Source organism: Pocillopora verrucosa, chromosome 6 (genome assembly GCF_036669915.1).
Source record: "Pocillopora verrucosa isolate sample1 chromosome 6, ASM3666991v2, whole genome shotgun sequence".
Classification (NCBI taxonomy): Eukaryota; Metazoa; Cnidaria; class Anthozoa; order Scleractinia; family Pocilloporidae; genus Pocillopora; species Pocillopora verrucosa.
Window position 1 is genome coordinate 6,603,605 of NC_089317.1, and position 130,939 is coordinate 6,734,543.

At 37.9% G+C, this 130,939-nt stretch overlaps 1 protein-coding gene, 1 long non-coding RNA gene and 4 pseudogenes across 4 annotated transcripts; all 6 read left to right on the forward strand.

Annotated features, from left to right (window-relative positions):
* LOC131792881 (uncharacterized) overlaps positions 1–4,506 on the forward strand; it is an 11,089-nt pseudogene extending 6,583 nt beyond the window's left edge.
* Positions 4,507–12,392: 7,886 nt separating this feature from the next.
* On the forward strand, positions 12,393–114,660 carry LOC131792885 (NLR family CARD domain-containing protein 3-like). Of its 3 annotated transcripts, XM_066167920.1 has the most exons (9): positions 12,393–12,498; positions 12,685–12,750; positions 14,127–14,197; positions 100,716–100,777; positions 106,685–107,344; positions 107,740–107,847; positions 108,739–108,861; positions 109,474–109,584; positions 110,659–114,659. In XM_066167920.1, the coding sequence occupies exons 5-9, from the start codon at positions 106,708–106,710 to the stop codon at positions 113,277–113,279; spliced, it is 3,600 nt and encodes a 1,199-aa protein (XP_066024017.1). In that variant the 5' UTR covers positions 12,393–12,498; positions 12,685–12,750; positions 14,127–14,197; positions 100,716–100,777; positions 106,685–106,707; the 3' UTR covers positions 113,280–114,659. The 3 variants fall into 3 exon arrangements, with proteins under 3 accessions (XP_066024017.1, XP_066024018.1, XP_066024016.1); XM_066167921.1 differs by lacking the exon at positions 100,716–100,777; XM_066167919.1 differs by lacking the exons at positions 12,393–12,498; positions 12,685–12,750; positions 14,127–14,197; positions 100,716–100,777 and adding an exon at positions 105,439–105,543 and having other exon boundaries at positions 110,659–114,660.
* On the forward strand, positions 21,364–30,071 carry LOC136281510 (uncharacterized; annotated as a pseudogene).
* On the forward strand, positions 32,483–39,763 carry LOC136281830 (uncharacterized; annotated as a pseudogene).
* LOC136281515 (uncharacterized) lies at positions 52,952–70,690 on the forward strand (annotated as a pseudogene).
* On the forward strand, positions 87,966–91,146 carry LOC136281780 (uncharacterized). The gene is made up of 3 exons (XR_010717979.1): positions 87,966–88,077; positions 88,831–89,086; positions 90,268–91,146. It is a non-coding gene; the product is annotated as an uncharacterized lncRNA (long non-coding RNA).
* Positions 114,661–130,939: the final 16,279 nt, after the last annotated feature.

The following is a 130,939-nucleotide window of genomic DNA, read 5'->3' on the forward strand; positions in this document are numbered from 1 at the left end:
TCTTTTCACAAAAACGCTATCTGGACGAAGAGAAAAATCTTTCTCTATTTCTTTACCGAGCTCAAAAAACTTTACCATCTCTCTTAATTTATTTACAAACATGACGTTATCGACAAAGGTGATAAAGCCGTGTGCAACGCGTGTCATATGAACTGCAATAGACTTCGCTCACTGTGAGTCTCTCGTGGCTCAGTGGTAGAGCATTGGAGCGCGGATTCCGCAATCACACGAGATTCGATTCCGCGTGGGGAATCAGATTTTTCTCTTTGTCCCACGCTCGTGAAAAGACGAAAAAAACATCTTTCTCTGTTGACAGGATACCTCGCTAAATAAGAAGTTCAGCTATTTTTCAAAAGTGTTAACTTTACATATATCCTTTATTGCTTTAATAAAATGGGTGGATACAAACTTATTAAAAACTCAAAAATATAAAAAAATCGAGAGTAGAGTTGCGTAGCTTTTCATTTTTCCGGGAAAAAAAAATCTAGATTGCAAAATTCAAGTGAAAAGCAAGCCAACTGTCATTAACGCCTTGAACAACTGGAAGTCAAGATACTTTTTTATCGTCACACAACAAATTAGCAAACGTAAATATCATTCTTCTTGATGCCTCTCCCGGTGTCACCGATTCTTTTTCCCGATGCCTCGTTGGTTAATATAGCATTTATATTTTTTGAAAAATATTATTACAGTCAAAGCGTTTGGAAAATTCCTTAACTTTTTAATTAGCGAAGTATAACTTAGTGACACTACGGCTTTACAACACGATTCTTTTCCGCAACTACAAATGATTTGTCTCCATATGAATAGTTAAAACTTGTTTCTCCACTGACCACTCACATGTCGGACTGTTTTTTTTTTTCCCAGCTCGTCGCCCGTGACATATGAGTAAATGGGTGAACTTTATTTAAAACAGGATGGCCACAGCTACGAGGCTGTTGTCCAGAGGGGCCCTGTATCCACCTAAAATCATTACGATATAATCAAATTACGATAAACACTCGTGGTTTAAAAACTTATGGTCTCAGAAAAACTTAAAAAAAAAAAAAAACTGAAAAATCACATGTAGTAAGTTCCCACTCCCACAAATCGTCTGGAAACAAAGCTTAAGAGCAGAAATTTCTTGTAGATCGATTTAAAAGTGCAACAAATTAAGGAATTTGAAGAGAAATAATTCGCTTGTTCATGCAATGCACAGTTAGTAGACATGTGTCACAACAAGGTGAACAATATAGAAAACGCTTGCAGTATCGGCACTTTTCCTTCGTTGTTTTGGTAGCCATTTTGGAAATGTAGCCGGGCATCTTTATGGTAGGTAGCTCATGTGTGATCTATTATAGAATAGTGTATACGCAAATACGTTGGTAATAAAAAGAGCCGTCCACTGTTTACAACGCTGGAAAGTATTGTTGGACGATTACCGCTTGCTGACAAGGCTCTCCAATTGATTTATTTTTGAACCTGGGTTTATATTTCCGGGTTATATTTCCTTAAGATTATGCCCGAAGAGAGATTATTTAGTGCAACATAATCTACAAAGATCTTTGCTTCTTACCGATCGCGCCATGTTTTTGCAACCTAACACCTTCGAGCATACTCACTGTCACTGCTCTCCATATTTAAGAATACGGTCGACTTTCACGGGTATCCTTCGCGAAAAAAAGATACTGTTAACGCCTAGTTACAGCGTAACCACCATAAACTATGTATCAGTGGCAAAGTTATGAAACCTAACACCTTCGAGCATACTCACTGTCACTGCTCTTCATATTTAAGAATAAGGCCGACTTTCACGGGTATCCTTCGCGAAAAAAAATACTGTTAACGCCCAGTTACAGCGTAACACCATAAACTATGTATTAGTGGCAAAGTTATGAAATGCAAATGGGAAAAAACAATTTTAGCTGATCTAATCGTAAAACTGAGGTTCAAAAATTCCAATTAAACGATTTTCTTTCGGGTATCGACACTGACCTGTAAATCGTTACTGGGGATTTTTCGATATCGTTATTTGTTGCTTTGCAATTTTCCAGTCCAGTTTGCTTATCAAAATTTTACTGATTTCGAAAAAAGAAATTCCTTCACACAGATTTTTTAAAGTTTGATATCTTGGGAGTATTTTGACCAAATTTCAGGGCAATTCGTGAAATTTCCATGCCTTATTAATTTCTTCAAAGAAGGTACGTTTGCAGAAAAACGAGATAGGTTTTTTGCATCCAAAGTTTTAGAGGGGTAACCACATGTGGTTAGATGTCAGTATCTGAGCAAATACTTACCTACCCTTCCCCTAAGAGAACGTTGACCATAACTTGTCATCAGTTGACTTTTGTTGGGTCGTTGGAGGGGTAGGTGCTCAGTTGTTCACATAATTTCCTGATTATACCCAAGCAATAATAATGTAAGCAGCAGAAATAGAACCAGTGCTTGTCAAATAATATGGTTCTCGATTATACTAAAAAAAAAAAGAAAGAATAACTGACTGATGAAATTATACGTAGCTCTCGTTCACCTTCGTCCTAGCGGCACAACACAACGTCAGTCGTGTTTGCCTAATTTTAACTACGGTTCTTCCAATACGTGATAGTGAAAAAGTTTTTACTACTGGCTGAGGTACAGCTGGCATATTTTGTCGACTTTGCCCATATTACTTTTCCACATTCTAAACGAGTCGTACGCTCCTGGAATTACTATTTTCGTGAATAAATTTACATTTTCTCTTTTTTATTTAGTCTTGTACCTCTAGCTGGTAGGAATTAGAAATCAGTTAAAGAAAACAATTTTTCCATGCAATCATCATTTGGTAGAAAACAAGGTGGTTATTACTCCTTGGAAAGCAGAAATGTAAGTCTTCTGTGTCCTCTACTTCATTTTATTTGTACAAACAAACATACCCTGCACAACTATTTTCCCAGCTTGGTCCTATTTTTTTTTTTTTTATTTTTCACTTTACTTTCTTTCGCCTCAGGGCAGGCTAAGGTCACAGAAAACTGGCTTCTACAGGCTCATGGAATAACATATCTTCAAACATTACAATCACGTGTTTGTTACCTAAGCATTTTTTTTTCGTTGCTGATTTATCAGCTGCATACCTGTCAGTGTCCTGATTGAAATCATTATCCTTTTTCCAGTGATAAAAAAGGAACTTAATCATATCTGATCCTTGGTGGAGACTTTGCAGTCTGGAGATCATGAAAAAAGTGGTTTTTTTTTTTATTCCTTCTATTTCCACATTCTTTGTGACAAATCAATGGGGCATTAAAGAGCGTTACATTCATTCATTCAGTCATTCATTTATCAGATTTGTGCTGGTAGTCAATCAGACAGTTAGTTCAACACTTAAAAAACCCATCTGTGCGACTGGCATGTGCTGCAGGTATTGACTTTTGGGTCATATCTGAAAAAGGGTGTTGAAAACCACATACAAACCCCTCCTTTTTCAGGTTAGCCACCACATTTTAGCTATTGAAGTTCTGCAATGGTTTTATTTTTTTTCCTTTCTATCTTTTCCAATTTTTGCAAAAAAAAAAAAAAAAAAAAAAAAAAAGGTAAGTGAATTACGCACCTGTGTTGGAAACTGTACGATGCGTTAATTATTCTTAATTTAATTGACATTTGTAATGTCATAGCTGAACGAAATTTGGTCGAAATTTATCTGTAGAAAAAAAATGTAAAAAGCAGGGACAGTTCTTCAGTTTATTTTTCCGGCACTAAGTTGGTGGGTACTGATAACAAGTTATTAGAAAGTTCATTTTTCCGTCCATTTTGATCTTTACAACAAGCCAATTTAGTGGACAACAGTGCACGACGTGTTGCTGTGCAAAGAAATTTTGGTACAAGAGTTTTACAACTTCAAGAAAGGAAGCAATGAAAGGGGAAGAATTTGGACGCAAATTTCCGAAAACCTGAACAGTGTAACTGCAGTCAAACTCAAATTAAATCAAAGGGTGGTGAGAGAGAGATTTGACTTGCTACTCGGAAGATTACGATAGCAGTAAGTAGAGAGGAAGCAAAAGCAAGTGGTGCATCTCCCGAACCAACAAAGTTCGGCGTACTGTTAGAGTAAAAATTTCTGAGAGAGAAACTAACAGAATTAACGAGAGAATCTTGTAGCAGCAAGAGCGTAGAAAAACAGATCGCAAAAAAAAAACCGAGATGCGTTCCCAAGCTTTGGAAAGACTTGGTGAAACTAAAAGAAAGGCCAATGAAGACTGTGAAAAAAAAGCGAAAAGGCAGCAAAGAAGCGGAGCTGATGTTACCGAATTTCCACGGGAAAAGTCAGAAAAGGAGCTTAAGATCCGTGAAGAGGAGCTCGCCTTGTACGCAAGAGAAGTTGAAAACGAAAAAGAGAAGCAAGCGCAAATGCTTAAAACCCAGGAGGCTATGATTGCAAACATGGCTTAACGACAAGATCAGATGCAAACACTTTAAATGGCTTTTTTGCGGAAACAACAACAACAAACACAGGCTATGATGGTGTTGTTAGAAAGACTTGCAAAAAAGTCGTAACTAACTAGTTCCCCGACAGAGATGACATTGCATTGATTTACTCTTCCTTGTAAATTTATTGCAGCTTCAAGTTAATGATTTTGTTTGTTAAATGTCATTTTGCATTTTCTGTTTTTTTAAAGTAGGAATAATTCTGTTGGGTTCTGCAAATATGATTTCCACTTATTTTGCTAGAAATTTGTTCAGTGGTTTACATCATTCAAGATACGTCTTAAATGAATAAATTATTTTAGTGCTCACAATTATACTTTCTTTGTATTCAGTTTAAAAAAAAGGCATAGTATTATGCAAAGTAAGAAAAAAGGTTCGGGAGGTTTACACCGAAAGAACTTAGAAGTGTTATTTTCATACAGGCAAGTAAGGCTGTTCCTTAAAAGTGCGCAAACGATATTGCTAGATGTTTTTTAACACTCGTTCTGTTGACTATTTCTTTATTCTCTCCTTTTTCTACACAAGTTACTATAACGGGAACTAGCTCAGATCTCTCAAGGAAAGTGTGGGTCACCGCTTAAAAAAGGTGACGCTTACTGAGCTATCAATCTCTAACCTTCGTCATCCTTTTACTCTTAATTAGCGAATCACGTTAAGCTATGCAGAACGGAGCTCCATACTAAGCAGGTACCTTCGAGATGTTACGCTTTACAAAATCATTTGCTACCTTAAATTTCTGACTCTTGCGGTCAAGGTTGATCATAACTAAAGCAAGACTGGTATTATAGAAATTAAGTTGAACTTATTGACAGAATTAGAATCATACTTGAAAAGATATCTTAAGAGAAAATAGTCCTCGAAGACTGTAACATAACAGCAGAATAAACAAAAAAATTCGGAGAAGAAAGGGCGTGCCCGGGGTACGGCCCCTAAAAGAGCTACGTGCTGTTCGTATAAGTTACCTGATTATAAATTCAGTGCGGAGGATGAAAAGTACTACTTGTTTACGCCCTAAGTCACCTCTAAGAAAAAGAGGTGTCGAACGTGCTAAATTAAAATTTAAGAAATATTGATCGGGAATTCGACACGGATTTTACATAAAAAAAACTAGAATATCAGTGGCAAAAGTATAAGGAGGGTTATTTCCACGAAATTCCTGTACGGGATCAATTTTTTAAAGTAAAGTCATTCTTTCATAGAAATGGTTGTGTTTTTCGTTTTTCGTTTGTCTCACAATGTAGTCACGTGTGATGTAGATCGCGACGTTTTGACTGCATACTGCTAGTCTTCTTCAGGCGATGAGGTCGATTAGTCATGCGTGATCTTCTTAAGCATGATGCTCTGCTGTGATTAGTTGTTTTTTTCAACAGCTCTGATTGGTGCCTTTCGATCCTTGCTGATCAGTGATTTGCTCCCACGGCGGTCCGCTGTCGCACGGCTCTCCTGTTGTTGTGTTTTTTTGATCGTGGGCATCCACGCTTCTGGAATTTCTATTCCACTATCCCTGTTGATGTTGTTAGGGTGAAGTCTAATGTGAATTGCCTCTTTGACCCTGCGCTTGTAGTAATAAGGGCCACGATCAATAAACTTTACTTCGTTCTTTCTAAACTTTCTTTATTTAGAAAATTGAGACCATTGGTTCCAATCTCGATGACATGGCGCAAGGGCTACCAGCACTCCCCGATGACTACGCCCTAGTATCACCTCCCCCCTTAGCAAATTTAGCCCCATTACGGAAGAAAGGTTCGCGAGCTCATCAACAGCAGTACAAATAAAAGCTGCACTCTTGACCCTATGCCAACATCCCTGGTGATAGATTGCATTGATATGCTTCTACCGATCATAACGAAAATGATCAATTTATCACTTGAGTCTGGGCTATTCGCTGATAACTGGAAGTGTGCGCTTGTCCTCCCACTGCTGAAGAAGTCTGGGCTAGACCTTTTATACACAAAACTACAGACCTGTCAGCAACCTGCAGTATGTTTCAAAGCTGACTGAAAGGATGGTGTTTGAGCAAATACACACCCATATGATGACTCACTTACTATGTCCTGAGTTTTAGTCTGCATATCGTAAAAATCATAGTACGGAAACGGCTCTTTTTAGAGTCACGAAGATATTCCGATGAAAATGAACACTCAAGAAGTCACCTTGCTGGTCATGCTCGATCTTAGCGCCGCTTTCGATACAGTTAATTATAACATCCCTCCTTATTCGTCTGAATGAGGAGCTTGGGATATGCGGATTGGCCTTGGAATAGTTCAGGTCGTATCTGGCGAAAAGAGGTCAGCGAGTCTCCATTGACGGGTCTCTTTCAGAGCGCTTTAGTCTGGAGTGTGGTGTTCCACAAGGGTCATGTCTGGCCCCCTGCTCTTTCTCATCTATGTGTCCAAGCTATTCAGGGTAGTTGAGGATCATCTCCCACACGTGCATTGCTATGCCGACTACACACAGATCTATCTGAGTTTCAAACCTTTTAGTAACACATCCCAGGAAGATGCAGTCCGTGCGATGGAATGTTGTATTGAGAAGATCAGGCGCTGGCTGATCCATGACAGACTCCTTCTTAATGACGATAGTACTGAGTTTATTATTATTGGAACTCGCCAGCAGCTTAACAAATTGCAGGCTATGAATATTAAAGTAGGTGGTTCAGAGAGAAAACCTAGCTACCAAGTTAAGAACCTTGGAAGCTGGCTTGATCCAAACCTGAATATAAGAAGTATTTATCGAGAGACAGCTTACTCACCCTGGTACACGCACTCATCACGAGCAGGTTAGACTACCGTAATGCTTTATTGTATGGCCTTCCCAAAGAGCAAATAGCTAAGTTACAACGCGTGCAAAATACTGCCGCTAGATTAATTATGGATATCGGGAAATATTCTAAAATCACTCCAGCACTCTATGAGTTACACTGGTTACCTGTGCCAACGCGTATACATTTTAAGATTCTGTTATTAGCTTTTAAAGCCATTCACGGCCTCGCACCCGCATATGGTTATCAAACGTAAGTCCTCGTACAATCTTAGATCTAACTCAGGTATTTTATTAGAGCCACCAAGAGGTAAAATGCTTTAAACTACGCCATCTTGTTTAGCCCGGTCGACAGCATCTTTTGTCGTACTAACTGAGATCTTAGCGTAGTCTGCGACTTGAAAACAGCGCGTACGCCTTGTTGTTGTAGGCAACGGCGAAGCTGTTCGGATAGAAGTTTGACATAAGGTAAAACCGCAGTAGCTTTAAAATCGTTGGCGGGTTCGGCTTTATTGATTTGGTTTTCCGGTCTTAGTAAGTTTCTGCAAGAAAGAAAATTCGTAAAATTTGTAATTAAATTTCTTTTCGCAACATAATGGCAATCTACTAATATTTAGCCGCAAATTTTAGTTTACGCAAAAACATCTCTCTCCATGTCAAATTCGCGATCAAATTAAGAAAAAGGTGACCGAAATTCTACCTGTAAGGTAAGACCGCCAAAAGGAATAAGAAATGATCAACTGGCTTATTATACTATTATTATACTAAATTGCATATGGCAATATCTTATTTCCACCCATTTTCCAACATTTAAGTAAGTCAAAAAACACCCATCATGAAAATTCTTGCTAGATGCCAATTTTGCCTTTTAGCAATATACATTTTCCCTACTGAGCTCAAAACCAAGTTTTAAGTTCTTTTTAAAATCTAAATAGAAATAGTTTACAATGTCTCCGAAGAGCCATTCCAGAAGACCTAACGGAGCTCATGGCTTCGTTATATGCCTCCCTCTGAGCAGTCAAAACTTTATTTCTGAATGGGCTTTGGAGGTTCACTCGCAAAGGATAAGCCGGATCACCGTATATAAATAGAGGCCGTTCAGCTGGCGAAAGGGCATATCGGTTGAGATCTGCCAACAGGTTGGAGTCTGCCAACATCCCGGCATCATGTTTTCTTCCCTCTGAAAAATACAATGCACGGACCGCGAAGCAAGGGCTATTTTTGGCTCCGTTATTTTTGTTAAATTATTTTTTGTTTAATTAATTTTTTTTGTTTAATTTATTTTTTTTTTTGCAAAAAAAAGTGTAGGGCTAAGGCCCCCTCAGCCCCTCCCTTGCGCGGCCCCTGTCACAGGACGAAATATCAAGAATGCGTAATCGGAAACGTGGAAGAAATATGTGAAACCGTTGCGGAAACACGACGGTTAACACGCGTTTCCGCTGTCGGTTTGGTGGCGTTTACTCGTGTTTCCGTTGCTGCGGTCACAGCGGAACCGTACAACTTTTTTACATGTTTCCGTCAGGTTTCAGTTGAAAGAAACAAATGTTTCCGCAAGTGTAACTTTTTATATTTCCATCGACGTAATCAGACCTAAATTTCACGGAAATACAAGGACGTTCCGGAAACACGTTTTTCTCTTGTTTCCGTTGACGTAATCAGACAGAATGCCGACGGAAATACTAGGTTACTTTTCGGAAACAGATTTTTGTCTTGTTTCTGCTGACGAATTCAGACCTAGAGGGGACGGAACACTAGATTTTGTTCCAGAAACACGTTTTTTTTTCTTGTTTCCTCTATATATCGGACTCTTTCAGTACTCGTTATTCTTGGTCTTCCTTTTTCATTGCAGGACAGGTAAATATGTTGTGATCGTGCGGTTTTATATAACCCATACCAGACTGTACTTTTACTGTCCGTTTGCGAAATCTATGCTCCACTATGTAAAATCACAGGCTAGTGCTGTAAGTTAAACTTAAAATTTAAGTCCCATTTAATCAAGTTACATTAAACTTTTTGACTTTCACTTTTTGTTACCAATATGACGTTGACTAGCATTTGCTTTGGTTAATTTCCAATGTACTAAAAGAAGTAATTGCTTCCAGCCAAAAATAGATTTAGCTGAGCGACACTTAAACAAATCATTTCCATAAATCATTTTCATATACCGAAATTGAGAGAACCAATAAGAACACTAGAAATGCAACACATGATTTTGAAATTTAATGGAAATAGATAGTTAGAGCGGTACGACTTTTATTCAGTGTGGACTCAAACCTACCACCTTCCGTTCATTACTTCGGACACTCTAACACTTACATACAGTAGACTTGTGGCAAGCCAGCTCGATTAACTATGTCCATGGAGAAAAAACTTCCTGCATTGCAAGCATATGATTACTGATATGTGATTCTTACTCGCAATGCTGCATTCATTAGATTTCTTACTCATTTTACTACTGCTAGGTATTTTTTGATCCAACTGAGCTTATCAATGGAATTCGCCAGCTGTACAAGACTCGCGCGAGGGATGGCTCTCACCGTTTCCATGGTGAGAAGAGTTTCAGTTTTTTCTTGGCAATATTTTTACAAGGCTCAAAGTGGTCAGAAGAAAGAAAACGAGAGGAGAAATCACTGACGTATTTGTGACATGTCGTCAATACTAGACCCGTATGAAGAGTGTTCAGCGCCGAGAACAGTGTTGATTGAAGGAGAACCTGGTATGAGAAAAACCACCTACTGTAAAGTACGCCTACGACTAGGCCACCAAAAGGCAAGCACCTCAGGGCTGCGGCTCCACAGCATTCAAAGCAGTATTGTGCTTAAATGTCCAGACATCCATTCTGATGTTTGGGAAGTCATTGATGAGCAGCTTCTGCCCCGAGACATCGATGAAGAAGTCAAACAACATATCATTTTATTGATATTGGATGGATTGGATGGGTTACCATTCAGTAAATTGTCGATTTTTCCGAATTAATTGATGGAAGATTACTCCCCAGATGCCACATAGTTGCAACAGCTTGACACGAAGCTGTAAAAGAGGTGAGAAAATGCTGTGACGCGCTGCTTCAAATCTAAGGATTTACTAAACACCATGTGAGAGGATTTGTCACCAAGTACTTTAAGGAAAGGCACGCTTTAGCTCAACTGTACTTGGATATGGTTGAATGTGTCTTGAGAAGATATAGAAAAAAAAAGAAGGGAAGACCGACAGATCTTTACAAACCGCAATTGAATCGCCTCGGGTGGTAGCGTTGAATGGTTTACTTAACGACAAATTGGATTTTAATGAAACTGAATTGGGAAACCATGCAAAAGAGTTGACTGAATTTGGATTTCTTGCGTAAATTTTTTCAAGAATTCTTTGCAGTATTCTTCATTTGTGCTCAGATTCAAAGCAAGGAAATTAGACCTGACGAACTAGTTTCCGATCCAAGGTACTTTTAAACTTGAAGAGGTACTTTTGTTTTCGTGCGGAATTTTAGCCATGAAATGCGATGAACAAGTCGTGGCTCTCGTAAAGAGTTTAGCAAATGAACGAAAATGAAGGCAGTGGTTGAAAAGTTGTATTAGAGGCCATTAACGAATGTAAAAGACACTGAGTGATTTTCACTCACGGTTAGCAAAGTCTTTTGGAACTTGTTTGAATCTGACCAATTTGAATTTGTATTACAATGGTATTGGTGTGTGCTGGTGCTACATCTATTGCTGAGGCCATCAAAGTCAACAACGACGCTAAACCAATTTGGATTTGTCTGACAATGGTATAGTGTGAGCCGGCTACATCTATTGCTGAGGCAATCAAAGTCAACTAGACGCTAACCAATTTGAATTTGTAGAGGTAATCACATGATTTCGAGTTCAATTTGGAATAAATAAGCACGAGTGAATTTTTTCAAAACTAAAAAAACCAGACTGAGTTATGTGAAGAGTTTTAGAGACCAGACACTTTATTTATCACCGGGGGAGGGACGATTCATCTTCCTTCTTTTTTTTTTTTTTTTTTTTTGTTTTGAGGGGGGGGGGGGGGGATGGGGGATGGGATTTACATGGTTTTCAATGAACGGAGGCTGATCAGTTGTCGCTATCAGAGTTTTAAGGGGGACTATAGAAAACTGACCGCCAATTGACTGTCAATAAGGAATCATAAGTATATATTATGGGGCAGCAGGTAAATTAAGTCGTGACACAACCAAAATCCTCCAGCCCCCCCCCATAGGCGATAAATAATGAGCGGCACCTTACCACATGAAGCTAGTCTTTCTGAGTGTTTGACTCAGGGTTCAATTCAGATTTTATCTTCACTATTTGAGCTTGCACAGATAAATTGCAAGTTATAGGAATAAGGTCAATAATTCTTTAGTAGAGCTTTATGAAGTATTTATTTTGAAAACTTTATACTTTTCCTTTGTAGGCGTCAGCTTAAAAAAATATATTTGAGAGCATTTATCCTGTAATTTAAAATCAGTCGCAGAGTTCCTTTCTTTAATCCCTGCAGGACAATCCGACTCTCTGTCCATGTGTTGATTGCGTACAATATTCTGATCAGGTCCATCTAGGTCAGTCCTTCTCGCCTAGCCAGTCTTTGGACGGGTCGATGATGGAGACGTCAAAGGAACAGACTCAAAGGGTTGGTTTACAGTTTAGCTTTGGTGATCAGACTCCAACAATTAGTAATCAGAAGGAGGGAGGTTTTTGATTGGGATTAAGTGGCAACTACGAGGGTCGAAGTTAAGAGTTTCTGGCCGTGTTTTTAAAGGGAGGGAGGGAAGGGGCAGATTCCGGCCTTTAAAAATTTTTAAAACATAAGACGACGAACGCATCACTCGTCAGTCGTTTTGGTAATAAAATGCTATTTGAAATCTGCCGTGCGTGTCTTGTTAAGATGCGTGACCTGTAGTAAGAGGTGGTAGGAAGTGAATCACGCGTTTGTTGTGTGGAAGCAACTTTAACCAAAACTCGTCTCCAGCTTTAGGAGAAAAAAAGGTTGCTTATTGTTCATGTGAACCTTTAAAGAATACCGTTGCAATTTTTTTTAACGATGTTTCTTTCTGAGGCCGAGAAATGCATTGCAAAGTTAGTTTCATTGCGTGATAGTGTTACTCGATTTTAGGTGTTATGTTTCATTTGCAAATAATGTTATCTGCGCATGTGTCATGAACAACTCCCTTCTCTGAGATTGTTAGAATATCTAGCTTTTGACTTTCTTCGTTCTCTCGACGGAAGATCAGGAAACAAGGAAACAAATCGGTTTAAACTCACATTGCTGTCCATGAGAAGAGTTGACCCGAAGAAAGAGCAGGTACAGACAAAATAGTAAAGTTATTCACTCCGTAACTTTAACTTTAACTTCAATAACCCGTTGTTGACTTACGGTATTTCACTCGCGTAAATGCGTATGATTACGAAAATTTTAACACAAGCCTTTGGAAATAAGCGTATGGTGAAGATATACTTGATACATAAGCTACTTTTTTTCTCTTTTCAGGACGATTGCGTAGCCTCTTCACGTACCCCGGGTGTAATTATTTCGTTTAAATCACCATTCTGAGAGGTAAGTAGATTCATGAATTATGAATTGATGCGCACTAAAAGGTCACTTTATTTGAATTTCATACTTTAGTAAGGGTCTGTTTTGGACTCAGACCAGCTGTTTTACTTCCAGCAGTCGTTTCTGATCTAGATTAAAGGGACAGGGAAATGCTTTAGTGAAGATTGGAACACGCAATACGTACGTATCAGTCTAGGCGGAAGTTGCTATTTTCGAAGGCGACAGGAAACTGAAAGCGAAAGCCTTTACTCACAGTTCATTTTCCAGTGCTAGAGAACGACTTGCCTTCTCTAATTCAATGAGATGTTTTCCGAGAACTCGAGTTAGGCATTATTTATCGATGATATTTTTTCACAAAATTATTGTGCCTTTCAATTCAATCTGATAAACCATAGGACATTTGACCACAAGTAATGTTTGGGACAAATCATGCAGTCTTTATATGATTAACTTATTTTCCACAAAATGTGACTCTTATTTGATGCATGTAAGCTGATAAATCTAATAGTGCTAAAACATAATATTAACAGAGAGGCTTTCATATACAGAAAACCCAAAAGATAGGGAATATTTCCATAACAAATAACCACTGAGGAGGGTGGGATGGAAAGAAAATGGCGAATGAGGTTCAGTGTGCACTGAAGGGGCTATTGAGCATTTGAACTCTAATCCCAAAGCAATCTTTCTTTGTGCCTCAGCATATAGCTTTACTTTACTAGTAACAGGAACCACTGAATAGTCTGCAGATGTTAAATTATGCAACAGCCAATTCAAAGCTAAGTTTCCCAAAAACTATTGAAGTTTTCCTTGGCAATTTGTTGAATGACATATTTATTATATTTATTATTTATTTCCTCAGTTCCCAGTTCAACCTGCTGTGTTCTAAAAACAGCAAACACATGCAGTATCCATGAATTGAAATATCTGAAGGTTTTACCATTGTAGGATTCCTCTTGGCTGCAATTATTTTCGAACAACCCCTTTTCAGCATGATCGAGTGAAACAGCCTTATGTCATCTATGTCTTTCAGATTGTCCTAAAGCTTCTTCAGTTCATTACACTTTTCAATAGCAACAATACTGCCTTAACCCTTTAACTCCCAGATCCAATTTGTAATTCTCCTTACTGTCAGTTATACAATTCTTATAATGTTAGTTCAGAGAATTTAGTATTGGATCAACTAATTATCCCTGAATTAATTTTTTTCTTAATTTGTCACTGTCATTTTTGGTTGATAATGTATTTATATTGTAAGGAGAAATTTGGTCTTGGTCACTCATGGGAGTTAAAGGAATAAATATAGCACCTTAAATGGAATTTTTGTGACTGTCAATATCTCTCACATTTGATTAATTTATTTTATTTTTTTTTTTTTTCAGAAATTATTACATGTCCATCATTTTCTGACTGCTCATATTGTGATTTTTTGAAGGCAGGAAATCTTAACAGGGTAGGTATATATGTTTTTTTTTTTTCCATTTTTCCCTCTTTAAATATGATACATATATGTAAGGATTTTTTGTCTTATTCTCATGGGAATGAAAAATGTTTATGTTGTTATGTGCTATTCTCTTTTTTTTTTTTCATGAATATCATTTTGCTTTGAATATGAAACATAATGTTAAAGTAGCAAGATAGGTCACTAATTAAATTTGCATCAATCTTTACCCAGTGGTTCAATCCTTTGAATTTACGCTCAGGAGTATAAATTGAATGTTGTCATCCTTCAATAGTAGTGTTTGACACCATGTCTTATTATGTTGGACCTGGCAGCTGAAATGCATCTAATGATTAAAAGTTGCTTTGGTTGTTACAGGTGTAATGACCAGTATAGGATGCAACTGCTTGCTCTATGCAAGGTTCTGTATTTGTGACCATCCATATGATGATTTGGGAGAAAGAAAGGCGATAGCAAGCTCACACAAGCTTCTACTTGAAAAAATATTTGTGTTATAATTATCAACTTCTGATTAAAAAACAAAGTTGGAACATGTGGCTGTGAATGAGTTGCATTAGGATTTAAAGCAGACACTTTAATTACTTTTTTTCATGTGGAGGTTACTTTTGAACTAAGTAAATTATTAGAGAGATGAGCAAATATAAGAGAGAAAATAATGTGTTGCAGATGAACTACTTCAAAGATTCATCTTGAGTTTATTAGTATGCAAACTCCTGTGAAGTTATTTCCATGTAGTTCTGCCCCATATTGATCATGAAAAAAGGGGGGGAACTTGCAGCCGATATAATCTTTCTAAAATTACCAAACAAAAGTTGAGGATAATCGCGATCTCTTAAATCAACATGTTTTTATATAGAGTTACATCTAAGAATAAAACAAAACCTTGGTCAAATTAAGCGGGAACACATCAGCCGGAATGACTCTATCATGAAAATGTTGTTCGAGATGTTGGAATCTTTTAATTATGGAAACTACTTATGAATGCATGCCTGACTTGTGGTTGGCGACAAGGACTGAGTCACGGTATGTTGTTGGTCTTCTTCGATCATGTTTACGTACGATGATACTTTCGTAGACTATGGCTCTGGTAAATGAAAAAGCTAAAGCTTAACTTATAATGCTAGCCTTAATTTACACTTTCTCAGAACTGTTTTACTTCGTTCTGTAATCGTCCAACTTAAAACTGGGCAGTTTTATTCCACTATGATCATACGGTGCATTTAATTTAAGCTTGTTTATTGTACGAACATCAATTGCAAGCCAGAGATGTAATTGAGATCGAATTAGCCTCATACGACTATTATTGAGCACTTCCATAGGCAAAAGTAAATTTTGTCTCTCATGATTCGATCGGACTAACTCTGAGCGTATGTTTGTTCTGATAATGTGTTTGATGTACAGAAAGAAATTTCCTCTTGGTTGCCATTAATTTGGTAGTTCCTGTCTCGATCTGTCGTTCAAACCGGCCTCGCTCTGAGTTTCTAAGTTTGTTATCACTTTCAGTTCATTTGACACAAGGCTGGAAGAAAAATTTGAGAGGGACTGTGCGTTTTGATCGTGGGATTCAACTGGATTGAATTTTTTTTGTATTCAACTTTCCTGCAAAGTTGTTTCTTTTTACATTATTACATCAGTAAAAGTTTAACAATCGTTTTTATCAAGTGAAATCGTTTATGTGTTAACTATAGGGTCAAACACAAAATTCCTTTCTTAGCTATAGGTATTTAATCATTTGGACTCTTTGTTATTGTTATTGGATGTCTCCTGACTCATTTCGCAACAAGGGTAAAAGTTTTGGAAAAGTTTGTAAGTCAGTCAGCCATGAGTGGCTTTGTGATTATTTACTAGCAGACTTTCCGCGACTGATATTTGATCAAATCAGTCAAGCTTTTGCTTACATACTGATTGCATGCTTCAAAATATTTCTGCTTTACTGTACAGTGGCGAGAAAATTTTTTTCAACAGCCCTTCCTGTTATCCACATTAGCGACAGCACCTTACCTAAAGCAGGAAAACCGATAAATTAGCTTTGAGGAGGTATATGCCAAAACGAAACTGAAAGTAAAAACTTTGCATTTTTCAACCTTTAGGCAATCCTTGTATATTGCAAAAGAGAGTTGTTTTTCAAGCAAAAGTCTTCTTCTCTAACTCTTGATGTATCGTTACGCTTCGTAGTTTTTTTTCAGTTACCCTAAATGTTTGGATTGGGATACATAACAATCAACGTATTTTGTTGACAATCAGCCGAATTATATTTAGAAAGCATTGTCACAAAGATTTTAAAAATGCTGCGCCAACTCATCCTTATCAGAGATGGAAAAATATAAGATAGAAAATAATCAACTAGAATGTAGAAAATGGATTGCAGATGAACCACTTCAACGATTCATCTTTGACTTTAGAATATGCAAACTCATGTGAAGTTATCTTGCTGTGGTTCTGCTCAGGTGATCATGAAAAATGACTTTCAGCAGATAATAATCTTCAAGAACACCAAACAAAATTAACGATAAAAACATCTAGTTTGAAAAACTACTTTCCCTGTGAAATCAGTTTTCGCTTTAAGTCATGCATTTGGTAGCAGAACTTTAATTTTACTTCAAAAACTCATTTATAATTCATAAACCCATTAACCTATCAAATGGTAGATAATACATCACGTGCAGTGACTTTATATCGATAAACCTCATCCTTATTAGTATGCGGTGTTTATCAGATATAAAGACACTGCACGTGACTTATGAATATTAATTAGTTATCAACACAGAAACTGACACAACAAATGGTGGGAACATATTTAATGTTCTTTCAACAAATTTCACACAGTAAATTTACTTTTGCACCAAATAAATAGTACCGTTGTGAAATACACATCTGGAAAATTATCTATTCCATTAGTACAGTAATCTGGTAAAGGCATATTAGACAATACATCATCTGAAACTTCGAATTCAAGATCAGTTGGCAGAAGTGACTCCAACTCGTTTTCGCTAATGTTTTTCTCGTATGCTAATTTCAAACGTTCACAAAAGCATAATTGTTATGAACTCTCTTGACACACGCTTTTCCAAGAATGTTTTTGAAGCCGTTCAAAAACTCGCAGCACGTGTTTTATCGGGTCAAAAACACTCCTGCTCGTTTTTTAAACATTACATTAACCAGGATTTGGCGGAAATAAATCTTGATTAAAAGTAGTATGTACGTGCAGAAACATAAACACGGTAAATTGACGGTATGGACACAAACTTGCACGTTTGAACAAATACATAAAAGCTGAATACTGTAAACAAAAATTATCCCTGTAGCACGTTTCAAATTTCGAAACTTTCTACTTGTTTACGTTTCCAGAAAGCTTTTAAAACGGCAACCGGCTGTTATTTTGAACCCTGAACGATGTAGATCAGAGTATTCAATCATGATTGCTTACAGGGCTGATAACTGACTTATCTTTCAGGCTGATAAAAGAAATGATAATCGAGTGACACTGCCATCTGCCAAAAAATTGTTACGTTTTTAAAGATTCCCGCTTTCAAAGATTCCCCATTGTGAAGATTTGCATAGAGAATCTCGAACCCCCTCGGTCCAAATCCGCTAGCGGATATGGACCCCCCTTCGCAGATTTGGACCCCCTACCAAACTTTCCTTTTAAGCATCCTTTGTATCATATTTGGTAACTAATTCCATTTGCAAGCTTTTTTGTCGACGTTCTTTTCAATCACAACACAACATTTCCTCAATGAAGGTAAAAAAACAACAACAGCCATTTCGTTCCAATTCTATCGCATTCATTATAGCGAGTCGAACAGTATACGCAAGAATTAGATGTGAACAAACTACTGCATTCGAACTATTGAATTTGTTGCAATAAATCTTTGCTTCTTCTGATGCGAATCAACATTGTTACGAAACGTCATAACAATAGTGGAGACTATTCCGTCCAGTCACAGAAATAACTCAGTCTAATTTTCTAAAATAATAACATTAAACAGTTTTTGAACAAGAACGAAGAAACTACTCGTATTACAAGTCTTTCGTAAAGCCTATAATAAGTAAAAATGTTTCTATTCTGAACTATTGGAACTCTCAGCTTATTTTCAGATGCAAATCAACGTTAATGTCAACGTCTTAACAAAAGTGGAGACTATTACATCGAACTCAATCTTATTTTCTAATTTTAACGATTATTAACTGTTGAAGGATCCGAAATAACACCTTAACAATTACGAAGACGTCTAGAGTCTGGCAATCTGCAGACAATGCAAAGCCACTCGTCCTCCGAGGCAGTATTAAATCCCTCGCACTGTAACATGTCGTCCCAACACTCGGGCATTGAACAATGACAAAATAAATTAGTGTCACAAGTTTGTTTCTTATTGAATCTAACGGTGTTCGACTATCGCGGAAAAGGTTAAAAAACGACCTCTCTCCAGACATCAAACTAAATTCTTGCCCAATTTCCCTTGGTCAAAAGAAACATCCGACGGGATGCCAGTTCGTATGCATTAACGATACGCATGTTTTGAATTGAAAACATACTTTAGTACGCTCTGGAACGTAAAGTATCATCCATTTTTATTAGAACATTAAGGATGATGATTTCACTCAGTTTTTTAAGGGGTCCAAATCCGCAGAGGGGGGTCCATATCCGCTAGCGGATTTGGACCGGGGGGTCCATATCCGCTAGCGGATTTGGACCGGGGGGTCCAAATCTAGTGGGGTCCAAATCCGCTGGGACACCGGCGACTGACGAAATTACAAGTTAACACGAAAATCAAATAACACCTAAACAGACAATTTTAGCTACCGATTTTCAGCGAATTCTTAAAGAACAATTTTCTTTTAAGTTTCAAGACAACTTGAAGATTCAAAATAAATATTACGTACTAAAATGCGAAAGTCATACTCCACAAAATTGATAAATGGGCCTGAAATGAAATTCTATCTTGTTCTTGATTATACGTTGCCTAGCACGTGACTAAATCTACCCAGGCGGAGATCCAAAATGACGATGGCAGTCTTGGCTTAGTTATATCACTCAAAACTCGTTCCCGTTTGTCTCATTTGATAAAGCGGGAATCGTTAATGTTTTCATTATGACAGTACTGCTTTGATTTTCCAACATTTACAATGATAGACAGTAAATTTCACTTTTCACCCTCATTTACTTCCAACCTTTTCTTTTGAGCCAGAAACAAAAATGATATACGTTTAAAACACATGACATCATCCACCCTTGTCAAATGTAATGGCATGATCACTTCAGTTGTAATGCCTTCTTATCCTAACGTTACTTTGTTTCTTTGCTACATTAGCGAACACTGAACTACTGCTCGTACTCTAGATATGAAAATCAACCACAAAATTCCCTAAACCAGATAACATTAAACATAATCCAAAAAATCATGTGTCAATTCACGAGTTTGCTCACAGAGCACTTTGATTTTATAGTATTCTGCTGGGCTCACGATCGAATCGTCTTCGCACATGGTAATCACCATTGTTAATATTACAATGATTAACAAACATCGCATAACGAGACCTGAATTCTTTTGCAATTTTATTTCTTTTGCAACATCATTTTTTTGTATACACAACGCTGATTTGCCACACTTTTGTTCTATACATGGCGCTACATTGTCCAATACATCATCGCATTCATTTGACACCACTTCGTTTGGTGCCAAACAAACATTCCTGCTCAACAATATGCGAATATAATATACGCACAAAAGCGACAAAACTAATGCAACAAATGGAAAAATAACAGCTGGTAATGTATTCTTTTTGAGTGAAAACATAACGAATGTAAGCTTAATAATCACCATAGAGGTCACATAAATATAAAAATTACTCTGATGAAAGTCCAACATGGCATCTTTGTCGTCGTTTCCTAGAGTTTGATAACGAGGCACCTTGTCTTAATCAGCAAATGTTCTTAGGTCACTCTGTCCACATTTTCTGTTCTCTGATAACTTATTTGATTTCTGGTTTGATTCTAGTGAGACCTTCGCTAAATCATTTGATTCTTTTGCTATTTTGAGTTCGCGGAACGACCCGTTTCGAAATATACGCTCATTACACAAACCATCCTTTCGAGTGGGTCTACCGCGAACGATGCGTGAGTCTGTATGCTTGAGCGTAGAAAAGATGACACCATTCGCTAAGATATTCGACAAATCCGCCATGTTCGATAGAGTGGAAAGAAGGTTGCGCCTCCATTACGTGCCTGCGGTATTCGCCATTGCACGTAACTGAGCTTTGTGGAGAAACCCGAGGGTAAACCTATGGTCGGTCGCCCGACTAAAAATAGAATCCTATGTATGGTTAATGGTAGAACCGAAGTGTTGATTGAGTAAGGTGTAGAAAGAGATGAATATGTAACGGAAGGTTTCAAAATTGAACGCTCGTCCAGCATGTAACACAAGCACGAATGGATGATTTTTTCTAAAATAGCATTAACAATAACTTTCTATTAAGCAGTTGTCCCTTAGCTCTGCTTGAACAGTTAATGAGCTAGAGTGATATTCCCTGAGGAGGAAAGCCCACGTAATTTATGACTAATCAAAGCTCTCCAGAGTACAGTTCGCTGCTAATATTACAGATCTATATATTTTTGGCTTTTGTTAGTAAATGTCGCGGAACAATGGGAATTCTGCACGATGTGTTGGTGTGTTGCGTGTGTGTCATCACCTTTGTCCCTGAAATCATATGGAGGGTCATATTTGGTCAGCCTTTGTGAATCATGGTGGTTTTTGTTGTTGTTGTTTTTTTTTTAATTCTAGTTGACTTTTGATAATTATAAATGAATAAAGGGGGTAAGTTCTAAAGAAACTGTGGCGCTGCCGCGGTGGGAGACTATACCAGGATAATTTAGTATTATCAACTGAGTTCATAAGGTTTAAAAAGATGACATTTTGAGTGTTAGCCCTTTGTCAGAGCAATTAAGCTGACAAACGAATTGCCAGCTTTTAACCTCACCACAATAGCGAATTTATATTATTAACTCAGCAGATAATATGAAATTACTTTGATATAATTATATAATGTGGCCATTAACACCACTCATAACCTTGGGGCACCTGTTAGTGCCCTTATTTGTGACTGTCATTGTCTTTCATAACTGATATATAGTAACTGTTGTTGTGCTGCTTCCTTTTTCAGACTTTCTGACTTTATCTCTGATTCAAGGGTTATTTTCTTGAACCCAGGAAACTCTAAACAAGGTAGGAGGACTTGCTGCCCTTTTTTTCTCTCATTTTTGAAACTTGCCTTCACTTTTTGAATCTTTGTTTACCCTTTAATTGCCATGAGTGACCAAGACAGAATTTCTCCTTACAATATCAACACAATATCAACCAGATAAGTGATGAGAGTAAAGAAAAATAAAAATTTGGGGATAATAAGTTGATTCAATACTAAATTCTCTGAACTAATATTATTAGAATTGTATGGTTGGGAGTAAGGAGAATTACAAATTTGATGTGGGAGTTAAAGGGTTAATAATTTATTTGCTGGGAATAATTGTGTCCTGTTTGGACATTGATGGACATTATGACTGCATGACTTTAATTATGGTAATTATTTTGAGAGAAATAAATGCTACATGCACACCTATTTTGTTCAAATTTATCACATCCAAGTTTTCAGTGCTTTTGACTAAATACTAATAACAATAACCATAACAACAACTGCACATTAGCAGTAGCAACACCATGCATTGTCTTTCAAAACTGATATACAGTAATTGTTGTTCTGTTCCTCCCTTTTCAGACTTTCTGACATTGTCCCTGATTCAGGGGTTATTTTCTTGAACCGAGGTAACTGACCATTCAAGGTAGGAGGACTTACTACTCTTTTTTTCTCTCAGTTTTGATATACAGTTGGTTGTAATTATTGAGTAGAGCTAGGTTTGTAGAGTGCTTCCTCTGCACAATGACCTATGGGTTGTTTTGATCATTTTGTGATGCACTTGAACATTAGCATTTGAGAGGCTTAATTTTATGCTGAGCAAATCAAATCTCTTTGGCTTTGGTTGTCATTTGGTTGTCATTGGTTCACTGTTTAAGACGTATTAATTTATATAAAATCAAAGTTTAAGCTCCCCTCTTAAAATAGGAATGTGGAAGATCTTATGCAGAGAGCTGGTTCCATCCTTGACAAAGTACATGGCTTGGCAATTATTATCCCATGTTTACATGTCTTGGGAAATTGGTACATTCATGCAAACGGTCTATCATAGGTTTTGCCAAGTTGATCCTAATGTAAGGTCTCCAAGGTACCCTTCAGTAATTAGCTGCTACCATGGTGATTCTATGCAAATATTGGCAACCAGACGTAGTGTTAATATATTTATGGTAGTGGTATTGGTGCAGTTTTGGGTCTGCTCATGGAACTGCAGGTGTTGCATGGTGGTCAACCTGTAAAATGTGCACTGATTTTTACTGTGGGGGGAGACAGGGGGGTCAGAGTCTCCCACTTCCCGTACCACGTTCTCCCGCCTCCTGTAGTTTTGTGCCCCTTTGCCTCCCGACTCCCACCCTTCATTGTCTTGCTCTGTCTTCAGGTTAATCAAGAGGATCAGAAACCTGGGTTTAACTTTCAAACTGTGCCAAAACTTAACATTATTGTTCATTTGCTGGCCTTTGTTTTGGCAGGGGGACCCTTGGGTCCCGATGAAAGTTATTACAGTTCATGACCTATGACGTAATCGAATTGAAGGGATTTCCAAATTCACCTGAATAAATGCTGTTTTTCCAGCCCGAGTTCAAATTTACGTTTTCTTGCTTCCAAAATTTTCTTTTAAGCCTTGGTGGATGTTAATAGGAAATTTCAAAACTTTGCTAGATGAGCGTTTTTGACTGAATAATACCCAGTAATAAATAACAAACTATTGCCTTCTTTATTTCTCCTCCCGCTTCCCGCCCCCTGTTCTCCCTCTTTCCACCCTCTCCCGCCCTCTCCTGCCCCCCTGTTCTCCCGGGCTCCCGCCCCCTGTCCCCCTCCACTTTACTGGTTTTGATCAACCTTCCACCAAAATGAAGTTATTGTGATGTTCATTACATAGGTGATAAGTTCTTTCGTTGGTGTTCCGTGCTCCAAAGGATTTACAAAATGACCTTACCATTTGAAACCATTCTCGGTCTCAAATGGCTATTGAGAATTTCTTTTTTTGGATGGGTGTGATTAATATAACTTAATATCAATTCCTTGTTTGCAGGTCATCCTTGTTAAGTCAGGTTCATGGCTGGGGCTTCATCGCCATTCGCGTCTACGAAAGAGACTACCAACTATGCAAGACTATGCCGCCTCCTGATGGATGTTGGATCTCAGGTGCTCCGGTCCACTTTTGACAAAATACATCCACCAGAGACTCTACATACAGTTTTGGGAAGTACCTCAGTGCATTACGCCACATTGCAATCACTGTACACAGGGAAAGTGCTGAATCCCACGCAGTGGGGGAAGTTGTACCCTTCTCACTCACTCGTGTCTTCTGCAACCTTCGACATCACACTCCTAACAGTGCTGCTTAGAAATATCTGTAGTTTGCACACTCCTACCAAGGGATGGGATGAGCTTCCCCCAGCTACAGACATACGCATCGAAGATGACATCGCTAGAGTAAAGTATTACAGGAATACTGTATACACCCATGCTCATCAAGCCTCTGTGGATAACAGTAGTTTCAGTGCTTACTGGCACGAAATACGAGAGGCCTTGGTGAGACTGGGAGGAGCTCATTTTGGAGCTAAAATCGACAATCTTGAGCACGACTTCATGGATCCAGTTGTCGAGGAGCATTATCGTGAACTGATGAAACAAAGGAAGATAGACGACGACAGCATCAAAGATAAGCTTGAAGAAATTGAAGGTAAGAAAAACATTGTCCCCTGCCACTGTGGATGAATCAGAAGGCTACAAAAGTATATTTTTTTCAGTTAACACGGCAGTGCGGGCTAGCTCATGAAGTTGTTATTTTGGTCGGAACTAGTCTTACATTTGGAAGCTATTTTTGCGCCATGTGTGAAAAATGAAGAATAAACCCCAATGTTGAAACTGTGTGTTCATTTGTAGTATTTTGGTCTGATAGGGAGAGGTCTTAGATTGGTAGATGTCAAGAAGATAGCCTTCCTTAAAACATTCAGGTGTATAATCACACTCTTATGTCGAAACTGGTACATAGAAAACAGATTACATTCCATTAGGAATCAAACGTCAACCAGCTAGGACTGACTGAATTTAAGGCCTTCAAGAAGAAATAAGAACTCCCCCTGCTAATTCCTTTCACTTTAAACTTTCAAATAACATTTTATTTCTGCTGTTTATGTCTGGTTGTTACTTTGTAAACTGAATAAAAAGCTCTTTCTTGATCCAAAAACTGTCTTGAGATCAAATATCTCTGATTAAATCTCTTGTTAAGTCGCCAAAATAGTTCTTTCGTCGGTGTTCCGTGCTCGAAAGGATTTAGAAAATGACATCGCGATTTGAAACCATTCTCGGTCAGAATTGGCCATTGAGAATTTCTTTTTTTTCAAATAGGTTTGATTAATAGCAATTCCAAGTCATTCGCATCTACGACAGAGACTACCAACTATGCAAAACTATGCCGCCTCCTGGTGAATGTTGGATCTCAGGTGCTTCAGTCCACTTTTGACAAAATACATCCACCAGCGACTCTACATACAGTTTTGGGAAGTACCTCAGTGCATTACGCCACATTGCAATCACTGTACAGAGGGCGGAGGAAAGTGCTGAATCCCAAGCAATGGGGGAAGTTGTACCCTTCTCACTCACTCGTGTCTTCTGCAACCTTCGACATCACACTCCTAACAGTGCTACTTAGAAATATCTGTAGTTTGCGCACTCCTACCAGGGGATGGGATGAGCTTCCCCCAGCTACAGACACAGGCATCGAAGATGACATCGCTAGAGTAAAGTATTACAGGAATACTGTATACGCCCATGCTCGTCAAGCCTCTGTGGATAACAGTAGTTTCAGTGCTTATTGGCACGAAATTCGAGAGGCCTTGGTGAGACTGGGAGGAGCTCATTTTAGAGCTAAAATCGACAATCTTGAGCTCGACAGCATGGATCCACATATCGAGGAGCATTATCGTGAACTGATGAAACAATGGAAGATAGACGACGACAACATCAAAGACAAGCTTGAAGATATTGAAGGTAAGAAAAACATTGTCCCCTGCCACTGTGGATGAATCAGAAGGCTACAAAAGTATATTTTTTTCAGTTAACACGGCAATGCAGGCTAGCTCATGAAGTTTTAATTTTGGTCGGAACTAGTCTTATATTTGGAAGCTATTTTTGCACCACGCGTGAAAAATGAAGAACTAGAACCACTACTTGGAACATACCGGGGCCCAGTGGGACAGTGGGATTGCATAAATATAGTTAATCTCGCACCGCTCCCCCCTCTTCTATGGAGGCTAATACTGACGTAATTCACAATCAGAGACAAAAAACTCTTCAAGTCGCTTCAGTGTTATTATTCCTCCATATTTTAAGTACCAAATCGTCGCTCGAATGCTGCTTTAGCCTGTTAAATTCGCGAATGTGACCGGGCATTGTACATGATGAGGCAAAAATTAAGAAAACTTTCGCACATTTACATTTTCGCTAATAATTTTTAAGACGCAAACGTAGAGATTTTTCCAGTCGTTCCCCAAAAAGCTATAATCTTTCTCTTGACTGTCCTCCATGCCTCGTGCGGTTATTTTAATTTTCCCGAGCGAAAACTGTGAACGAAACTTCACAATGCATTGCAGGCGGACCTCTGGTTTGTTCCAGCGTTTTTCTTTTTCTATGATTAAACGACGTGAAAACGAGGGCGGAAAAGCGTTCTTTGGTTTTTTTAATTGACAAAAATCTTACTCAGACTATCGGCTCCAATGATATCAATATTTATCTCCCGAGTTTCACTATCAGAAACCGCTGCAGCCGAGCCATAAGTTTTTTTAGAATGTTGTATAAAATTGAAAAAAAAAAACAGCAACAACAGAGGAAGGGAAAAGGATCTATTTAGTTAACTTTTAATGAATATAGCGACTCTCACTCGGACTAAAAGTTCCAATGTTATTCATCGAAAGGGTCTGTTAAGAAAATGATAGGCGAGATGGCAAAGATGAAGAAAAGTCTACGTACTCTGACAGCCGCAATGGGAGAAAGCAAGGATGAAGGTTAGTTGAATTATACAATAAAAGTTATCCTGCTTAACCGCAAATTTAGCCGTAGTCAACATGGCCTGAGTGAGAGTGAGAGAGGGAGAGATCACCCTATCTTAAAGAGATTCAGTTTTTCAATTTAGACAATCTCTGGAATAATCTCTGCGGTGTACTTTCATTTCCTCCAATTGTTCAAACTTGCACCCGTAATTAGCATGGAAAACTTTATATTTTGATTAGAGTGGAGAACGAAATAAAACGAGTTACAGTTTTAACGAAAACATTGGCATTAAGTTCGGCTCGATGTTAGAAATGAACAGGGCAGGTTCCACTGTATTTACAAGCCAAATAGCTTTTGGTCAGTAAACTGACATGAATCATACATTGATGCCTTTTTCATCCTCCAAGTAATTTCTTTGGCAGTGGTGTCGTACTCGTTCGCTAATTTAAATTCAGTGCCGAATACCTAGTAGCATTAGATGTAATCCGCATATTTCTGAATAAAATAACTAAACCCTTCCTGCGCTCATATTGTGGAGTATTCAATTCTACATGGGAAAATAGTTGAATGAGGATCATCTTGAGTAAAATAGTTTCCTAAGGAAAAGACTGTAGGAAAAGCCTCCCACTTCATCGCAGGCGAGCCCCCGGTTTTCTCCAGCACTTTTGATGAAACCGCGTGACAAAGAAGGCACAAAGGCGTTGTTTGCTTTCCATTTATTTGTTCGTAGTCTCGGTATATCCCGAAAAAGCCTTTCTCAGACTACGGCTCCAATGATATGAATATTAATCTCCCGAGTAATTTATTTTACGACAGAGTTTCACCGTCAGACACCCTTGAAGCCGAACAAACAGAGTAGGTTTACCTGAATTCATAATCTAAATGGCTTTTAATCAGCAAGCATGAATCATACACTAAAACCTTTTTGCATCGTCCAAGTAATTTCTTTGGCAACGGTATCGTACTCATTCACTTATTTAAATCCAGTGCCGAATACCAGAGAGGCACCACAATTTTCAATGCTGCATTCATTAGATTTTTTACTTATATTGCTACTGCTAGGTATTTTTGATCCAACTGAGCTTATCAATGGAATTCGCCAGCTGTACAAGACTCGCGAGGGATGGCTCTCACCATTTCCATGGTGTGAAGAGTTTATGTTTTTTCTTGGCAATATTTTTACAAGGCTCAAAGTGGTCAGAAGAAAGAAAACGAAAGGAGAAATCACTGACGTATTTGTTGACATGTCATCGATATTAGACCCGTATGAAGAGTGTTCAGAGCCGAGAACAGTGTTGATTGAAGGAGAACCTGGTATGGGAAAAACCACCTATTGTAAAAAGTACGCCTACGACTGGGCCACAAAACAGCAAGCACCTCAGGGCTACGGCTCAACAGCATTTAAAGTGGTATTGTTGCTGAAATGTCGAGACATCCACTCTGACGTTTGGAAAGCCATTGATGATCAGCTGCTGCCCCTAGGCATCGATGAAGAAGTCAAACAACAATTCTTTCAGTTTATTCGTGAAAATCAGTCCAGCATTTTATTGATATTGGATGGATTGGATGAGTTACCATCCGGGAAATTGTCGATGTTTTCCAAATTAATTGAAGGAAGAGAACTCCGCAGATGCCACATAGTTGCAACAACAAGACAAGAAGCTGGAAAAGAGGTGAGAAAATTTTTTGACGTGCTGCTTCAGATCGAAGGATTCACTGAAAAGCATGTGATAGAATTTGTCACCAAGTACTTTAAAGAAAGGACGGATTTAGCCACCAAGCTCTCGCAACGGATATCGCGAGATAAAAACCTGAGAGAAATAGCGGCCAATCCTCTAAACACAGCACTTCTTTGCCTTTTATGCGAAGAGTTTAAGGGCACACTCCCCGAAAGCAGAGCTCAACTGTACTTGGATATGGTTGAATGTGTTTTGAGAAGATATAGAAAAGGAAGGGACTATTAGAAAAGATCGAAGACCTGACAAACCATTACAAACCGCAATTGAATCACCTTGGAAAGGTAGCGTTGAATAGTTTACTTGACGATAAGCTGGATTTAAGTGAAAGTGAATTGGGAAACCATGCAAAAGACCTGACTGCATTTGGTTTTCTGTCAGTGCAGCCTAGTAGCAGCAAAGTGAGACCAACACTGGATTATGCCTTCTTACATAAAAGTTTTCAAGAATTCTTTGCAGCATTCTTCATTTGTTCTCAGATTCAAAGCAAGGAAATGAAACCTGAAGAACTAGTTTCCGATCCAAGGTATTTCGTTAAACTTAAACAAATACTTTTGTTTTCGTGTGGAATTTTGGCCATGAAATGCGATGAACAGGTTGTGGCTCTTGTAAAGAGTTTAACAAATGAAGTCAACAAAAATGAAGGCGGTGGTGCAGAAATTGTATTGAAGGCCATCAACGAATGCAAAAGAGAAAAAAGCGATTCTCACTTGCATTTATCGAAGTCGTTTGGTACTGGTTTGAATCTGACCAATTTGGATTTGCGATACAATGATATTAGTGATGCGGGTGCTACATGTATTGCTGAGGCAATCAAAGTGAACAAGACGCTAACCAGTTTGGGTTTGCAATAAAATGGTATTAGTGCTGCGGGTGCTACATGTATTGCTGAGGCAATCAAAGTGAACAAGACGCTAACCAATTTGGATTTGTCTTCGAATGGTATTAGTGCTGCGGGTGCTACATGTATTGCTGAGGCAATCAAAGTGAACAAGACGCTAACCAATTTGGATTTGTCTTACAATCGTATTAGTGATGCGGGTGCTACATGTATTGCTGAGGCAATCAAAGTAAACAAGACGCTAACCAATTTGAATTTGTCTTGGAATGATATTAGTGCTGCGGGTGCTACATGTATTGCTGAGGCAATCAAAGTAAACAAGACGCTAACCAATTTGAATTTGTCTTGGAATGATATTAGTGCTGCGGGTGCTACATGTATTGCTGAGGCAATCAAAGTGAACAAGACGCTAACCAATTTGAATTTGCTAGGCAATGGTATTAGTGCTTAGGGTGCTACATGTATTGCTGAGGCAATCAAAGTAAACAAGACGCTAACCAATTTGGATTTGTCTTACAATCGTATTAGTGATGCGGGTGCTACATGTATTGCTGAGGCAATCAAAGTAAACAAGACGCTAACCAATTTGAATTTGTCTTGGAATGATATTAGTGCTGCGGGTGCTACATGTATTGCTGAGGCAATCAAAGTGAACAAGACGCTAACCAGTTTGGGTTTGCAAAAAAATGGTATTAGTGCTGCGGGTGCTACATGTATTGCTGAGGCAATCAAAGTGAACAAGACGCTAACCAATTTGGATTTGTCTTACAATGGTAATAGTGCTGCGGGTGCTACATGTATTGCTGAGGCAATCAAAGTGAACAAGACGCTAACCAAGTTTGATTTGTCTTAGAATGGAATGTCTTGCTGAGGCAATTAAAGCAGGGTTTAAACAACTTTCAAGTAGAAGGGCACTGCCTTAAAAGTAAGCAGGTACCTTTGAAAATTGAGGGCCGAAGGCCCGAACCTCTAGGGGGGTCCGGGGGCATGCTCCCCCGGGAAATTTTTAAAAGAAAAGTCTCCCAGGAACGCATTTTCCTGCAATCTGGAGAAGAAATCTTCTTGCAATGATGCATACTTAATCTATTATAATAAAAAAGAATGGTACTCTGGGAGAATTTGTTTATTTCACTGTTGTTTTCGGAGCCTCTTTTTATCCTACAGTTACAAGTTAAAGGCCCATTTTCAACCTTGATGCAACTCGCGCCGCGACCCAATTTCCTGTAACACGAAATTCCCAGATCACTGAAATCCTTCTAAAATCGTCTTTCTCAAGAGCCATCCTGAACATATAGTCAACAGTTTTACGGTAAATACATTCGCCGTTCGTTATTTCACTGTTTCCTTACAGTATTTTGAATTTTGTCTTGAAGAATCCTAAGAAAAAATTTTTTAAGTGTCACGCCTGGAGCTCTTCGTACTCTGTGAAGAGTCGGCGAAAAGGACAATATTCAAATTTTTTTCAAATGAAGACAAAATACTTCCGATAGAAACTGGTATTTTTCAAAGAGAAATATGGAAAAATATCAGACTGCCGGACGTTTAGTTATTTGAAGACCGTGTCCGGTAGTGTCTGGTGAAAATTTTCTTAGTGTCACGCTTGGATCTCTTCGTACTCTGTGTGCAAGGTCAGCGAAACGGAGAAAGTTGGCATTTTTTCACTTTTTAGAAGCGCTTGAGGATTGTAAATGAAGGTAGAATATTTTCTAGTGAAAAATTAGTATATTTCAAGGAGAAATATGGAGTTGTTTAAGGACCGTGTACAGCCGTGTCATTGAAATTTTAAGCGCCTCGATGGCTTCGTACTCTGTAAACAGGGTTAGCGAGAAACATCAAGTTCGAAATTTTAGGCTGCCTGGAGGCGCTTGAGGATTGTACATAAAGGTAAAACATTTTCATATAAATATTTTTTGGATTTCGAAGAGAAATATGGGAAAATATCGCACTGCCGGACGTTTAATTATTTTAAGTGTAGTCACTTCATTGCAGGAACTCGAACGTCAGCGACACTGACAGTTTGCGTTACAATTCTTATTTGCTGCTTTGCATGGACAACAACCCCGACCACTCTTTCGAGCGCAAGTTCCTCTCCACGGGCAGGAAACTTCAACTGACCCCTTGGTCCTATTTAACATGGATGGCAAACTTCAATGAAAAAAAATTGATGAATGAATGAAAACGTGGTGGATCAACATTTTCACCTTCTTCGAAATGCTCGCAAGGATTTTCGCGTTTCTCTTTAGCAACAACCGATCCATAAGCGTTTACTGCCTCGGAATCTACTAAATCAATAGATTCATCCAATTCCATACCGGATTAAAATGTATAGAACTGTTTTAAACAGAATTATTTTGATAAGGTCTTCAAATTCATCGGAGAAAAGGCAGAAGGTATTTGAGACGTGACCAGGTAAAAATAACTGACCAATCAGAGGCGCTATTTAAACAAAAGTGGTGGTTCAAAACGAAAACAAACGACCGCGTTGGCTCAAGGTTGGAAATGGGCCTTTAACTTCAGCTTATAAAGTGATAAAGTGTGAAACTGACACTTTTTGTAGTTTATGAAAACTCAAAGTCAGAGCCGCAATTAGAATCTTCGGCATCCAAATCTGGCAGCTCCAAGGCTTTGGAGATTTCCTCTACCTCTTCCTCAACAGAATAGAATAACTGGGCGTCATCATCAGTTGCCTGTATACCAACATCATGTACAATTATCACTGGAACATCCTCATTTGCAGATCCTGGACCTGGTGGTGGTGCTGTGTTGAAAACCTTTGGAGGGCGCTTGCGACGAGGTTTAGCTGCCAACCAAGACGAAACAGCCGAATTAAGAACAAGTCCCTGTAAGAAAATTTCCAACTCCCCTTCAAATTTTGCATGCAGTTAGGCGCTCAGGGGGGATGCACAAAAATACCCTTTATAAAGGTCGCAGCACTCTTGTTGCCATGGTAACAGCGGCTGCTTGTTCGAGGCCTAGGGCCTCGTTTTCACACAAAAACGTCGCAAAAAAAGAGTGAAATTTTTATTTCTCTATCTCAAGCTAAATAAAACATTACAAATTGGCACTTCTATCATACATAGTAACATCATTCGTCTCTACATTGATTCATTCAATTTTCCCTGGGAGTGAATGTGAACACACCAATAGATTATTCATCTCGGTACAGTTTCGGTCATTTTTGTTGTCGGGTAAAACAGGGAAAACGTTTATCTGAATTTCTTCAAAAGTGCACCGATTCTGCAACTGAAACTACCCACCTAGCTGGTTATAATATTCTAGTTATTAAATATGTACTATCTCTGCGGGCCTGCCTCTACTTTTTATGGAGGAAATTCGCGAACGAAGCTCAAAATCAGATATTGCATAATTTGGCGATGTTTACATCTAATGTTCTCAACAATAAATGTTTCAGAAAAATGAAACATTCAAGGCTTTGAAAGAATGTTATCTGAAGAGCAATATCCCGAAGAGAAATCTCACCTCTAGTAGTCATCTTTAAAAAAAAATTGATCAACCTTCATGGAGGACTACTCGACGTAACAACAAACATATACCTCAAATCGTGTGCATATCATCCAGATTCCGAATGCTGCACCTTCTTTTATGGGAATTTGAGCGATCTGAAGTCCTCTGAAGATACAATGTTATACTTGTATGTCATTTAAGACATGTTGAAGTCGGCTGATCTACACGAAACTATCCTCACACCGGTCATTTGCTACATTGATCGCTGAGACAATCAAAGTCAACAAGACGCTAACTAATTTGAATTTGTCTGTCAATCTTTTTAGTGATGCTGATGCTACATCTATTGCTGAGGCAATCAAGGTCAACAAGACGTTAACTAATTTGAATTTGTTTAACAGTGGTATTAGTGATACCGGTGCTACATCTATTGTTGAGGAAATCAAGGTCAACAAGACGCTAACTAGTTTGAATTTGTCTCGTAATCGTATTAGTGATACCAGTGCTACATCTATTGCTGAGGCCATCAAAGTCAACAAGACACTAACCAATTTGGAGCTTGTCCGGCAAAGATATTGCCGGTGCTGCATTTGTTGCTGGGCCAATCTAAGTTAGCAGGAAGCTAACCAATTGGCATTTGTCTTAGAATAGTATTAGTGATGCCGATGCTCCTTTTTATGCCGAGGCAATCAAAGTCAGCAAGACTCTGACCAATTGATTGAAGTGATTGTACTTTTCCTTTTGTACTTTTCCTTTTAAGTAACGTTTTTTAAATTTTCCCTTTTGCAGATGCAGGAAGGAGCTTTTTTAATTGTCTTTAGTTGCTCTTTGATTAGATTACATTCAAGTTATAATAGCTACCTTTGTGATGTTTTTTTCGTTTAAGGTGATGCTTATGCTTCTGAGGTATTTACATTAGACGAAAAGAAGTGTAAAACGCCATTGTTTTTAGAGTTTTGTTATGAAAGGAATATCATAAGCATGTATCATCCACGAGCAGCAATATTTTTTCCATTCTTTATAAGCCTCGAGCGCCTCTCTTTCAACATAAACCAAAGCAAAAAAAAGTTTATAGGCATTGTTTTTTATTTCTATTTCGATCTGCACAGCAATGAAATTTGACCACTGGGAGGTTCCTAAAGGGGAGGTGTGCGGGGAAAGAGGATGGGTGGGGACACAACAGGGGCGAGGTAAACAAAGTGTGCTGTGGATAACTCTTAAAGGGTAATGTATTGCCAGCGGATGCCTGTTTCCACACAGGTCTGGGGCCTAATTACGAGTTAGTAGATGTGCGACCCGGCAGGCGAGGACGCATAGCCCCAGGAATGAAGGGATGATTGTCGGTTCCCCATACAGGAAGATCTGGATTTGTACCAATTATGGATTCTTTGCTAAAGAGACTGGCAGTTAGAGCTTGGTCAACAGATTGTAACCAAATCGTTTGAACAAATTTTATAAAGGAACTCTCTGAAAGATGGAGCTGATAAAGTCTTCACTTTCATCAGAAATAAAGACAACGGATTTGAAACGTTAACCGACATCCTCGAAGTCATATAAAAATACTTAAAAAAAATTAATAGATTCTAAAATAGAACAGGACCCAGTTGTTCAAAGGGCGGATAACGCTATCCAATGAATACATCGCTATCCAGCGGATGTGTTAACAAAGAATACTGCACCATCTATCGGATGGAGATTTATGCAGTGGTTATCGTTATCGAACAATGAGGACCAGGTGGACGACTGTTAGTCAGTGGAGTGATCTAAACAACGGGTAGTATTCACAGTTAACGATTTGGAGCACAACTCAGTAAGTGTTTTTTTTTTTTCGTTGGGTTTTTAATTTCTAACAGCAAAAACATGTAAAGGAAACGAAACATCGCAAAATCTTAATGTTTCCCCAACAAAGCCATAATAGTGGGATTGGGAAGGACAGGAAATTGACTGCTGCTAAAGCAACGCTGCTATGCTCCCTCACTTCCCGTACAACCCCTCCCCTCCCCTCTCACCCCTCATCCATTCCTTATCCTACAAGAGCCATGATCCCTCCGTTAATTGCCTGACCACACGGGCTGTAAGGGGAGGAAAACTTGAAAACTCCATCAGTAAGTTTAATAAGAGCTTGGCGGAAGAAACAGAAAAGTAGTTTTCCCTTCCCCTCCCCTCCCTTCTAATCCCCCCTCCCCCTTCCCCTCCCATCTCATTTGTTTTTGTTGTCAAAGCCCATTTCCAGTCTTTCCTGGAAGTGGCTTCTGATGTTTGACACCAACATATCCTCCTGGGAAGAGAAATAAAAGGAGGAAACAATTCTGAGAGCAAAAGGTAGTATTTCTCGTATACCAACGTCATATGTATTGCGCTGAACTGATTTAAGGACCCTGATGGCTTTTCCTTCTTTTGAAAGTCGTTTTAATCCACGCACCCTATAATGGAATTACAATCAAGCCGTTTGCAGTAAGCTGTGTAACTTTTTCGAAACTTCGTTTTCAAAGATGAGATTTCTGTTGAAATATCTGCTCCATTCCAATAAAGGAAGTGTACCACGCCATCATTATTACAGTTTTGTTACCGAAGCGATTCCATTTACATGCGATATTAAGGAAACAGGATGGAAGAAGTTTGCTTGAATGCTAAGGATTAGGTCGAGATAATGCTAAAATACCTGTGGTGAAAGACGAAAGAAACCAGTTATACAGGTTAATAAAGAGAACAGTGTATTAAACTAGGGTATGTAGAAATGTAGGAAATAATTTTTTAAATAAATTCGGGGAATGGATTACAAACTTAGGTGTCAGAGTGAATGTCAACCCATCTTGCTCCCACAGTCATGAAAAGAGTTTTAGAGACCAAACATTTTATTTACCACCGGGGGATGGGAGATTCCTCTTCCTTTTTTTTTTGATTGAGGGGGGGGTCACCTGGTTTTAAGGAAGGGAGGGTGATCAGTCGTCTCTAACAGAGTGTAAGGGAGTACTATAGAAGATTGACCACCAATTCACTGTCAATGAGGGGGAATCATAAATTTTATCATGGCGTAACCAACCCCCCCCCCTGCCCCCCATAGGCGATAAATAATGAGCGACCGCTAACAACATGAAGCGAGTCTTTCTGAGCGTTTGACTCAAGATTATATTCAGATTTATTACTATTGAGTTTGCACCGATAAATTGCAAGTCATAGGAATACGGTCAATAATTCTTCAATATAGCTTTGTAAAGTATTTATCTGGTAAATTTTATGCTTTTTCTTTGTAGCTTCAGCTGAATACATTTGAATACAACCATCTCGTAATTGAAAATTAGGTGCAGAGTTTCTTTGTTTAATCCCCGCAAGATTATCCGACTCTCTCTTTATGTATTAATTGCGTACAATATTCTGATCAGGTCCATCTATGCCAGTCCCTCTGGCCTAGTCTTTGGACGGGTCGACGATGGAGACGTCAAAGGAACAGACTCAAAGGCTTGGTTTACTGTTTAGCTCTACTGATCAGATTCCAACAATTAGTCATGAGAAGGAGGAAAGTTTTGATTGGGATTAAGTCGCAACTACGAGCGTGGAAGGTTAGAGTTTCAAAGGGGCAGTGGGTGGGAGAGGCGGATTCCTGCCACTAAAAACTTTGAAAATATAAGAAGACGAACGCATCATTCGTAGTTTTGGCAGAAAAACGCTATCTGACGCTGATACGCCCAAATATACAAAAAAAAACCACGAAGGATTATGTTACTACTATAGAAGGAAAAACATTATCTTCCTTTGCCAGAGGAAAGGTGCAAAATAAAGAGATCACCAGGCGAAAACGGAAAGTCTTTAACTGCAATGCGGAAACTGCGGAAAATCTGCCGTGCGTGTCTTGTTTTTCAATCTTAAGATGCGTGAGCTGTAGCGAGAGGTGATATGAAAGCAATCACACGATGTTGTTTGGAAGCAACTTTAACGGCAACTCGTCTGCAGCTTAAAGAGAAAAAAAGTTACTTATTGTTTAGGTGAATCTTGAAAGAGTCCTGTAATAAATTTTTTTGAAACGATGCTTTTGAGTTTGTGCTGCCCTACTGAACTGTTCGCTTGAGAGAAGGCTAAAAGGCTAGAGAACTTGCTCCTGGTAGGGTAGGATTGTTTATACTGTTTGCTACATTCAGTACAAGTGCTTGACCTTGTTAATTACCGAATCGCTTTTAGTCTCTTATCTTGGTTACTAGCGCGTAAACCCCGCAAATTCGCTTAGTTATTACTTTGTTTCACTGTTTTAAATAGTTTCATTGTAATTTGTTTTTAGCCCGCTTTTGCATTTGCTTTTCCGTGCTTAGGAATCAGGGACATTCGCTCTTTTGTTTACTTGCATTTTATTTTCATCTGCTGTTATTGTAAATGGACACGCGCCTTTGTTGAAAAACCTGCTCACTTCATTCGTTTTTGTTAGCACAATTTCGCACAGTTCGTCATAATTTCAATCAGTTTATTGCAAAACAACCTCTGTTCCTTTTACTACTCTTGTCGTTGGGCTATATTTTACTTAATTTTGTTCTCACGTTTCGTCCAAAGTTTTGGAGGGGTAACCACATGTGGATAAATGTCAGTATCTGAGCAAATACTTACCTACCCTTCCCCTAAGAGAACGTTGACCATAACTTGTCATCAGTTGACTTTTGTTGGGTCGTTGGAGGGGTACGTGCTCAGTTGTTCACATAATTTCCTGATTATACCCAAGCAATAATAATGTAAGCGGCAGAAATAGAACCAGTGCTTGTCAAATCATATGGTTCTCGATTATACTCAAAAAAAAAAAAAGAAAGAATAACTGACTGATGAAATTATACGTAGCTCTCGTTCACCTTCGTCCCTAGCGGCACAACGTCAGTCGTGTTTGCCTAATTTTAACTACGGTTCTTCCAATACGTGATAGTGAAAAAGTTTTTACTACTGGCTGGAGGTACAGCTGGCATATTTTGTCGACTTTGCTCATATTACTTTTCCGCATTCTAAACGAGTCGTACACTCCTTAGAATTACTATTTTCGTGAATAAATTTACATTTTCTCTTTTTTTTATTTAGTCTTGTACCTCTAGCTGGTAGGAATTAGAAATCAGTTAAAGAAAACAATTTTGCCATGCAATCATCATTTAGTAGAAAACAAGGTGGTTATTACTCCTTGGAAAGTATAAATGTAAGTCTTCTGTGTCCTCTACTTCATTCTATTCGTACAAACAAACACACCCTGCACAACTATTTTCCAAGCTTTGGTTCTATTTTTTTTTTTCAACTATTTACTTTCTCGCCTCAAAGCAGGCTAAGGTCACAGAAAACTGTCTTCTACAAGCTTATGGAATAACATATCTTCAAACATTGCAATCACGTGTTTGTTACCTAAGCATTTTTTTCTTCGTTGCTTATCAGCTGCATACCTGTCAGTGCCCTGATGGCAATCATTCTCCCTTTTTTCAGTGATAACAAAAGGAACTTAATCATATGTGATCCTTGGTGGAGACTTTGCAGTCTGGGGATCATGAAAAAATACTTTTTTCCCTTTTATTTCTACATTCTTTGTGACAAATCAATGAGGTATTAAAGAGACATTCATTCATTCCGTCATTCATTTATCAATTTTGTCTGGTAGTCAATCAGTCAGTTAGTCAATGATATAAGTCTGTGCGAGAGGCATGTGCTGTAGGTATTGACTTTTGGGTCATATCTGAAAAAGGGTATTGAAAACCACATACAAACCCCTCCTTTTTCAGGTTAGCCACCACATTTTAGCCATTGAAGTTCTGCAGTGGTTTTATTTTTTATTCCTTTCTATCTTTTCCAATTTTTGCAAAAAAACAAGGTAAGTGAATTACGCACCTGTGTTGGAAACTGTACGATGCGTTAATTATTCTTAATTTAATTGACATTTATAAGAGATTTCCTATATCTATACATAACTAAACAGAAATGTATGCAGCACGTGTTTTATCGCGCCATATATGGCACTGTTCCAAAGCGTTGTCGTAAAATCGTTAAATCAAGTGAATAAACAGTGACTTAATAAGGAAGCGTGGTACAGCTTTTTCACGTTTTTGACACACCTGTCTTTCAAAAATCAAAATAAAGAGTAGATTTAATTTGCGATTTTTATGGAATGTTTTTGGATCCCTTGGTCTCCCCATGAATACTACACCCCTGCATCCCTCCACTTAACATTCCCCCTCGTAACCAAAGTTCATCTGAGGCACCCCTCTGACTTTAGACTTACCTTTGCCAACACCGTAACAGTAATACATAACTAAGCTAGTTGTTGTTTCCACTTCGTGTTCGTGTAATAGCTTCTCGGCTGATTTTAGGGACTTTAAGATGCAGGCTCCACTACGGCGACCGGAAGTCTACACTTAAAACCCATCGGACTGCGCATGTCTTAGGCGGGAATTCACGCCGTACTCTTGCCATCTGCTACGGCAAAATCACTTCGTTCCCGTAGTGGTGAGTACGTCAGAATTTGCCATAATATTTTTTCTGAAGTCTTAATTATTTGAATTTTTTTTCCTTGTGATTAAATTACTTACGTTTCTTTACGAGTTGATAAACCATAGCTGAACGAGATTTGGTCAAAATTTATCTGTAGAAAAAAGATGTCAAAATCAGGGACAGTTCTTCAGTTTACTTTTCCGGCACTAAGTTGGTGGGTGCTGATAACAAGTTATTAGAAAGTCATTTCTTTCCGTTAATTTTGATTTTTATAACAAGTCAATTTAGTGGACGACAGCGCACGACTTGTTGCTGTGCAAAGAAATTTGGTACAAGAGTTTTACAAGTTCAAGAAAGGACGCAATGAAAGCAGAAGAATTTGGACGCAAATTTCCGAAAACCTCAACAGTGTGACTGCAGTCAAACTCAAATTAAATCAAAGGGTGGTGAGAGAGAGATTTGATTTGCTACTTGGAAGATGTCGACAGCAAAGTAAAGAAGAAGCAAAAGCTAGTAGTGCATCTCCCGAGCCAACAGAGCTCGATCGACGTATTGTTAGAAGAAATTTCTGGAAGAGAGAAACTAGCAGAATAAACGAGAGAATCTTGTAACAGCAAGAGCGTAGAAACAGATCGCAAAAAAACCGAGATGCGTTCCCAAGCCTTGGAAAGACTTGGTGAAACTAAAAGAAAGGCTAATGAAGACTGTGAAAGAAAAGCGAAAAGGCAGCGAAGAAGCGGAGCTGATGTTACCGAATTTCCACGGGAAAAGTCAGAAAAGGAGCTTAAGATCCGTGAAGAGGAGCTCGCTTTGAAAGCAAGAGAAGTTGAAAACGAAAAAGAGAAGCAAACGCAGATGTTTAAAAACCAGGAGGCTATGATTGCAAACATGGCATAACGACATGGCATAACGAAAAAGTAATAACTAACTAGTGATTTTAGATATATGAAAATTCATATATTTGCACTGCGGTGGAGAGATGAAATTAAGAGATCCTCGCAGCTAAGAACACTACTGAAACGAGTAGTTGTAAACAGGACCTGAAAAATGTATTTTAGTTTAGTTTATCATAGTTTATTTGTACCCAATTCATTGACTAGCTCCCAGTTGGCTTGTTAGCTCGATTGGTAGAGCGCTGCACCGGTATCACAGAGGTCATGGGTGCAAATCCCGTACGGGCCTGAATTGTTTTCAGGTCCTATTCAGGTCCTAGGGTCTCTTAATTTCATAATAACTAACTAGTTCCCCGACAGAGATGACATTGCATTGACTTGCCCTTCCTTGTAAATTTATTGCAGCTTCAAGTTAATGACTTTGTTGATTAAATGTCATTTTGCATTTTCTGTTTTTTCAAAGAAGAAGTAAATTCTGTTGGGTTCTGCCAATATGATCTCCACCTATTTTGCTTGAAATTTGTTCTGTGTGTACACCATTCAAGATTTCGTAGAAAAGGTTGTGGTTATTCATCGTGGTGAATAACAATGAAAGCTAAGTTTTTCGTTTATCTCACGAGGTAGTCACGTGTGATGTAGATCGCGACGTTTCGACTGCATACTACTAGTCTTCTTCAGGCGATGAGGTCGACTGATCATGCGTGATCTTATAAGGCATGATGCTCTGCCGTGATTGGTTGTTTTTCAAAAGCTCTGATTGGTGCATTTCGGTGCTAGAGCTGTTTCATTCAGTGATTTCCTCCCTCGGCGGTCCGCTGTGGCACGGCTCTCCTGTTGTTGTGTTTTTTGATCGTGGGCATTCACGCTTTTGGAATTTCTATTCCACTATCCCTGTTGATGTTGTTGGGCTGAAGTCTTATATGAATTGCCTCTTTGACTCTGCGCATGTAGTAATAATGGTCACGATCAATAAACTTTACTTCGTTCCAGAGTGGCTTGTGTCCAGTGTTGTGGGCATGCTCTGAAACGGTGGAGGTCTCGGTACGGGCGAGTCGGAAGTCTCGATCGTGTAAACAACGCCATCGTTCTGTTGACTATTTCTCCATTCTCTCCTTTTTCTACACAAGTTACTATAACGGGAACTAGCTCAGATCTCTCAAGGAAAGTGTGGGTCACCGCTTATAAAGGTGACGCTTACTGAGCTGTCAATCTCTAATCTTCTTCATCCTTTTACACTTAACTAGCGAATCACATTAAGCTACACAGAACGGAGTTCACATACTAAGTAGGCACTTTCGAGCTGTTTACGCTTTACAAAATCATTTTCTACCTTAAATTTTTGACTATTGCGGTTAAGGTTGATCATAACTAAAACAAGATTGGTAATATAAAAATTATAATGAACTTACTAACAGAATTAGAATTATACTTGAAAAGATATCTTAAGAGAAAATAGTCCCCAAAGACTGTTACATAACAGAAGAATAAACAGAAAATTCGGCGAAGAAAGGGCGTGCCCAAAGTACCGTACCGCTGTTCATATAAGTTACCTGATTGTAAATTCAGTGCGGAGGATGAAAAGTACTACATGTTTACACCTTTAGGGCCTGTTTACATGGAGGTGGGGGACCTCAGGTAGGTGAGGTAACCCGCCTGTCCATATAATTTTTTTATTTTACTTTGATCACGTTTACATGATAGGTGGGGTGACCCGCTGATAGTTCCATTGTTGAATACGATGACCGCGAGTTGCATAAGTGTAATTCAACACTTCATTTCTTATCATGCTGATAACAGGAACAGGCTTGGTGAATAATGTACCATGTCGCTATACTGATATGGAAAACACATAACAGCAAACATAAAGCTTCTTCTCCATCACAAACACTCCCTTGACTGCATCTTATATTACGGTATGTGCATTTTTTAAAGTCTAAACTGTGCCAAACATTCGTCGCTAAAATTTTCGAAGTCAAATTCAGAGAACGGGTCATACGGAAGTTCTAGGTTTTGTGATTCGTAGCTAGTGTAAAGCAACAAAAATTCGTCATCACTAATGTAGTTCATCTTATAACAAAGACGGAATAACTCTCTTGCTTCCTTGAAGGATGACATTTTTGCCAATAGAATGACTGCACAACAACGCTTTGAGATCTGAGCTTTTCGCCGTAGTGTCGCTGTAACTTAACGATTCGTATTTGGAGGGAAATACTCCGTACTCACCCTTATCTATCGCGGCCAAGGTAGCCGTAGTAAAGATTCACCGTACCGTATCTTAAAGTCCTTTTTTACATCAACCACAAAACTAAAAGTCTTGGAGATGTTTTTAGACCACATGGTTCGAAGATACACGAAGAAGCTGAATCAAGATTGAGGAAAATTACTCTTAAAAAAAAAAATGTATTCAAAATGACTCCCGCATTTCTTGCCATGTACTGACTGACTTTAAGCGTCTGGATTGCGTTATTATTTCATTTGTAATCCACTTGACTTCCGGTTCCGGCCCCAGAAATATGGGTACTCTCGTGCATCCCCATAGGGGATAGATCAGTGGAACCCGACCTTGATTATATTTAGTAGCCCTTGGAAAAGAATCCACGGTTGATAAACAAGAAAGAGGAGTTGAAATCTGTCTGTTACAAGTTACTTTTTACTTGCGTGACTTTCACCCACGCGCGCGTGATCGATATCGGTGTCTTTGTTCTCATTCGTAACATTCGCAAGTTTCACGCATAGTTTAATCTGAATGGAACGTTTCTCCGAAAGAAAAGTTTCTATGATTCATGCAAATGTCCTAATTGTCTAACATAAATGGGAGTTTTTTTCCATAAATCGCACCATCCGTCATGTTGTTCAGGCAATTTGCCGACAAGGATCGTGACACTCGGTCCCAGTCTCAAAACGAATTAGGGCCTTATAGGCCATCCCGTCAAGTGACTTCCAGAAGATCTTGGCACATCCTTCCTCGTTGAGGCATCAACAAAGGTCTGACAGGATGGTGTCTTTGCGTGATTATGAAATTTACTTACTCTTTCTTCTGCTGGTAAAGTTTCACGGGTCAGGTAAGTGTGAAGTTATTCTCCCGTACAAAGGATTTGACAGTATATTTTTACCATGTGCCATTTTAAGCTTAGATATCGAAAACGCCGACCCTTTATTAATGAACGTGATTTTCGTCAAAATGATTTCCGAACTCCAAGGTTGCTTTCAACAGTTTTTGTACTTCAAAATTTAGATATGATGTTGGGATTTCAATCGCGTGATAAATGAAGTCTGAATAACTATGATGCGATAGAAATCAAGAGCAAATGATTTTATGTTTCAAGTGTAACAATACCATGTACGTTCAGAGTTTAACATCAACATTGAAACTTAGAAGTGCAATATTTTCTTAATTAATGTGAGTCGTCTTTTTAGCCATGAGGAAAATTACTGCTTTGTCAGGTGGCTTTCCATTACAAACGTGATGGCTGTGCAAACTCAGAAGAGAGTTGCCATCTGTACATAAACTCTCTTCCTTTCCATCCATCACTCATTATTGGGAAGAGCTTTTTCCAATCAGTATTGGTTCAAACAATAACCTCAGCAAGGATAATTTTCTGCATTGAAAAGTATGTGAAGGTATCTTTGCTGATGTATATACCTACTGAGATTTACTTCAAGCTAATTTAACAACAACAACAAAAAGATTTGTAATAAACTGCACAAATTCTGATAGGTAGGATGGTTTCTCTCACTAGTGAGAAATTAGCATCTGACCAATCACAAGTTGTAGAAGATATTTTGACCAGTGAAAACAATGGTATGGGTTTTTTTTTATGCCTTTGTGGTTTGGGGGCTTGCCAAAACGAATGAAAGTGAATGTCAGTGAGGTTTGCTGGTTGCAGACAACTATAGAATCATGACTTCAAGGTTTAAAACAAGAAGTCAGCCATTGGTGTAAACAAGTTAGATTTACTAATGAAGATAATGTCAGAGAAAGCCAGACTTCATGAAAATTGGTGAAAATCATTCTGATTTCTCCTTATGCAAACTGATTGCAATCTTTGTCTAAATATATGCCTTGATCAATCCCTGACATTTGCAATCCAAAGAACTAAAGTGGAATCTCCTCCAAAATGGTACAAAAGACTTAAATTTGTAGATTCTGACTCAGATGAGAAAGTATTACAATCCACCTTTGCCATTTGATTCATGCACATGTGAATGAGAAACATTTATGTTTTAAATTGGCACTATAATTCCTATAATATTAATGCAAGCTTTTCATTCAACTAATTTGTTCTTCACTTTTGCCTTTACTTTGTTTCAGCAGTAATGTAAATGTTGCTCTATTTTCTGCAACACACACAACCCACATTTCCTCAAATTACATTATGATTAGTTTTTGCTTGTACAATTTTTATCCACTCATAGTCTAGACAAAAACTTGCTTGTTCCTTGCTCATTATTTTATTTTCCAAAACTTGTGAATATAAATTACATGTTCACACTTAACTATGAAGTATCTAAGTATATTTCTTACATGTCTCAACCACATTTAACCATTTTTGGAACTTAGTCACACCAATTAAAGTATAATATTAAACTTGGAAATGCACTTGTCCTAAAATTGTTGTTGTTGTAAGTAGAAACAGACCTTTAGAGCAAATAAACCAAAATTTATATTGTTTGAGAAGTTACACAAAGGCACAAATAGTTACACATTACTGTTTGAACTATGTTTCTTAGCAAATGAAAGTATATTTCAAGCTGATTGATATCAATGAATACCAATGTAGTGCATAAACACTTATTGTTGTTACTGCTTACACTAAAAGTGCCTCTGTGGTGGACTCTATTTTAGCCCTTCTTCCTAAATTATATTGTTACACATGTAACTAAAGGGCTGAGAATATTATGTTTATGGTTGTCTATTTTAGGGGGTGTGGATGTGCATTTCACCCAGGAACCTTCTAATCCAAGCTACTTTATCAATGGTAGTGATGCCAATCTGGTGTGGGACTACGCTGATCCACATAACGAAATTCAGTACATTACCTATAGTGTTCTGGTAGATGGCACATTTGTCAGAATGATTTTTAATGACAGTGGTGGTGTTCAAGAACATCCTAAAATTCCTCCGTCTTACAAAGGAAGAGTTAAAATTGAAGGAAGAGCTACCCTGGTTATCAAGAACATTAACCCTGGAGACAATACCGAATTTGAATGTGAATTGATTGGAGACTTTTTGTATGTGGTACAAAGCACAGTGCAACTTATTGTGGCAGGTATGTATGACAAAAGAAAGTCATCAATAGTCAAACATAAATGAAATGCATTCAACTCATGTCTGTCATGTTACTGAGATCTGGAGAAAGTAATCAATAGCATAAATATGCGCAAACCTTTATATGCTGGGCTGAAAGTAGCTAGCTAACCCAACTTTTGGGAAAAATAGTGCTACTTTTACTTGGCAAAAACTGCAAAACTGGCAGCACTTCTAAAAGGAGAAACAAAATTCTACCATTTACTTTGCTGTCTCTCAAGAGTAAGAAATGAAAGTGTTATCAGAGAGTTATTTCTTTATTCTTCTGGCACCTACTACTGGGTTACTCTGTTATGCATAGATAACTATAATATTAGTATGAGTACTAAGATTTTCTCCAAGTAAAGCTGTCGATGGTCAGTCAAAACTAGAAACAATCTGACTGGTTGCATGATAAATCAATGAAGGAAAATATTGCATGACCAATCACAGGCAGCATGTGAAATTAATTTGGTGTAAAAAAAATCATATCGCTTTTCAAGCCTTTTAAAGAGACTTGCTAAAGGGAATGAAAGTCAGCATTGAATCATTTGCTGCTTTCTGGGGATTAATATGATGATCTTTAAGGTTTGCAGATGTAAATTTCATTAACAGATTGGTGACTTCCTCAAGTAATTTCTGACATTAAGGAGCAAGTCAAAACAAAATTTTTTAAAGTTATGAAAACAATTAACCAATGAAGTCTGCAATCCAAGCTCTTTATCCTCTGTGAAAGACACTGAGCATGGAAACAGAAAATAATCCGATGATGATCAATGTGGTCCGGCAGGAATGTTGTTTTTAGCAGATGTTGTTTTCATGGAGGTCAGTTCAACACCTTTGTTTTTGTTGCTGACTTTGGTTTCCCCACTGAGAAACTGGCTGAATTCCACAAAAGCAACAAGAGACCAAAAGTATTCCATTTCAATTTACGGTATGAAACGTTTTAGGGAGCTTACATGTATGTGACCATCCTGGCTCATGAATGAAAATTGTTTGCACTTACCAGCCATTACATAATCTTCTTTCTTTTGTTTATTTTATTTATGCAGTTGCTATGTTGTGTTGGCTTATTTTAATTGTAATGTGATACCTGTCACATTACTTCTCTTTCCAAATTGTATTATGATAGAAAGATACCAGGTTATTATGGCTCAAAAGGGGCAAAACAAATCATCATTTGCATTTAATGTGTGTAGCCCAAAGCCAATCCATGTCTCATATTTCACTTGTAGAAAAAAAAAATCAAGTGCCAGACATCTTGGTTTTTTTGTTTTGTTTTGTTTTGCTTTACCATAAGAAGGCAATTCTTATTCATGTATCACTGCCATCTTTGTAACAGATTTGCCAAAGTTTTTTAACATGGTTCTTGTGTACCCTCTCGATCAAGACAGACCTAATTCAACCCTAAAATGAAAAAGTACTGTAAATATGCCAAAGAATACTTGAATCTCAATAAATTGGTTATTTAAGTCTTAAGGGCTACTTCTTGATCCTTAATAGCAATGGGAAATAAGCTGTAAATTGGAAACCAAAGGTTCTGAATGAAGTGAAGCTTTGTGACATCTGGTCAAATCCACCCCCTGGCATATATCATTTGCAAGTATTATACATCTACAAAGTACTGTTTAGCGTTTTATTTAAAAAAATTAATTACTTTTCCTGGTAAAAGAGAAGCATAATCAAGGAAACTTCACCTCCCACTTTGGCTCATGCCTTCTCTTTTAGTGACTGGTGGAATACTCGGCTGGAGCTGGGGGGTGGGGGGCGGGGAATTTGTTTTGTTGTTTCTTGTTTCTTCGGTAGTTTTCGTTATTTTCTCGTCCTTTAGTCCTTTCCTGTTTAAGGTTCTGAGGTCAAGCGATTCTAAATAAAGAGGAAAATGTGTATTTGTGAAAAACTTTAATTTAAATTATTTTTGGGACATGATGCATTCTCGAAGCCTTACGGAGGTCTGTAGAGGTGACCCCCAATTTCCTGATGTCACTGTGAACTCTGAAAGATTCTAGTCAAATATTATGTCTATTATGGACTCAGGAAAAAACCAATAGCTCCATTCAATTTTCAAAATCTTAAAGGGAGGCAGCTGTTTGCACACACTTATAGGGCAAAACGCATGATAATGGTCTTCCAACTAAATGTAGCTTGTGATATCTCGCACTGAGAGCACTTAGCTATCATTACATTTGATTGAAAGGCTGGTGTATCCATTAATGATAATTTCATGTAGCATCAGCTTTATTTGCATGAAAGCTGTTTTGGATTGTGGTATAGATCTATTGTACACTTCCCCATGATGAAACCAGTTGTGCTATGTAACTCTCTTAAGGCTCTTGTACCTGACAGATTTTTGGGCAGAGCTAGAACCTTTAAGTCTCGAGTATAGGTCATTATAAATTTAAACAAAATTACTTAGAATTCTATAATGGTTGCTGGTTTATTCAATAACTCCTTCCAAGATTTTGTAGTATTATCAACTGGATGACAAGCTACATCAGGACCCCAATTCTTGTATTGTTTAGTAACTGTGGTTCAAGTTGGCGTATACTTACACTAACGATATCTTTGTTACAACGTCTGTTGGAAGCTTTCCAAATTGTTGGCTCTTAAATTCTAAACAAAGTTTAATAGGGCCTAATACAGTTGAGTGGGAGATGGAGATATTTGAAGATGCACAACTAGTATTATTCAACTTTAGATAGGACTTTTCGAACAAGCCGCTCCATTCTCAAGGAATCTATATACAGTTTCCTCAACCTTTAACATTTGCACAAAGCATAGTGCTACTCACTATTAAAAATCAAGTTTTTTAGTCTGTCGTTAAATTAGATTTCCTCCTTTCACCAATACTCTCTCAGCTACTCTGGCTGGCAAGGAATGTTCTGCATTTCTTACTCAAACCTTTTTTTGCAACAAGAATATTACTTTCAGCACAAAGATGAATCAAGTAGTGTTTTTGATGTCGCCTTTCCACTTTCTGCTTCTACAACTCCTTTCCCACCATCTCTTGTAGTTTCTTGATGAACATCAGCATCTCTTGATGGTCTGGAAGACAGTTTCTTTGCTAATGTCAAACGAGCTCAAATCTTGTGTCGATTATTACTTAGAACTGCTTAGCGTGGATTTAAGCCGCCTTTTCCCTCTCCAGTTTTTCTCACCCAATATTCTGGGTACTGTCTGTTTTCTGCATTTCACCAAAACTAAGACTGGACCATATGGTTTAAACATTTGATTGTTTGCTTGCCTATTCATTTGCTGGCAAGTGCCTCTGTTTGCCTCACATCACTTTAGTTTTAAGGACCAACTCAAATTATCTCGATCAATAAAACAAGTTTTAGCTCAAATAGAATAGAATAGAATAGAAACTTTATTAAAGTGTCAAAAACCGTCTAGCCAGGGAACAAATCCCTTACTAATTTGGGGACACCAATTAGGGGAGAATATACAAACTAAAAAAAACTATATACAGTAGTAGGTAAAATATCTATAGTTAACTCATTAAGAGATTTATAGTAAAAATACACAGAAGTCAAAATGAACAAAGGCTACAGCCTGCGCAGCCATCATCTAAAAGTTCACTTATATTGAGTTGGCGTATCTTGCTTTTAAACGACGTTAGGGTTGTGACGTCCCTGATACTCTTGGGTAGTTTTGTCCATAGCCTAGGCCCTAAATATCTAATAGAGTGCTTGCCATAGGTGACTGTCTCATACCTAGGAATAGAGAAATCTGCTTGCCGCAGATTGTAATTACTATTTGGTTCTTTAAAGATGTTACTTATATATGCAGGGCACAGTTTATGCTTTACTTTATACATAAGGATGCACAGATCCTGTAAGCGACTATTTAGTAGTGTTGGCAGATCTGCCTTCTCTAATAGTTGTTCATAACTAGAATTATTATCCTTGAAAACCGCTCTAAGTCCTCTTTCTTGTAGTCTTTCAAGCTTTCGAGTGTCACTCGCTTTACAAAAATGCCACACTAGGTGACAGTACGTGAGGAATGGTAATATCGCGCTTTTGAATAATATTAACTTAGATTTCATAGGAATTAAATTACGTAGTCTCATTAGAACACCAATTCTCTGGCTGGCTTTTTTACAGATAGAGATTACATGCTCAGAGAAATTTAGCTTAGAATCTAACACTACTCCTAGAAGTATGATATTATCTTTAGTTTCAATCACAACATCATTCACGCAAATATTGCTGTCATTTTGAGTGAAGCCCAAGTTCAAAACTTGGTACTTTTTGAGGTTTCCCGCCAATAAGTTAGAATCGTACCACGTTGTTGCTAAGTTGGCACTATCCTTTAACTGGGAAGTCACAGCTGCCTGGTCTGCTCCTGCGTGGTAAATTTGATGGTCGTCGGCATACATAGACAAGTTCGCTGTTAGGCAGTAGGATAGGTCATTCTGGAAAACATTCCATAACAACGGGCCAAGCGCGGAACCCTGAGGACAGCCACGACTCACGAATCGGCTCGAACTAACATGACGGTCGATCTTTACTTGATATTTCCGTTCATTTAAATAGCTGTTTAAAAGTTGAATAGCGCTTTCCTGAAAACCGTACGCTTCAAGCTTGTTCAGAAGTAGTGGTGGGTGTAATGAGTCAAATGCCTTTGACATGTCAGTTGAAAGTATGCTCACAACCTGTTTTCGATCCCTCGCCAGTCTCCAATCTTCTACTAAATTGATCAATGTTGTTTCGCAGCTGTGAGCTTTGCGATAAGCGGATGAGTGTTGGTAAATGCGATTACCAAAGCCAGAGTTGATCTGCGCTCCAACCAACTTCTCAAGAACTTTACTTACACATGGTAAGAGAGTTATGGGCCGGTAGTTTTCCTTTACATTCCTGTCATCCTTTTTGTATACTGGGGCCCAATGCCCATACTTCCATTCACTAGGCCATGCATTCTTGTTAATACAAGAATTGAACAAGGTGGTTAGTGGAGCGGATAATTCATCAGCACCTGTTTTTAAAGCCTTTGAAGGAATTCCATCAGTGCCGGTGGCTTTGTTTATGTTCAGCGAATCGAGAACTGCAAGGACTTGTCCCTGTGTAACCAATTCGATTTCGATGGTCTGAGTGGAATTCCTATTTTCATGTTGTATCCTCTGAACACAAGGATGGTCTCTAAAGTCCTCTATTGACTTTCTTTCAATCGCTGTACCGCCAATACCATCCGCCAAGGTAGCAAAATGCTCAACCAATTCATCAGCCACTTGTTGTTGATTCGTTATCACACTGCCGTTTACTTTTAAGTGGATGTCGTTTCTTTCAGTACAGCTCTTAGAGCCCAAAAATGGCTTGAAAGTTTTGAAGAACGCCTTGGGATTGATTTTCAAATCGTTTGACTTATTATACCAGTACTGTTTGATGGCGATTCTTCTTTGTTTAGTGGCCTCGTTTCTGGCTTTACGTCGTAATTCCCAATTTTCTGGCGTTTTGTCTTTCAAGTACTTGTCATTTGCTTTGCGTTTAGTTCTAATCGCACTTTTCCAATGAGACGTCATGTAGGGCACATCTTTATCACGCACACGCATTTTTTTCACAGGTGCCACTTCGTCCAGTATATTGTTCATAAGTGCATTCCACACGTAAACTTGATCGTCGACGTCATCAAACAATTGTCCAACGTGCCATGGGGCAGAGGACAAAAGCTGTTTATAATGTTCAGGGTCAAAGTTCTTATAGCTCCTAAATGTGATGACCTTTGGTTTGTTGTGATTTATTTTCTGCTTCAGGACACCGTAAACAAGGTCGTGATCACTTAAGCAAGGATGGTAATTACCAGATAGCTGGAAGCTATCCGGTCTATTAGTGAGCAAAACATCTATTAAACTCTCTGTTATAATTATTCCACGCTTTTCTATTCTTGTTGGCTTAGTAATTAGACATTCAAAACCTCGTTCAACTTCCAAATCGAGAAGCAGTTTACCTTCAGGTTTGTCAGGGCGAAGTCTGTTCAGATTTAGGTCGCCAGTAACTACAACAAAATTTCCGTTCAAGCTTGCCCAGTTACAGACATAACTGAGTTCGCTTTCCAACAGTGTTTGATATTCGCCACACAGAGCTCTCGGGGGACGATAAATACCAACAATTACCATATTATCCATATCTGTTTTGATTTCGAAGGCAATTATTTCCAGTGTCTTAAAGGATTTATCAGGTTTAAGCTGTGTCCTGACTAGCGATTGAGATATTAAAGCCATAATTCCACCGCCGCCCTTTTTCCTATCATTTCGGTAGAGGGAGTAGTTCGGAACTTTGAACTGAGCGTTGGGATAGCTCGCGTCGATCTTGGTCTCACTTACGAACATTATGTGGGCGTTGATTTTCTTGATTACTTCGGTCAGTTCTTCAAATTTATTTTGGATGCTGTTAATGTTCAAGTGGGCAATTAAGAAATCCTTATTGTGATGTTTCCTAAAGAGTTCTAGCTGATCGTTTTCAGAAGTAATTTCTGTGACATCTCTGTAAAGAAACTGCTCGAAGGCCGTATTTTGAGTTGTTTCCGCTTGATACTCCTCAGCTGGAATTAGTGTATCACCTTCAGAAACTTCTTCAAAGAAGGAGTCCGTTAGTGGCGGTAGAGCACAAGCTGGACAGGTCCAATCAATATCAGGCTGGTCTAAGTAGTACTGGAAAATAGTCCGAGACATATTGAGGCATTTAGCGTGTGACCAGTTTCCACATGTGGCACACAAGATGGCGTTTTGGTTGTTTCTAACTGCTTTGTGGCATTCACTGCATGGGTATTTCAACATAGACTTCTTCCCTTTCGGGCCAGGATTTATGGCCACGTCCCCGCACAGAAGCACATCCCTTTCCAGATTGAAGCTGCTTATTCCTTTGACCGTGTGTGGGACCCTCCGTGAAGTAAATCGTTTAGCACGAGGTTTAAATCTTCTGTGGTTTGTCAAATATGAGACGAATTCAGGTGCAATAAACGTCTTTGAGACGCTTGTAGCCTGGTAAGACCCTAAAAAGTCGCCACTTATACTCACTTGGATTAAAACTGCTGTTCCAAGCAGGAGTACTAGAAATTGTAGCGAGCTCGCCCAGGTCGGTCCAGCCGCCATGACAGCTATTGTTGTATGTATGTGTTTACATTGGTCTCCATTCAATCCATTCTTAATGCAGGAAAGTAAATTCGTTTTCTTTGCATTTGAAATGGGCTCAAGAAAGTTTTATTTGCGGGTTTAATTCTTCGAACTGCGGAGGAAAAGTCCAAAACTCTCCCTTCTGTAACTCCCTTTGCAGAACAATCATGACGAAAAATCAATTGATTTAATGTTTGACAAAGGAATGATCAGTACAAGGAGATGAGTAAGGTCTTTTAACTTTAAGTAATGGGCAAGCCGCATTCAGCATGCCACTGGTATATTCTTTTTATTGCGAAGAAGCCATAGTTTCTCTTTCATTAAAATTTCAGTTTTCTGGTTTGAGGATGTCTTCTGTAGATTCTTTGTCAGACCAAGTTCCAAGTGGTGTGTGGCTTGATTGGCTCTGTTCCTATTTGTTTGAGCAGGGTCAAAAATTTTATCCACCAAAATGGAAGTAGCTTAGAAACCAGGGTCCTTAGCCTAAAGAGTGACTTCCTGAATCAGCCCATAATTCCCTAGACTGGGGCTTTGCTTTATAATTTTTCTTGTGAGCAAGTTCTTCAGTAGCTAATGCCAACAGGTTAACTTGTGTTGAATGAAGTTTGAGCTCCCTTATTCTAGGTGGTTGTTGGGGACCAACTGCTGGCTGCTTTTGTCTGTTTTATTGAAATTGGGTAAATATTAATTTTAATTAAGATTTGCTACGCTATACGAGGAATGATATAATCTCTTTTACCTTTCAGAGGCACTACTTATAAACATCTCTTTAAGAGGAAAATATGACATTGAGGGATCCCCTGTCACCATGGCCTGTGAAGCTTCTGGGAAACCACCGCCGGATGTGGCATGGATTAAAAATGGAGTACTGGAAAGCTCAGGGAAGAAAGCTACGTTTTTAAAGTTCGATAACATAAACAGAAGAGATGCAGGACAATATACATGTCGAGCCAATAACTCAGTGGAATTCACTTCTATTGATACATCAATTGTAGTTCAGTGTAAGTACATTTTAACCGTAGTTTTCTATTTCTGAATCTACCCTATTTACAATCCTGTTATTGGGGTCAGTTACCCCGAACTGAAAAATCTGTTCAAAGGTGACAGGAAACAGAATTCCACATCAAATCTTTTTCGGCTTTGTATTCAGTGATCCCAATTATTGGCTGGGGCAATTGAATTTACGTGGAATCATTGCTCATTTTATGTTACTCAGGAGGATGCGACATTTTTTGCCAAGTCATTGCTTTAGCTGGACTGTGTTTAACTCAGAAAATGGCTTAAAATCATTTCCGAATCATTGTGACAATCCAAAATTCGCTCCGTTTGACTAGCGCACAAGGCTAGCGGATATTCTGATTCTGTGTGAGGGCTCTGGTTGGGGCTTAATGGTGTGACGATAGGTTTTCTCGCCCAAACTGGGAAACTGAATCTTAGCGGACGGCACAATAACAACTGGGGGAAATAACTCGGTAGAGACGACTCGGCAGCGAGAACGGAAACTTGTCACGATTTCCTAGTACACGGAGATCTACTTCGAGCAAGCTTATACGGACGTCAAGGATAAGACAATCTTTGGTTCCACAGTACTTTTATTCTAGGTCAGGCCAACAAGCGACATGACCCCTAGCATACTCTAGTTTGTAATCATCGAAGCTGTACAAGGTACTTGCTTAAGAACTAACTGGTGTGAGGTGCTATTGTTACAAAAATCGTAATATTTGAATAAGGACACAAAGGAGCGGAAAAAAGTCTCTTTGAAGTTAAATGAAAACTACTTAAATATTCCATCTGTTTCTACGACAGAAAGAATCTCAAAATTAAAAAGACGGATGCAATAAACTCTATGCCATTAAAGTAGGAAACCTAGGTGCGAATTTACAGCTCTGGTATAGAAAACAATACCTATCTTAATTGCAGTAGCGCAGCTCAGGAAATAAAAACGGAAAAGCAATTAAAAGTTTCTGCTTATCTATGCAAGATTGGTTTGGAAACCATCACATGAAAAGAAATTAAATTTACGCGTATAAACTCAGCTGCTATCTACGATGAAAACCAATGTTTCCAGAAAGACCATTAACACTTATATTTACCTAAAAAAACCATGTAATAAATGACAAAAGTGCCGACAAGCAGGTGCATGTGACGAAAGCGAGTAACAACAAAAATCTATTCTAAAAGCTACTGTGGTTTTTTTACATTTTTTGATTTTTTTTTTTAAATGAAAGGACTTGAAATGGTTAAATATGAAAGTTTACGAATAAATATGTTCCGAATAACACACACGGGAAAAGTCAGTAAATTTTCCCGTAACAATGGAAAGATGAGAATTGGTCAAAATTCTTTCAGCTGAGAAATTACAGTTTTTACTTATAGCTGGGATCAGCTAATTGGCGCGAAAATCGGCTTAAACTAAAACTGCATACCTAAGATTTGCGCACATATTTGCATGTGTGACATTCGAGATATTATTTCAGGGCGAGAATCCATTTTATATTTAATTATTCGTAAGCCTTGCCACCTTATACTACATACTCGACTGCCAAATAACACAAAAGTGGCGGAGTGCATTATGGAGTGATTACAAGCTTCACTTTTTTTCTCATTTAAAGACAGGGAAAGGAACGACAAAGCCTGCACTTGAGTAATTGATTTTTATGACTTTCTGGTTTTGTAGGTTGTGTAACCTGCAAGCACTATGCCGCCCCCCTATGAGAGATATCTAATTGTTTCGACGTTCACATTTCCTCAGATATTGGACCCCTGTTGTTCAATACAAGGCAAGTTTATTGGGGTCCACATCTCACCCCTTCATCATTCGTTATTTCATTTTAGTGGCTCACAGCCAATTTGATTCAGTCATGGGTCTATTTCAGGTAAAGAAAAAAAAAACCAACCAAAAAAAAAAGGAAAAACAAACAAAAACGACGTAAATGCCCAGAAATGGCATTTCGCCCAAGCCATTGGGATTGCAGCATTAGGATTTGCTGCTCTCACCAATCATATTGTGGCATTAGGTTTTTCAAAAGAAAGATATGAAGTTTCTGCTGATGGAGTGAAGTGAACCTGTTAAATTCTAGTGGAAACTGGCTGCTTATCTTGATACAAGTAATTCAAATTATTGAGACAGAATTTCCAATTTCCAATTTACAAAAAACATTTACATTTACATTTACCTCAGGCCCAGTGAAGATTGTTGAGTAATCGTTTCAACCTCGTCTTGGAGATCGTTCAACAATATTCACTTCACCATCGGCAAATAAATATTAAATGTACAGTACTGTGCAAAAGTAACGCAAGAGAAGTGCGCGAATTTCTCTTTTTGTTCAAGTGAACTTTCGTCGCAATTCCGTGCGAAGGTTCGAGTGACAATTTGAGGTTTTTTTAGCAAAAGTTCCGTTGAACAAAGATGGCTATTTCGTCTAATTTTTCCTTTGAAACAAAAATTTATTGAAATTTCGTGATGAAAAGTGTCAGTTTACTACTTGGATAGACAAGAATCTGAAGATTCCGAAGAAGGGATCAACTGTGCCTCGTTCGAAGGTGATGCTGAATCTAAAATTTAATGATCAATACCCATAATTAAGTACTGGTTGTAAATGACAGTCAGCGACTAGTGTCACCGCAAAAGACAACATGCGAGGCTTGTGAAGCTTAGCAACAAATTAAACCAACATTAAAAACCTTCGTGTTTGCTGATACTTACTTTTCCTTTAGGTTTTTCATTCATGTACATTTTCATTTCATTTTTCATGTATCATTATGCACCCTTTAGACTTTTACAAGAGATTGTGATTTTTAACTTGTGATTTATTATTTTCATGTACATTTTCATTTCATTTTTCATGTATCATTATGCACCCTCTAGACTTTTACAAGAGGTTGTGTTTTATAACCAGGCGAAATGTATGAGCGATGAAATAAACTGACATAATTTGATTTAAATTTTTAGACAAACCTGAAGGTGTGAGGCTCACTACCAATGCTGCACAAAATACCGTCACTGAAGGAGCCGCTGTTACATTCAAGTGCATAGTTATGGCTGCTGTGCCACAAGTGTCAATTTACAAGTTCTATTTCAATGGCAGCCTCCTAAGCGAGAACAGCAACAGTGAGTATACTCTCAATAACGTCAATCGATCTCAGCACCATGGCGAGTACAAATGTGTCCCACATAATGACGTTGGAGATGGGGCAAAAGCCACTGTGATACTTAACATAAAGGGTGAGTAGAAACATTTGAGCATTTTTAAGAGCTAATGTCAACATGCATCAGACAAACAGCGGCAAGTCACCCAAATTCGTTTTCTCTCCTACCTTCATATTTTGTAGCCCGATATGTCCGAATAATTGTGGTGTAGTTTTTTTGTGAAAATATATTTCATTTTTCGAGAAATGATATTTTTTTCACAACTCGGGTAACATTCAGGGTGAAAATTTGCATATTTGAGCGGCTGAACGAAAAATATCATTTCTCGAAAAATGAAATATATTTTCACAAAAAAACTATATCACAATTATTAGGACATATTGGGCTACAAAATATGAAAGTAGGAGAGAAAACGAATTTTGGTCGACTTGCCACAATATTTCAAATTTGTTCGATGGATGCTGACATCCTCTCTTAAGTACTTTTGATTTATAATCCAAAACAGGACATATGTTTTATAACAGTTTACATTGCGTCAATAAAACTTCCCACACAATGAACCATTACAACCCCGAACAGGGAGGGATAAAGACCCTGGTAATGAGGTTGACGTGTTGTGCGTGACGATCGACACATGTGCTAGTTAGCAGTATTTTCAGGCAGATGTTGTTGATGTTCCTGATGTTTTGAACAGAATTTCGAGGATAGGGAATGTTTTCTTCAGATGTAGTGTATGATGTCAGTATCAGTTGAATTGATATGTTGTCAAAATGAATTAAAATATTGGTCTGCGAAAATGAGCCAAAATTTAAAAAAACCACAATGAACAACCTCGAGTCAAGATATCACCAGTCAATTATATGCTGCCTTCAATCCTAATAAGCCTGGGAAACTGCAAGTGGTGTTTGACTGCACAAACCGATACAAAGGGACATCGCTCAACGACCAATCACTCAGTGGTCCAGACTTGACTAACAGCCCGCTTGGTGTCGTCTTAAGAATTCTTCAGGAACCAGTACCTCTCTCCTCAGGCATTGAAGCCATATTCCATCAAGTAATGGTTGATCCAAACGATGGTGATACCTTGAGGTTCCTTTGGTGGCCTGACGATGACTTATCTAAGGAGCCTGTTGAGTACACCTTTTTGGTGGCACGTCTTCACCAAGTTGGAAAAATTTTGGTCTTCGAAAGGCGGCTCAATGAAGTGATCAACACAGTATTGAAGAACTTTTAGGTGGATGACTGTTTTAAATCGGTGTAACCAAAGAACTCGCCAGTAAATTGAGAGAAGATTTGTGTGTCCTATTGTCAAGAGGTGGATTTCAATTGGCTAAATGCTTGTGTAACAGGAGGCAAGTCCTCAAAACCATTCCAACCTCAGACAGAGCTTCATCAATTTTGGATTTGTGTTCAAATTCTTGTGTGCTTCCTATTGAAGTAACCCTTGGTGTTCAGTGCAACATGGATAGCGACATGTTTACTTTCAAGTTGGTACTAAAGGATTAGGCCTTCACACGAAGAGGGATTCTATCAGTGACTAGCTCCATTTATGATCCACTTGGCATAGTATCGCCAATCACCTTACTCGCTAAAAAGCTCCTTCAAGATCTCTGCAAACAAGTACTCACCTGGGATGAAGAGATAGTGGGAAAGTAATGTCAGTTTTGGAGACGATGGCTATGTGATGTACCTATGCTTATAAGAGTTGCCTTACCAATATGTTTGAAAACAATCGACTTTGGCTGGGTACAAAATGCAGAGCTTTCACCACTTCGCAGATGCCTCTCAGATTGCTTATGGGACTGTCTCATATGCAAAACTCGTCCTTGAAAATGGCCGCACCCACTGCAGTCTCCTCGCTGGGAAATCTCGCTTGGCTCACGTGGAACAGATGACTATACCCAGATTGGAATTGTCAGCTGCTGTTTTAGCTGTCAGAATGAATCAGAAGTTCAATTTAATTTAATTTAATTTAATAATAAGTTCTTATATAGCGCATTAAAATTGAACTCTATGCGCTTTACAATTACAAATTAACAAAATTTCGATAAAAATCCTATACATGCAATTCGCTACTCTATCTAAACTAATGAATTATTACGTGTTATGCATATGTTTGACAACGTACGATATCAAAAAATCTGGTGGCTTAATTTTTGAAAAGATAAGTTTTCAATAAGCGTTTAAAGGAGTCAACAGATTCGGCGTTTTTTATGCATTCAGGTAGTTGGTTCCACAAATACGGTGCTGCGTAGGAGAATGCTCTTTGCCCATACGTTTTAGTTCGAATTGTTGGGACCTCAAGTAGATTCATATTTGATGAACGGAGGTTTCGTGCTGGAATATATCGACTAAGAAGTTCAACAAGATAGGTTGGAGCCATGTCATTTAGTGCTTTGTATGTTATCAACAGTATCTTGAATTGAATTCGTTTTGTGACCGGGAGCCAATGAAGTTTCATAAGTATAGGTGTTATACTGTCTCTTGATTTGGCACCGACTAACAAGCGGGCAGCTGTGTTTTGGATCCGTTGGAATTTTTCGATGTCACAAATCGGTAGACCGTACAATAGGCTATTACAATAATCAAGTCTCGATGAGATAAAGGCGTGTATCAATCTTTCATTTTGCTGCGTCGAGAGGTATTTACGAACGCGACCAATATTTCTGATTGCTAGAGACGACGATTTACAGATGGAATTTATATGCGAGCGTAAGTTCATCACAGAATCAAGCATGACGCCTAGGTCTCGGACAGTATTAGATAAATTAATGATATCATCTCCAATATTGATATTACAGAAAGGAGGATTTTTTGAGAAGCGTGAGAGGAAATGAATGATTTCTGTTTTTGAAGGGTTGCACTGCAATCTGTTTTTCTTGGCCCACTCCATGATTGCATTAACACATGATTTCAATCTTTCCATGCCTAGCATTCTGTCAGAGGAGTTTATCTTTATGTAAAGTTGCGAATCATCAGCATATATCATACAGTTTAGGCCATGTTCAGCAACAATGTCTTCTGTAGGCGAGGTATACATTAGAAAGAGTAGTGGACCAAGTACTGATCCCTGGGGTACGTCGTAGGAGATATGTCGAGGCTTAGAGATGGAGTGTTTGATCTTCACTGACTGAACACGATGTTCTAGGTATGATTTGAACCATTTTAGTGCGATACCTCTAAATCCGAAACGTTTCTCCATTCTTTCAAGTAATATGTTATGGTCGATCGTGTCGAACGCAGCGGAAAGGTCTAGCAAAACAAGTACTACTTCTTCTTTTTGATCTACAGCTCTTAGGATGTCATTTGAGACTTTTATTAAAGCAGTTTCAGTGGAGTAGTATTTGCGGTATGCTGACTGCATCGCTGGAAATAACTGGTTCTCGGCCATAAATCTGTATATTTGATTTGCGACCACCCTTTCGATTGTTTTTGAGAGAAAAGATAGATTTGCAATCGGTCTGTAATTTGAGAGACAGTTCGGGTCCAATGAAGGCTTCTTTAAAGATGGACATACCAGGGATTGTTTTAACTGATCAGGAAATTCTCCGTTAGCCATGGAGGCGTTGATAATCTTGGTTATAATTGGCGTCAAGTGTGGAATTGACTTTAGAATTCGTGTTGGAATGGGATCCAGTTGACAAGACTTAGTTGGAGATTGAACAATAAGTTTGTGAACAATATCAGCAGATACAGGTTGAAAAGTTTGGAACGACGAGGTGACTGGATAATTGACGTTGATGTCGGGTGCTTGGGCAGTATGGGAGTCCAAATCCGATCTTATTTTCTCAATTTTATTGATAAAAAAATCGTTGAACGTTTCGGTCAATGTATCCAATGAATCATTATTAGGGAGTGCAGCAATGTTCTTCGATAAGAATAGGCGAGATACCATCTTGAATAGTTGTGATTGGTCAGAGGAGCTGATCAGAGTCCGATAATAGTTTGTCTTTGTCGCTGTTAGAAGATCATTGTAGTGTTTGCAGGAATCAATAAATATTTCTTGGTGAATTTGAAGACCAGATGAAATATATCTTCTTTCATGACGACGTTTGTCTTGTTTAGCCTTACGAAGTTCATCAGTATACCAAGGAGAATGCGGTCGCAGAGTGACCCATCTCTCGTTCACAGGAGCATGTTGATCAAAGATAGACGAGAGATTAGTATTATATTGTGTAGTCAGCTCAGTTACACAAGACTGTGGATTAGTAATGAGATTAGATTCTTCGATGTCTTTGATCATACTAGCTAAATCGAGCCTTTTGGTGTTTCTGTGTTTAACATGTAGTGTAGAAGGTTTCGGTTTTGTACATTTCACCTTACAAGTAACCAAATTATGATCTGAAATATTGTCGGCTGATAGAATGCGAACATCCGTTATAACATTATTCTCTTCACGAGATAATATCAAGTCCAATGTGTGGCCCAGGCGATGAGTGGATCCAGATACATTTTGAATTAGATCAGTGGACTCAAGGAGATTTAGAAAGGAGGCAGCTTCAGGATTTGATAGATCATCAACATGGTAGTTAAAATCACCGGCAATTATAATGGGCTGCCTTGATAATGTAAGTTCTTCAAGAAAAGATGAGAATTCTTGCAAAAAGCTATTTCCAGTGTTGTTCTTTTTGCACAGAGGAGGGCGATAGAGAACAATTAAACGGAATGTCTCACTTTTGTTGGATATGCTCACATCTAAGTACTCAAATGAGCTTGTGTTCATGATGGAATTTTGCAGTACGGTATAACCATCTCGTATCAACAAAGCGACTCCGCCGCCCTTACGATTCCTTCTTGGTATGTGGTGGAGTTTAAAATGCGGAAGAATGTTGTTGATGTCAGTAATAACATGGTTGTCATCCTCGGTTCCTTTAAGCCAAGTCTCTGTTATGGCCAGGATGTCTAAATGGTGGGAGATGACCAAATCGCATAAATGAGTTGATTTTTTAACAATCGAACGCACATTGAGGAGAGCAAAATTACTGGTGGATTTGGTTCTCGGTAGATGGCCAACGCGTGTGATAGAGATGACATTGTTGATGTTTCTTGAGTAAATTTTCTTTGATGGTCGTCGATGCGTAGAAACAATGGTTGGAATGTAATAACATTGAGAATCTTCGTTTTGAATAATTAAATCTTCCTTCGGTTGAGAAATTGCTCCGAAGTCAAATTGTGACAATAAGAAACCCATTTCAGGACCAGGGTTAGAAGCAATGGTTCTCGGTAGATGGCCAACGCGTGTGATAGAGATGATATTGTTGATGTTTCTTGAGTAAATTTTCTTTGATGGTCGTCGATGCGTAGAAACAATGGTTGGAATGTAATAACATTGAGAATCTTCGTTTTGAATAATTAAATCTTCCTTCGGTTGAGAAATTGCTCCAAAGTCAAATTGTGACGACAAGAAACCCATTTCAGGACCAGGGTTAGAAGCAACGTCACCAGCCAAAGTAAGACGAGCTTGGTTGAAGGTGGTAGTTGAGTTAGCGTAGTATTTGACTTTGGATGTGTTGTAACCTTTAGGTCATAGACAAACAAAGCGAGGCCGATTAGTTGTTGAATAACAAGGTAGTAATACAGCAGAAATCCACTTGTTAGGATACAAACAATGATTCTTGCAAATATAATCCAAAGAGGAAATGTTTAGGCAATCCATATGTCGTTTTTCAATTGAAATAATATAAAGAACTGTGAAAAAAATAAAGAAAATCAAGCAGCGATATGAAGCACGTCCGTTACCCATAATTACCAACACAGTGTTAGGGTTAGTCTCCAGAGCTGTCCTCCAATATATCACGAGCAAAGAGACAAACGATTCTACATGTTTGTGGCCGATTGCCTGACAGTGATACATGATGGCTCAGAACCTTCCCAGTAGAACTTTGTGCCAACAAGCATCAACCTAGCTGACGGTGCCAGCAGAGAACTAACGGTAAAGGAGTTATTAAAGAGGGAGGTTTGGTTCAGAGGCCCTAAGTTTCTTTAGGAAAGTGAAACATCGTAGCCCACCTATCCAGTCTATTTAGTCAGACCGAGCGGTCAGGGTCAAGCTCGAACAAAGCATGTTACTCTCATAGAAGGGACCTCACGAAGGACCACTGAACCTAATGGTTCTTCAATATTCGTCATGGTTTAAGCTTAAGAAGGGAGTTGCTCGGCGTCTGAGATTTTAAAAAATTCCTTAAGAGCAAGGGTACTTACAAGAGGATCCTGTTGATCCATTACCTTGTGGACGGCTGTCGATGGACGAATTACGACATGTAGAGGCTCAAATCATCACATACGTGTAAAAATTAGCTTTCTCGCCAATGTTTAATGCCCTCCCAGACTTGAGCCCAGGCGAATCTGAGAAGCGTAAATTGAAGATTTTTGGCTCATTTGGTTCAGTTTACAAATTGAGACCATTTCTGGATGGAACGGGAATATTGAGAGTCGGTGGTCGGCTTCAAAATTCTTCATCAGATTACCAATCGAGGCATCAATTGCTGTCACCTTCAAAGCACCATGTTACCAAACTGCTCATTATAGATGTTCATTAGTCTGTGGGTCATCTAGGTCAAGAATATGTCCAGACCAGTTTGAGAAAAAAGTACTGGATCTTTAAGGGACGGGCTGCTCTTTGAAGAGTACTCAGTAACTGTTTAGCATGCCAGAAACAAAATGCTGCAAAGGGCCAACAATTGATGTTAGATTTACCTGGCAACAAGCTTATTCCAGATAAACCCCTGTTTTCTAACGTTGGCATAGATTCCTTTGGCCCACTGTATGTGAAGCAAGGCAGAAGTACAGTTAAAAGCTATGGTGTCTTTTCTCTTGCTTAACTATCCGAGCAATCCACATTGAAGTGACCGAGTCTCTGGAAATAGAATCGTTTATTCGCGCTCTATGCAGATTCATCAGCAGAAGAGGGACGCCAAAAATGATAAGAGGTAACAATGGTATGAACTTAAGTAGCGGAGAGAGAGAAATCCCTGAAGCCCTGAACAACTGGAATCAGCAGAAGGTAGAAGTTTTCCTTCATCAGAAGAACATCAAGAGGAAGTTTAATTTCCCTGAAGTATCACACATGGGAGGAGTCTGGGAACGCATGATTCGTTTAGTGAGAAAGATCTTAAGAGCCCTTTTTAAGCAACAATTGGTTTTGGAGACGCACTGCCAACGTTGATGGCAGGAGTTGATGGAATTCTCAATGGTTGACCATTGACTCTTAACAATGGCATGCAGTCCTGTTGATTCACCATCTTCGACTAATGACCATTTGTTACTTCGATGGCATTTAAATTTGCCACCAGGAGTCTTCGTTAAGAATGATTTGTACTGCCATCGTCGCTGGAAGCTGGTTCAATACCTTCCTGGCGTATTTTCGAGGAGATGGTTTTCGTAATATCTGTTAAATTTGCAAGGACGGCAGAAATGGATCAGACCACGTCATAGTTTTGCTGTTGGTAACCTGGTTTTAATTCCTGATGAAAGAGTTCACCCCAGTCGGCGGCCTTTGGGTCACGTTCTCGAAGGTCACCCAGGAAGGGATGGATTTATCCGATCCGATGGCCCAATACTTAAAGTAAACCTAAGGGGTTGGAATGTAGCAACTAGAATTTGAATTTCTGTCTATTGTCAAGTAACTGCGGAAATATTTTATATTGTTTTTATATATTTTTTTTGGAACTACTATTGTGATGTTCTGTTTCGATTCAATTAAGCCCGCTTTTTTGCATGAGTTTGTGTAAGAATTACGTAGTGCTGGTAGCACTTTATTTCTCGCTAGTACAAGCTTTGTTTTAGTTACATACTTTTCATTACTAGTTGATTTCAGATAAGTCAGTCTTTTCGTTAATTTTTGCTAGCGCCGTGTTACTTTTGTTTAAGAGTTTCATTACCAGACCTGATTACGCCACAAATTGTAAGTTAGTTTCTTTCTTATGTAGCTCTGTCGTTAGTCTTGTTGTTATATGTGTACCTAGACATTTGTATTAGTATTCTATGTTCTATTGAGTTTAACACTAAAAAGGTCAGTTTTGCTCTAAGATTTTATGGACCTCTCTGTAGTTCTCTGACATTTTGGGTACTTTTTAGTGATAGTGTTGACAATGATAATAATTATAATGATGATGATAGTAATAATAATATCAGTGATAATAATATCAATGATAATAATGTTGGTGACGATGATATGAATAATAATAACAGTTCTAGGAAGTATAGTCTATCATACCCTGAACCTCCGTGAAAAAAAATTACTTAAGCTAACGTATTTTTATTATCATGTGATTTGAGGTTGGTATGATGATGACATAAAATTTAAAATTGCTTGTCGATCATTTTAAAACGTATTTTGTTTTTTCCCAGTTCAAACAGTTTCAAGTACAGTTGCCACCTCATCCCAAACAACTCCCGCAGGTAAATGTTCTTTATAGGCGTTTTCTTTTTTTATTACATGTAAAACTATGTAATCATAATAGCATGTTCTTTAGCGTTACAAAATGAGTTTGAGTAAAAGAAAAAGAGTGAATTAGGTCACTGAAGGCCTGGAACTTAGCGAAGGACTGTAGACTCACAAACAGTCATAACAATGTTCAAGCTGAATTATTGTTAGATGGAACCACTTCTTGGCAGTTTTTGTGAACCAAGGCTCTTCATGTTTTTCGTAAATGTAAAAGGACACGGCTTTTCTTCAGCTTCAGAAAGCACAGAAGTTTACCTGACAGCGACGATACAGGGGAACTGTAGCAGACGTTCAGAAGTTGCTGCGAAATTTCCAGAAATGGTTAGATAATCTACTTGATCCGTGTACCGGAGTGTATAGAATACTGCCATAATATTTGTCATTAAAAGGGAATCTTAATCAATCTATTGTTGACCGAAATCTCAATATTTCTGTTAAAACAAAATGACATTTTGAACGATCTTCAATAACGAAACAAGTATTCAAATTTACATTTTTTTCTTTAAATGTGCTTTTAGGCTTGTCAAATTGCCTTTAAGTTTGGCTGCTCATCCGCCAACACCGTGAACACCAGGTAAGGTGCAGTTTGTCTCAACACTGAAACAACAAACGCTAACGCAAATCTGTGTTCTGGGGCGGAGAGGAGCTTTATCTTAGTTTGGCGTATTTTAGTGTTAAAATTGGTGTTTCTGCTCTAAAAAATCTTAGTTAATGCAAAATAATCTACATTTGAAGTACATTTTATTTAATGTACAGCAACAGATTGACACAGAATGACATGAATTAATTTTATTTACCTTGGTTTATTAGATCATAAATACTCTTTTGGTTAAATCTCAATGTATTTTAACACTTAAAAGTCACCAAAGTAAAAATGGAATGCCGAATAGAGAACCGTGCCGTAAAGGGCACAATGCATAAATTATGACTGATTATGCAATTGAAGCCGTGTGGTTACTCAATTTTTGTCACGCAAGGTGCGCCTTCGTCGAATTGCTCTCGTTGTAAACTCTGTCCTTTCGGTAACATACTTTGTTTGGCGCTGGATTCTTTCTAATCTTTAGGCTACTCATTTATAATAAGTCAAAACAGACCACAAGACGCCTATATCCCCAAGTATAACGTTGCGTAACTTAAGTACTGAGGTTCTCCCAATTCATAACCTGTTTAACTATTTCTCAAGGGAGAGATAAACAAATATTAGGAATAGGAAATGTAGTTATATTCTCCAAAGGCGACAAATGTTTGAATAGGTGAAGAATGTAAAAGCGGATGAAGAAACTACTTGCAAACCTAAATGAACTCTTCCCACGATTTCTTTTTGTTTAATACAGACTGTATAATCAGTCATAACTCATGCGTCTTACTCTTTTCGGCACGGTGTTCGATTCGGCATTTTACATCCTTCCCCCTTACCTAGGTGTGGTAGTGTTGTTCTCGACTTCATGATGAGATTCAATCGAAGTGTAGTCGTCAGCAATGTTTTGACTGTCCTGTTGGATGCTGCAAGGCAAGAGAAATTCGGAGGTTTCAAAGTCGATCCAGAATCAATTAAACAAGTTTTTATAACCACAGACGGCTCGGAAAGCACAACAAAAAGTATGTTTTACAAAGAAATATTATTGTTAAATGTTTACACGTATTCGTCCGAAGATGGAAATTTTTAATTGTATTCCGTATCTGTTTAATTAAAAAAGTCATTTCTGTGAGTCATATATTTCCAAGTTTTGCTTTCGTCGCTGTTGTTGTTTTTATTAAATTAAACAAAATATTACTTTTAAAAATTATTATAGAGAGAGTAGCACCTTGCTTTTCCTTAGTACCTAGCCAGTTCGAGTTAACGGTTTTCGTTCTAGAGCATAAGCTATGTAGTGAGAGCAGTGTATTGACCACGATCACTGTAAATGTTGTTTGAATGTTATCTGATCAAGCTTTGTAAACTGAATCATTTTAGGTCCTGGGGAATGTAACTGCCCTTCTAACAACGTCTCGTTAGCCATAAATGGGGTTCTTGCCTTCACAATCGTTCTTCTAATTATTTACATAATCTGGCTACATAAGAAAGGTAGGTAAAAAAATTCATAATCTATGATAGAGGGTTTGGCTGCAAGATTCATTATTAAGCAAAAGCAAATCTTGACCCACATCCACATCATTTGTCTTTTTTTTCCTTTCGTTCTTTTTCAGGCGCTGTTGGGAAACAGAGGTAAGAATTTGGCACTTGGATTGTGTCGATGTAATGTTCCAGATATGGTATCATCGTATAACAAACTTCCACTTAAACTGATTCTTTGCTCAAAATAAATATTTTTATGCTTTCTCAATTGTAGGACTTATGAAGATGAAAGAGGTGTTTCCTACGTAAGTTACAGCTAAGACATTGAGGTCATGTTAGTGTGGCCAGTAATTATGTAATCTCACTTTACCTCTACTCTCTAGAAGGAAATAAACGCTTGTAACAAATAGGAAGGAAAAAAGGTGTAGTTCTACAAAAAAAGGCATAATGCATTAATGACAGGTACAATAGAATATAGGAAGAAGTTTGACTCGATAGGATCTTTGTCCTGGGATCATGTCCTTTACCAAGCTGCTCCATCGATTTTCCTTCGGTTGTCCCTGGTTCAACTGCGTGGTTTCACTTCATAGATCGCAAACTAATCTGCACCCGGTTGATATTTGTTTTGTAAATAATTTTTTTTTCACGCCGTTTTGGCCGTCTCTTTATCTTGATGACTTGTTTTCAAAGCGTTAGTCCAGGAGCTTAGTACAGCAAGAGTTTTTTTTTCGTGTGTGCATTTGTCAAAAAATTGCACTACCAATCGATGATCTTCATGTTGCAGTTTGTAGCTTCAACGAATATGCTATGAACCTCGATCACTGCATTGGACATGATAGTTTCAATGGAAGAGAACAAAGTGTTAATAATAATAATAAATATTAGTAATATTTAAGGACAAGAGATTATAAACTATTAATAATCTCTTGTTATGAAATAATATAAACGCTTGTCTGATGAAAACGGGTGAACTGATTTTTATAAGAATGTAGGAAATTTTATTGGGATTAATAACAGACTTGTATATGAATACCTTAACGGTATGTTGGTTTAATAGAATGAAACAGGATTAGAAGATAGCGAACCAAGTCTACCCGATTCAGCAAAACTCACCCAGCCTCCTGCGGAATACATGGATCTCATAGAAGTCAACAAACATGATAGAAAAGCACAAAGTACCGCTTCAGGTGTTGATTACGTGCCTCTTCATCCGTTAACACGCTGCTGGGAAGTTCCAAGACACCACGTGACCATAGAAAAAATCATTGGTAAAGGTGCTTTTGGTCAGGTTGCCAAGGGAACAGCAGTAAGACTTCGAGGGAGTCCTGAAACGACCACAGTGGCTATTAAGATGCTTAAAAGTGAGTTCTTGTACTGTAAATTGAATGACAGTCTTGGCCTACAGTCATTCACTGTTACCGGGTTACCGCAACTTTTTAGCTATTTGTCATTTGACAACTTATGTCGCTATTACGACATTTTACATATTATTCCCGTTAACCAAATTTTACTCCTTGTTTTTAACGCTCCAGCAAACGCTACTGAATCGGACAAGAGAGATTTGATGAAAGAACTTGACACAATGAAGCAGCTAAAACCACATCCTTACGTCATTAAACTTCTGGGATGCGTTACAGAATCTGGTAAGCTTTGATTATGAGGTCTAATTTTGCTGTTCACATTTTGCATTTACTCTCATTTACTCTGTAACGCTTTCGCGTCATTGATAATTTGCTTCAGTGGAAAATTCACTGCTTCACAATTGAGCACAGCAAACGGCCATCGCATATGGTAATTTTATCCTTTTTTAGCTAACAGCGACGCTCTTTAGGGCCGTCTTCCCGTGAAGTGGACAGCTTATGAGGCCTTGATGTATGGTAGATATACCACGAAAAGTGATGTGTAAGTATACCCAATTATTACCCGTAGCAATTTTCCAACAAGTTTTACCAATAGAATAAGAGAGAGGGTAAGTTTTGGGTTCGGTAATGAAATAGAGAAAGATGTTTTTCATCCTCTCACGAGCGTTGGACAATAAAAATATTCTTCACTCCCCATGAGGAATCGAACCTCAGACCATCGGATTCCGCGCTCCGATGCTCATACCACTGAGCCACAGAGACTCTATGACTCTATTCTCTTGCATACTGCAAGGATCAGCAATGTCGATAGAGTCATGTTTGTAAATAAAAATAAGAGAGAGAATCGGAGCGCGGAATCCGAAGGTCTGAGGTTCAATTCCTCGTGGGGACTCAAAATTTTTTTCCTGTCCCACACTCGTGACAAGACGAAAAACATCTTTCTCTAAGTGTTATCAATTTTAGTAAGGACATGAATTCTATGCTATATTTTATTTGTCGTATATAATGTTAATGTCTTCAGTCACCCAATATATATTTGTTTGATTTGTCTTTCTGCAGATGGAGTTATGGAGTTTTGCTGTACGAGATTTTCACCATAGGTAACTTCGAATGGAAATTTATAAGGCCCTGTAGATGTTTTTTGCTATATACCATGTTCAACTAAGCAATGTAACGTGTTCAGTTAGACAAACGTAATGAGCTTCAAACTACATCAAGTGATATGGGTGGTGTTTCAGTGAAGGTCGTTTTTACGTCACATTTATATTTCGATGGTCTTATGGTTCTTCCAGGTGGTTCACCTTACCCACGAATGGATGGAAGAAAAATTGCAAACTTACTTCAGGATGGATACAGGATGCCTAAACCACAACACGTTGATGAGGAATTGTAAGTGTTTTTTTCAATTCGTTCTCTCTCATCCTTCAAGGAAACGTTATTTAAATCTCTAACAGATCATTTGAACAATACCAGGTATAAGATTATGATGAAGTGCTGGAAGATTGACCCAGATGCAAGACCAACTTTTACTGATTTGAAAAATCAGCTTAAGGACATGGAAACCCTACACAAGGTGAGAATTTTGATCAACAACACAACTGGCTTAGGCTCAGCTAATTAGGGTTTTAACCTCAATAGCGTTTAGCTTAGATAGCGTAATTTTTACGAAGTTGGGCTTGCATCTTCTTGTCATGTCACTGAAGCTAGCACTCCACGAAAAACAAGGAGGAAGCGAACTAGAATGTCCCAACGACAATTGACTCATTATGGTTATTTAAAAGATCGTAGGATTATTGCAAAATTGTATTGAGACGCACAAAGAGCAGCAAAGGACACCATAAAATACTTTCTTGAATTTGTTTTGGTGTGAAAAACTGGCCACTTGTGAGGATAAACGCTTATAACGTAAGAGGAACACTTTTTTAATGATGCCGATTATTATATTATTCTTTTCTGCAGAAGCTGATCAACATGACAATGTACGACAAGCAGTTGTATGCAAACGTCGAGGATTTAATAGTGTAGTTAAATAGATTTCCGCGGTATATGACCGGCTAGCAGTTTTAACAGTTGAACACCTTTTCCTCACACGCTTACTTAGTAGAAAAAGCCATTTTGTGTGAAGCAATTAGGTTGGAACGTTATAACTCGATTGATTTTATATTCTTAAACGCTGTAACGCTTTTACTGATAAAGTATACTCTTTAACATGTTTAGCACTTACACGTATGCTCGACACAAGCGTTGGAGTTCAGTTTATTTCCTGCCTCAATTCTGAAAGGCAGGACAGCGCGGAAAAAATCCAGTAAACTAGATTGATGAGATCCAGCTCAGAGTGCCATAGTTGTCTACAGTTTTAGTAAATTGCTGAAAAAATTGTTTTGCTGCAAAACCCGCTTGATTTTAGGAAAGCTATCTGGCGCATAAACAGCTTTCCCTAAGACTGCATTTACCTGCGATACCAACTCGAAATACTTTTACGCTGAAAGTATTATTAATAAAAAAATTAACGTTATCCTAGTAAAAAAATTATACTTGGCACATTACTTGAGCAATCGTCTTAGCTTTGAATCAAAGTGCTCTGTGAGCAAACTCGTGAATTGACGGGTGACTTACATAATTTTTTGGATTATGTTTAAGATTATCTGGCTTAAGGAATTTTGTGGTTGTCATATTTAGAGTACGAGCAGTAGTTCGGTGTTCGCTCATGTAGCAAATCAAATCACTTTGGTCAACAGAAAAATATCGGTTTCAGAATTAATTTGTATAAGCAATAGTGTCAATTACGTTAGTTGACAAGCGGCCTAAAAACCGTCTGCAGTAAATTTTAATCGTTCACAAAAAGTACATAGAAAGTTAAAACGTGGAGTATTTGGTTTACAGTTAAACTGAACGATGTAACTTTTATTCATTTAATATCTGAATTTTCTCAAACAATTTGTTCATAGTAAAAGAGCGAGCGAAGTTTTAGTTTACAAGTTCTACAACAAATTTACTCTCACGGTGAATCTTTCCGAGTCCGTTCAATTTGGACATTTGTACCGTAAATTGCACAATTAATTCCCCGTTTGTTTCGTTGGAGTGTACCATTCGAATCTAGTTTTCGTGAAGGAAAGAGCAGATTTACACACGCCATTGCAGCAAACAAACGAACAAACTCTCACAACTTCAAAATAAAAAAATTGAATTTACTCGCATTTTTTCCCCGCCGTTTACTTAATGAACGGAGATAAATCTTCGTTCATGAATGAATCATCGATAAGAGTGAATAATACTTTCCGTTAGACATTGACTGTTTTTGAAGAAAACATTGTCGTGACAGTCCTAGCCAAACTAGTTCCGTTGTTTTTCAAATGTTCTTGCGTTTTTTTTCCTTATGCGCCCCCTAATTGACAGATGTCAGATTGTGACAGATACTTGTAAAAATAATGTTTCAAAGTTTGTTTGGAAGCCTTTTAAATCACCTTTATCGTTACGGAAATGAAAATGTTTTGGTGAGGCATCTCTCTTTAATTTGCATCACCTCTATTTTAATTACCATTTACTCGCTCAAAAATTGTTAATTTTATGAAAGATCTTGCCATATTTACAGCCCTAAATCATTCGGGTTCTTTCGGAAAGATTTTCTTCAAGTTTAAAAAAATAAATATGTTATGTGCTAGCTAAGGGTCGGTCCGTATGGTGAAAAACTGTAACCTCGGTCTTGAAATGCTTTTCACCATACGAACCTCCCAGCCGGCAAATAACATACATATATCATTTGTGTTTCTGGTTCAAAAGAAAAGGTTGGAGGTAAATGTGGGTGAAAAGTGAAATTTACTGTCTATCACTGTAAATATTGGAAAATCAAGGCAGTACTGTCTTAATGAAAACATTAATGATTCCCTCTTTATCAAATGAGACAAACGGGAACGAGTTTTGAGTGACATAACCAAGCCAAGACTGCCACTGTCATTTTGGATTTCCACCTGGGTAGATTTTGATCAGGTGCTAGGCAACGTATACTCAAGAACAAGTTAGAATTTCATTTCAGGCCTATTTATGCATTTTGTGGTGTATAAGTTTCGCATTTTGGTACGTAATATCTATTTAGAGTCTTCAAATTGTCTTGAAACTTGAAAGAAAATTGTTCTTTAAAAATTCACTGGAAATCGTCAGCCAAAATTATTTGTTTTGGTGCTATTTAATTTTCGCGTTAACCAGTAATTTCGTGAGTCGCCGGCACCTTTATTCGCTTCACACAGGAAAAACACACGATATGAAATATAATGATCGATTTTGTCCCCAATCTCACGCCATAACAGAAAAAGCTTTTGAACACTTGTAAAACTCCGAGCGCTTCGGAGTAAGTGATATTTTTAATGAATCTTCGGATTGTTTTCAAGTTCAAGGTTTGTAAATTACAATTTTATGGGAAACGAAGGTTGTTCTCTTATTTCAGTGTGAATCCTCGCACGCCATCCAGTCGCTAGCGCCGCTTGTTGAAACTAAAACGAAAAAAAATAACTCTTTTAAGATTATCATTGGCTTCTTTTTCACCTCACAACTATTCTTAGCAACAAAGGTCGCCATTTCGTTTGTTTATTACTCGCAAAAAACTATCAAATGCACTCAAAAGTCTAAAACTGAAAAAAAGTTTACAGGAATCGATCAATCGAGCGAGCGAGCGAGTGCCATTATCCACATCATATCTACAACTCGCTCTTGCGCATGCGCGCAATTCACGGGTTAAAAATGAATTTGCTGAAAATTTTATATAGAATTTTGAAGATTTTTTACTTTTTCCTAACATTTCTGTGGGAAACAAAATGTTAAAATTTGTGAAATACAAGGTATGAAACCCAAAAGAAACTAAATTTTAAAATCTGAAGTTTTTGGTAAAGCAGAAATGGTGTTTGGTGATGAGAAAATTTCTTAAGAGGAATAGATGAATGTTTGTCGAATCCGTCTTTCTAAACGACATTAAGAGAAGAGCCATGATGCAAAGAATGTGTAATTGGTGAGCTAAGCTGTAGTCTGTAGTGAGATTAAGTAAGTTTACTAAGTTCTTAGGAGTCGCCCCTTGGTAAGAATATTACACGCTGTTTGATAAAGTAGTTGAATTGGTAGGAGTATCATGAGTGTTATTTTTGTCGTTTAAATCATACCTTAACAGCTCTGTTCAGCGGTTAACTATTGATTTTCTCTTGCAAAATATCCAATCATAATGAGAACCCTAAAAGGGGTCTCTATCTTCTTCTCTTGCACTTCGATAGGGGTGTCACTTAACTTCCGAGAATTTCGCGGCTAGTCTTAAGTCAGGCACGACTGACCAGGATTAGTCAAAAGTCACGTGGTTTGATGTAAATGGCCTTACGTCAATAAACACTCTTTCTAAAACATTTGCTGTAATTATAGCGTATAGCAATAAGATGAAACTCTGTACCATTTGTAAGACCCGAGCACTCCTCGATCTCTTCGTGAATCTTATCGGTGTTTATCACCTTGCAGGTAAATAACTTTATCTCCTAGGATTTGTCGTCACAATCAGGAGCATGTCGCGAAAGTGTGATGATATTTTAACACCTACCATTTAAATGCACAGGTTTTCCCCCTGGAGATGTTTATTGAATCATTAGTGTTCTTTCGAGTACCCTAGAGAAGATAAAAAAGAATAATAATAATAATAATAATAATAATGAGAACGGGTGCTGACCATACAATTTTAGAACAGTCAACAAAAGTTAGTGCTCTGGGAATTATTGGTAGTTATCGTCAAGTAAATTGCACTTTGTCACGAAAGAGGAAATAAATGGATTGGTAATGGGACTTACAGTGTAGATTGCTATTACCGGCGTCCAGAGTATTTTCTTGGATAAGACCACTTATTGTTTCACGTACATTTCCTGATAAATACAAAGCGTAATAGTAAATGATGCAATGATAGAAGCTGAGTGAAAAAAACGTGGGAGGGGTGGGTCGGGTCGCGTACTGCTTTGCTGCTACTATCGCGCAGTTCATTTATTTCGTTCTGTTTTACTGAACGCCTAGAACCAGATAATGACTCCAAGTCCCTCCTTTTTTTAATTCAGTGGTCTTGCTTAAGAAATGGACGTAAGCCGTAAACAAAGAACCTTTGTCTTTCGTACAATTACTCTATAAACTTATTATAATATGTGCACTATATTTAACAGTTGTTCCATGAGCCCGCACCTGATATGGGTTGGCTATACCAATCTCAACAAGTCAGAAACAGGAACCTATGGAATAATTGACCAATGAGTTTGTACAGATGAAATGTTACCTGTAAATTCATGTCAGTTCATCCTGTCAATTGAATTTAAAAAAATTGAACCCATCAGAAAACCTGAGTAGCCAAAAAAAGTAAAAAGGAGACGCTGAATTCGACGTGCTTAAGAATATGTGGATCAAGAATTTGATCAAACCCCAAACCCAAACCCAAACCCAGAGGCTTCACGAAGCAGAAAAAAATTGTTAGGTTAATATGTGGTTCAGATTGACGCTAGAATAAAATATGATTTGTCAAAAGCTTCTTAATAGACACTCTGGTCTCAATTAATAACCGTTATCAATTTATTTCGCCTGGCTCTGAAATATACCTGGGAAATTCCCGACACTTCTTTGGCTTTTCTAGACATCAAAATTTCAATTAAAGTCAGAAACAAGAGCCAATGGAATTATTGAGTTATTAAATTTGTTCACTTTTTGGTAATCCGTTTTAACTCTCAATTTTTCTTAAAATTAAAGCCACCTTAAGTCAATATCATATATGATCGTCAAAACGGCAAAACTTTAATCACATAAGTAACGGTTAAGTTAAGTCCGAAGCTGAATAAAAATTCAACGCAAGTAGTTTATTCAGCTGTACACAATAGGCAAGCGAAAAATTTTGTGAACAGGTTGATTAAGTGTTTTGTTTAACTAGAACAGAGAAAAGCTTGTGATCGAGGATAGCTTTCGTGTCAATATCCTGACCTCAATTTCTCGCTTCGAGTGTACGAGTTAAGGGTAATATTCCTACTGAGACAAACATTTGTTTAAATCAGTAGAGTTATACCCTAATGTTCAAATGTTTTGCTGCGTGGCAGCGAACGGAGAAACCAGTATTATGGCAACTCAAACAGCCCCGCAGTCGAGATTTTGTAATAAAAGATCCTGTTAGAGCGTAAATATTTCAACACAAATTCTGTAATTCCTATAATGAAATTTTTAAGGTAACAGGCTGTTCTTTTTGTTGTGGCAACCTTGTACCTTTTCTTGACCATAAAGCGTTGATATGAAGCTACTGAAAACGCTGTAAGTGAAACTTCAAATATAAGTACCATTCAATGAGGTTACATTGAACTTTTTGAATGTTACTTTTTGTTACCGATATGACGTTGACTATCATTTAACTATCACTTTAATTAATTTCCAGTGTACCAAAAGAAGCGATTGCTTCAGCCAAAGTAGATTCAGCTGAGCGACACTTAGATAAATCATTTCCATATCAGGTTGTATATCAGATGATAACCAAAATTCAGAGAACCAATAAGAACACTAGAAATATACAATATCAGGATTTTGAAATTTAATGGAAATAGATGGTAAGTGAGTGCGTAAGACTCTTATTCAGTTGGGACTCAAACCTACCACCTTCCGTTCAGTACTTCGGATACTCTAATGCTTAGATACAGTAGACTTGTGGCAAGCTAGCTCGATTAACTATGTCCTCGGAGATAGACTTCCTGCATATTGCGAGCATATGATTATTGATATGTGATTCTTACTCGCAATGCTGCATTCATTAGATTTCTTACTCATTTTGCTACTGCTAGGTATTTTTGATCCAACTGAGCTTACCAATGGAATTCGTCAGCTGCACAAGACTCGCGAGGGATGGCTCTTACCGTCTCCATGGTGTGAACAGTATCAGTTTTTTCTTGGCTATATTTTTACAAGTCTTGAAGTGGTCAGAAGAAAGAAAACGAGAGGAGAAATCAGTAACGTATATGTTGACATGTCGTCAATACTAGACCCGTATGAAGAGTGTTCAGCGGCGAGAACAGTGTTGATTGAAGGGGAACTTGGTATGAGAAAAAACACCTACTGTAAAAAGTACGCTTACGACTGGGCCACCAAAAAGCAAGCACCTCAGGGCTGCGGCTCAACAGCATTCAAAGCAGTATTGTTGCTGAAATGTCGAGAAATGCATTCTGACGTTTGCGGAGCCATTGATGAGCAGTTTCTGCTCCGAGACTGACATCGATGAAGAAGTCAAACAACAATATCGTTTTATTGATATTGGATGGATTGGATGAGTTACCATCCAGTAAATTGTCGATTTTTTTTAAAAATTAATTGAAGGAAGAGTACTCCCCAGATAACACATAGTTGCAACAGCAAGACACAAAGCCGGAAACGAGGTGAAAAAATGCTGTGACACGCTGCTTCAGATCGAAGGATTCACTCAAAAGCATGTGAAAAGATTTGTCACCAAGTACTTTAAAGAAAGGCACGATTTAGCTCAACTGCACTTGGATATGGTTGAATGTGTCTTTAGAAGATATAGAAAAATAAGAGACTATCAGAAGCGGAAGAAGACCTGACAGATCTTTAGAAACCGCAATTGAATCGCTTCGGGTTGGTAGCGTTGCATGGTTTACTTAACGACAAATTGGATTTCAATAAAAGTGAATTGGGAAACCATGCAAAAGACTTGACTGAATTTGGATTTCTTGGATAAAAGTTTTCAAGAATTATTTGCAGCATTCTTCATTTGTGCTCAGATTCAAAGGAAGGAAATTAGACCTGACGAACTAGTTTCCGATCCAAGGTATTTTGTTAAATTGGAAGAGATACTTTTTTTGCGGAATTTTAGCCATGAAATGCAATGAACAAGTCGTGGCTCTTGTAATGAGTTTAACAAATGAAGTCAACGAAAATGAAAGCAGCAGTTTAAAAGTTGTATTGGAGGCTATTAACGAATGTGAAAGACAAAAGAGTGATTTTCACTCTCAGTTTGACCAATTTGAATTTGTATTACAATGGTATTGGTGGTGCCGGTGCTACGTCTATTGCTGAGGCCAAAGGTCAAAGTCAACAAGACGCTAACCAATCTGGATTTGTCTGACAATGATATTAGTAATGCTGGAGCTACATCTATTGCTGAGGCCATCAAAGTCAACTAGACGCTAACCAATTTGAATTTGTAGAGTTAATCACATGATTTCGAGCTCAGTTTGGAATAAATGAGCACGAGTAAATTTTTTCAAAGACTAAAATTGAGTTATGTGAAGAGTTTTAGAGACCAGACATTTTGTTTATCACCAGGGAGGGACGATTCATCTTCCTTTTTTTTTTGAGGGCGGAGGGGGACGGGAGATGGGATTTACATGGTTTTCGATGAACAGAGGCTGATCGGTTGCCGCTAACAGAGTTTTTTTTATTGATTGTTAATGAGGAATCATGAGTATATTATGGGGGGAAGCAGGTAAATTCTGTCTTGACACAACCAAAATCCTCCAGCCCCCAATAGGCGATAAAAAATGAGCGGCACCTTACAACATGAAGCTAGTCTTTGGGAATTATGGGTAGTTACCGTCACGTGAACTGCACTTTGTCACGGAAGAGGAACGAAATGGATTGGCGACGGGACGCACAATGTAGATACTAGAACTCCTTGCTATTCCTGGCGTCCAGAGTATCGTCTTGGCTGGGATAAGACTACTTAACCTTTTTACGTAATTTTCCTGGTATGCCTTTAATTGTGTAATTCACTACTCAGGTAAGTGACTGTCCAATACGATTAAATCGTGTTAACTGTGTACGCATTGAATTAAAAATGTATCAGGTACAAAAATAATTTGGTGGTCGACTCACGGCTAATCAGTAAACGGTACTCACCAAAGATGCGTAGATGAAGCCGGTTTTTATAAAAATCCCCTGATGAGTGAGTAATCACGAAACAAGCTTGTAGGGATAAAAGTATAGTCTCTCTGTTTTTTCCCTATCTCAATATATATATATGTGTGTGTGTGTGTGGGGGGGTAGAGTCTGTCTTAGCATAAAGTGCTCAATGCTGTGGTAGCAGAGCTGAGTATATATAAGTGAAAGAATCAAAGAGGACGCATCGATTCTCTGTTACTCTGAGTTTCGCTCCTAAGCGCTCGTCAGACAGAACTTTATTCAATGAAGAACATACCTCCTTATATACAAATTAGATGAGTAGCTAATTAATTCACTTGTGTGATGATCTGATGTACGTGTGAAATAAAGATTCTATAGAGCTATTGTTGGCGGCTTGTGAAATTTGCTAAGTAAAACTTATTCTCGTGGCGGCATTTAGAAATGAGTTCTGTTCTTTTGTTTAATAAAGACGGTTTCTTAGCTCTAACTAAATAAATTTATTCTGTGAGGCACGAGTGGCACCGCTTGCTTTTGTTGCTGTAGGCCGGGGAGGTCGCTAAAATACTCCAGTTTATTGTAAAATTGGTGTTATTGTCTTTGAGTGTCCAGATGTGCTTTGATAGTTCCGTGCTGTTTGAATAGTTTCTGTTCCGAAAAGAAAGTTTGTGTTGCATGTAACTTTGTTTAAAAGTTCCTTCAGTCAGTCCAATGTAATTCTTTCCGGTTGTGTCATTTTCTGTTGTTACGTTGGCGTTGTAGACGACGCTTGAAGTGAGGGAATTGTCTTTCAGAGGGCAGTCGTTTTTTTCGGAACTATCAAAGCACATCTGGACACTCAAAGACAATAACACCATTTTTACAATAAACTGGAGTATTTCTATAACCGGCTAATGACTCCAAGTCCCTGCATTTTTTTTAATTCAGTGGTCTTGCTTAAGAAATGGACGTAAGCCGTAATCAAAGAACCTTTGTCTTTCGTACAATTACTGTATATACTTATTATAATATGTGCACTATATTTAACAGTTGTTCCATGAGTGCGCACCTGATATGGGTTGGCTATACCAATCTCGTATCCAACAAGTCAGAAACAGGAGCCAATGAAATAATTGAGGAATTAGATTTTTTACTCGTTGGTAATGTTTAGTCCGTTTTAAATCTCAATCTCTCTTCAAATTAAAGCCACTAGAAGTCAGTGTCACATCTGATGGTCGAAACGGCAAAACTTGAATCACATAAGCAACGATTATTTGTTACGTTCGAGGCTGAATGGAAATTCAACGTTAAGCAATTTACACAGTGGACACAAAATACATTAATATACGATCCAAGAAACGTTAAAGGGTACGACATACAATATGAGTCAAGCATTCAGGTGTCTTTTAGTTCCAGCTTATCGGCCAGCGAAAAATTTTGTGAACAGTTTGATTGTGTGTTTTGCCTAACTGGAACGGAGCAAAGCTTGTGATCGAGTATAGCTTTCGTTTCAATATTCTGACCTCAATTTCTCGCTTCGAGTGTACGCGGTAAGAGTTATAACCCTACTGAGACAAATATTCGGTTTAATCAATAAATCGTTATGCATACCCTAATGTTCAAATGTTTTACTGCGTGGTAACGAACGGAGAAACCAGTATTATGGCTACTTAAACAGACCCACAGTCGAAGGTGAATGTTTGTAATGAAAGATCGAAAGATCCTGTTAGAGCGTAGATATTTTAACACAAATTCTTTAATTCCTAGTGAAATTTTGAAGGTAACTGGCCGTTTTTTCTGTTGTGGCAACGTTTTACCTTTTATTGACCATAAAGTGTTAATATCAAGCTAGTGCAAATGCTGTAAGTGAAATTTCAAATATAAGTACCATTCAATGAGGTTACATTGAAATTTTTGACTTTTACTTTTTGTTACCCACATGACGTTGACTAGCATTTGCTATAGTTGATTTCCACTGTACTAAAAGAAGTGATTGCTTCTAGCCAAAAGTAGATTTAACTGAGCGACACTTAGATAACAAATTTCCATACAAGGTTGTATATCAGATGATAACCGAAATTGAGAGAACCAATAAGAACACTAGAAATTTCTCCACTGGAATGCTGAGACGACGTAGCGAGTTATTTGAAGTACTACCAGCTATCCAGCGAAATCCTCGATTACAAGTTAATTTTGTTTCGTTCCGGTCATTTTGACCACGATATCATGGAAAAAAATATAACAGTTATTGTTATGTTCTAAACATCCGAACACTTTAAGAAGCATTTGGAAATGCGGTGAAAGTACTCGGTTAACAGCCACAGCACAAGGGAAAATGTGAGGCGGAATTAAAGTTGTAGTCGGATCACATGAGTAATATATTTGCAATTTCTCGAGAGTGAGGGCTATTATTTAACTAAAAATTGGTTCGTAAGTGCCTATCTGGGCTATCTGCAATAGCAGACAAAACCAGAATTCTCTTGACAAAATCAAGGACATATTGTGTCCTGACGAATTTTTGTCTCGATTTTGCATCCGCTTAAAACGTCAAAATTGTCAAATTTCGTCAGAACTTGATCTGCTCATGAGACCAGCTGGCATAGTTTACTAATGGACTCAAACTCCAGTTTCAGGATTCATCGTGCGTCGTTTCAAAGTTTTGAAATCAACGAGTTTCGCGACAAAAGAAAGTTTATGCCTTCCAGGTGAATTTTAACGAGTTCAATAACAAGCTGGTGGCAGCTTTTACGACAAGTGGCGTTGAAAACTCAGTCTCCTTTCACTGCCTCACATTCTGCTTTTTGCTCTGGATGCGAAAAAATACTTTTACTACATTTCCAGTGTCCTCTCAGGTGTTGTTGTGTTTAGAACATACCACTAACTGTTTTATTTTTTCCAAATCAGGGCTGAAATACCCAAAGCCACTCCAATCTTTACTTTTCATGAATCAAGAAAACATTTCAACGATAAAATTCTCATTAAAATGTAAAATTCTTCAATCCATTTGAATAACTTTCGATTCTAATTCGTTACATTAACTAATTTTGGTTCCAACCTGTAAAACCTGCGAAACAGGTCGCATGACAAAGAGAAAAGTTTGCACAACACGTCACGCAATACATCAAGCTGAGTTTGTCCGGTTGATTTTGATGGTCGCAGGGAAATGTCGAGTTTGTCGCTCAAAACCGTTGTGGTCCACAAGAGCGTAACATCATTAATGACGGAAACAAATTTGCAGAAAGGAGGGTTAGTTCATCGGGTTCCGTATACTAAATCTCGGGAGAAACTGCAAGAATTGTTTTAGAGTGTATGCGTGTTGTTTTGTAGATATAAACACTGCAACCTATTTTAACTTGTTTTTGTGTCCTTTTAAGCAACGCGATATGTCTGTTATGACCAGAGTGCCAAATTTTACTCTTTACTTTTGATCTTCTCCACACTGTGCGTAGTTCTTGACCTGATATTTCAACGTAAATTATCGGCAAGCGTTACGCGCCGATCACGTTTACGCAACGTTTTAGGACAATTCGGCATCTAATCTCCATTCAGTTGCTGTGAAAACCTAAAATCCTCAACGTAGAAGATAAACGAACGAAGTTTGAACCGTCAAAAGGAGATCTTGGTCAATTCTAAGAATCATGCAAATGATCTTTGACACGAGCGCACTTGAGCAAACACATGGATTTGCGTTGTTTTTAAGAAGTTGGTGGATGGAAGCTAGAGATATACCCGCGAGTTTGAGGCAATCGGTGACCTCATTGGTGTATAAACTATGCACCGATTAACGCCTGCACTTTGATAATTCTTTCGTACAAAGTAGTGAATTTTTGATATGCAAATTAAGGTCGAAGAGAAGGGTCTCCTCTAATCACGTTGGTATGAAATATATTTCAGCTGAAGTTTCCATATTTTGTCTGTGAACTAACTGAATACACCTTGTAACTTGTAGCAAGATAGAATTTTGTGAGCTACATTGTTGCAGTCGCAGCGTGCTGGACAAAATCTTTGAAATTTACACTTTCGATCGCTGTCTACAGGGGTGGTCTGGCCAAAAATCATTTTTGGCTTGTGGCGACGCAAAAAAAGAGAATTGGAGAACAACTAAACGATTTTTGAAAGATGTGTCCTAAACCCTTTTCATGGGCAAAAAATAAAAGAAAACTTCTTTCCGACGGGAAGTCGAGAGGACCGCTCTTAGCGGGAGCGGCACTTAATTTATAAAACTGATGTCAGTTATTTTCTTTGAGTGGAATGGGTCATACAGCAATGCTGCCTTTAAACTTAAGAAGTCTTTCTCTGTTAAAATCCCTATTTGAGATTAACTTGAATCAGATGACCATAAAGTTATTCGTTTTCCGTTCGATTTGACTGGCTCGACGATCGCGACGATAGTCTCAGATCTGCCTTTCCAATCTCTGAGGAAAGGAGTAACTGGCAGTGAAACTGCCCGGTGACTTCTCCGTGAAAATAATCGTGGCTCGTGATACAGCTGATTCTTTCGTCAAAAGTTGGCTTTTGGTTTACTAAGGGAATCTCTCTACAGCAACAAAACTCTAGATCACAGGGGAACCTTCGCTGCAAATAGTGCGGAGGAATAAAATGTTATGGCAACAGAAACGAACACAGCTACTCATTCTTAACATTGATTTCACCATAGAAACCAAAACACAAACGCAGCAAATTAAACATTCAGTAATGGGAACTTTTTTGTCCTAATCTTGACCTAAACACCGCGGGCGAGAAACCTACTTTGTAAGTCTTTGTCGAATCTTCGTTTGATGCACGCGGTTCTCCTTCGTAAGGCTGAACCGTACTCGGAACTTCCATTCCTCCTCTACTATTTGAGTGCGATGTATTACAACTCTCCATAGAGTTTGCTGAAGGTAGGTATTCATCGCTATCGGACATAATTTCAAGAGTATTTCAACGCTGACTGATACAAAGATTACAAGAGATTTGAGAGATTTGTGGGTGAACTAGTAGTTTTCACAGTTTTCTACGTCATCACCTACCAATTCGTTACCAGTCCACGGGACACTTAAATAATAAGTCTTATATAAATAATAAGTCTTATATAAATAATAAGTCTTATATAAATAATAAGTCTTATATAAATAATAAGTCTTATATAAATAATAAGTCTTATATAAATAATAAGTCTTATATAAATAATAAGTCTTATATAAATAATAAGTCTTATATAAATAATAAGTCTTATATAAATAATAAGTCTTATATAAATAATAAGTCTTATATAAATAGCACTTTAGGGTCCGAAAAGACCTAGTTTTAAGTTTTTAGAAATTTTTCTTCCATCGGGATTGGTTTGTACATATGATAAGCTAAACATTTGCGCAAAAAAAGTTCTTGTCACGGGCACTTAAATAGATTTCCCATTTCGATGCAATTTTTGTGGAGAGTCGGTTAATGTTTGCAACTCTGTCAACTCCAGCCTCGTTGACGTAGTTTTGGCTTCTGAGACTCCCGAGGAGGAGTGCAAGGTTAGAAACAAAAGGCGAACACTTAAAACAGGTTAGTTACTGCTCTTTCGGTAATATTTTGACACTCGTGATTAAGTGATACAGGGAAAGCGAAATATCTGAGAACTTCGAACATTTCAAACGTTAGCACTAAGATGTTATCTAGTATGACAGAATTGAGGTTTATTTACCCTTTCCACATAAATCATAATTAGTGTAATTGAGGCTGTTCATATTCCTGCGAAACGTGATTAAAGCTTTTATTTTTTTGTATTCCCAATTTTAAGGTATTTTCACACGCAAATTGAACGAAATTTTTTACTTAAACGTTGCCCGTGAATAAAGAGTTGAATTAGACGTGAGTCGTGAACGAAGGTTGAATAGGGGTATACAAATCCGCCGATCCCGACTATTTTCATTGCAATTGTACAAGTTTATTTTTTTATGCCGATCTCTCAAGAAGTTTTTTAGCATTACTTTTTCATGAGAAGGAAATAGAGCAGCACATCGCTAAAAAATTGAGCAATAACTCGTGCGGTAAACTCCATTGACAGGCAAAGCATCTTGGGTAATTCTTACGCCCGGGAAGGAGGTGTCGAATATTCCCACATAAAAGTTACGAAATTGCGGAGGTATTCGTCCGAAATTTTAGAAGAAAACCAGGCCCTAACAGACACCAGTAAGAGGTACCAATTTTTAGAGCTAAAGCCACAATATTTTTTCTGTTCACATCAGTCCCAGGATAATTCTACCGGTGGTCGTTTCATCACCAAATCACCAATTATAACCCCTCAAGTACGACGATCGCCCCTTCACTTTCAGATGGACTTCCCTCGCCCCGTGTACACACATACCACACATTTCACGGAGCATACTTCGATCACGATTCACGAAACTTTTTTCAGTAAATCACGATTAACCTTTTGGGGGCCTAGGGCGAACTACAAAGCAGCACCTGGATACGGAGCATACGCAACGGTACAAAGACGGTTGAAAAGCCAAAATTTTACTTTCGTTTCTGTTACACATATTTAAGGTCTTAGGACCATTTCAGGATGGAAAAAGGTATTGTAACAATTGAAGACTAACATAGCTTACTGCTTAAATCTCGCGGCTCTTCCCATACTACCAAGCCACAAGTCCACAAGACAAGACACAAAAAAACCTTTTGTGGCTAAATCTTTTTACGGTTAACATTTTTTACGCCTAACGGTTAAAATTTTCCAATTTTTGCTGCTAGCGGCTAAGGTTTTGGCCAGTGTTACAGCTAACGATTAAACCCATTGAGACCCTCCTGAAGGTTACACACCAGAAGACCGCTGACACTTCAGACCATAGTTAATAGAGGGTAATAGTTATGAAACCCGACAAAGCTCTTTGCTGTTTTTTTTGCTCGGTTTTTCGGTCTTGACTGTACACAATACATAATTGCTGTTTACTACAGACTGAGGAACTAACCAATAGAAACGTTTCGGTTACGTAATTCATGCATAGTGTATGAGCGAAAAACAAAAGATTGTGCACGGTCATGGACCTTCCTGCATAAATCTTGAAATCTTTGTTTGCTCCTCTGATGTTTGCCGGCCTTTGTAACCAATCTCCTCTATTAACTATGTTCAGACTAACTGAAAATTTGAACTTAAGCCAAGTATATCAAAGCTGCGGTAGGTAACACTCTCCTTTCACCTCATAGTTTATTATGAAGGTTATTTAATGAACACTTGACTTTGATATTCAGCTAAATAAAACAATCAGGTTTTAAAGGTTGTACTAGGTTTCAATGTTAGCGCGCAAAATTATAAAACGAGGTACGTCCTTTTTTGCAACAGGTCCGATTGGCAGCATTTCGTCCGGGTATCTGGGCACATCCTGACTTGCTTCCCACCTCTTAAGCACAATTCAACACAACGAAAATGGCCAATCATGAAGTCATAAAACTACCCTCTCCCCCCCCCCCCCCCCACACACGCCACACACACCATGATCAATTTGACATTATCTATTGCCTTCCCATTTTGATCAATTAAAGTGGCCGCGGGGACTTGAAGGGACTGTATCATCTATTTTAGCAACAATTTTCAAAATGAGTGGAAACTTTTTGTTTATTGCAGCAGTGAAACGAAGGACGGGATAATGCTCACGACACCGTCTACGCATTTACGTTATTAGTATTTCAAAAATTCAACTTCTTTTTTACTGATTAAAGAAAATCATCATCACACCTATTTATTTCTTGGTTGTAAGATGATAGACCTCACAAAATAATTGCGCTTTTTTAAAATGACAAATATCTGTTTATGCTGATATTGAACTTCTGTCGTTCTATTTCAGTATTAATTACGGGATCCAATTTCCAAGGGATCTATCAGAGATATCAGGCAGTTCTGAATATTATGGTCAAGAAACACAAGCCATGGTGCGATTTGACATCCCTCGCAACACTTTAAGGGATTATATTGTCATTTGCGAATTACGCAGAATAGATACAAAAGAGCGGTCGAGGCAGAACGGCAAAGATTGGGAAAGGTCTCCGTTAAATCTACTGAGTTGCGCCGTAGGGCGGTTCTAAACGAATACTGAGTTCAGTCAAATAGATTAAAAGAAGAAAAGAAGCTCCTTCCTTTTTATCCGAAGGAAGGCTTTCACAACCAAAAGTAAGTTCGAGTAGAAATTTATATATATTGGGTGTAAGATTCGCGAGTAGGTTATTTACTGAAGGCGCGCTTTTGATTGGCTCTAATTCATAGGGGGACCAACGCGCTGAGATTAAAATTAACGAAGAAATGACGCCGGATTCTTTTACCCTAACATCACGTGTTCTGTAGTTAGCAATTCAATTTTCATCTGAGGGAAAATGTGGTAAGGCGCCAGCTTTGTGTGTTCCGGGCGTTTCTGTAGTTTCTTGTTTTAGCTCACGTTCTTTAATCGCGAATGTTATCAGTTGGGTTTAGACGTCAGCTATGATTGCCAAACTAATAGAGTGACATGAGGTGACAATTGCACAGTCTTTGATTATAGATATATATCAGATGCTAAGGGGGGGGGGGACGACAAGAATAAAGGGAGGCGAGTGGTAAGCGATTTAAACAATTTTAGTACATGAAAGTTCTCTCGAATGTTTTTAAGTATTTAGGCATTACAGTTTACTCTTTGGATGGTTAAAAATACTCAAGTATATCCAAGCTATGTTCCAGTCTGCTCTTAGGATTACTTTTTGGATAGCTTAGCCTTGGGCTGATGTGTTTTCTGCCTTGATTTGTAATGTTCCACTCCGTCCTGAATACACCAAATATCTAGACAATTTTTTTTCAAGCTGAAAAACGGTTTGCTAGTGTTTCTTGTAGTGCCACCATAATGAGTAACCAGTTCAAAGACGTTAAAAGTTAATACGAACTTAACAATTGGTTGGTATACTTTACTTACATGGTGACTTATACAATACTATGCCTCGCTTCGCTTTAAACCCTTTTAGACTGTTTTGAAAATAATTATACTGTATTCCCAATAAATAATATGCGATGTTAATTTCAATTTCAAACAATCATATCATAAGCTTAATTTAAATACTAAATACAATAACGAACAATTTTTATTAACTGCTATGGAGGGTAAATAGGTTAATTGAGGGCCTGTGTATATAATACAGGAAGAAGGATCACCCTTGCCGTCCCTGCTTGAGTTTGAAATATATACAGAAACGCTTAACTCTTTTTCTTCTTTCTTTTTGCTGTTTGCATCTCAGGAGGCCATATATAGAGCTCTGCTGTTATTTATGGTGCCACTGCCACTACTGCTTTTCTTCATCTGAAGGATTTGATTTTTTACAATGTTTTTCATTGAATTTACATCCAGAGATTTACTGGTTTTAGGATAAATAATAATTAATAATAATAGGACTGAGTGGAATTCAATTCAGTCTGTGATCTTACGAGTGATTAATATAATTAGATGACTGTGAAGTGGGAGTCCGATATGTTAATGTTAGCACAAAATCCTGTTACCAATTAATCAAAACTATGACAAAATTTGAGAAAGAAACCAGATGTATTGGTTATGTGTTTTTGTAACAGGGTGTGCACATGACACATGCTGTCCACTCATATAGGCATGACATGTCAACTGTCCTGTTACACTGTTCAGTAAGAGGCATGACATATGCAGTGTCCTATTAGTGCTTAAATTGGGCTGGTGATAACTAATCACATTGGAGTTTTTTGTTATAGTTGCCACAGAAATGCTGTATCACCTTTCAGGAACCCCTGAAAAACTATATCATGCTGGGGAACATTATGAAAAAGCTTACCAACCTATAGGCTGATAAAAAATTTCTGCAACTACCTAAGCTATACATGCTGAAGATTTAAGCCAAAGAGATTGTGCCCTTGAGAATTTCTCACAGGCCTTTCTATTGTTCTAAAATTTTCCCCTTGTTTTCCTTGAACACTGGAGACTAATTGAGACCTTTAATAGTAACATCATTGTCATTTATTCATAGATGTCATGCAGTGAATGTGTGTGATGATGCAGCATATTTTTACCAGAAAATCAATGAAGACCTTCAAATAGGTGGGCTAAATGTTCTAGCAGAAGAAATAATTGAATGATATTATTGATGGATACATGGGACAGGGCTATGGCAAATCCACTGAAGAAGAATTAGTTTGCAGATTTTGGTTTCTTCATAATAGGACTAGTAGTCAAGCAGTCCCTCCTTTTTCAGAGAAGTCTGTTGGGCAAAAAGAAAAAAAACAATGAAAAAGGTTGACGTAAGCTCCTAGCAGCGCACTTACCTTTTTTCACTGATCTTTTTTTTTTGAGTCACGCAACTTTCATAGAATTTGCCCAAAAGGATGGATTTCTTGTAGTCTTCTACATATGTTACATAATAACCTGCTTATTTTGGTACTGGAATGAAATGCAAAGTTGAAGAGAGTTGTTTCTATCTATCAGTAAACAACCTTTTCAGAACATCAAAACATAAGAAATCATGCCTCTCATTGCCTCTTGTTCCTTTACTAATGTTAAGCATGGAAAATTTGTTTTCAGAATGCTCTTTGGCTGACAGTATTTTGATTTAATTTAGTGTGAGTTAAAAGCTGAAATTTTATTGCTGAAAGTTAAAATGATATGTGCTCTGTTAACAAGGGATCAGTGTATTTGTTTACAATGTAGAAGGAATGATCACTCAATGATGTTCCAAACCACAAAGTTTACCTGCCCCCACTCTCCCCCCCCCCAATTATACCACAGGTTTATGCAAGACAATAATAATGGATAATTATAGCTACAATTATTAAAATTTATTGTTATTTATTCCAGGATTCATTCGAAATTGCTTGATTACCAAATGAAAACATGATCTAAATTTTTCTTAACCATTTACATTCGAATTTGCACCTTACGAACCCTGAAATCTTTTTATCGGTTAATGAAGAGGACATTGTGAAGATATCCAGAACAACTGGTATTATGGTGGACCCTGTGTACAACGTCAAAGCCATCAGAGGAATGCTACACGAGATGAACACCAACCCAGGGCGATTTAAGGGTCACAGAATACTTTATATTCATACTGGTGGGTACAATTTTTCAACATCATCATTTGATAAATATCTCCTTCCTTCCCTTTGGCAAAGAGCCCACATACCTTGAAAATAATGGTTTCTCAAAGGTAATCCCTTAGAACTGCGTTTTTCCCTGCAAATGATATTCTGCTCATGCGTGGTTGTGCTGGCTTAATTGTGTATATCATGATATTTTTCTCAACCTGGTACGTAAATTGCAAACTTGAGACCCCATTTTTGATCCCTCGTAGAAGTATCAGTGGTTCGTAACTTGTACTACAGTTGCATGTAGCATGTACTTTCTTTCGCGTGGAAGCAAAATCTTATACATTAGACTGACTATGAGGACTCTGATTGGTCGATAGGATACAGTCCATATCCAATAGCAGATATTGGGTTCTCATGTCGCTTTTAATTTATGCCTAGTTTCCAAGCCCCTCGTCCGTGTAGTGTTCTCAAACTCTTGCAAAATCAGAGAGAAGATTCTTCTTTTGCAAATTGTCTCCAAAAATGTATGATGAATCAGTTATTGAATTTGGTTTTTAGCATGATATTGTAAATTATTAAACCTGGCATCTGTGTTATCTGCCTCAGCCTTCGGCTTCGGCGGATAACTCAGACCCCGGCATTGATAATTTGTGATATTATGCTCAACCTCATTAAATAATTGCTCATTATTATTCAATTGCACTTAGTAGAGTACAAATAACCTGCGAATGGAGTGAAAATTTCCTGTGATATTGTACATTTGGTTATTTTGTACTGTAAAAAAAACTTGTTTAATCGGTTGGCTGAGCGTGCTGCACTTCTCTACCTGCGTCGCTTTTCCCACTTTTTGAAAAATGGCCATGAAATAAAGCAGTTGGGCAATAAATAACTTATTAGACGTTTTGGTGTGTGATATCGCTGGGTATATTTACTCATAGTTTGTATTTTGACTCGCCTTACGGGACCGTCAAAATATGCCACAACTGGTAAAAATAGTTACCGATACTACACACCAAAACTTCTGATAACATATATCTTTTGATGGAAGACTGAATACGACAACATCCATAGGTGATAAACGTTCATATATCGCTTAGAGGATGGCATTACCATTCCTTTCAAAATGGCGAGACCTGATTTGTAACATTGTTATATAATGCGAGTTTCGCACACGTCTGATAGGGTGTGTCTTATTTTCCAACAGGAGGTGTGTTCGGTTTGTATGATGGAAGAATGGACCTGTTAGTAACTCTCCCTGCACTGGGTATAAATGATGTTGTCTGCTGGGAGAGTGCGAATGATCCCATGCCATTCTGGGGCTGACTCGTTCGCAGTTGTCTCTCTTATTTGAGATATTTAGGTACTGCTCGAGAGGTCCGCGTGTAAAAAGATTTTCTTTCGTTTCCCATCGTTCCCTTTGTTAATGTAGTGCTAATCTCTTGCGAAACCCTCGGCCGCGCAAGAAAGACTGGGAGCTAGTAAATTTTAGGGTGGTAAGCAAGAAAGGTCAGTCAAGACATGCCTACGTTCTTTTTTGGCGTCATCCAGTAAAATTGGCCACGAAAGAGGAGATAACTGTATTGCCTTGACTCCTCCAACCATCAGAGGGAAAAAGTCTTTGACCAAGTTCTCGTGAGTTTACATATCGAAGACGAACACAACAAATTATTGGACTGGAAAAAAATGTTAAAGCCTTTGAAAATATATTCGTGTAAAAGTATAAAGATTTAAAGTTTTAAATTTTTTGTTTGATTTATACACTTATATCTTTGATTTTAGGCTAATAAAAGGTCACGCTATATCCGCTTTTCAGTATAACAAACTCTATTTTTGGATCAGATTTGACACGCAAATTTTGGTGAGTTTTGCAATTGCTTGGGGCAATATTTGGATTCTAAGTTTTGTTTTCTGCCCAACGAGGATTTCGACACAATTGATGCCTTTGAATCAAAGGGCAATCAGATGGACATCGGGTACGTTCGAAGAAAAGTTTCCCGTTGATTGGATCCATATTGCCGAAGACCTTTTTTACAGTTCCGTGGCTCTGTGTCAATTAAATTGTGAACAATTCACCTTCATAAACTTTGCCCGCCTCGTGTCGATTGCGTTCGCAGTGTTTTACGTGAACATCGTCGGTGCAATGAGACTAAGGACCGCTTTCATGCAGGTTGAAAGCTGACTACTTTGAATAAATGTGTTTCTCCAACCCTAAGTTCGATGACCAGCGAGGATTGTCTAGTCGTAATAATGGCCTCGCCAGTTTATACCGGTCAACATCCCAACCGGTGAAGCAAAAACCATCGTTTATTCGTGCCTTCGCAACAATCAGCAATTTCAGGAAAACCTTGCGCAAACCGCTTGAATCCATTATTTAGAGATTTTAATCCCTACAATGCACCGATACTTTCGATCGATCTGTTACATAGGAAGGCTTTTGATTACTTTCATGCTAATCCTTTTCTTCCAAACGGTCTCTCACGTGAATCGGTCCATAATATTTGTTAGGTAGGATCTCACACAGCTTCATCCCGACAAGAATGCTTTATTTGCTTTTCACTTCGTTGCAGTCCGCTTTTACACCCATGAATTCTGAATTCTGGCGTTTTAAAAACCAGAATGAAATTTCTTAACTCCCCGGAGAACTACTCGCTCGGAGTGATTTGCAAAACAAATAGTAGCTTGTTCAAGTTCGCAGAAAAACATCAGCCGTGAGTTTTCCAGAAAATTCTTTCGAAATGTTGTGAATCTTTTATCATGGAAATTACTTATGATGGCATGCATGCGTGACTTGTGTATTCGACATGAACTGATTGGTACGTTGTTGTCTGAGAGCATTTCCACGTTACTATTATACTTTGGTAGCAAAGCGGCTCTGATAGATGAAAGGTGAGAAATTTTTTTAATATTCGAGCCTTAAATGAAACATTTTTTACTTTGTTCTGTTATTGTTAAACTTAAGCTGGAGTACAATACTCTTATGATCATACTGTACATTGAAAGTTTACTGATTTATTATGCGAGTATCAACCAGTGATATTCTGAGACTGAAACAGCCCTGTACGACCATCATAGAGCACGTGGAAAAGGAAAAAGTAACATTTGATCTTTTTGATTTGACTGGAAGAATAACAAATGCTTGCTTTGAAAATGTGTACATGCACATACAGAAAAATATCTCCGTGGCTAACATTAACTTCGGCCGTTCCTGTCTCGATCTGTTGTCGACTGATCAGCAAACGGGAAACAAGTTGGCTGTCAATTTTCTCATCACTTTCAAATTGATGAACACGAAAAACGTGGACAAGGAATTTGAGAGGCATTCAAGTTTTGATCTTTGACACTACTACCGCAAAGTTCTCGGTTTTGAGATTATTGCATGTTCAGTAAACGTTTAAATTTGGCTTCAGCTAGGGAACTTGATGATTTGCAACTTGAGGAGTGGAAACACAATTACTTTTTGTAAAGGATTCCTATCAGTTGAGTAATTTTGATGTCTATCGGATATCTTTGAATCATTTCGCAACAAGAAAGGTTTTGAAAACTTTTTGAGTCAGTCAGCCATGATACTTTGGTACACTCTGGCTCTGGTAAATAAATTGTAAGAAAACTTGACTTATTAGACGAGCCTTAAATTACACCTTGTATAGCCGTTTTACTCAGTTCTGTCATTGTCCAACCTAAACTGGAGTTTTATACGCTTTAGATCATACTGTTCATTTAATTTAAGCTTGTTTATTATACTATCATCAATTGCAACCAGTGGTAAATTGAGATCGAACTAGCTTCATACGACCATTATAGAGCACTTCGAAGAGGTAAAAGCAAACTTTTGTCTCTCTGATTCAATCGGACTAATGAACGTATGTTTGTTCTGATAATGTGTTCGATTACAGAAGAAATTTTCTCGTGGCTGCTATTAATTTGACAGTTCCTGTCTCGATCTCTGGCTTCGGTCTGATTCTGTTTCTTAGCTATAGGACTCTAATCATTTGAGTCTTTTTTATTCGTACTGGATATCTTTGAATTATTTCACAACGGGAAAAAGTTTTGGAAAGTGTGTAAGTCCGTCAGCCATGAATGACTTTGCGGTTATTGAACTGACTTTTGCGACTGATATTTGATAAAGTCAGGAAGCTTTTGCTTAAATGCCGATTGCATGCTTCGACAAAGCTCTTTTTACTTTGACAGCAGCGACCAAATTTTCTTAACGGCTGTCCTGTGATCTTCACTGGCGGCAACACCAAGCTAACGCAGCAAACCGTAATTAGTTTTGAGGATGTTATGCTTACGAAACTGAAAGTAAAACTTTGCATTTCTCGATCTTCTACGCAGTCTTTAACTATTGTAAAAGAGACTTGCTTTTCAATCAAAGGTTTTCTTCTCTAACTCTTGATTTATCGTTAGGTTTCGTAGTCTTCGACGCTTACTTTTAGTATTTTACTTGTAGGTACATAGCAAACTACGCATTTTGTGGGTAATCAGCCGAATTATATTTAAAAAGCATTGTCAGATAGTTTTCAAATAATGTCGCGCCAATTAATTCATCCTAAACGCGAAGGATAAAACACAGTAAATTATTAGAGGGATGAGAAAATATAAGAGAGAGAATAATGGATTGCAGATGATCTCTTCAAGGATTCATCTTTGAGATTATAAAATGCAAACTCATATGAAGTTATTTTTCTGTGGTTCTGCCCAAATGATCATGAAAAGTGACCTCCGGCGGATAATAATCTTCTAGAAAACCAAACATAATTTAACGATAAAACTATCTGGTTTGAAAAGCAGGATCCTCTTGTGAGAAACGGCTACTTTCCCTATGAAATCAGTTTCCGCTTTCAGTCATACGTTTGGTAGTTGGACTTTAATTGTTCATACAGCAGAGTTAGCTCGGTAAGATGCAAATTGTAATCGTTTTGTTTATTATTTTCATTGTCATGCACCGACCGTTCAACTATCACGCGATAGAAATCTCGAGCTCCTAATCTAACTGTTATAAACAGAGTTACATCTAAGAGTCAGAAGAGGCTTCAGGAAGAGCTTAAACAAAAAGAAAGAAGAAAGAAAGAATTATAAAAGGGGCTTGAAGATCTGACTCTGGTATTTCATCATTAGATATTATTGTTGTCTGTGATATTTTATTTGCTCCGCGTCCAAGGGAGCTTACACCCTTGCGAAGATTTGCACGAGACATTATACCTTGGAAAATTTGCGGCAGAACACTAGCCGTGAATGTTCCCGAAAATGTTTTAGAGATTTTGTGAGTCTTTTATTATGGAAATTATCTTTGAATGCATGCATGCGTGAGTTCTGGGCGCGACAAGGACTGATTCACGGTATGTTGTTGCGTAGTCTTGGATCATTTATACGTTGCGATGATACTTTGGTTCACTTTGGTTCTGGTAAACCAAATGTAGGAAAACTTAAGTTATTATTCGAGCCTTAAATTACACCTTGTATGGCTACTTTACTTCGTTCTGTCATCGTCCAACGTAAACTGGAGTTTTATACGCTTATGATCATACTGCACATTTAATTTAAGCTTGTTTATTGTAGGTTCAATTGCAACCAGTGATTAATTGAGATTTAATTACCTTTATACGACTATTAAAGGGCACTTCAAAAAGGTAAAAGCAAAGTTTTGTCTCTCTGATTCGTTCGGACCAATGAACGTATGTTAGTTCTGGAAATGAGTTCAGATACAAAAGCAATTTCCTCGTGGCTGCCATTAATTTGGCTGTTCCTGTCTCACTCTGTTGTCAACTGGCCTCGATCTGAGTCTCTTAGTTTTCTCATCACTTTCAAGTCGATTGAGTAGTTCATAAAAACTCTTATATTTCATTTCAAACAAAGCTGGAAGAAAAATTTGGGAGGTATTTGCGTTTTGATCGTGAACACAACTGGATTGAAGTTTTCTTATTCAACTTCCCCGCAAAGTTGTTTGTTTTGAGATTAATACATCAGTAAAAGTTTAACTTTGTTTTCAGCAACTGAAATCGTTTATGTGTTACCTTTATGATCAAATAAAATTCTTTCTTAGTCTTTTTAATTGTTATTGGATGTCTTTGAATCATTTCGCAACAAGAAAAAGTTTTGGAAAGTTTGTAAGTTAGTCAGACATGAATGACTTTGTGGTTATTTAATTAGTTGACTTTCGCGACGCAATATTTGTATATTGCAATTGAGACTTGCTTTCAAGTAAAAGTCTTCTTCTCTGACTCTTGATTTATCGGTAGACTTCGTAGTCTTTGTCAGTTACCTTAAATGTTTTGCTTTTAGGTACATAACAAACTACGCATTTTGTGGGCAATCAGCCGAATTATATTTAAAACGCATTGTCACATAGTTTTAACATAATGCCGCGCCAACTGATCCTAAACCTAAAGGATACAACTAAATAAATTATCATAAAGATGGAAAAATATAGGAGAGAAAATAATCAACTAAAATATATTCGTGGATTGCAGATGAACTGCTTCAAGGATTCATCTTTGAGTTAAGAATATGCAGACTCATGTGAAGCTATTTTGCTGTGGTTCTGCCCAGATAATCGTGAAAAATGACTTTCAGCAGATAATTATCTTCTATGATACTAAACAAAATTTGAGGATAAAAATATCTGGTTTGAAAAACAGGATCCTTTTGTGAGAAACGGCTACTCTCCCTGGGAAATCCGTTTCCACTTTAAGTCATGCGTTTGGAAGAGGGAATTTAATATTTCATACAACAACAGAGTTAACTCGGTAAGATGCAAATTGTTATTTTTTTTATTTATTCTCACTGTTATGCACCGACCGTTCAACTATCACGCGATAGAAATCTCGAGCTTCTAATCTAACTGTTTTAAACAGAGTTACATCTAAGAGTTAATAAAGCTTCTTAGGAAGAACCCAATCAAAAATAAAAAAGAGAGAAAGGAGGCAGGGAGATCTTACTCGGGTATTTCATCATTAAATATCATTATTGTAGTCTGTAATGTTTTTCGTCTGTGAGACATTATACCTTGAACAAATTAGCGGAAAGACTAAACTTGAAAGATTCAATAAAATATATTTGATAAGAAAGCTGGTAAAATACAAGAGAGACAATAATCAACTAAAATATTGACATGGATTAAAGATGAAATGCTTGAAGGATTAATCTTGGAGCTTTACGATATGCAAAAACTGTAATGTTCTCATTTTTTTAGCTTTGTGTGGTTCTGCCCAAATGGTCATGCAAAAATATTTTCCGCAGTTCTGATCTTCTACGATGCCAAATACAATTCAACTTTAAAAACATATGGTTTGAAAAACAGGATCCTTTTGCGAGAGATGGCTGATTTCTCAAGCAAAACTCATTTTCTGCTTTAAGTCGTACATTCAGTTGGAAGACTTAAATTGTACATACACCACAGCTAAATAAGTTCGATGCAAATTTTTATTGCTTTATTTATTCTCACTGTTACGCACTGACCGTTGTTTGGAAAGAAAAAGATCCTGAAGAACTTCTGTCTGATTGTACATTGTTTGCTGGTTTCAGGAAAATTTTGGCAGGTGTGACTCACATACAAGTAATATCTATAGATCGTGTTTAGTGTTGCATACCTTAACCACGTGCACCTCTGCTGCACACGTAACTTATCAGTCTGGCAATCAATCCTAGTAATCCATTTTAAAGAATGGAGAAAGTAAGAATATATCAATTCTATATAGTGCACCACTCTCTCTATTTTACGGTATAATACTAATTGTGTTTCTCTTTCTCAGAAATCTTGACATCCCTTTCTTGCATGCCACATATTGAAGGAAGAAAATTCAATTAAAGGTATGTAGCTATCCAGTTTGCACACGTGACCTATGAGGTCCCTTCGTTGTATATTTGGGCTCCCAGTTGAATTTCCATGTGATCAAAGTTCTACTCTGCATGCGATCTTGCGATAAGGAACTTGATTTAAACTCACATTGCTGTCCATGAGAAGAGTTGACCCGAAGAAAGAGCAGGTACAGACAAAATAGTAAAGTTATTCACTCCGTAACTTTAACTTTAATAACCCCTTGTTGACTTACGGTATTTCTCTCGCGTAAATGCGTGTGATTACGAATACTTTAACACAAGCCTTTGAAAATAAGTGTATGGTGAAGATATACTTGATACATAAGCTACTTTTTTTCTTTTTTCAGGACGATTGCGTCGCCTCTTCACGAGCTCCAGGTGTAATTATTTCGTTTGAAGGACCGTTCTCGAGAAGATCATGTAAAGGGTAAGAAGATTCACGAAATATGAATTGATGCGCACTAAAAGGTCACTTTATTTAAATTTCATACTTTAGTAAGAGTCTGTTTTGTACTCAGACCAGCTGTTTTACTTTCAGCAGTCGTTACTGATCTAGATTAAAGGGACAGGGAAATGCTTTAGTTAAGATTGGAACACGTAATGCGTATCAGTGAGGGCGGAAATTGCTGTTTTCGTAGGCGACAGGAAACCGAAAGCGAAACCCTTTCCTCACAGTTCGGTTTCCGTCGCTAGAGAATGACTTGCCTTCTCCAATTCAATATGTTTTCCGAGAACTCGAGTTAGGCATTATTTATCGATGATATTTTTTCGACAAAATTATTGTGCCTTTAAATTCAATCTGATAAACCATAGGACATGTGACTACAAGTGATGTTTAGGACAAATCGTCCAGTCTTAGTTATATAGTTAACTAATTTTCCACTAAATGTGGCTCTTATTTGGTGCATATAGGCAGATAAATCTAACAGTGCTAAAACATAATATTTACAGAGAGGCTTTCTTATACAGAAAACCCAAAAAGATAGGGAATATTTCCATAACAAATAACCACTGAGGAGGTGGGATGGAAAGAAAATGGCGAATGAGGTTCACTGTGCACTGAAGAGGCTATTGAGCATTTGAACTCTAATCCCAAAGCAATCTTTCTTTGTGCTTCAGCATATAGCTTTACTTCACTAGTAACAGGAACCACTGAAACAGCTAATTCGAAGCTTAGTTTCCCAAAAACTATCAATATTTTCCTTCGCAGTTTGTCGAATGACATATTTACATATTAGATTTCCTCAGTTTCCAGTTTCAACCTGCTGTGTTCTGAAGTTAGCAAACACATGCAGTATCCATGAATTGAAATATCTGAAGGTTTTACCATTATAGGATTCCTCTTGAGTTCAATTATTTTCCAACAACCCCTTTTGAGCATGATCGAGTGAAACATCCTTATGTCATCTATGTCTTTCAGATTGTCCTAAAGCTTTCTTCAGTTTGTTACACTGTTCAATAGCAACAATTACTGCCTTAACCCTTTAACTCCCAGATCCAATTTGTAATTCTCCTTACTGTCAGTTATACAATTCTTATAATGTTAGTTCAGAGGATTTAGTATTGGATCAACTAATTATCCCCGAATTGAAATTTTTCTTAATTCTTGTCACTCATTTGGTTGATAACATATTTATATTGTAAGGAGAAATTTGGTCTTGGTCACTCATGGGAGTTAAAGGAATAAATATAGCACCTTAAATGGAATTTTTGTGACTGTCAATATCTCTCACATTTGATTAATATTTATTTTATGTTTTTCTTTTTCAGAAATTATTACATGTCCATCATTTTCTGACTGCTCATATTGTGATTTTGTGAAGGAAGGAAATCTTAACAGGGGAGGTATATATGTTTTTTTTTTCCATTTTCCCTCTTTAATATAAGACATATATGTAAGGATTTTTTGTGTCTTATTCTCATGGGAATGAAAAATGTTTATGTTATTATGATTATCATTAAAACTGAATCGTAAGGAATCGTAAGGAGCATGCTCTTTATGGAATACTCCAGATACCACAGTTACATGTACACCTAAGTTTAGTATTGATGTTATGATTATCAGCTGAACCAAAAAAGAGAATTAACTTGTAATTGGGCCTGATTAAGATAAATTTATCAGTTCTGACAAAGTCAATTATCAAAAGTTCATATTAAATAAATAAAAATATATCCTTATTCTTACCAGTGTAAGAAAAAGTTCCACAGCGTAATGTCCGTAACAAAAATTGTGTAATGTCCATAACAGGAAGTTTTACCTCAAGCACAAAATCTAAATACAGAATAAGGAATACAACTAGATTTTAAAGTTATGCAATCTGCATGATGTGTTGATGTGTTGTGTGTGTTCTCATGTTTGTCCCTGAAATTATATGGAGGGTCACATTTGGTCAGCCTTTGTGAATCATGCTGGTTTTTGTTGTTGTTGTTTTTGTTGTTGTTTGTTGTTGTTTTTAATTCTAGTTGACTTTTGATAATTATAAATGAATAAAGGGGGTATAAGTTTCTAAGGAAACTGGTACTGCCTTGGTGGGAGAGTATAACAGGATAATTTAGTATTATCAGTTGAGTTGATAAGGTTTAAAAAGATGACATTTTGAGTGTTAGCCCTTTGTCAGAGCAAACAAATTGTCAGCTTTTAACCTCATTGCAGAGGCGAATTTACATTTATTTATCAACTTGGCTGACAATAAGAAAGTACTTTGATACAACTATATAATGTTGCCGTTAATACCACTTATAACCTTGGAGCACCTGTTAGTGCCCTTATATGTGACTGTCATTGTCTTTCATAACTGATATATAGTAACTGTTGTTCTGCTGCTTGTCTTTTCAGACTTTCTGACTTTATCCCTGATTCAAGGGTTATTTTCTTGAACCCAGGAAACTCTATACAAGGTAGGAGGACTTGCTGCTCTTTTTTTCTCTCATTTTTGAAACTAATGCCTTCATTTTGTCAATCTGTATTAACCCTTTAATTGTCATGAGTGACCAAGACAGAATTTCTCCTTACAATATCAACACAATATCAACCAGAGAAGTGATGAGAGTAAAGAAATGTATAAATTTGGGATGATTAGTTGATCCAATATTACTGTAAATTCTCTGAACTAACCTTATAAGAATTGTATGGTTGGGATTAAGGAGAATTACAAATTTGATGTGAGAGTTAAAGGGTTTACTTAATAACTTATTTGCAGGGAATAATTTTGTCCTGTTTGCATATGTTTAGAATTCTGCATGCTTTTTTTCACTATATCCGTGTAGTATCAATTATTTTTTCTGGTAATGTTATGTCAAGAACTATGCATTATATTACTTACCTATTTAATTATGTTGTGATTGATGGTTGTGATTATGTTTGGCTACAAACATGTGGAAATACTCTTAGAAAATGTTGCTGAAATTCTGGTGGTCCTTTTAATATACTGGTGGTTGAATTACTGTGTACAGCTAGGTTTGTGGAGTGCTTTAACTGTATGTTGTCTTATGAATAATTATTAACATTTGAGAGACTCAATTTTATGCTGATTGAGTCATCTCTTTGGTTCGTGTGTTGGGTGGTAATTTGGTCACTGATTAAGACTTACAAATGTATATAAAATCAAAGTTTAAGCTCCCCTCCTAAAACAGGAATATGGAAGATCTTGTGCAGAAATCTGGTTCCATCCTTGACAAAGTACATAATCACCCCACACTTGCATGTCTTGGGAAATTAGTTCATTCTTGCAAACTGTCTATCATAGGTTGGGCACCTGTTAGTGCCCTTATTTGTGACTGTCATTGTCTTTCATAACTGATGCATAGTAACTGTTGTTCTGCTGCTTCCCTTTTCAGACTTTCCGACTTTATCCCTGATTCAAGGGTTATTTTCTTGAACCCAGGAAACTCTATACAAGGTAGGAGGACTAACACTGCTCTTTTTTTTCTCATTTTTGAAACTTGCCTTCACTTTGTCAATCTGTATTAACCCTTTAATTGCCATGAGTGATCAAGACAGAATTTCTCCTTACAATATCAACACAATATCAACCAGATAAATGATGAGAGTAAATAAAAATAAAAATTTGGAGATAATTAGCTGATTCAATACTAAATTCTCTGAACTAACATTATAAGAATTGTATGGTTGGGAGTAAGGAGAATTACAAATTTGATGTGGGAGTTAAAGGGTTAATAATTTATTTGCTGGGAATTACCATTTAAAATTGCTTGGAATTCTTGAAATTCAACATGTAAAAGGATTGCTTAACCGGTTTGAAAATTTATTTTACCTGTCATGCTTAAAATAAGGGAGAACACTGAGTTTACTGAAAGACATATCATATTTAGAGTTATTACCTTCTTTTATAATATCTAAAGCTAAAAAATTAAAATATAACATGCAATGTTTCATAAATGTAGCTTAAAACAAGCAATACTTCAACTTTAAAAGGCCATTCCCTTGCGAAATGGCTTTTGGAATTCCTAGGAATTCCTAGGAATTCCTAGGAATTCCTAGGAATAAAGGTGTGAATTTTCACGGTAAATTCGGACTGGGAATTCCTAGGAATTCCTAGGAATTCCCAACTATAACAACTCTGGTTCTAAAAACCTAGAAATTCCTAGAAATTCCCAGAAATTCCCAGAAATTCCCAGAAATTCCAAGTTTATAGCCAACAGGACTTGGAATTCCTAGGAATTCCAACTCAGAGAACCAATGACTTTCCCTGAAAAGCTGTAAATCTAAAAAATTCCTCGGAATTTCTGGGAATTTCTGGGAATTTCTGGGAATTTTTGGGAATTTTTAGGAATGTTTAAGAATTACTGGGAATTTTAAGCAAAAATTTGAGGCTAATGATATAAAATAAATACTTTAAATTAAAAAAACCCAGCTAAAATTCAAGTATTCAATGAAATTTATTTAAAAGCTTGATTAAGGCGTACATGTAAAATATTTTTGATTAATTATTAACATCAATGTGTGGTAATATTAGGATGGAATTTGATTTATTTTTCTTTTCTTGAAAACTTCATACGGATTAATCCTCAATTATAGCTATTCGTATAAAATAGTTCTAATCAATCATTAAATTTGGTTTGACACAAATTGTGAATAAAATCTGTTGATTCTTTTCCAAAAAATACAATATCCTAAGTTATATTTATATAGTTATATTCTTGGGAGTGAAGGGGCTAATTACAGACAAATAAAATTGATTTTTTGATTAAAATCTTGTTATAACTGTAACAATAAATTAGAATGAAGTTATCCTAAACTGCAAACTTAGCTGCTGTTTGTACTGTTTGTATTTTTTTTCCTGGACTCACAATGAGTTGGCCTTGAATGAGGTTATCAACAAGAACCTTAACCATTTTGTATCTGGATTCCTTGACATCTGAATTTGAAAAAAAAAAATATATATTAAAATATGTATGTTTAAAGCTCAGACCAGGCTTTTAAGATGGCTATAAGGAAAAGGGCATTCATTGGATTCTCAAATTGAGAAATCTGTGTTATATTGAGTGACTTTTATATTGGAGTTAGTACATCTCTCTCATGGATTTTACTAAAAAAGGGCTGAATACATTATTTTGTTTTTACCAAGGAGGGCTTCTTTATGTACTAAAGTTTGTTATGAATCTTGAATGTTCCCAAACGTGACTAGAGGAATCTTGAAACCTTACTGATAGGTTTATTTCATTGTAAAGCATAAGCTTAAGAAACTGCGGCATGCAAGTGACCGATTCGATTCTTAGAATTATTCTAGTTTCAGTTGCGCCGAGCGTTATGTAAGCTTAATTCAACCCGCTACATCTATTCTTTTATAAGATTTTGATCACAACGAATATCGCAATTTTTACTCACCACAAACTTTCAAAATCGTAGCTTTACAGATGGCCACTCGACCCTTGTTTGTACCGGTCCATATGTCAACTGTTGTCCCTACTTTTAACTCCACGGCGCCAACGACTTTCTTCTCTTTTACAACACTCACGCTATTCTCGTTTTCCCATTGAACCAGAATAAAAGCTATCTTTAGAAATGTTATATTAAACAAAACAGTTGAGAAAAGCGATCAACCGATGAAAAGTACATTCAAAGATGAGCGCCAAATGGAGTCTTCTTTGTTTCCGATCACGGGCATGATCACGTGGATCTTTTAGGACTTGTCATTGGCTAGCAAAGTGAATCCGCTGGCTTGCCGATTGCAGTGTTAAGAGAAGCGCACAATTTATTCTGACCTCTTCAACCGGTTCTCTGCTTCTAGAAGATGGATAGCTTGGTGATATAAATAAAGATGTGAGCTCACTCTATGTAGAAATAATCGACAAGAATCGATCGTATTACAAATGCACGATTTGTGGCCGAAAGTTGTCGAGGAAACAAAGACTCGAAACTCACTTGAGTTGTGTTAATGGCAAAGGTGAGAAATAACACAAGCCAATCACAGTTTTGAATGCTACTACAAATCGTCTTTTACCCTCATATTTATAAAAGAAGGATACCACATTCGGAAGTGTAAGAGATACATAGATGATCCCAGTGTACCAGTACCTAAATCTACAAAGCTTGACCGTAGCAAGCGTTCAGCAACACGTTCCAACACCGCCATCTCGATTCCTCAGTCAGTCGTTTCCACTGAACTTAAAGCAGTATTGACAACAGAGTAGAGTGCGTCTTACAAAGGAGAAACATTTGTACAAGAGACAGGAGTAGCTATATGCGATTACAGAGGTGCGTTGGAACTCTGGTCCACAAATAGTTATGCACTGCCCGAAGTATAAAACAATTTTGTTGATAGCTGACAGACAGAGAAGAACAACAAGTAAACTTAAGAGCTGTTATTACTGAAGTGTGACTAGCATTTTTCATTTTTATATAAAGAAGGACTTGTAATTTGCACCAAAAATAAAAGGATGTAATATTTTTTTGGGAGATCCAGTGATTGGGACATTTAAGAAATTAAGTTATGAAAGGAAACTTGGTTGGTACTTCTCACTACTAAGAAGTCTTGTTGACAAATATTTTCAGATCAGAGTTTCAAATAAAGTAAATTGAAGACGTCATATAAAAGGTGTTTTTCCTCAAAGGGTACATTGACTACCTCTGTCTTGTCTGCATGCCAAATGTTTGCAAAGTGTGTGGATGATCCACAAGTATTGGAACTCTTACAAAAATGTTTTGTAAGAATAAAAACAGGAAAACAAATTACAGCAATTAGTCATGAAAATAGAGCAAAAAACTGAAAAAAAGCAGCAACAACAATCATGAAAAAAGAAAGATTAATTAGGTGTTGAATTTGTTGGTCTAAGGCACGAAATTTCTACTAAAAGTATTGTCAACAAAAAGTCTCTGACAGCGTTTGAGGCAACTGAGCTTGACTGTTCCAAGGTTTTCTAACAAAGGCAACCAGTAATGTAGGTTAGGGAAGTAAGATAACAATGTAATTATTGTTAATTATTGTGGAAGTTGGCAATTTCCATTTAACATAACTGACAGCTGGTTCATGAGAAAATCCATATTAATATAAAGATTTACTAAAACTTAGTTTGAGTAATAAATTTCATGATCTTTAAGTTATAAACATGTACTTGTATGTATATCTCTTGGTAAGTTTTGTATAGCATACCTTTTATTGAGCCAAAGTTTTAAGCCTCTGAAATTACTCTTTTTCTTAAAACCTTCACATTCAAGGTATTGAGAATTTCTTAGAATTTATGTGGACCTCAGGGTATTAAAATTGCCTCAAATTCAATTCCCAGCAATTCCCAAGAGTTCCACACTTCTTAAATTATAGGTAGTTTGTAAAGCTGAGAATTCTTAGGAATTCCTAGGGATTCCAAGTCCTCACAAAACTGGAGTCTTCCTTTCCCAGAAATTCCCAGTAATTCCAAGCTTCTTAAATCAGAGTTAATTTGCATAGATGGGAATTTTTGAGAATTCCTAGGAATTCCTAGGAATTCCCAGAAATTCCCAGAAAACTGGGAATTCAGTTTGCAAGGGTCATTTGCATAATTGGGAATTTTTGAGAATTCCTAGGAATTCCCAGAAAACTGGGAATTCAGTTCGCAAGGGTTGCACTGATAATACTATGGAGAAAGTTGCCAATTCATACAGTTCGTACATAACTTCCCAAAATAGTATCAACTGGCCTATTAAGAGTCAATGAATAGTCATCATCATCATCATCATCATCAGGTCGAGCTTGTTCGGTATTCCATGACACGCTCCCTCCAATGAATAGTACTCTTACACATTTTTGCCAGTGGACACATTCTTTTATGAAGGTGATAATATTTCAGAGACTTTTAAGTCTGTTGACTTAGACGTTATTGTTTCACTGTTCAATGAACTGAGAAACCACGTTTTCTACTGGTACATGAGCTTCAATGACCCTGTATTGTATTGGTGACAATTAGAGTTACCTTCGTCTGGTAGAATTAGTTTTGGCTTAAAAAGGTGCATTTAATATCAGTGACTGTGCAATCTGTTTTCCAGGGTTGTACTGGTCTAATTATCAATAAGTAGAGAAACCATAAATTGACGGAGTTTTAAAAATGCTCTTAATGTCCCCAGGTGTGATAATGAAATAGCGACTGGGTAGGAAATCTACAAATTCCTTTAAACTGCTCCTCCATCCAGGAATGTGGGTGCTGAGTGGGAGACCTGGTGTTATGTTGGGTAATATACATGTGAGGAATTACATTTAGTTTTGCACTGAAAGGGATGGTTAATACCCCAGTCTTTCTAGATAGTGCCTTCTTGCTGTAAGCTGCTATTTAGTGATTGTTGTAAACACGGTGACCTCAAGTAATATAATTCCCGTATTCGTTGTGTTGGTATTTCCTGGTCTAGTCACGGAGTTGGTTCTATTAACTGACCTGGTAACAGACTGATTCCCATATTGATGAAAATTTTACTAACACAGTGTAGTTTGCTTGTGATTATGTAGTTTTTGTCCTTGTTGGGATGGTGATGGATGATGCTTTTGCAATTATGCTTCAAGTGACCAAGTTGTAGCAGTGATCCTTGCAGGGTGGTAAATGGAGATTGTGCAGTCTTGCTTTGATGTTTCACTGCAGTTTATATATTTGTGTCTGCTTGTGGATCGTTTTGGAGTTAAAGAGGTTTTAAGGTTTAGGTATAATGGTTACGCTGGCAATGGTTAGATCTTTGTGATGCTGCATGAAGTAGTAAAAACAGGTGCAGCTTTTGTATTAATGCTGGTGGATCTGTGATTACTTTTATCATTAGATGCTTCTTAGGCGAAATAGGGTATTTTATTAGTTATCTCCTAAATTTTAGGATTAGGTTTCTCTTTTTATATTGGTTTTTTATTTTAGCAGTACAGTATATATCATTTAATTATTTTAGTGATTTGTAGGTTCACATCAGCCTTCCTGGCTGCCAATTTGTAACCCGCATCACCAAATAAAATGATGATGATGATGATGATTAAGAATCAAACGTCAACCAGCCAGAACTGACCGGGTTTAAGGCCCTCGAGGGGAAATAAAAACTTATTTCCCCTTAACCTTTAAATCGCGTTTCATTTCTGCTCTTTATGTCTCTGGTTGTTACTTTGCAAACTAAAAAAAAAAATCTTTCTTAATCCAAAAAAACTGTGTTGAGATCTAATACCTCACATTAAACCTCTTATTAAGTCGACAAAATAGTTTTTTCGTTGGTGTTTCGTGCTCCTAGGGATTTAACAAATGATATCACGATTTTAAACGATTTCTGGTCTCAATTGGCTATCGGGTTTTTTTTTTTCCAAATGGTCTTAATTCCCATAAATTAGTGTCTATTCCATGTTTGACAGGTCATTCTGATAAATTCAGCTTCATGGGTACGGCTCCATCGCCATTTGCGTCTACGAAAGAGACAACCAACTATGCAAGGCTATGCCGCCTCCTGGTGGATATTGGATGTCAGGTGCTCCGGTCCACTTTTGACAAAATACATCCACCAGCGACGCTACATACAGTTTTGGGGTGTACCTCAGTGCATTACGCCAAATTGCAGTCACTGTACAAAGGGAAGAAGAAAGTGCTGAATCCCAAGCAATGGGGAAAGTTGTACCCTACTCACAAAGCTGTGTCTTCTAAAGACTTCGACATCACACTCCTAACAGTGCTGCTTAGAAATATCTGTAGTTTGCGCACTCCTACTAAGGGATGGGATGAGCTTCCCCCAGCTACAGACATACGCATCGAAGATGACATCGCCAGAGTGAAGTATTACAGGAACACTGTATACGGCCATGCTTCTCAAGCCTCTGTGGATGACAGTAGTTTCAGTGCTGATTGGCAGAAAATACGAGAAGCTTTGGTGAGATTGGGAGGAGCTCATTTTAGAACTGAAATCGACAATCTTGAGCACGACTGCATGGATCCAGATATGGAGGAGCATTATCGTGAACTGATGAAACAATGGAAGAAAGACGACGACAGCATCAAAGACAAGCTTGAAGAAATTGAAAGTAAGAAAAACATTATCCACTGCCAATGTGGATGAATCAGAAGGCTACAAAAGTATATATTTCCAGTTAACACGGTAGTGTAGGTCAGCTCATGATGTTTTCATCATGGTCGGAACTAGTCTCATATTTGGAAGGTATATTTGCGTTACGTGTGAAAAATGAAGAATTAACCCAAATGTTCAAACTATGTTTTCATTTGCAGTATTTTGTCTGTTCGTAGGTACTCGTGTACAACTGCTCGAGTGCATTTTTGTGATTTCTAAGCGTCTTATTGCGTTTGATCTATTCGTAATCGACTAGATATTGATATACATATCATTGTTTTATCTGCACCTAACGTGAAGCTGTGATATAAATTTGCTTATGAAAATGCGCATACCTTTTAAAATTTTCAGGTTCCCTGGATAACACGAGAGACACAATTGACAAGATAGAGATCGAAGTGAAAGAGGTGAAAGAGAAGCTGAGTAGTCTGACGGTCTCAGCTGAAAAAAGCGCCCAAGGTTAGTTGGTAGAGAGAGCTACTCACAGCAAAGAAATTATTAAGAGCGACACTGTTTTCTTGGGTACATAACGCAGCTCATATGCATGACGACGGTAATTGCTTGATGTCGGCCAACACAGCATACTTTACTAGTCTAAGAGCACCCTAGTCACCACTGGCACTGGCTTTACATGACGATTCTATGTAATATGTGGGATGCCACGGAATCTGAGATTTTGCCCCTGGCTACCTCTCGGATTTGATGGTGTTTTGACAGCCCTCATACATATGTATCATCGTAAGCGGGATAGTTTATCGTCTTTTTTAGTATTACCTTTCTTATAATGAACCTAACTTCCTAGTAGCGTTAGATGTGACCCGCATATTCCCGAATGAAACCAAATCCTTCCTCCTGGCGTATTGTGGAGTATTCAATTCTACATGGGAAAATAGTTTAATGTGGATCGTCTTGAGTAAAATAGGTTAGAATGTATGTGGTTATTTTACATTTCCTGAGGAAACGACTGTCGGCAAAACCTCCCACTTGATCGCAGGCGGGTCTCTAGATTTCTCCAGCTTTGAATCACCGCGGTGTTGGGTAACTCATGATGTTTTCATTTTGGACGGAACCAGTCACATACTTGGATCGTTATTCTAGCGTTGTGTGTGAAAAATGAAGAATTAACCCAAATGTACACATTGTTTTCATGGGCAATATTTTTTCTGTTCGTGGGTACTCTTTTATAACTGCTGGAGTGTATTTTTTTAATTTGTAAGCGTCTTATTGAGTTTGATCTATTCGGAATCAACTAGTTATTGATATACGTTCCATTGTTTTGTCTGCGCCTAAACGTGAATCTGTGGTGTAAATGTGCTTATGAAATTGCGCCTATCTTTCTTACATTTCCAGATTCGCGAGAAAAGATGAGACACGACCTCAGAGACACAACTGAGAAGATAGAGATTAAAATGAAGGAGATTTTAGTGACGCTTAGTAGCCTGACGACCACAGTGGAAAAAAGCACAGATGAAGGTTGGTTACTAGAAAGAGCTACTCACACATAAACTGAACTATCAACAGGGATTCTATTAACACATCTTTTGAGCATGACCACATTATTCGCGTGATGTCAGACAATTTAACATATTTTTAGGTAATGTATTGTTGTAAGAGCACACCTTGGCTTTTAACCTGCTCTGGCTACAAATGAAGATACTTGGTAATGTGTGGGATGAATGGGATGGTATGGAGGTGAGGCTACCTCTCGGTGTTGGATAGTTTTCTGACAGCACTCATACATATTTAGCCGAGAAGGTTATTGTCTTATACTAATTTTACTTTTGTTGAGGACCTAAGGAGAAATGAGAGGGCGGAAAGGCGTTCTTTGGTTTTTATTAATTAGTTCTTACAATGTCGCTTTTACTGACAAAAATCTTTCTCAGACTATCGGCTCCAATGATATCAATATTTATATCTTAGGTTTCACTATTAGAAACTGCTGAAGCTGGGCCAAAAGGTTTTTTAGGATGTTGTATAGAATAAAAAGAAAACACAAAGGAAGGGAAAAGGATCTATTTAGTTAACTTTTAATAAATAAAGTGACTCTCACTCGGACTAAAAATTTCCAATGTTATTCCACGAAAGGGTCTCTTGAGAAAATGAGAAGCGAAATGGCAAAGATGGACAATGAACTTAAAGAAGTGAAGGAAAAGCTGTGTACTTTGGCAACCCCTGTGGGAGAAAGTAAGAATGAAGGTCAGTTGAATTATACAATAAAAGTTATCCTGCTTAACCGCAAATTTAGCCGTAGTTAACAATGTTCTGTATGTAAGAGAGAGATCATCCTATCTTAGAGAGATTCAGTTTTTCAATTTAAACAATCTCTGGAATAGTCTCTGTGGTGTGCTTTCATTCCCTTCAATTATTTAAACTTTCACCTGTTATTAGCCCGGAAACATTACGTTTTTATTAGAAGGGAGAACGATATAAAAATAAAGTACAGTTTTGACGAAAATATTGGCATTAAGTTCGGCTCCATGTTAGAAATTAACTGAGCAGGTTCGACGGCATTTATAAGCTAAATGGCCTTTGGTCATTAAATTAACATGAATCATACATTGATACCTTTTCGTCATTGTCCAAGTAATTTCTTTGGCAATGGTGTCGAACTCGTTCACTTATTTTAATTCAGTGCCGAATACCTAGCAGCATTAGATGTGATCCGCATATTTCTGAATAAAATAACTAAACCCTTCCTTCGCTCATATTGTGGAGTATTCAATTCTACATGGGAAAATAGTTGAATGAGAATCGTCTCTAGTAAAATAGGTTAGAATAAGATGTATGTGGTTATTTTACATTTCCTGAGGAAAAGACTGTTGGCAAAACCTTCCACTTCATCGCAGGCGAGCCTCCAGTTTTCTGCAACATTTTTGATGAAACCGCGTGACAAAGAAGGCAGGAAGGCGTTGTTTGGTTTTCATTTATTAGTTCGTAGTCTCGCTATATCCCGAAAAAGCCTTGCTCAGACTATGGCTCCAATAATATGAATATCTATCTCCCGTGTAATTTATTTTACAACAGAAATTCACTATTAGACACCGGTAAAGCCGAACAAACAGAGGAGGTTCAACTGAATTCATAATCTAAATGGCTTTTAATCAGTAAGCATGAATCATACATCAAAACCTTTTTGCGTAGTCCTAGTAATTTCTTTGGCAACGGTATCGTACTCATTCGCATATTTAAATTCAGTGCCGAATACCAGAGAGGTATCATAATTTTCAACGCTGCATTCATTAGATTTCTTACTTATTTTGCTACTACTAGGTATTTTTTATCCAACTGAATTTATCAATGGAATTCGCCAGCTGTACAAGACTCGTGAGGGATGGCTCTCACCATTTCCATGGTGTGAAGAGTTTCAGTTTTTTCTTGGAAATATTTTTACAAGGCTCAAAGTGGTCAGAAGAAAGAAAACGAGAGGACAAATCACTGACGTATTTGTGGACATGTCGTCAATACTAGACCCATATGAAGAGAGTTCAGCGCCGAGAACAGTGTTGATTGAAGGAGAACCTGGTATGGGAAAAACCACCTATTGCAAAAAGTACGCCTACGACTGGGCCACAAAACAGCAAGAACCTCAGGGCTGCGGCTCAACAGCATTTAAAGCGGTATTGTTGTTGAAATGTCGAAACATCCATTCTGACGTCTGGGAAGCCATTGATGATCAGCTGCTGCCCCTAGGCATCGATGAAAAAGTCAAACAACAATTTTTTCAGTTTATTCGTGAAAATCAGTCCAGCATTTTATTCATATTGGATGGATTGGATGAGTTACCATCCGGGAAATTGTCGATGTTTTCCAAATTAATTGAAGGAAGAGAACTCCCTAGATGCCACATAGTTGCAACAGCAAGACAAGAAGCTGGAAAAGAGGTGAGAAAATGTTGTGACGCGCTGCTTCAGATCGAAGGATTCACTGAAAAGCATGTGATAGAATTTGTCACCAAGTACTTTAAAGAAAGGACGGATTTAGCCACCAAGCTCTCGCAACGGATGTCGCGAGATAAAAACCTGAGAGAAATAGCGGCCAATCCTCTAAACACAGCACTTCTTTGCCTTTTATGCGAAGAGTTTGAGGGCACACTCCCCGAAAGCAGAGCTCAACTGTACTTGGATATGGTTGAATGTGTTTTGAGAAGATATAGAAAAAAGAAGGGACTATTAGAAAAGATCGAAGACCTGACAAACCATTACAAACCGCAATTGAATCACCTTGGAAAGGTAGCGTTGAATGGTTTACTTGACGATAAGCTGGATTTAAATGAAAGTGAATTGAGAAACCATGCAAAAGACCTGACTGAATTTGGGTTTCTGTCAGTGCAGCCTGGTGGCAGCAAACTGAGACAAACATTGCATTATGCCTTCTTACATAAAAGTTTTCAAGAATTCTTTGCAGCACTCTTCATTTGTTCTCAGATTCAAAGCAAGGAAATGAAACCTGAAGAACTAGTTTCCGATCCAAGGTATTTCTTTGAACTTAAACAAATACTTTTGTTTTCGTGTGGAATTTTGGCCATGAAATGCGATGAACAGGTTGTTGCTCTTGTAAAGAGTTTAACAAATGAAGTCAACAAAAATGAAGGCGGTGGTGCAAAAATTGTATTGGAGGCCATCAACGAATGCAAAAGAGAAAAAAGTGATTTTCACTCGCATTTATCGAAGTCGTTTGGAACTGGTTTGAATCTGACCAATTTGTATTTGCGATTTAATTGTATTAGTGATGCGGGTGCTACATGTATTGCAGAGGCAATCAAAGTGAACAAGACGCTAACCAATTTGGATTTGTGTCACAATGGTATTAGTGCTGCGGGTGCTACATGTATTGCTGAGGCAATCAAAGTGAACAAGACGCTAACCAATTTGGATTTGTGTCACAATGGTATTAGTGCTGCGGGTGCTACATGTATTGCTGAGGCAATCAAAGTGAACAAGACGCTAACCAATTTGGATTTGTCTGAGAATGATATTAGTGCTGCGGGTGCTACATGTATTGCTGAGGCAATCAAAGTGAACAAGACGCTAACCAATTTGAATTTGCGATATAATGGTATTAGTGCTGCGGGTGCTACATGTATTGCTGAGGCAATCAAAGTGAACAAGACGCTAACCAATTTGGATTTGTTAGGTAATCGTATTAGTGCTGCGGGTGCTACATGTATTGCTGAGGCAATCAAAGTGAACAAGACGCTAACCAATTTGGATTTGCGAAGAAATCGTATTAGTGCTGCGGGTGCTACATGTATTGCTGAGGCAATCAAAGTGAACAAGACGCTAACCAATTTGGATTTGTCTGAGAATGATATTAGTGCTGCGGGTGCTACATGTATTGCTGAGGCAATCAAAGTGAACAAGACGCTAACCAATTTGGATTTGTCTGAGAATGATATTAGTGCTGCGGGTGCTACATGTATTGCTGAGGCAATCAAAGTGAACAAGACGCTAACCAATTTGGATTTGTGTCACAATGGTATTAGTGCTGCGGGTGCTACATGTATTGCTGAGGCAATCAAAGTGAACAAGACGCTAACCAATTTGGATTTGTGTCACAATGGTATTAGTGCTGCGGGTGCTACATGTATTGCTGAGGCAATCAAAGTGAACAAGACGCTAACCAATTTGGATTTGTCTGAGAATGGTATTAGTGCTGCGGGTGCTACATGTATTGCTGAGGCAATCAAAGTGAACAAGACGCTAACCAATTTGGATTTGTCTCGGAATGATATTAGTGCTGCGGGTGCTACATGTATTGCTGAGGCAATCAAAGTGAACAAGACGCTAACCAATTTGAATTTGTCTCGGAATGATATTAGTGCTGCGGGTGCTACATGTATTGCTGAGGCAATCAAAGTGAACAAGACGCTAACCAATTTGGATGGGTTTTAACATTAAAACAACTTTGAAGTAAAAGGACACTGCCTTTAAAGTAGGCAGGTTCCCTTGAAAATTGAGGGCCGAAGGCCCGAACCTCTAGGGGGGTCCGGGGGCATGCTCCCCCGGGAAATTTTTGAAAGATAATTCTCCCAGAAACGCATTTTCCTGCAATCTGGAAAAGAAATCTTCTTGCAATGATGCATACTTAATCTATCATAAGAAAAAAGAATGGTACTCTGGGAGAATTTGTTTATTTCACTGTTGTTTTCGGAGCCTCTTTTTATCCTACATTTACAAGTTAAAGGCCCACTTTCAACCTTGATGCAACGCCTTTCAACCTTGACGCGACCCAATTTCCTGTAACACGGAATTCCCAGATCACTAAAAACCTTCTAAAATCGTCTTTCTCAAGAGCCACCCTGAACACGCTTGGATCTCTTCATACTCTATGAAGAGTCGGCGAAAAGGACAATATTAAAATTTTTTCACTTTTTAGAAGCGCTTGAGGATTCTAAATGAAGACAAAATACTTCCAATAGAAACTGGTATTTTCCAAAGAGAAATATGGAAAAATATCAGACTGCCGGACGTCTAGTTATTTAAAGACCGTGTCCGGTAGTGTCTGGTGAAAATTTTCTTAGTGTCGCGCTTGGATCTCCTCGCACTCTGTGTACAAGGTCAGCGAAACGGAGAACGTTGGCATTTTTTCACTTTTTAGAAGCGCTTGAGGATTGTAAATGAAGGTCGAATATTTTCCAATGAAAAATTAGTATATTTCAAAGAGAAATATGGAGTTATTTGAGGACCGTGTCCAGCCGTGTCAAGCGCTTGGATGGCTTCGTACTCTGTGCAAAATGCAGACTACGGACCGCAGACCGGGTACAAAATGCAGACTGAGAATTTGTACTGTTTTTTCGTCTGATACGTGATAACATGGCATCTTACAACTTACCGAGCGTCACGCAAGCGCTTTTCCTCGATCATCTTTCGCGATTATTTGCACTATTGTGGAATATTCCTTGCCTGTCTCTTAATCACAATCGTTCTTAATTTTTTTCAAGCCTCGTTTAGTATTCTCATTTTCCGCGCGAGTTGGTTGGCGTGATGTCTTTACAGAATTTACCAACTAACTAACTGAATGTGGGGGACCCCAGGTGGGTGAGGTGACTCGCCTAACCGTGGGCTAAAAATAGCCAGCGTTTACATACAATCTTACATCCCCGGGATGCCAGGATGAAGTTTCTCGAGGTTGTTATCACACTTGCGATTAAGGAGTTTAAGATGTCACTAGGACGTGTCGTAAAAACGTTGCAGAAAAAACGTAATTACTTTTCCTCTAAGATTTTGGCTAATAGCTCGATGCGTTAACCGTTTCTGACAGTACAACGTCTTCACTTTGGCATAACTTTGGCTGAAATTGGCCCGTCGCTTATATTGTTCTTTAATTTATAATCTATCCCACTGGCATAATTTTAGCAAATTACAGGTAACTATAAATGTTGTTGTAAATACGTGAGTGTGAGCTAAATAAAATCTTCGCACACATAAAATGTTCGAAACATGTAGCTATCGCAAGAAAATACTTGGGGCTGTCCTGGTGTACCGGTACACGGGGGAATTCCTATTGTTTTCATATCCACACATGGAGTTGTGACGCAGTTCGTTAATGTTTAGTGCTTCTCAAACTTCACTGATCATTTGCCTCCATTTCCGCCATTTTGAAAGTGTTAGTTCCCGGGGCCTCTTGTTTAACCTGACTTCCGGTCATTTCTATTTCCACTTCCTCATCTTTTAGTTTTATTACTGGGATACCTGTGGTAGCCCAGTCATAAAATGCCTTTGTTTTTTTGTCGTTTTTTTTTTTTTTCCTCCGCCACAAAATGAAAAAATTGCCCAATAGTACCCAGAGGTCATTGGGCCCTCAACACCATGACAACTAACTGTGATCCAATGAGGTGTTCACATGCTGATCACGCGTGTTATCTTGATGATGATTGACGTTGTCATGCACGGACAGGGCCGGGTCACATGACGAACCACGAGATTCTTGCATATAAAACTCTTTTGTCAGTCGTTTTGTACTTCAACGTGTTCGGATTACGATCACCTGGAGCATTATGGCGCAAACGCTCAAAATACTTACAGACGCATACACAAGTCGTATTGTTCGCGGCCAATCCACACTAAAAGATGTTATTGAGCGGAATTTTGGAACAGATTGACTCGCGAACGCTTGAAAGCCATGAAAGCCTTGAATGCCTTGTATGCTTTGTATGCTAAGTATGCCAATGTCTTAGTTGAAAAACGAACACTTGTTGTAAAAAGCAAAATCTAAAATCTGAAACCAAACTGCATATACTCTATGCAATATATTGAACAACACTACTAACGTGAGACTGAAGAACAAAACTCTAATGGATGCAAACTGCTTGCGAAGAAAGACGCCATGTTGGATTCACTTGATGCTAGGGAACGTAGCAACGATAACAGTGCGAATGGTATTAATTTCACGTTCAGAAAGGTGAATCATATGTTTGTTTTCACTGTAGTTTTATGGATATTCTTTTTTAACAAATACATGATCCAAAATCCTGTGTTTTTTGTGTATAATGTTATTATGCCGAGTATTGTTTACGCAATTGTCTTGTCACAGGCGGCCCAAGCTCGCGCCTCGAGAAAAAGCCAACGATTTATGCATGAATGCGTCACGCGTTGTGTGACTCGGTCTTAAGTTACGAGAGGAACCGTTGAAAATTTGAACACGTTGTGAGGAATAGTATAGGGAACGAAATATGGCCGATTTACAACGATAAATATTTCGAAATATGCACATTTTTCTCGTAAAATCAATAAAACTTATTCATACCCTGTGTATCCGTTGTAGTTCCTGGCGATTTCTGTCGTTTTAAGCTTGCTTTACCATCACTGTTATTCACGTCATCTACTTTTATTACGTTGGTAAAATCTGTACAGACATCACACCAACCAACTCGCGCGCAAAGTAACAAGACTATATTGAAGGCTTGAAATTATATTACGATCGATTTTCATCAAGAAATGGGCCAGGAATTTTCCACAATAGTGCAAATAATCGTGAAGGCTGATCGCGGAAGAGCGATTGCGTGACGCTCGGTAAGCTGTAAGATGACATATTATTATATACCAGACGTAAAAACTCTTCAGATTCTTAGTCTGCATTTTGTACCCACTCTCCAGTCTGCAGTTTGCTGTCTGCATTTTGTACTAACAGGTATCCATGGCACCAATACAGTTTATTTTTGGTTGCATTTATTCGCAAAACACACATAATTTACCACAAAATACCTGTGTGTGAGGTAATTCGACATTTTCGTTCTTTCCCACATTAATATTCTTCTCTCCTTTTGTAAGAATGTAGACATCACTCACAATGTTTCAAGTAATCCACCCGCCCTACAAAAAAAGTAACTCTTGCATGCATAGCATGCCTGTGTTTTGAAATAGGTGTAAGCCCTTGGCTAGACTTGAGCGCACTATTTCAGTATACCAGTCCGACACCCGTAGTATCACTACACTTGATTCCAAGGATCCAGTACCATCCAGGTATCCCAGTTACCCTGCTCACAGGGTCTAGTTGAACATCTTTTAGTTATATAAGGTCACGTGTGAATGAGTGAGGAAAGCGATGTACGCTGCACAACATCGATTTATGACATCCAAAGTCGATGTATTCCGGATGAAATTGATTTATTTTATTTAAAGACTTGTATTATAACGCATAACAATAACGTAATTGAACAAAACATTAACGTATCCATGTTCGATATTTTGTCCGTAAAAGAACCTCATAAGTTCTGTCTGTGATACAAGTTTGCCAATTCCCCTATCGCTTTTGGAATCGACTTAACCCTACTTTTACCATGGCCGGACACTTCTTTTGGCACCCTACATCTGCTACTGGAACCACGACTCCACCCAACACCGAGATTTGATCTATGAGTGGGGCAATTTGTAAAATCATCGATATCTTTTGGCGTCTCGAAGATATCGGCACGCGACAAAATAAGATCAACTTTATTTTCTGGGTCTGAAAACTTGTAACTCCGCATGTGACTTGAAATGTCTTTTTAACAACCACGTAAGGGAACGACTTGAGATATACAACTTCGGTCTTCTCGATAACTAAACCCACAAGTTCCACCAGCGAACGATTTAACTGAACAGCAAATCTCCATGTTAGCATGTAAGATGAGACCCTTATGAAACAGATCAGTTAGCTAAATCAGTATGTAGCTTGTCAAATTGACTATTGTAGATATTCTTTGATTTCAGCCAGCAAAGGAATCATAAATAGATCTGGACATTCTAGTTTTCTGAATGCAGTAATTCCTGAAAGGTTTTGCTAGATGTCGTGCAAAGAGGGGAAAAAAACCATCTCTTGATATTTCGGAGGTTGACTCATCTTTGAATTTCTGTGTCACGCTTGTCATGCAACTGATATAATAAGATAGAGAAGATATATAAACCGGAACCCCAATTTGGCTAGAATGTGGTAGAGCATAATTAACGTGATCATCGAGACAGCTAATAAAATCATAAATAAACAAGGTAAGAGTGCTATGTTAGATTTTTTTGGAAATTGTGATGATTTATGCCAGTTAACGGCGGCGACAGGAAGGCACACCATGTATGTTTCATAGTCGCTATCAAGTAAACTTTGCCGGACTTTGAGTTCGTCTCAAGATAGAACAACACAAATACACAGTAATTTTATAACCATCCTTTTGTCTTTTAAAAGCTTGAAGTTCAGAGATTCTGTCATATCGGTTATTGTTAAAACTGTCTTTGTTTGATGCTACTTTTCGACACAGGAAAAGTATGTCGGACAAAAATATTCACCAAAAAAATTTCTTTGTCAGCTTCAATAATGACAGGGGATTAAGTTTAGATGATAAAACAAAGTATTTGGTTGACAGAAATACTATAGGTCTAATATATTCGTTACATAAGGTCACGCAACTCGGGTAACGCTGTTACTCTGATGCATGCTGACATTAGCTCTTAAAATCTATTCTTTTAAATTTTCCTTTCGCTGAAACGTTCAATATTATAGTGTTTGCAATAAATCGACTACCAGCAAACGACCTTTTGTTCTTTTATGATAGTTATATAAGAGAGACCCCACACCGGCTCTTAGCATCGCAGGTAAGACACAGGAATAATAGTGACCTTTGGAAAACCGCCACTCACAATCAATCTTGCTGGCCCAGCTGGTCTTTGGAAGGGTCGACGATTGAAACGTCAAAAGAACAGATGTAAAGGCTTATGAGAAGAAAGGAAGTTTTGATTGGGGTTAAGTCACAACTACGAGCGTGGCCGGGTTTTTAAGAGTGGTGGGGGGGGGGGGGGGAAGGGACGGATTCCGGCCCTTCAAAATTTTGAAAATATAAGAAGACGAACGCATCATTCTTGTCGGAAGATCAGGAAACAGGGAAACGAATTTGTTTAAACTAACATCACTCTCCATGTGAAGATTTGACCCGAAGAAAGCGCAGGTACATACAGAAAATTAAAGTTATTCAATCTGTAACTTAAACTTCAGTAATCGGTTGTTGACATACGGTATTTCACACGCGTAAATGTGTATAATTATGAAAATTTTAACACGAGCCTTTGGAGGTAAGCGTATGTTGAACATATATTTGATACATTAGCTACCTTTTTCTCTTTTCAGGACGGTTGCTTAGCCTCATTACGTGCCCTGGGCGTAATTATTTCGTTTGAAGCACTGTTGTCGAGAAGATCGTGTGAAGGGTAAGTCGATCCATGAAGTATGAATTGATGCGCACTTAAAGGTTACTTTATTTGAATTTCATACTTTGGCAAGAGTCTGTATTCAGACCAACCATTTTGATTTCAGCAGTCGTTTCTGATCTACATTAAAGGGACAGGGAAATGCTTTAGTTAAGATTGAGTGACAGTCACTAGACATGTAATTTCTCCGAGTAACTACATGTATAGTGGCGCGTAGTTTTTACTATTTCATTTTGTTCTTAGGAATTTTTTTTATATGATTCAGCAAGCTTATGATATCACTTAGGAATGCCTTTACAGCTGCAAGTGTATGCTCGAATGTGGTTTCACGGTGTCCTGGCAGATTTGGACCCTCTCTTAGATTTGGACCCCCGGTCCAGATCCGGTAGCGGATACAGCCTCCCCGGCCCTAAACCGCTAACGAATATGGACCCCCTCCGCGAATTTGGACCCCCAAACAAAACTGAGTGAAAACATCATCCTTAACGTTCTAGTAGAAATAGCTAAGACTTTACGTTCCAGTTCGTACTACAGTATGTGGTTAAATTCAAAACGTGCGTATCGTCAATGCATGCGAACTGGCTGCTGGAAATGACATGTCGGATGTTTCTTTTGACCAAGGGAAAATGCGCAAGCATTTAGTTTAATGTTTGGAGAAAGGTCGTTTCGAACCTTTTCCACGATAGTCGAAAACCGCTACATTCAATAGACTGATTTAGCAAGAGGACGGGAACGTCATTTCAGAACGGGAAAGCGCGCGGATAGTCAGCACATGACTGTACTTCGACTTCCAGTGTTGGCGTTGCCGTTCTCCCCAATCGATCGTGTTTATGCTGGATTCCCAAATCCAGCATAAACACAATCGATAACAAGCGCCGGATCCAAGATTTCAGGGCTCAGTTCACTTTTAAGCTTTTCTTTGATACATTTCTTGTATAAAAACTTTAAGAATGCGATGCTCTTAATTTTACCGTGAATTAATTCATCAATAAGCTTGCTTCATGATAAAGTTTATCAAAATGAAATATCACTAAGCTTACTTTCTGTATTATTCGGTGTTATTTGTTGTCACTGTCATCCTTATAGTCATGAAATAATGTTCGACGAATTGATCCAGAGATAAAAATTTGGGAATAGCTTGGGTTTGCACTTTTTTATGTCTTAAATTCTTGATCAGCGTTGGTGAAAACTGAGATAAGAAAATCATGCTCTCGCTGCAAAAAAAAATGACAATCAGTTTGATTTCGGCACGGCTTTTTAAATCTCAGTATTAATTTAATTCAGTCTTAAACGACTTTATTCATTAAAAAAAATATATCTATATATAAAATAATAATAATAATAATAAAATTAAACAACGACAACAACAAAAACAGGAACGAAGTCTTATTCGTCAGTCTAACCGTTTCGTTGGTGACTAGTTTGACTTCATTTCATTCTCTCATGGTTAAACAGGAACTCATCGTAAACAAATCCATCGTTGGATCGCTTGGTTTCTATATGGTTTCGCCTTAACTGCTGACAACTCCGTTCAAAATGCATCGCAACTCTAAGAAGGTGGTGCTCAAAAGAGATGTACTGTCATGATGGAGAAGAATATTCAGTAAACAAGGGGAAAAACGACGACAATTTCAATTCTAAATTATACTTTTCAAAGTTATGAAGAAAAACGAGAAGTGCTGAAATCTAATAGCATGAAACAAAATGACGGCGACACAAATCATGGAAAAAAAATATTCAGTGGGCTTCAAAATTTGATAGATGAATTAGTAGACTCGAGAATTAACTGGAATGGAATAATTTCAAAGCTTAATCGCCCATGTGGATTATATTAACAACTCACTTGCAGTATCTATAACTATCCTCTGTTTGCACTTGTTACATAACTCTCGAAGAGGATAATTTTGTTGTCCTTCAAGTGGTCAATGAAACCGAAAATTCAAAGGTGATGTTGATCTTGAAAGAGCCGAGGCTAGGATATTCAAGAAAAAATATAACGTTGACGGTTCGTTGTAACGACTGCTAAGTCACTTCTGAGACACAACGGGGCGACGTTCTTGATCAGTTTCTTTGCGGTATTTTTGCTGCACGCGCCATTGTCGTTCCCGTCCTCTTACTAGACCACTCTAATAAGAAAAAAAAATTGTAACATCAATTTATTTTGCTATTGTTCCATGCCCGGACGATATGGTACAGTGGGAGTTGTGCGAGGAATGGTTGCAAATGAGCCGCGAGGGATTTAAGACTGCCCGGGAGGGCGGGTGGCTCTGCATTGTCTGAGGACCGCCAGACTCTAGACGTTTTCGTAATTGTTAAGTTATTATTTCGGATCCCTCAACAGTTAATAATCGTTAAAATTAGAAAATGAGATTGAGTTCAATGTAAAAGTCTCCACTTTTTTTAAGACCTAGATATTCATGTTGATTTGCATTTGAAAATAAGCTGAGAGTTCCAATAGTTCAGAATAGAAACGTTTTTACTTATCATAGGCTTTACGAACGACTTTTAGTAGGAGTTGTTACTTCGTTCTTGTTCAGAAACTGTTTAATGTTATTTAATTAGAAAATCAGACTGAGTTATTTTTGTGACGACGCAATAGTCTCCACTATTTTTATGACGTTTCGTATCAATGTTGATTCGCATCAGAAGAAGCAAAGAATTATTGTAACAATTTCGATAGTTCGAATGCAGTAGTTTGTTTGAATTTAGTTCTTGCGTATACTGTGCGACTCGCTATAATGAATGCGGCAAAATTGGAACGAAATGACTGTTTTTCTTTACCTTTTATTAAGGAATGTTGTGTTGTGATTGGAGAAAACATCGACACAAAGCTTTCAGATGGAATTAGTTACCAAATATGGTACAAACGATGCTAATAAGGAAAGTTCGGGAAGGGGGTCCATATCCTCTAGCGGATTTGAACCAGGGGGGTCCAAATCCGCTGTAACAACTGGAGCCCCCGAATGTCCACTGTTCGGTTGTAGTTTAGTTGGATTTGTGCTGCCGTGCTGAACTGTTCGCTTGAGAGAAGGCTAAAGAGCTAGAGAACTTCTTCCTGGCAAGGTAGGATTGTTTACGCTGTTTGCTGCATTAAGTACATGTGCTTGACCTTGTTAATTACCGAATTGCTTTTAGTCGCTAAGCTTGTTTTCTAGCGCGTAAATCCCGCAAATTCGCTTAGTTATTATTATGTTTCACTGTTTCAAATAATTTCATTCTATTTTGTTTTTAGCCTGCTTTTGAATTTGCTTTTCCGTTGTTAGGGATCAGGGACATTCGCTCTTTTGTTTACTGTCATTTCTCATTTTATTTTCATCTGTTGTTATTGTAATTGGAGACACGCGTTTTTTCCAAAACGTGCTCGCTTCATTCGTTTTTGTATGCACAATTTTATCACAGTTGGTCATAATTTCAATCAGTTTATTGCAAAACAACGTCTGTTTCTCTTACGACTCTTGTTGTTGGGCTATATTTTCTTAGTTTTGTTCTCTAGTTACAATTTCAATTTCGTAGTTTGCCATTTATAGTCATTTTTCCTTGCATTCTATAAATAGCTTTTGGTTGAGAGAATATATTATACAGTTTGTGTTCTAACGAGTTTATATTCTCTTGCTTTGGTAGCACGCGATTATCTGATAATCCCGACAAATCTGCGTATTGACATCTTAAATGTTAATTTGTGGAAAAAACGATCGGAGTAAAGCTGTCAATTGATTTCCATTGAAAATCGGGCAAAGAAGAGAAAAACAGGCGAGATTGAATATCAAAACTGTCATGAAAACTGAAGATGTTATGAACAAAACGTCTTACCGCGAAATTTTTTAGATTTTCTTCAATTTACGTAACTTACAGGATATCTTCGGTTATTGTAGCATCATACAGCGAAAGAAGGTTGCAAATATATTCCTTTTTAAACATTTGTTAAAGTTTTCGAGACTCTAAAACGAAAAGGATCCAGGCGGCGTGAAACGGAATGGAACGGAAGGTGTAACAACTTATCACGGACTTCTGCACGAACCCACGAATTGGAAATAAAAGGTTTTCGTGAAAATTTTGTACCTTTCGGGATATCTACGGTTATATTCACATTCCCACACTGATATTAATGATCACCTCGACCCATCATGGAAAGAAAAAAGGTTTTCAAACGGACAAATTTAAATGAATTTGTGAAGATCGAGGCCGCGCGAAACAATTTGCCCCTTTAGCGACCTGGTACAGGCTCGGCCAATCCCAGGGCTCATTCTGACCCAGAATTAGCAAGGAGGCGTATTGCGCGTAACGTATTCTTAAAAGAGCGCGGTTCCCTATGATAAAAAATACGATTTGTTTCGATGGTTTGTTTATTTACATTATTAAGAGCAGATCCTCTTCGGTAAATCATTCGAACGATATTGCAAGTACAAATAAAGTAGTAAAGTCAGTAAATGGCTCATTAGAAGCAAAACATGCTATAACATTTCCACTATTATTAACGATAACTTAAAATGTTTGCCTCTGCTATTGTTCGTGCTAGAAGCGGTTAATAGTCGTACAAAGGGCAAACGTAAACAATTTGTTTGATTTTTTTCTCTCGTGCCAATAAGTTGCCCATATTTTTACTTCTCTTGTCAAACCTGCTATAAGAGCTCTACATTCAAGTTAAATAGTTAACTGTTAATTGAAATAACATAGAAGGATAGCTCTTTAAGGCGGTATTAATGGTTTATGGTAAAAGATTATGATAAGCTGGAAGGAAGGGCCCCTTTAGAAATACAGAATCCATTCAGCCAGTGAGATTCTTTAGAAGAATATCAATCAATTTTTAATCGACTTTATCCTCGGCATCGCTGTCGTGGTTACTTATTTATAAGCTCCCTAATATTCAGTTCTTGAAACACTATTAGAGTTTGCTGTCAAATTTTGCGGGAAAAGTTGACCTGCTATCGAACAGTCGAATAACCTCTCGCTGAGACGCGAAATCGATCGCTTTACAAGTCGTGAGAGCATCGTTGTTTGGTCCCAGACCTCGTTTCTTACCACCAGACCTCGTTTCTTACCACCCCTCTCCCCGAGGTGTTTCTTCCCGCCAAAAGGTTTTCTTTTAACTTGCGTGTTCAAGTCTCTCTTTTAGTGCATAGATAATCAGTAACACCCCAATAAGTTGTTACGTATGGTTTAAGACCAAAAAATTACTTCAGTTATAGTAATACTATGACAACTTTATTCCATCTGTTATGATTTGATATTGGCCGGCTAAGCGTGGCGGGACTCGTCTTCCCCCTCTAAAAAAACGGAGGGAAGGAAACGTCTGCGGAAAGGTGGTGGGTATGGCTACAGAAAAGCTAATTTGATTTTGCACAAGCATCGCGTTCACATGAAAAAGAAAAAAAGGGCTACATAATGACTAATAGCTGTTATTACGGAATTTTGGTCAAGTACATTGAAGTTTGAGAAACACAATTTAAAAGAAGTTAGGTGTTGGGTATGGACACTGGTGACTGAATCTACGAAGTTGAGCGATTGATTCCCCGTATGTTGATTGAAACCCAAAGCCCTTTGGTTTTGTTTGTAAGCCGCCCATTCATCTGTATAAACCAAAGAGCCGCGCCGTACACGATTTTTCAACATTCTTTTCGGCTGACATTTCGCAGGCGAGTGTCACAAGCTTATTGTTTTTATTTCAAGCCCTTGAGAGGTACTCATACTCCTTGTCTTTCCACATGACTACATTTGCACTTTTTTATTGTATGAAAATCCCACCAATTGCAGTTTCCATCATATTTTAATAACAGAAATACATCATTTGTAATAAAGTCCAAGCCCTTTCCTGAGCTGACCGATATCCTGTTGCGTGAACAGTGCGAAACCTCTGGCGGATACTGGTATGAACACAAGCTCGAAGGGGCCGTGTATACGTATTCTCCTAACCTGGGTTTCCGAAAATCCATACCACGAGCCATCAATGCCCCCCGGCCTCAAAAAACTAAGAGTAGCAACAGTAGCGAGGAATCCAAGTGCTGTGGGAAAGTCTATGCGTACGAAACATTCATTTATAATACTGATGTCAGTTATTTTCTTTGAGTAGAATGGGTCATACGGCAATGCTGCCTTTAAACTAAAGAAGTCTTTTTCTGTTAAAATCCCTATGTGAGATTAAACTTATTCGTTTTCCGTTCGATTTGACTGGCTCGACGATCGCGACGATGGTCTCAGATCTGCCTTTCCAATCTCTGAGGAAAGGAGTAACTGAGAGTGAAACTGCCCGCTTACTTCTCCGTGAAAATCATCGTTGCTCGTGATACAACTGATTGTTTCGTCAAAAGTTGGATTTTGGCTGAGGGAATCTCTCTACAGCAACAAACTCTAGATCACTGGGGAACCTTCGCCGCAAATAGTGCGGAGGAATAAAATGTTATGGCAACAGAAACGAACACAGCTACCCATTCTTAACATAGATTTCGCCACAGAAACCAAAACACAAACGCAGCAAACTAAACATTCAGTAACGGGAACTTTTTTGTCCTAATCTTGACCTAAACACCGCGGGCGAGAAATCGTCTTTGTAAGTCTTCGTTGAAATCTTCGTTTGATGCAGGCGGTTCTCCTTCGTAAGGCTGAACCGTACTCGGAACTTCCATTCCTCCTCTACTACTTGAGTGCGATGTATCACAACTCTCCATAGAGTTTGCTGAAGGTAGGTATTCATCGCTATCGGACATAATTTCAAGAGTATTTCAACGCTGACTGATACAAAGATTACAAGAGATGTGAGAGATTTGTGGGTGAACTGAAAGTTTTCACAGTGTTGTACGTCTTCACCTGCCGATTCGTTACCAGTCCACAGGACACTTTTAAGACAACATAATAGCACTTTAGGACCCGAAAAGACTGAGTTTTACGTTTTTGAAATTTTTCTTCCATCGGAATTGGTTTGAACATATGATAAGCTAAATATTTATGCCAAAAAAAATATATGTGTCACGGGTATTTTAATAGATTGCCCATTTCGATGCAATTTTTGTGGAGAGTCGGTTAATGTTTGCAACTGTGTCAACTCCAGCCTCGTTGACGTAGTTTTGGCTTCTGAGACTCCCGAGAAGGAGTGCAAGGTTTCGAAACGAAAGGCGAACACTGACAACAGGTTAGATACTGCTATTTCAGTAACATTTTGACACTCGTGATCAAGTGATACAGGGAAAGCGAAATATCTGAGAACTTTGAACATTTCAAACGCTAGCGCTAAGATGTTATTTAGTATGACAGAATTGAGTTTCATTTACCCTTTCACGTGAATCGTAATTAGTGTAATTGAGGCTGTTAATTTTTCTGCGAAACGTGATTAAAACTTTTATTTTTTTGCATTCCCAATTTTAAGATATTTTCCCACGCAAATTGAACGCAATTTTTCATTTAAACGTTGCCCGTGAATAAAGAGTTGAATTAGACGTGAGCCGTGAACGAGGGCTGAATAGGGGTATACAAATCCGCCGATCCCGGCTATTTTCCCTGCAACGGACTGTACAAGTTTATTTTTTTTATGCCGATATCTCAAGAAGTTTTCTAGTATTACTTTTTATACGAAGGAAATACTGCAGCACAGCGCTAAAAAATTGAGCAATAACTCGTGCGGTAAACTCCATGGACAGGCAAAGCATTGTGGGTAATTCTTACGCCCGGGAAAGGAGGTGTGGAATATTCCCACATAAAAGTTACAGGAGTGCGGGGGTAGTCGTCCGAAATTTTAGAAGAAAACCAGGCCCTAACAGACACCAGTAAGAGGTACCAATTTTTAAAGCTAAAGCCATGTTTTTTCTGTTCACATCAGTCCCAGGATAATTCTAACGGTGGTCGTTTCATCACCAAATCACCAACCATGACCCCTAAAGTACGACGATCGCCCCGTCACTTTCAGATGGACTTCCCCCTCCCCGTGTGCACACATACCACACATTTCACGGAGCATACTTCGATCACGATTCACGAAACTTTTTTCAGTAAATGACGATTAACCTTTTGGGGGCCTGGGGCCAACTACGAAGCAGCACCTGGATACGGAGCATACGCAACGGCACAAAGACGCTTGAAAAGTTAAAATTTTATACTTTCGTTTCTGTTACACATATTTAAGGTCTTAGGACCATTTCAGGATTGAAAAAGGTATTATAACAATTGAAAACTAACATAGCTTACTGCTTAAATCTCCCAGCTCTTCCCATACTACCAAGCCACAAGACAAGACACAAAAAAGTATTGACAAGAGATCTTAAGACTTTCACTTTTTGTGGCTAAATCTTTTTACGGTTAACATTTTTTACGGCTAACGGTTAAAATATTCCAATTTTTGCTGCTAGTGGCTAAATTTTTGGCCAGTTTTACAGCTAACGGTTAACCACATTGAGACCCTCCTGAAGGTTACAAACCAGAAGACAGCTGACACTTCAGACCATAGTTAATAGAGGGGAATGGTTATGAAACCCGAGAAAGTTCTTTGCTGTATTTTTTTGTTCAGTTTTTCGGTCTTGACCGTGCACAATACATAATTGTTGTTTACTACAGACTGAGGAACTGACCAATAGAAACATTTCGTTTACGTAATTCATGTATAGTGTATGAGCGAAAAACAAAAGATTGTGCACGGTCATGGACCTTTCTGTATAAATCTTGAAATCTTTGTTTGCTCCTTTGATGTTTGCCGGCCTTTGTAACCAATCTCCTCTGTTCACTATGTTCAGACTAACTGAAAATTTGAACTTAAGCCAAGTATATCAAGGCTGCGGTAGGTAACACTCTCCTATCACCTCATAGTTTATTATGAAAGTTATTTACTGAACACTTGACTTTGATATTCAGTTAAATGAAACAATCAGGTTTTAAAGGTTGTACTAGGTTTCAATGTTAGCGCGCAAAATTAAAAAACGATATACGTCCTTTTTTGCAACAGGTCCGATTGGCAGCATTTCGTCAGGGTATCTGGGCACATCCCGACTTGCTTCCCACCCCTTAAGCACAATTCAACGCCACGAAAATGGCCAATCATGAAGTCACGAAACTACCCTCTCCCCCCCCCCCCCCCCACACACACACACACACACACACACACACACACACGCACACACACACACACACACACACACACACCATGATCAATTTGACATTATCCATTTTGATCGATTAAAGTGGCCGTGGGGACTTGAAGGGACTGTATCATCTATTTTAGCAACAATTTTCAAAATGAGTGGAAACTTTTTGTTTATTGCGGCAGTGAAACGAAGGACGGGATAATGCCCACGACACCGTCTACGCATTTACGTTATTAGTATTTCAAAAATTCAACTTCTTTTTTACTGATTAAAGAAAATCATCATCACACCTATTTATTTCTTGATTGTAAGATGATGGACCTCACAAAATAATTGCGCTTTTTTAAAATGACAAATATCTGTTTATACTGATATTGAATTTCTGTCGTTCTATTTCAGTATTAATTACGCGATCCAATTTGCAAGGGATCCATCAGAGATATCAGGCAGTTCTGGATATTATGGTCAAGAAACACAAGCTATGGGGCGATTTGACATCCCTCGCAACACTTTAAGGGATTATGCGAATTACGCATAATAGATAGCGAGAGATACAAAAGAGTGGTCGAGGCACAGACAAAGATTGGGAAAGGTCTCAGTTAAATCTATTGAGTTGCGCCGTAGGGCGGTTCCAAACGAATACAGAGTTAAGTCAAATAGATTAAAAGAAGAAAAGAAGCTCCTTCCTTTTTATCCGAAGGAAGGCTTTTACAACCAAAAGTAAGTTCGGGTAGAAATTTATATGTATTGGGTGTAAGATTCGCGAGGTTATTTACTGAAGGCGCGCTTTTGATTGGCTCTAATTCATAGGGGGACCAACGCGCTGAGATTAAAATTAACGAAGAAATGACGCCGGATTCTTTTACCCTAATATCACGTGTTCTGTAGTTAGCAATTCAATTTTCATTCGAGGGAAAATGTGGTAAGGCGCCAGCTTTGTGTGTTCCGGGCGTTTCTGTAGTTTCTTGTTTTAGCTCACGTTCTTTAATCGCGAATGTTATCAGTTGGGTTTAGACGTCACCTATGATTGCCAAACTAACAGAGTGACATGAGGTAACAATTGCACAGTCTTTGATAATAGATATATATCGGATGCTTGGGGTGGACTACATGATTAAAGGGAGGGGAGGGGTAAACGATTTAAACAATTTTAGTACACTAAAGTTCTCTCGAATGTTTTTAAGTATTTAGGCATTACAGTTTACTCTTTGGATGGTTAAAAATACTCAAGTATATCCCAGCTATGTTCCGGTCTGCTCTAAGGAATATTTTTTGGATAGCTTAGCCTGGGGCTGATATGTTTTCTGCCTTGATTTGTAAAGTTCCACTACCTCCTGAATACATGAAATATCTACACAATTTTTTTTCAAGCTGAAAAACGGTTTGCTAGTGTTTCTTGTAGTGCCACCATAATGAGTAACCAGTTCAAAGACGTTAAAAGTTAATACGAACTTAACAATTGGTTAGTATACTTTACTTACATGGTGACTTATACAATACTATGCCTCGCTTCGCTTTAAACCGTTTTAGACTGTTCTGAAAATATACTGTATTCTTAATAAATGATATGCGATGTTAATTTCAATTTCAAACAATCATATCATAAGCTTAATTTAAATACTAAATACAATAACGAACACTTTTTATTAACTGCTATGGAGGGTAATTAGGTTAATTTAGGGCCTGTGTATATAATACAGGAAGAAGGATCACCCTTGCCGTCCCTGCTTGAGTTTGAAATATATACAGAAACGCTTAGAGACTAGAGTGAAAACTCGGAGGAGAATTTCCCTTTTCATCACGTGTTAATTATTTCCCGTTAGGATAATGCTTTCTCGAAAATTCTTGAACTGAAAGCAAGCCCAGTAGAAAGTAGCAACTGCAACAAAAAGACAAGAACAGGAGAAAAAGGAAAAGCCAAAAAAAAGCCTAAAAGTCTTAAAAAGTGGTTTAGACTTTAGTGAATGCCCGTGGAAAAATCGTTTTCAGCCGTACACTTTATCGTTCACACGAATCGCTTGTCCAACACGCGTCGAGTAATTTTGCCATTGGTTCTGAAATTTCAGTTGTGTGACCATGCACCACATCCGGTCTATTGTTATGTTCAAAACGCGCCTTTCCTATTCATGTTTTCTGCACAATTTATGTTTTGTTTTGTCATATTAAACAGGTTGTAGTCTATTACGTCCTCGTATTTTCAAGAGCCTTCTCTTTTCTTTTCTAGCTTTTCCTTTCCTTTCTTTTTTCTATTGATTTGTTGTTAACATACTTCCTTGGTTCTGGTGAATTGAGCGTTAAATCGGTTCTGCAACTTATACTGTAACTTTTCCAGTTTATATTCCTTTATTGCATGTAAAACATTAGTTTATTTTGTATCATTTTTTCTTGGTAACACCTGTTAGTTGGTACTGTTTGTTTTATACCATTTTATTTTACTTCCATTTGCTCTATTTTGGTTCTCTGACTTGTGTAATTTGCCTGCTGTATTGATGATTAAATTGCTTTGGAAATCCTTGAATCCTCCTCGTTCCTACTCGCTCGACCGCCGCATCCTGTGTCATTAATTTCGAGTGTTCTCTCAACTTGCCAAGTGGGTTATCACTTCGGTAAACCAATAGAAAGTGCGGTCTGTTGCTTTTACCAAAAATACTGTATCTCTATGATGACAGTTGATCCAAAAAGAGTTGTCAAATCTACATAGTGTCTTCAAAGCGTTTTGTGGGGTTTTTTTTATGTCTTTGCAAAGAATAACCTTAATTTTCGACTATGAAGCCATGTTCAGTCAAGCAAATTATTATGAGTAGTGCTGGTAGACAA

Bases quoted from the DNA above. Each gene is read 5' to 3' on its own strand.
- LOC131792885 (XM_066167919.1), top strand. From the start codon at position 105,507: ATGTGGGTGCTGAGTGGGAGACCTGGTGTTATGTTGG. The intron at 107,345-107,739 runs GTAAGAAAAACA...TAAAATTTTCAG, and splicing joins CAAGCTTGAAGAAATTGAAA to GTTCCCTGGATAACACGAGA. The intron at 107,848-108,738 runs GTTAGTTGGTAG...TTACATTTCCAG, and splicing joins AGCTGAAAAAAGCGCCCAAG to ATTCGCGAGAAAAGATGAGA.